Here is a 144,179-nt window from a genome sequence, read left to right as displayed (position 1 = left end):
TGAGCGTTAAAGCTCAATACGCTAGTATGGGTAAACATACGTATATGATTCATGCAATGTAATGAACAGTTATCATATCTGGATAACGAATCAAAATCCACTTAGACTGGCGCCTAGGATATGAGCAGTACCATCGAGAATCAAACCACTAGGTACATCCACTTATTCCTATTGGACGTGGATCAAAATGTCCCTTGATCACTAGAGTCTGTGTAGTAGCCCGGTTTTATTTTACAAGATTAATATGCTAATCATGAATAAATTTAATAAATCATGATTAAGTAGTTTTTATATAATAAAACGAACCAAGAAATCAGACCCAAAATTCTCGAAAAATGGTAAATGGGCTTATTGGGCCTAGACAGGATCGAAACTTCCAAACTAGGATCAAAACTTTCGAACAGATCGGAACCAACGAAGCAAGTTTGGAAAAAACGTTGATGATCGGAATGCCCGAACTAGGATCAGAGATTCCTATCTGTATCATCCGATACGTGGCATTAGATCTTGAACACGTAGATGCATGAAAGAGATCGGAGCCTCCAAAGTGTAGACCGGAGCTTCCAATCGGAACGTGGCATGTATGCACCGATCGAAATGTCTGCTCAGGAGATCGGAGCTTCCAATCGAGGTCTATAAGTAGGGGTTCCGAGGAGCTCATTTTGACACCAATTCAAAAACCTCTCATATCCCGTAATGGCTCAATTTTAAGGTCTTTGGGACTCTTTTATAAATATTTGGAGTAGGTAGTAGTATTTTTATACTTAGCGGACAGTTTCCGTAGTAGTAGCCAATAAGCAAAGCTTTGACGAGGTGTCCAAAGGTCATAGCAAGGATGTGCCCAAGCTTTGGGGCAATCGACATCAGTGGACTGACGATAGATAAAGGTATAACTCTAGATCCTTATAGTAAATAGGAAGTATGTTATAGTTTAATTAAGGCTTTTGGAGCATGATAAATGATGCATGGTTATTATGAATTGTAGTGTTGCATGGTAGGCCTGGAACTTAGATGGGTGCTTCTAGGAACGGTCTTAGTAAGGTACAAAAGTACTGCTCGAGATAGCCTGACTGAGTATGCATGTATTATGTGTTGCATTGTTTATATGACATTATTTTTATCTGCATATATTATGTCACGTTATTATGCTTCATGCATGATCATATTGAGCATGTATTCTTGAGATAGTCAGTAGTAGGGTGCTCACCCTACATGTAGTGGATAGTTGGACACATGGACTCGTGATCATGTCACCATTATCCACTGGGTATAGGAGCCACCTCCTGATGCGACGGCGCAACGTGCTATATACCCTGGACCCGGTCTGTGGACATGATTTCTTGACCTTGTGTCTCGGTAACCCGTACACTTGAAGACATGCACATATAATATTGTATACTCATACTCTCATACTGAGCGTTTTATTCTTACGTCCTCGTATTTTTTTTGGACACCCCATTCGACGGGACAGTTGCAGATAGTTCGCCTAGAGATCTGGAGAATGAGTGGTGACCAAGGCAGGATTGCAGGGTCAGCCACTAGGTTTTACCTTACTGGTATTAAGCTATTTATACTTTTCGCATTTACTCTGATCTAGATTATTTATTGTTTAATTGCATGCTTAAGTTTCTGATTAGTAGGTGATCACGGTGCGGGTCACTACATTCATGGTATCAGAGCATACAATAAGATTCTTTGGGACATAGTATTTACATTTGGGTTATCTTTGTAGATCAAAATTTGGGTTCATTGACAATAGCAGTATCAGAAATTTGAATAGAAAGATACCTAGGTTTTTCCAAGATCGTCATTGCAAAGGTTGGCATCAGAGTTTTGCCTTATGTGGATTCCAGCAGGAGGGAGCTGGAAGGGAAGATCGAGTTATGAACTCGAGGCACTTCTCAGGGTTGAATGGAATGTGTGACATTCAGTCATCCATTCAACTTCGACCAAGGAAGCCACCCCTGAAATCTCTCCACAAGTAGTAGGAGAGATTGTCAGAAGATCCTGCCAAGAAAATGCTTCATGAAGCTTTGGGAATCTCTAGTAAGAAATAATATCTTAGAACTTGCGAGGAGAAAGTCTGCTGACATGCTTGTATCGATGCTTTTGTGTGTGGCAGACGGAAAACCTCATGTTCAAGATCAAAAAAGGGAATGAAAGATTTCCGCATTTAGTCAGATTGTAAGATTTCCATTTTATTTGGGTTTTAAATACTGTATTAAGATTTTGTTGTAAACATTATTTCAGTTGTAAGCATTCAAATTAGATGTATTAAAGATTTCAGATATTTTATGTACCAATTATCGTTGTATTGTACATCTTTTAGTGTAATCTTTTGGATAAGTTGTTTATTATATGATATTGTAATAAAGATTGTACAGAACCTGGGTAAGCGGTTCAAGTATTGTAATTGTAATCTTTGGGATTATATTGATTATATTGAATAAATGATCAGAAATTTGTTTAAACATGTGTATAATTAGGATTGAATTATGCATGTTTTCAAGTGAATAGTTTTAGATGTGTTTTCTAGAATATTCTATCGAAACATAGTGTTTGCCAAGGATGATGTGTTTTCATCAGGGGCACAATAATGAGTTATACCAAGTGTTGTGGACTGTGTGGATATATGACTAGACGAAGAGGAAGTGCGACCCCATGATTGTATTACTCTAAGAGCCTTTCGTTCTTCAGAGGGTGTTTGGGTGCTTTTCTTACTCCAGATGGTTATTCAAGGGGAGGCTACCTCAGTCTGGTGTTTTGCAACAGTCACAGTAGGGGTATAGATATTCGATATTTGGATTCTCTCGTAAAGATTTAATTGATACTGATATTTAGTATCCAAGGAAATTAGTTATCGGCTGACTTCGTCATAGATACAGATGTTATATTTCTGCTGACAGAATTAGTATTGAAAGGAATTTTCCTTGACGAGGGATCATTCTGAGCAGATAGGTTTTGTCTTCAATATTGTGATATTCTTAGACGGAAAGATCTACAAGGTGGAAGGATTTCTACCAGTGGTTATTTAGAGTATTGTTGCGTAATTTTGTGCTCGCAAGTGCGCGGTGTCAAGTTTTAATAAAAAATGAGTAGAGTATCGTTCCCACGAAGAGTAGTATTGAAAATTATTTAGTGCTTATAATTAAAATAGTCCAAACTTTATTCAGAAAATTAAATAAAGAGTTTTGGTTTTCAAAATTAAATAAATAATAAATTTTAGCAAGCCAAGCACTCAAATTCAGATATTAAATCAATGAGAGAAAATGATCAAGATTTTTTTTATTTTACTTGGTTTCGACAACAAATACTCCTAATTAAATTATTTTCATGAATTCTATTCAATTAATATCCAAGAACACTTAGATTTTTTTATTTTCATCTCTCGAGCAACAAATAGAGTGTATCAATTAAAATTCGATTTCAATATCCCTATTAAAAATCTAGGCTTAATGATATATGAAAAACGATGTTCTTCCTAAATTTTGTTAATGTTATATACTCTCCCGAGCTATATAAACAATTAACAGTGTAATTTCTAATGTCCTATTCAAAATCCCCTCTTCCAAGAAACGATTTTAAATAAATATAACAAATCAATTTATGGCCAGTAAATTGAAAAAAATAATTAAAACTAGAAAAAACAATTAATCTAGGAGAATTCAATCCAATAAAAATAAAAGTTTTAGAAGTGTCTACACCAGTCTACATCAACCTCTAGACTAAATGAATTTAGTTCATAATAAAAAATTAATAAAAACAATTCATGTTCAAAAATCCAGAGATCAATTCAATAATAATAAGTTCGAGTATCTGATGTCGTGTTCGGTCGATCGATATTCGTCTTTGTTGTTGTTGAAGCTTCACGTTCCTTCACAGATTTCTCTTCCAAGTTCCTCTCCAAATCTCACGTGTAAAGATCTCTGATTTTTCTGTGTTTGTTGTGCGGTTGTTTACCCTCGTTTTCTCAATCTGAATCTTTTTTATATGTGTATAAAAGCCCACAATCAAGCCAACAAATCACGTCTTCAAAATTTCCAAAACTCTAATCTTTTTTTTTTTTCATATTTTCGCAGATGCACAGATGCTCAAAAAATCAAGTGCAGGTCCGCTTTGGATTTTTTCAATAGGCGTATATGCGCACCCGTTCAGGCGCAGATGCGTTGTTCTTCATAATCCCAACAATGCATCTGCTCTTTAATTGTTCCGCAGAGGCGCTTGGATTTCTTCTCACATTGAGCAGACTTGCTTCACTCCTACGCAGACTTGCTTCACTTTCTCAAATCTCTGCCTTTTTGCACAGAATTCCTTCAACTTAAGCGTAGACGCGCGTTACCATTCTCATTGGTGCAGACTTGCTCTTCTATCAATTCCCCTGTTCTTCTTCTGTCATTTTTCTCTTTTTTTCTTTTTTTCTTCAACAACTTACAAAGATTCCTACATGCACACAAACAACAACTAAACCGCATAAATCCGATAAAAACACAACAAAGCTCAATCGAAATCATAGATAAATTAAGTGCATAAAATGCACTTATCAAATTCACCCAAACTTGAACTTTTGTTTGGCCCAAGAAAAACTAAATCAACATAAAACTCCAAAAACTCATCCTTACCATATCAATAGCCAAAAATCAACAAGAATAATCAAGAAATACTATGGAGCAATGAGCTCAGCAATGATTTTAAAATTTTAAATCCAATCTCATCCAACCTACTAACACAAAAAATGTAATCATAAAACTGGTTGGCCACATAAACTCACAATCTCCGCAACTCACGTTACAAAACACATTCATCCAAGTTCAATTCACACATGCATAGATCATGAGGACTTTTTAGGTAATAATAGTTCAAAGATAAGTTAGAATTCAATAAAAAAACACTCACAATCATTTTAATGTAAATAAAAATGTGTGCGTGTTTTGAATAAAATTTCATACTCAATGAAAGTGTCTCTCGACTGTCCATAGGCTAAAATCTCTCACCCTTTCTCCACTAGTATATTGGGCTACTATGACTCGGTCAATAGGACTTAATAAGCTTATAATGTAAGACCTGACTCATGGCTACAAACGAAGGATAATAATTCAGAGAAGGGAGTAAGTTAAGATTAATACTTGTTTTCCAACTCCTCCTTCATTCTGAATCTACTTCCATTCGTTAAACCATTGATTTCACTACTCTTTTCATATTTTTCCTTTCCTTTCACTTCACTTCACTTCACTTCAATTTATTTTATTTTCTTTTTACTTTTTTCAACTTTTCTCTTTTTGTCAACACACCATTCTACCCTTTCAGTTTCAAATCAGAAGCATATAAACATTTCACATTAAATACTTATTCCTTTTAGGATAGGAAATAGTGTTTAGGCTATTCAATTGGTAGTGAATGTAGGACCTTGAAAAGATCCCGAATGGGGGGTCTATCACACGTTTTCACGCATGCCATTAATTTTCAATTAAAGCTCAAAAAAGGTAACTAAGGATAAATTGTATCAATGGGTAGCTTGAAATACTCAAACGAGTCATAGAAACATTGCCTAAGTCATTCCAAAATCATAGTGTGTCCGTATCTCGCCTCGAATGGTGTTCGAACTAGCTCTAGACAACATCTCAACTCACAATCAAATAGTACAAATTCAATCAGTGCAAGAACAGTCTAACAAATTCGAAAGAATATATTAATGCAAATTTTTTATCCACGTGCAAGCTCAAAGGGCAACTAGGGATAGAGTTAATTCAAAGAAAACTAGGCCCTAAAATCCAAACAATGCCTCACTCCTTTCTATGTTTGCATGTCTTTAGTTCAGAATCAGCGAAAATCACAGAGTATATAAGAAATCATTCATTCAATTAGCTTCCCCAGTTCAGAAATGGTCTCCAGACAGATGATCATGGATATCATGTTAAAGAAAAAAAAATCATCATTGGCCATACTTTCATTTCATTCTTGACTCACATAAACAACTCAACACTCAACTCAAAACAAAAAAATTCAATAAAATAAAACAGTGAACCACCAATTCTCAACTAAAACACTTCAGAAAAAACTTCATAACAAAACAACTAAAAATTTTTCTAACTGATTCACCCCCCAAACGTAGTATAATCATTGTCCCAATGATTTAACAAGAAAGAACAAGGGATTTGTACCTCCAATACCGAGATTCAGGACCCGGTATCCATATTATCATCATGTCCGCCATCATCGGAACAATAATCATCCAAAATAGTAGTGTTGGACCAAGGAAGTGGGGCAGGATATGTAGGATCAGAGGGGCTGGTGGCTGGGAACTGCTGAGCAGAACGACATTGAAGTCATGCACATATGCCATGTGCTGTCGTGTCATCTCCCAATAGGATGTAAATATCCCCTCCAAGGTATCTAATTTTTCATAGACGGACTGCACGAATTGCGGAGGCGGAGGCAGTTGAGGCTCATTAACAGGGTGCGAGGACTGTGGCGGGGGCTGTAATAGTTGCTGAGGGGGTTGATCTAGCCGTGGAGGGGCGGCTCAATAGCAGCCTGCTGAGTTTCTCTCTCCGTATCTCATCTCAATGGCCCAACAAGGTCAATTGGGGACTGAGTAGCTAAAATCTGCTCATTGGCATCCCAGACGGCGCCAGCACTCTGACAAAGGCCGTAATCACCAAAGAGTGGACCAAACTAATGGTTGTGGTACCCTTAATAGCAGCTATGATTAAAGAGCATTAATAGTTTTCCTGTCAAAGGCCACCCAACACCCTCGCACCTTCACTTTGTAGTCATCATGGTTGACCATCATATTTGCATAGAACTACCGAACTATGGCCATTACCGCATCCGGTGGTTGTTGCACAAAGGCTTCCCAACCTCTTCTCCAAGCTTCAACTAGTGTAGGTATAGTAGCCCGGCTTCATTTTATCAGATTAATTAAGTAAAAATGGTTAAAAATGGATTAAGGGCTTAAGATGGAATTAACTGGACAATTTTTGAAAATTTGGGTCAGGTAGGTTCGGAGCATCCAAACCAGGATCGGACCGTCCGAACTCAGTTAGGCCATGCAGCTGATGAGGTGTCAAGGTTGAACGGACACCTAGCAGTTCGGAGCGTCCGAAGGTAGGATCGGACCGTCCGAAGTGTGCATGCATTGACGTGTCCCGCATGCAAGGTTTGGATTGTCCGAAGTCCCGATCGGACTGTCAGATCTCTGCCTATAAATAGGGGTTCCAAGGGACACATTTTTCACACAATCAAACCTCTTCTCTCTTGGTTTCTTCTTAGTTTTAGGAGTTTAGGAGTGGTTCCAGCCTTCCTAGGCTTGGTTCGGAAGTTGGCGAGGTGCTCCAGGGTTGATGCGTAGGGGTGCCCAAGTTTTGGGGCAGTCTTCAACAGCGGGCTGACGACGGATGCAGGTATAGCTTTGGATCCTTATAGTAAATATGGAGTATGCTATAATCTAGTTAAGGCTTTTAGAATAAATTAATAATGCATGAGTACTTTTCATTGTAGTACGAATGATAGGCTTGGACATATTGCTGGTCTAGCTTGCCTAGTGTTTAAGGTACGAAAGTATTTATTCGAGATATCCAAATTAGTATGCATGTATTATCTGTTTGCATGTATTATGTGATTGCATTATTTATATGATACAGCATGTCACGGCTGTATGTGGCATTCATATTGCATATTGAGCCTTATTACCTTAGAGGTAACCTGTAGTAGGGCGCTCATCCTACGAGTCGTGGATGGTTGGATACTTAAGTATTGTGTCAGGTCACCATGATTGGTTGGACACATGTACTAGTATCAGGTCACCATTATCCACTGGGTATAGGAGCCACTTCTTGAGGCGACGACGCAGCGTGCTATATAACTTGGGCCCGGTTATGAGCTTGATTTCTTGACCTGAGTATCTTGGTACCCAGTTTCACTTGAATTCATGCACGTATAATACCGTATACTCATACTCTCGTACTGAGCTTTTCATGGTCATGTACCATACTCTATTGTATCTGGACACCTATTCCATGGGGCAGGTCTTCGAATGAATGAGGCGGGTGGTTCCAGGAGGGCGTAGGCATCTGAGGACCAGCAGGGCTTATGTCTAGGATTTTATGTCGATGTAATTTGGATTAATAAATTCTGAATATTTGATATGGTTGTATAAGTATTTTTTATCTGGGATTTATTTATTTCCGCCGCTTATTTCTGATGATTATTTTAAGTTAAATGCATGCTTAAGCTTCTGATTAGTAGGTGATCACGGTGAGGGTCACTACATTTATGGTATCAGAGCATGCATAGTATTCTTGGGATTTAGACTGTTGGATTTGAGATTAACCTTTAATCATCTTATAGATGGCGGGTCATGGTGACGAAGTAGCCACGGCAGCGTAGGCGGACGCTGGGGTGATCATGATGATCGAGACCATCGCCAGGTCCATCATCACTATCGCCATGATGATCATAGGCGCTTCAGTATGCACAGGTTTCTGCAGATGGGTCCGAAACCATTAGTCGGAGGTGAGTCACCCGAGGATGCGGAGACTTGGCTTTGGCGTATGGAGGTCTGCTTTCGAGAGTTCCATTTCACAGAGGAGCATAAAAGGGAGACTCTTGACTTCTTCGTGGAGGGATGAGCTCAGCGATGGTGGCGTTCTGCATCCGCACCATTTGTTGCAGCCCGAGGAGTTGCTACCTGGGAAGAGTTCCGCACAGCTTTCGAAAAGCTGTATTTTCCTCCTGCTCTACGACAGGCGAAGGCGAGCGAGTTGCTAAGTTTGCGTCAGGGATTGATGTAAATCGATGAGTACCAGTTGAAGTTATTTGGGTTGATGCCCTATTGCCCCCAAATTTCTGACAGTACGGAGGTGAAGTATAATCTGTTCCTTCAGGGCCTTAATCAGGAGATCCATGACCGAGTTGCTATGGTAAATGACATGACTTACAAGGGAATTGTGAGTTGATTTCACCAGGCTGAGGATAGTATTCGCCGTAATAGATCTTTCCTTTCTTCTAGACCCGCGAGTTCTTTGGGTCCCCATGCTCAGTCTTTCAAGAATTTTGGTTCTACTTCTTCTTCCTCAGGATCTGGTGTTGTGATGCGCTTTGGCAGAAAGAATCAGGGTCCTTGCAAGCATTGTGGAAGAAATCATCCTACCAACAGGTGCCGAAAGGTTTCAGGGGCATGTTTTCGATTCGGAGAGATTGGCCACTTGAAGAAGGATTGTCCACAGGCTGGGGGAGCTGGTTCTGGCTCAGGTTCTGGTTCTCAGGCTTCAGTGCAGCAGAGACCTTAGGGACAGTCGATAGGGGTTTATTATCTGAAACCTCGTGCTTCCAGCCAAGTTTTTACCCTGAGGCATGATCAGGCAGTGGATGAGAATGAGAAAGTCATAGCGGGTACGTTCTTGTTATTTGATATACCTATTTTTGTACTCATTGATACTGATGCATCTCATTCTTTCATATCTGGACGTTTTGTTAAGAATTATAAGTTGCCATACATGTCACTAGGCACAATGGTCGTTGTCTCTACTCTGACAGGTCAGTCTGCGTTGGCTAAGCATCTAGTTTTGGGTTGCCCTTTAGAGTTCGAAGGGAATGTCTTGGTGGTGTATCTCATGATATTAACAATGGAGGATTTTGATTGCATTCTGGGAATCGATGTGCTCACTACATATCATGCTTCAGTGGATTGTTACCAGAGATTGGTAAGATTTCATCCAATTGGTGAAGACAGTTGGTTCTTCTATGGTAAGGGAGCGCGACCATAGATGCTGTTGGTATCAGATTTGAAAGCTCGTCAAGCTTTGGAATATGGCGCGGAAGGCTATCTCATTTACGCAGTTGATATATCCGCTGGAAGTGTTGGTATTGAGAATATTCCAGTTGTGAATGAATTCCCAGATGTATTTCCAGATGAGATTCCAGAGTTTCCTCCAGTGCGCGAAGTTGGGTTCGGCATAGAGTTGATGCAAGGTACTTCACCTATTTCTCGAGCACCGTATCGTCTGGCTCCATCAGAGATACGTGAGTTGAAGCAGCAGCTTCAGGATCTGTTGGACAAGGGTTATATTCATCCTAGCATATCTCATCGGGGAGCACCTGTTCTGTTCGTGAAGAAGAAGAATTGGTCTATGCGTCTGTGCATTGACTATCTCCAGTTTAACATGGTAACAATCATGAATAAGTATCCTTTGCCTCGTATAGATGATCTTTTTGATCAATTGCAGGGTACTTAGGTTTACTCGAAGATTGATTTGAGATCTGGGTATCATCATATGCGAGTCCGAGATCAGGACATAGCCAAGACAACATTCAGAACCAGTTATGGGCATTATGAGTTCTTAGTAATGCCTTTTGGATTGACTAATGCACCAGCTGTATTCATGGATCTGATGAATTGAGTATTCCAGAAATTTCTGGACAAGTTCTTTGTTGTATATTGATGATATTTTGGTATATTCAATTATGTGAATGAGCACGCGTATCATCTGAGGCTTGTGTTGCAGACTCTAAGGGATACACAGTTGTACACCAAGTTGAGTAAGTTTGAATTCTGGCTGGATCGAGTGGTGTTTCTTGGCCACATTATATCCCGGGATGGAGTTTTTGTGGATTCGAGCAAGATTGAGGTTGTAATGAACTGGTCGCGTCCGACAACGGTAGCTAGCTGAGATCCGTAGTTTTCTGGGTCTAGCAGGGTATTATAGTTGCTTTATCGCGAATTTCTCACCCCTTGACACAGCTTTCTCGGAAGGGTGTGAATTTTGAAAGGTCATCTGAATGTGAAGAGAATTTCCGTGAACTTCGTAGACAGTTGACTTCTGTGTTTGTGTTGGCTTTGCCGTATGGATCTGGAGAGTATGTGTTGTACACAGATGCTTCACTTCAGGGACTGGGATGTGTTGTAGTGACCCACACCGTGATCACCTACTAATTAAAAGCTTAAGCATGCATTTAACTTAATTAATAAATCATCATAAATAACATCGAAAAATCATAAATAAATCCTCAAATAATGATACAACCAAATCGAATAAATACCAGTTAAAATCTTAATCTAAAACTCTTCTGAAGACTCCTGCTACCAAGCCCTGGTCACTGATCAACTATAGCTCTCGCTCCTGGTCCACCTGCAAAATCTGCCCCATCGAATGGGGTGTCCGAGATAAAAGCAGGGACGTGAGCGCTAACGCCCAGTACGTAAATTATTGAATATACAGGTCTATATGATGCATGCAACATGAACTATGAATGCTCTGAGTAAATTGGGATCATATCTGGAAAATCATGCTCAGTACACAGGCGCCTCCAATATGCGCACGCTGCTCCAAAGATCCAGTGGGTGACACACATACTAAACTCGATCTTGTACTATCATCGTCCTGGGTAAACCGCACACGCTTCCCCATCGGTCTAGTGGGTATCACATGGTACCCGATCGTATAATAACAACAACCCTATGGCTGAGCGACCCTAGAACAACTGGCTATCTCAAAAGGATAACAGTCTCAACATGGTATGAAAATGCCGCATACAAATCATGAACAGTAAATCATGCATATCATGACAGATAATAATGCAACACATAAACATGTATATTCCGCTGGCTATCTCAGTATGTACTTACGTACCTTAGTTTTACTAGGCAAGCTATACCAGCACTATGTCCAAGCCTATAGTCCGCACTACAATGCAAATTACTCATGCATTACCACTTTATTCTAAAAGCCTTAACTACTCTATAGCATAATCCCTATTTACTATAAGGAGCTAGAGCTATACCTGCGTCCGTCGTTAGCCCGCTGATGACGACTACCCCAGAACTTGGGCACCGCTTCGCCGCAACCCCAGAGCACCTGGCCAACCTCCGGACCAAGCCTAGGAAGGCTGGAAACACCCCAAAACCCCTAGAATACACTAAATACCGAGAGAGAAATATGCAAATGGTGTGAAAATTCTGAAATTCGGAGGGCCTATTTATAGGCGGAGTTCGAACGGTCCGAACTGGGTTAGGATGGTCCGAACTGCCACTTGTCCGAGCCGTTTAGACACCTGGGCTCTGCTGAGTTCGGACGGCCCGAACTTTTTCGGATGGCCCAAACTGGTTCGGAGGGTCCGAACTGGTCCGTGTTCTCCGAACTGTTTTGGTCCTCCCGAACTCATTTTGGACCCCCCCCCCCGGGACCTACCCTACCATTTTCGGACGTTGTGGATCTGATTTTCCACTTATGTTTACAAATAATGACTCCTTAAACATGTTTTGACACTTTTAAAATTATATGTCATTTTCCAACATGTTTAAAATCCCTTAATCTTGTAAAATGGAACCGGGCTACTACATGTGTCCTGACTCAGAACGGGCACGTGATTGCATACGCATCTAGACAGTTGAAAGTTCACAAAAATAATTACCCAGTACATGATCTTGAGTTAGAAGCTATTGTTTTTGCGTTGAAGATCTGGCGACATTATCTGTATGGAGAGAGATTTGAGATCTTCACAGACCATAAGAGTGTCAAGTATTTGTTCACTAAGGCAAAATTGAACATGAGACAGAGACGTTGGATGGATTTACTAAAAGATTATGATTGCAAAATCAAGTATCATCCAGGAGCTTAATCTCACTACTGATGCCATAAGTTGCAAGGTGCGAGTGTCTGCACTTCAGGCTTGTTCCAAGGTAAGTGAAATTGAATATTGTTGTTCTTCAGGGTATACATTCAAGCATAAGAATGGTATGCAGAGAATCCAGATGTTTGTGATCTTATCTGAGCTTGCTTTATACTCTCGGATTCGAGATGCTCAGATGGCTGATCCGAAGACCCAGCTTTTGGATCGTTTAGCCGGGGATGATTGTAACGCCCCGAAATTATCTTAATTGACTTTATTTGAGATAATCGGAGATTACAGAGTTCAAGAGCGACTTGATTTTGATCAGGGTCCTTTTTGCAAATTTTGGATTTTTCAGGGGCTAAAACGCAAATAATGGATTTTATATAATATCTTCACTTGGTTGACTTGGTCCATTCCCTCCTCATCTTCTCCAAGCCGTCTCCTCCTCCATTGAAGAACCAACGTGAGCTTCCAAGCTTCGGGATTTCAGTCCGAGCTTGATCCGTCCATTAGAAATTATTTCTAAAGGCAGATTAGCAATCACGGCTACGAGAGCTTCGTTCTATCGTAAGTATTTCTCCGATCAGATACATTCTATTTTTCGGATGTTGTTAGAATAGATTAAGTTTTGAGTATGTTGTTCTTGGCAGAGTTCTGATCTTTTATTCTCTGTCGGTTTTGAAATAGAGCGTCGTTCGGAATTGTTATGATTTTTGAAGTGATTTTCAAAAAAGTGAGTTTTGTGATTTGTTGGAATTAGATTGTTTTGGTTGAATGTTGGTTGATTTGAGTTTATTGGATTGATATTATGTTGTCTGCGATTTCGGTTTGATTAGAATATAGTCGTTATGCCGTCGGTTTGAGTTTTGGGCTTTAGTTTTGTTTGAATTGAAATGTGCCGCATTCAGTCGAGTTTGAATGTCGATAGTAATATCGGGTCTTTATTACTTTTTTTGCAGATTAATTTGAAGGTCGTGAGTTGTGAGATTTCATAATTTGAATCGTTTTAGAGATTGTAGTCGGTATAGTATCGATTCTTTTATTATCGATCGAGGAAGTTTGATTGAATGTTGAATGAGTATATTGTTGTTGTTTCCAGGTTGGAGCATCGACATTTGAAAGAGGTATAAGACGACTTAGACTTGAATGAAACGTTTAACTCGAATCCGACTTGATTCAAGTGTTCCGGAGAAATCACATACTTGCATGTTATTTGATTACTTGGATTATTGAATGAGTTATGCTTTGCACTTGCATTCATATTGAGTCATTTGAATTCATTCATTTTGATTTAGACGATCTGAGAATTATATAGGGGTATTGGCAGGCGATTTACTGCAATGACCGACTTAACTCTCTAGAGTTGCTTCAGAGTCTAGAGGATTGTATTATACACTATCCACCCCGAGTGGAGAGTCGGTGCGATTTGTGTGATAGTTCATCCTCGGGATCCCAATAGAGGAAGAGAAGAGCTGATTACCTTTTGATTATCCAGAATTGATAATCCCAGATTTTAAAGTCATGCATTTCATTTTAGATTCCTTCTTGAAGTACATGACTGAGATTTGTGTATCATGCGTGAGATTATATATCATTAGTTGATGTATTGAATGATATTGCATGTTTGTTGCTTGTACTGGGAATATTATTCTCACCGGATTATCCGGCTGTTGTCTTGCATTTGTATGTGCGCTTGGCAACAGGTGGGGCAGGACCGAGTCAGAGATCGCATGGCTAGGTGGTCGAGTGGATAGAGTGAGGACTTGGAGTTGTTTTAAGAGTTGTTTTAATTCAAACTCTATTTTGGATTGTAATAAGCTAGAACCGATGCATGTTCTTCTTAGTTTGATGGATTGTACAACTCTAGAACTTCATGTATTGTACCTCGACAATTGGTTTAGCAATGCATGTACTACCAAATCGCTAATATGTGTAACTTTAGATTTGTTATGTATTGCATTTTTCAAGTTTTTGTACCAAAACATGTTTTGTTGTTGGTTTTTATGATTATTCGATGTTTCTTAGACCCCGAGTATTTTGGATGTTGGAAAACTTTTTTGAAATGAAGATTTGCTCAAAACATGGTGCGTCCGATCTGCGTTTTTTGACGGACCGAGCGCTTGCTATTTTCTGAGCTTCTCTTTTGGTTTTCGCAGGGGGCGCTCGGTCGGTAAATAGTAGCGGACCGAGCGCAGGTACTATTCACCCTTTAAAAAAAATTCTTGGCTTTTAGCCTTGTTCTTTTTGGGTGTTTGATCGTTGATTGGATGATTTATTTTAATTAGATGATTAGAATCCGGGTCCTCACATTAAGTGGTATAGCTCAATGGTACCAGGATTGAAAGAACTTTGTACTTATCCTGGAGGTACAAGGTTCGAGTCCTGGGGAGGTCATGAAACTTCCCACCAGGGGGAAGAAGGTCATGAGTAGCAAAATGGTTGGGTAGCAGAGAGGCCCAGTCCATTACAATGATAGTACATCTGGATTCCATTATCAGCCAAATGGTTTTCTCTGTTTATCTGGCCGTATTGTTGTTTCGGAGGATGATACTCTGAGGGAGGAGATTTTTTTCCAAGGTCCATCGTTCTAAGTTGAGTATTCATCTGGGAAGCAACAAGATGTATAAAGATTTGCGTACTAGGTTCTGGTGGAAAGGGATGAAAAAGAGTGTGTATCAGTATGTTTCTAGATGTTTGGTGTGTCAGCAGGTCAAGGCAGAACACCGACGACCTGGAGGGTTGATTCACAGTTTATTCATTCCTGAGTGGAAATGGGAGTTGATCACGATTACCTTCGTGACTCATTTACCGGTGAGCTCAAGGAATTTTGATGCTATCTGGGTTGTGGAGGACCGACTCACGAAGTCAGCACATTTCATTCCTCATAACCTGGACTACAGTTTTGACAGGATGGCACGGTTGTACATCCAAAAAATTGTCCGATTGCACGGAGTGCCAATGAGCATAGTTAGCGATCAAGACCCCATGTTTACTTTCAGGTTCTGGGGGAGTCTTCAGCGCGCTCTGGGTACTACTCTCAGTTTGAGTACAGCTTATCACCCAGAGACTGACGGACAGTCAGAGCGCACGATTCATACTTTTGAAGACATGTTGCAAGAATGTTCTTTAGATTTTGGTCCAGCATGGAAAGATCAGTTTCCATTGATTGAGTTCGCGTACAACAACAGTTACCATCGCAGTATTGGGATGACTACGTTTGAGGTGTTGTACGGGCGATGGTGTCGTACTCCATTGTTCTAGGAAGAAGTTGGGGAGCGACAGGTAGAGGGACAGATTTAGTCCAACAGGCTGTTGATATTGTTGGATAGATCAATAAGAGAATCAAGATTGTGCAGGATCGACATGCTAGCTATGCGAATGTCAGGCGCAGACCTTTGCAGTTCAAATTGGGAGAGAAAGTGTTTCTGAAAGTCTCACCATTTCGCAGGGTTTTGAGATTCGGTCTCAAGGGTAAGCTATCTCCTAGGTACATCGGTCCATTTGAGATTCTGGAAAGTGTTGGAAATTTGGCTTATAGGTTGGCTTTACCGCCGTATTTGTCAAGTATCCACGACGTGTTCCATGTTTCACTATTACGATGGTATGTGGCAGATGAGTCTCATATCTTACATCCGTCTGAGGTACAATTGGATTCAGATTTGATGTACGTGGAGAGACCTTTGCATATCATAGGTCATAAGGATAAGGTGTTACGCAATAAGATCATTCCTCTTGTTCTAGTTCAGTGGCAGCGTCGAGGCACTGAGGAGGACACTTGGGAACTTGAGAGTCGCATGTGTATGGATTATCCAGAGCTATTTTTGATGTAATGTATTTCAGTTGTAATTTGAAATTGTCCAATTTGAATAAAAGATGTTTATTCATTAATTGTTGCATTCAATACTTAAAATTATTCGAGGAATAAATATCTTAAGTAGGGGGAGAATGTAGTAGCCCGACTTCATTTTATCAGATTAATTAAGTAAAAATGGTTAAACATGGATTAAGGTCTTAAGATGGAATTAATTGGACAAATTTTGAAAATTTGGGTCAAGGTAGGTTCGGAGGGTCCGAACCCTTCGGAGGCATGATCCCTTGGATCGGAGGCTACGGACAATTCGGAGCGTCCGAACCCAGATCGGACCGTCCGAACTCAGTTAGGCCATGCAGCTGATGAGGTGTCAAGGTTGAATGGACACCTAGCAGTTCGGAGCGTCCGAAGGCAGGATCGGACCATCCGAAGTGTGCATGCAGTGACGTGTCCCGCATGCAAGGTTCGGATCGTCTGAAGTCCCGATCGGACCTTCCGAAATCCGCTTATAAATAGGGGTTCCAAGGGCCACATTTTTCACACAATCACACCTCTTCTCTCTCGATTTCTGCTTATTTTTAGAAGTTTATGAGTGGTTCCAGCATTCCTAGGCTTGGTCTGGAGGTTGGCAAGGCGCTCCAGGGTTGCTGCGGAGGGCTGCCCAAGTTCTGGGGCAGTCTTCATTAATGGGCTGACGACAAACGCAGGTATAGCTTTGGCCCCTTATAGTAAATAGGGAGTATGCTATAGTCTAGTTAAGACTTTTAGAATAAAGTAATAATGCATGAGTACTTGCATTGTAGTACGGATGATAGGCTTGGACATAGTGCTGGTCTAGCTTGCCTAGTGTTTGAGGTACGGAAGTATTTATTTGAGATATCCAGATGAGTATGCATGTATAATGTGTTTGCATGTATTATGTGATTGCATGATTTATATGATACAGCATGTCACGACTGTATATTGCATTCATATTGCATATTGAGCCTTATTAACTTAGAGGAAACCTGTATTAGGGCGCTCACCCTACGAGTCGTGGATGGTTGGATACTGAAGTCTTGTGTCAGGTCACCATGATTGGTTGGACACATGTACTAATATCAGGTCACCATTATCCAATGGGTATAGGATCCACCTCCTGAGGAAACGGCGCAGTGTGCTATACACCCTGGGCCCGGTTATGAGCTTGATTTCTTGACCTGAGTGTCTTGGTACCCAGTTTCACTTGCATTCATGCACGTATAATACCGTATACTCATACTCTCGTACTGAGCTTTTCATGATCACGTCCCGACTTTTTTGTATCTGGACACCATATTCCATGGGGCAGGTCTTCGGCTGGACGAGGCGGGTGGTTCAAGGGGGTGTAGGCATCGGAGGACCAGCAGGGCTTATTTCTAGGATTTTATGTCGATGTAATTTGGATTAATAAATTCTGAATATTCGATATGGTTGTATAAGTATTTTTTTATTTGGGATTTTTTTATTTCCGCTGCTTATTTTTTTTTGATTATTTTAAGTTAAATGAATGCTTAAGCTTCTAATTAGCAGGTGATCACGGTGAGGGTCACTACAGTAGGGGCATCATTCATGCTGGTATTCATGACCCTCTCCTTATGCATGCTATTTTCGATCAACTTCGTGTAATTTTCGGCTGTCGTGGCGTTACAAAATCGCCTCTTATCATACAATGCCGAGGTAGATGAGGATGCAAGAGCACCTTGTCCTTTTGTTTTAGGAGGAATCTTCTCAATCAATTCACTTCACAATAACACAATTCAACAATTCGTGAACACCCCGCAATGCACAATCAACAATTCAACAACTACACACTTCCTTAGGCAATTCACCAAACACCTTATATGCGAAAAACCTACGCTTATCTTCTTCCCCAAATTCCAACAACAATTTGAATATCGCAGTATTGAAAAACAATTACCTAGTGTAAATGAAGCCAACAAGATCAAAAGCAACAAAAATCCCCGAGTGGATGTGGATTTTAGTCGGCCGAGGCAGAGCCCTAATTCATTTTGGTGCAAGTTTTGAATGGATTGAGAGAGTTTTAGTTATAACAAGAAATCTTAGACGCCGGTATAATTCTCAAGCCACGAACGGTAGTGTGTTAATTTTTGGAGGAGATACGCCGCTGGAGCTTGTAAGGAATAAATAAGAGATAAAAATGAGAAAGTGAGAAAAGCCCGTTCTTTTTATTCTCAGATGTGGCAGTAGCGCAGATGCGCTATTGTAGAAGCGCAGATACGCTTAAGCCTTCAAATGGTAGCGCAGATGCGCTTTAGAACAAGCGCTGATGCACGTTTCTTTCTTTAAGTCACTGTATTTTTGCGCAGATGCGCTTTGGAGGAAGCGCATTTGCACTTATCTTTCTCGAATTCTCTGTCTTTTTGCTCCGATGCGTGTTGTGAAAGACGCATATGCGCTTAAGGCCTTTTGAAATGATTTTGAACTTGTACCAGAAAATGAAAATAAAATTAAGTTGATGTCTAGAATTTCAAAATAAATTTAAAAAAAAACACAAAAATAAAAAACTAAATTAAAGCATAAACATGGGTTGCCTCCTAAGAAGCGCTTGGTTTATAGTCATCAGCCCGACATTCACCGGTCTTTATTCCGTTATCACTTGGGTTGGGGCATTACCCTTCTCTTTCACCCTCCAAACAAACTTTTTAAATTTTGCTTGATTCTTCTGAATTTTTTTCTTTCGTATGATCGGCTCTTTTTCCTTTGGAGATTCTACCTTACTAACAACTTTGTGATGGCATTCCAGCTTATTGGCTCGCTCAATCATGAACAATTCCTCCCTGGATGAATTATTAGTCTTCTTGAAGATGTTAAAAATTACTTTTTCACCTTCCACACCCATCGTCAATTCACCGTGCTTGACATCTATTTTGGCGTCAACAGTAGCCAAAAAAGGTCTCTCAAAAATCAATGGAGCATCATGATCTGCTTCCATGTCCAAGATCACAAAATCGGCTGAAAAGATAAATTTATCCACCTTGACCAGCACATCTTCAACAATACCACGTGGATACGTGATACTTCTATCCGCCAACTGCAATGTGATCGTGGTCGGTTTTATCTCTCCAAGATCCAAGGCCCTGTAAATAGAAAATGACATCAAATTAATACTGACCCATAAATCACATAAAGCACTACTAATATGAGATCCACCAATAAAACAAGGTATACTAAAACTTCTGGATCTTTCAAATTTTGTGGCATCTTTTTTTGGAGAACGACACTGCATTCTTCATTCAATTTAACTACCTCGTTCTCACGTAACCTTATTTTCTTGGACATTACCTCCTTAATAAATTTTTCATAATTTGGCATTTGCTCCAAAGCATCAGCAAAAGGGATGTTGATGTGTGCCTTCTTGAAGATCTCCAAAAATTTTGAGAACTGCTCATCCAATGCCTTTTTCTTGAACCTCTGTTGGTATGGAAGCTGCGGCATATACATCAGTTTCGGCTCAGGTTCACTCTTTTTATCCTCCACTTACTTCTCAGTTTTATTCTCAATTTCATAACTTTCGACCTTTTTTTCCTCTACTGAATTTTTGGTCCCTTCAGATTTGTTGCTCTCAGATTTACTTCTTTCAGCCCCTATTTGTTCTCCACTCCTCAAGGTAATTGCATTGCATTGTTCCTTCGGATTTACCTCAGTATTGCTTGGGAACTGACCTCATTTATTATCTTTCAATGCATTTTCCAGCTTCCCAATTTGTGTCTTCATAGATTTCATCATAGATTCCTTGTTGACCACATGCGTCTCCAAGCTATCAAGAAGATTTTTAGTTCTCGCCATCCTCTTTGCAGATTCAGTAACAAAAAGTGCTCACCACATTTTGATTGTTGGCATATGAAAAGTTCTCATGATTACGCAAGTCTGGGTGATAAGTATTGGGAACATGATTACCTCAATAGCCTCCATAACCTATGGGATTGATGTAATGAGCATCTTCCTGAGGGTGCGCCTCTTCAATAGCTACTGATGCACCAGTTGAATCCGCTACACTCACTTTGTTCAATACAACCACTTGTGTTGTCAATGAAGATAGTTGGGCAGAGATAGAAGTGAGAGGATCAACTGCATACACTCCAACAGACTTCTTCACTCCCATTCGTTCAGAAGACCATTTAAAACTATTAATAGTCATATGTTCCAGCATGTCGTAGGCCTGAATAGGGTCTTTAGAAAAAATGGGACCTCCAGCAGCAGAGTCCACTGACATCCTAGTAGGCGTATTCAACCCATTATAAAACAACTCAATTTCTTCTCAATCTGCAAAATTATGATTAGGACAACGCCTCAACAAATTCTTGTATCTCTCTCATGCTTCATATAACTGCTCTGAGTCATGCTGCCTAAAAGTACTAATCTCGATCTTCAGCTGAGTGGACTTGGCAGGTGGAAAATACTTCGATAAAAATTTGACAGTCATGTCCTCCCAAGTGGTTATACTTCCCAACGACAACAAATGTAACAAAATTCTCGCCTGATCCCTGAGATAAAAAGGGAACAAATGCAGACGAATAATATCCTTAGGCACATCATTCATCTTTACCGTATCAGTGAACTCCAAGAATGTCCTCAAGTGCAGATGAGGGTCAGCAGTAGCACTCCAATTAAATTAGTTATGTTGAACCATGTTGATCAATGCCAGCTTCAGATCAAAATTATTGGCATTTATGATTCCTCGAGCAATTCTAGAGTAGTGAGCCTGAACAGTAGGCCGAAAGTGATCTCAAATTGGCACCAAGGGAGCCTGCGGTGGATTATTTTCAGCCATCCTATTGAGTTTTTCTCTGCTTAACCTTCGCAAAGCTCGTGTAGTTCGTTCGATCTACAGATCAAATAGTAGAGAATTAGCGCTTTGAGATCTTCACATACACTACACTCAAGAAGAATTAAAATAAATTAGTGACCAAAACTAAAAATAATGAAAAACTCTAAATTAAAATTTAGACTAATTGGTAATAAGACTAAAATAAAATCAAAAATTACTCTCCAGCAACGGAGCCAAAAATTTGTTGCGTAAATTTGTGCCCGCAAGTGCACGGTATCAAGTTTTAATAAAAAAAAAGTGAGTAGAGTATTGTTTCCACGAGAGTAATATTGAAAATTATTTAGTTCTTGTAATTAAAATAGTCCAAACTTTATTCAGAAAATTAAATAAAGAGTTTTGGTTTTCAAACTTAAATAAATAATAAATTTTAGCAAGTCAAGCACTCAAATTCAGATACTAAATCATTGAGAGAAATGGTCTAGAAGTTTTGATTTCACCTGGTTTCGACAAAAAATACTCCGAATTAAATTATTTTCATGAATTCTATTCAATTGATAACCAATAACACTTAGATTTTTCTATTTCCTCTCTCGAGCAACAAATAGAGTATATCAATTAAACTTCGATTCCAATATCCCTATTAGAAATCTAGGATTAATGATATATGAAAAGAGATGTTCTTTCTAAAGCTCCGTTAACGTTATATACTCTCTCGAGCTATATAAACAATTAACAGTGTAATTTCTAATGTCCTATTAAAAATCCCCTCTTCCGAGCAATGATTTCAAATAAATATAAGAAATAAATTTATGGTCAGTAAATTGAAAAAACAATCAAGACTAAAAAAACAATTAATCTAAGAGAATTCAATCCAATAAAAATAAAAAGTTGTAGAAGTGTCTACACCAGGCTACGTCAACCTCGAGACTAAACAAATTTAGTTCATAATAAAAATTGATAAAAACAATTCATGTTCAACAATCCTGACATCAATTCAATAATAATAATTTTGAATAAGAATAACAAATCCGAATATCCGATGTCGTGTCCGGTCGATCGATCTTCGTCTTTGTTGATGTTGAAGCTTCACGTTCCTTCACAGATTTCTCTTCCAAGTTCCTCTCCAAATCTCACATGTAAAGATCTCTGATTTTTCTGTTTTTGTTGTACGGCTGCTTACCCTCTTTTTCTCAATCTGAATCTCTTTTATATGTGTATAAAATCCCACAATCAAGCCCACAAATGACGTCTTCAAAATTTCCAAAACTCTAATCTTTTTTCCATATTTTTGAAGATGCGCAGACGCTCTAAAAATCAAGCACAAGTGCGCTTTGGATTTCTTCAATAGGCGCAGATGCGCATCCGTTCAGGAGCAGATGCGTTGTTCTTCATAATCCCAACAATAGTGCATCTGCTTCTTAATTGTTCCGCAGAGGAACTTGGATTTCTTCTCACATTGCGCAGACTTGCTTCACTCCTGCGCATACTTGCTTCACTTTCTCAAATCTCTGCCTTTTTTCGCACACTTCCTTCAACTTAAGCGTAGACGCGCATTACCATTATCATTGGTGCAGCCTTTCTCTTCTATCAATTCCCCTGTTCTTCTTCTTCTGACATTTTTCTCTTTTTTTCAACAACTTTCAAATATTCCTACATACACACAAACAACAACTAAACCGCATAAATCCGCTCAAAACACAACAAAGATCAATCAAAATCATAGATAAATTAAGTGCATAAAACACACTTATCAAGTATAATCTGACTTCGTCTGAGATGCATTGTGACATTCCTTTGGAACAAGAAAAATACTGGATATCGGATTTGGGATAAAATCTGCTTTGGCTTTTGTTCGTTTTGGTATCCGTCCTGTAAGGACATAAGCAATGATAGTAAGTCCGGATTGGTATGGGATTGGTGCCAGTAACTACCCTTAACTATCGTTTGACTCTGTCATAAATAGGAATGTTGAGTTCAGTGAGAATTTTGTAATTCCAAGTGATAGGAATTAGCGGACTTATGGAAATGAGATCAAAATTGTTGATCGAGCCATGTAAGTTATCAATGATCATTAGATTATCGTCTGACACCGTCAGAGATAAGAATAGTGAAACTCGTGGGAATTTTTTTATTCCATGTATTTTGGGTTCAGATAGTTCTCATTGAATAGAACCACAGAGATCATGGTTGTTGATCAACAGTATAAGGTTCTGATGAATTGAGAATTTTGGAATAATAGACTTAACTGATTGATCCTTTTGGGCTAAGTATAAGCTATGATGGATCAAGGATAATGGATGCGATTGCTAAGTCTAATCAATATTGATTGAGATATATTCAGAATTTCTTAGTGTTTGGAATTTTCATAAATATGTTAATTCATATTTTGTATTTTCTTCTGTTAAGAAGAAATTATAAGATGTAACAGTTGTGATTTTGGGAACCCGATAAATCATGTTTTTGAATTATCAGTGGCAGATACATATTTTGTAACCCAGTAATAGGGGAGATGATTGCTTCTTTTATAGAAAGAGCTTTTAAATGAGCATTTTTTGGTGATAAGAAACTGTTAACTCAGTTTTCAGATACTGAACTGATAAATTTTTAATCGTTGGGAAAAACTGATAGGATGAGTACAGTACTCTGATATTCATTCCTCAGGAGTGTTTCTGCAGTATTTCTGGGATTTCATTGTCAGAATTTGATCTAGCAAGTGTTTGAATTTCAATAGGTAATATCAGGATAACATCAAGTGTTTAGACGTGGAAAAAGGACAGCAGCTGAGATCTAAAGTTACCAGGTCTAGCGGGATTGTTGTCACTGATTTTTGGGGATGTCTATTGGATGCATCAGACCATTGATGTATATAGGATTGAATCATGGGTTAGCTAGATTGTTTTGATTTGAGGACTTCACAAGGGAGGGATGAAACGGTTTTGTTCATCTAGTAGCGCAAGTCAGAATTCAGCAAGAAATTATTATTATCCGTGATAGGATAATCAGTATTATTGTTTTGAGCATTATTACAAGTTATGAGATATATGTCGATATTCGACCCAGATTATTAGTAGCAGGAATTTTACAAATCGAATTTTGAGTAACAGAATAAATATTGATATTTTCAAGAAGAGAGTTTGAAAGGTTTAGGAAATCAGGAATTGTGGACTAACGACGTTGTCACATGTGTTATGACAAAGTGTTAGTCATTAGTACGAGAATTATTTTGGTGTACAAAGACTTGAGTACTCGGTTCTGGTGGAAAAGTATGAAGCGCTTTGTGTATCAGTATGTTTCTTTATATTGAGTGTGTCAATAGATTTAGACTGAACATAGACAACCTGGAAGTTTGAAACATAGTTATCGATTCCTGAGTGGAAATGAGAGTTATCACGATGGACTTTGTGACCTATTAGCCGGTATTCTCGAAGAATTATAATACTATCAGGGTTGTGATGTATTGACTCACCAAAGCAGCTCATTTCTTTTCGTGTAATCAAAACTTTACTTTTGACAGTAGTGATTGATTACACATTCAGGAGATTGCGAGTTTTCATGGCATACCAGTATGCATTGTCAGTGATAGAGATTCCAGATGTGTTTCCAGATTTTGGGGGATTTTTTAGCATGTCTCAAGAGATATTCTCAATGTGAGTACCGGCTATCATTCGGAAAATGATGACAAGTCAAAACATAATACCTGTATTGTTGAGGACATGTCGTACTTGTACTATGGATTTTGATACAGCTTGGTAAGATCATTTTTTTTGATTGAATTTGTGTACAACAAACGGTTATCACAGTAGTAATGGTATGGCACCATTTGAAAAGTTGTACAGGAGACATGTCGTATTCGACTGATATTTGAAATGTTAGAGAAAACAACAAGTAGAAGGACCAGAGCTGGAGCAACAGGATGTTGATATAGTTGATCTACAAGAAAGATATCTACAATATTTATTGATCCATTTGGGGATGTTGGACAATAAATGAGATATAGTTACAGACTAGCCTTGACACTATACTTGTTTAGTATCCATGATGTGTTTTATGTATCATTATTATGATGATTTGTGGAATATGAATTTTACATCTTGCAACCATCTTAAGTTACAGCTGGATACAGATTTGACACATGTGGAGAGATCATTATATTTTCGGAATAATGAGAAAATTATTGATGAATAAGAATATTCCTTTTGTTTGTGATTCAGTGGCAGTGTTAAGACATTGAGAAAGCCACTTGAGAACTAGAAATTTGGATGAGTTTAGAGTATTCTAAGATGATTTGATCCTTGAATTCAGTGAAGTATCATGTAAAATGTTTTGAGATAATAAGAATCTGTAAATTCTTAATTAAAATTTATTATGGTACTTAAGACCTGATTTCGAAGACAAAGTCTCTTAAGTGAGGGAGAATGTAGTAGCCTTGTTCTATTTTACAATATTAATATGCTAATGATGAATAGATTTAATAAATCATGATTAAGGAATTTTTCTATAATCAAACGGACCAAGAAATCAGACCCAGAACGCTCGAAAAATGGTAAATGGGCTTATTGGGACTAAACGGGATCGGAACTTAAGAACTAGGATCGGAACTTCAGAATAGATCGGAACCAACGAAGCAAGTTTGGAAACAGCGTTGATGATCGGAACGTCCAAACCAGGATCAGAGCTTCCTATCTGTATCATCCGATACGTGGCATTAGAGCTTGAACACGTAGCTGCATGCAAGAGATCGGAGCCTCCGAAGTGTAGATCGGAGCTTCCGATCTATGCTGATCGGAGCGTCACATGCATGCACCAATCAAAACGTCTGATAAGGGGATCGGAGCTTCCGATCGAGGTCTATAAATAGGGGTTCCGAGGAGCTCATTTTCACACCAATTCCAAAACCTTTCCTCTCCCGTAATGGCTCGATTTTAAGGGCTTCGAGACACTTTTATAAAGAGTTGGAGTAGGTAGTAGTATTTTTATAGATAGTGTCTGTAGTAGTGGCAAAGAAGCGGAGCTTTGCAAGGTGTCCAGAGGTCATAGCAAGGCCATGCCCAAGCTCTGGGGCAATCGACATTAGCGGGAGGACGATGGACGAAGGTATATCTCTAGCTTCTTATAGTAAATAGGAAGTATGTTATAGTTTAATTAAGGCTTTTGGAGCATGATAGATGATGCATAGTTATTATGAATTGTATGTTGAATGGTAAGCCTGAAACCTAGATGGGTGCTTCTAGGAACTGCCTTAGTAAGATATGAAAGTACTGTTTGAGATACCCTAACTGAGTATGCATGTATTATGTGTTGCATTGTTTATATGGCATGATTTTTATCTGCATATATTATGTCACGTTATTATACTTCATGCATGATCATATAGAGCCTGTATTCTTGAGATATTCAATAGTAGGGTGCTCACCCTATATGTAGTAGATGGTTGGACATGTGGACTCGTGATCAGGTCACCATTATCCACTGGGTATAGGATCCACCTCCTGATGCGACGGCGCAGCGTGCTATATACCCTGAGCCCGGTCTGTGAACATGATTTCTTGACCTTGTGTCTCGGTAACCCGTACACTTGCATACGTGCACATATAATATTGTATACTCATACTCTCGTACTGAGCATTTTATGCTCACATACTTGTACTATTTTTGGACACCCCATTCGATGGGGTAGTTGAAGGTAGTTCTCCTAGAATCTGGAGAATGAGTGGTGACCAAGGCAGGACTTCAGGGTCAGCTACTAGGTTTTACCTTACTGGTATTAAGTTATTTATAGTTTCCGCATTTACTCTGATCTAGATTATTTATTGTTTAATTGCATGCTTAAGTTTTTTATTAGTAGGTGATCACGGTACGGGTCACCACAGTCCGTAAGACCCTTCGGTCATAGTGACTCTCACTGTCAAAACGTCCTAACAAGGGCTGAGCACCCTATACACTGGCTTATATCGAACGAGATCCAAGCTCAATATGAAATGAACATGCAGCATAATATCTCAAAGCAGTAACATGCATCATGTCAAATAATATGCAACACATAAGCATGAAAAACCCGTTGGCAATCTCAGTCAATACTTTACGTACCTTTCTAAGGCAGTTCCTAGAAGCATCCATCTAGGTTCCAAGCCTACCATGCAGCACTACAATTCATAATAACCATGCATCATCTAACATGCTCTAAAAACCTTAATTAAACTATAGCATACTCCATATTTTCTATAAGGAGCTAGAGTTATACCTTTGTCCGTCGTCATGCCGCTGATATCGAATGCCTAGAGCTTGGGCACAGCTCTACTACGACCTCTGGACACCTTGCCAAAGCTCCGCTGCTTGGATAATACTACGGACAATGTCTGCTATCCAAAAAATACTACTACCTACTCCAAATATTTATAAAAGAGTCCCAAAGACCTTAAAATCGAGCTTTTATGGGAGAGGAGAGGATTCTGAATGATTTGAAAATGAGAATTCTCGCCCCTATTTATAGACGGAGTTTGGATCGTCTGATCCCCAGTTTGGATGGTCTGATCCTACATGGGAGCCCCGTCGCATGCATGCAAAGTTCGAACGGTCCGATCCTAGTTCGGATTGTCCGATCTCTTGCGTCCGATACACTTGTACAATTCCTCTTGACACTTGTCCTGGTGTACTTCGGATGGTTTGATCCTACCCTTCGGATCATTCGATCTGGCCATGTGATGTCAGCCATGACGTCATCCCCTTCACGAGATTTGAAAACCTGTCTTAGTGAGTTCGGACCATCCGATCTCCTGATCGGAACGTCCCATATCTCCCATCTTCCGAACTTCCCTGGTTCGGATGGTCCGATCTTGGGTTCGGATCATCCGATCCACCCGAGAACTTGGACCTTTTCTGGACAATTTTGGACGTTCTGGATCCGATTTCTTGGTCCGTTTAATCATATTGAAATCCCTTAATCATATTTTATTTAATCTAAACATGTTTAATCTATTTAATCTTGTAAAATGAAATCGGAGTTACTACATTCTTCCCCACTTAAGAGATTTCGTCCTCGAAATCAGATCTTAAGTACTGAATAAATTGAATAAGAACAATAGGTTCTTATTATCTCATATCATTTTACAAGATACAACACTTTTTCTTATGATTCAGCAAACACCATGGTCTTTCCACATATGTCAAATTTGTATCTAGTTGTACCTCAAACGGTTGCAAGATGTAAGACTCATAAAACGACCACTAGCTCTACTTTTATTAATATTTAAATAAAATATGGATTTTTCAAAAAATTTTGGCATGACCTATCTGTTTATAATAAAACCCACCAGTCACAGACAACAACCTAAAAATACAACTAACAACACAGATAGACAAGATCGAAAAAAATGAACGAGAATCTAAAGAAAGGGATACGACATTTCAAACACCCAAAGATTTAACAATTTAATATTTTCATGCCAACAACAAATCTAAAGATTATTACATTTACATTTACTCAACAAACAAAATAACTACTTCTAAACATTTAAGTTTGAATAAACTCTGCGGAAGACTAGCATAGGTCGGAGGGATGTGTCGTGCCCGCATTGCAGTCCACTCGAGAGTCATGCCCTCGATCTCGACAAAGTCTAACCTGCACCAAGCATAGTAGTGAACCTAAAGAATCAACAAGATTGTACTATGAATAAAGAGGGTTCAAAATACATGCATCATACTAAAAATAATAATAAGTATACGATGAACACACCCGAATGAAACACGACTCATGCCCGAAGTAGAACCTTTACAATATGCAATGAAAACATGACATTCATGAACATTTTATTTTTAATTATCTTGCGAATTTAGATCCTCGGTTGTGACTATGGTTTTGATCGATCAATGTCTACAGTACTATGTTGGCAACGATACGAGATCTCTCCCAACACCACATTGCCCCTCTGAATTGGTCGGGATGCCGAGATTTCTTCCGAAACCATACTACACGTTTGGTTGGTAGGGGAGCCGAGATGTTTCCCGACCGCGCACTACATGTCTGATTTGGTAGGGCCAGCCGCACACTACACGTCTAATTCAAGTGAGTCTGGGCATCCCCCGACCGACATTGCATGTCTAAGTCACAACAAAGTTACCTCATTCATTTACTTTATATTTAATTTAACCTTTTCACATATAACTTTTCATATTTTCACCTTTTCACTAGTAGAAAATATAGAATATACTTCGCCAGCTTTGATTTCGGCTATCAATATTTCCGAAGTAATATACATTTATTTACTTCGTTAATAAAATTAATAAAGTAAAATAGATTTTATACTTCGCCAAATAAAAAACACGGGCTTCATTTAAAATTTTAAGTTGTATTTAACTTCGGATTATGTATTTGATGAAGTAAAAAATAACAAAATTAAATTTATAATGCATAATTGATGAAGTAAAATCTAGAACCGATTTTTTTATTCTTGCTCCATCGACAAACCCATTCTCTCCTTCCCTTCCTTTAGGTTTTCCTCTCTCGATCTCTATCCTCGATCTTCACTTTGAGGGCAGATGCCTCCGATCTATCATAGCTTCGAAGAGGTGACTGTGGTCAGGAAGGTTTCAACTCAATTGTGACCTCCTTCAAGCCCTATAACTGTAGATTCGATCTAATGTCCGTGGCTGGATCTGCACCAGGTGACTTCCCTTTTTTCGTTTATTAGCTATTTTCGGTCGATTAGTAGTGTTTTAGCATGGATTCGAAGTTTAGGAAACCATTCTGAAACATTCCATTCTTTTTAGCTCGTTTCAACCGTGTTTGGAAATATTCCGGCAAGTCCCGCCGCGACCGCTGCTCTAACTCCGGCAGAAACAAGAAGAGAATGTTACAATCCTTTGGGTATTTTCCATGACCAAAATATGATTTTTCTCTATGGTTTTAGATCTTTAATTTTTCTAAGGATATATTATGAGTTTCCTGGAAGCTGCTTTGTGAGTGCATCTGGACACCCACCTATATTTATTCTTTTGTTTTTGTCTTTCCAATTTTTTTTATTTATAGTTTAATAATCATATAATTAAAATCTATGTGGAACCCATCTCACTCAATTGAGATTTTACTATTGTTTGTTTATGTCAACATCGGATCATGTTTCCTTGTATGAATGGATCATTTTATATAACAATGTATCGGTAATTATGGTTTCTAAAAATGTCCAGGTTGTATATGAATTTCATTCTACGCACTTCACACATGTATGTAACGGAAGTTGTTTAATATCTACTTGGAGTAGTGAATTTCAGACGAGATTTAACATTCTTCTCTAGTCAATTCAAGTTTTACGATGATTAAAAAAATGTTTTTTTTATACTTATATTCCATACTTAATGTAATTTAAATCTTATTTTCCTACTTTCTGGGTGTGAGTAAATAGAGTTAATCAAAATTTTCAAGCCTGGTGCATTTTAAGGAGAGGTCCTCTGTTTTCTGCCATGTTCAATCCTTTGGGTATCGTTGTAGTTAATTTTCTTACTTGCGCTATTCTACGTGAAGAGTTGTAAGCACTCTAATGATGGTTGATAAGGAGCTAACTCTGATGCTCGTATCATGTAGATTGTTAGGAGCTATAAGAACTTGCATATTGTTGATATAACTTGCCGTGGGATTGAATGGCAGGGAGTGGAGTTACTTGTGCTAAAATCTAAGCGCTTAAGAAATCTGGAAGTGGAGCAGAACAAACGTCCGATACTGCCAGAATATCACAATCTAGTAAATTTATTGAGCTTATGTCTTGATAGCTAATTTATGTAGTTATGCTTGCTGAATTGTGTATCATGAAGTGGTAAGCATATTTTTTATCCTTAAAATAATAATGGTTTTTTCTTGATCATATGTGTGTTTATCATGTGCTTGGATGCTGCCTTCTTTAGTGTTGCTTAGAAAATTTCCTATTCTTGTCAATACTATATTTATTTGCTGATTTTGATGTTTGCTTGGCTGATACCGGTTTGTTTCCTCCATAGATGAATGTCAAATGCATAAACCAAAAGTGGTTCAAGCTCTAGCTTACTTCACAACAATCCAGTAGTTTGAAGTCAAACGATTAAGTAAGTTGTTCAGTCACAACGCTTAGATTTTCTTTTCAGTCAATATTTTCTTTTGTTTGATCGACTGTTGCTTCAAGGAGAAATGGTTTCTATAAATGAAGATGTTTAAATAGTTTAGAGTATTAATGGAAAATCATGTTTCTGTATGCAGAACCTGTGAAATTAATGAATGAGAAACTGTATATTTGAGTTTCCTTTCTTATACCTAAGATATTGTTTTATTAACTTCACAAATTCTCACTATTTCTTGCATTTTCCGTAGAGAACTTGTAATTGTATATTCTTGGCTATGAATCTATGATATTCTATATAAAAATAAATATAATTGTACAATTTGCTTCGTTCCTCAAAGATTGATTCTTCTTTCTGTTTCTGACACTTCTGTCTGTAACATTTGCAGCCATCATTTATCTTCCTGGAAAAAAATATATCTTTAAACAAGGGATACAGAAAAATGACTTAAAAGTTTAGAATCAGAGGCATTTTTCACTGGGCTTTGGAATTTCGTTAAAGCAAAAAACTACAGAGGATTGCTCTTGAAGGTAGAATAGGATTTTTACTGCATTTTGCCACTAGGAGATGGATTCTAGAGACGATTACATTGGTTCAAAATTAAAATATGTCCAAATTTATTGTATCAATTTTGATTTTATATATATATCACTGCCTTTAAAGACAAATGAATGAATGGATTGTCATTTTATTTTTTGTATGTTTATGGAAGAAAAATGGAGGAGTTATTTCACTATATGAAGACTCTCCGTTCTCAAATGAATGGTATTTCCCTTATTCTCTGATTCAAATTAATTTTTAAATATTATTCGTTTCATTGCTGTCAAATTTAAATTTATTTTTTATTTGATTAACACTGCCAATAATTGCAGATGTGGCAAATCATGTAGCAAGATCTCTGTTGAAGAGCAAATGCACGGCACTACCATTCAAACTCTCCAAATGATCTCGATATAGGTTTTCTATGTCACTTGTTATATTTTTATTTTAATGATTTTCTCTCGTTCTTTCCCTTTTGTTGTAGCTCTTTGTTTGGTTATTCTTTGCCTCAATGGATATGCTGAATATATTTCCAAATAATACTTGTAATTATAGGTTCGTAGAAATAGATTTTCCCTAGCTAGCAGTCCTTTACTTGTTTCCAGATGTTTTACAATGTGCTAGATCGAGGGTATTTGCTTTGAAAACTGCATGCAATACGTACTCAGAAAAATTAAAACATACATGCATGGTTTAGATCGAGGGTCTTGCTTTGGAAATAATTATTTCATATATATAATCCAATCTCTATTTTTGCACTTTACAAAGAACTATTAATTTGTGATCTTGTAAACTTGATGAAATAGTTACTCCTAATTATTTCTTTGATAACATTCAATTTTGAATATCTTGGCTTAATTCTGTTATGTTATAGATATATATATAAATAGGGATCAATTAAAAAAACGCAAAGCTTATAGCAAGAAATGAAAACTGACAGTTAATATATTTTAAGAAAGATTATGTATTTATGATTGACGAACTTTGCATACACATTTTTCTTTGTTGAATTGAATTGTTTCAAAATTTTTGGTCCACAGGTACTCGTGTTCATGGCTGAAATTGCGCCGAAGGATCTACGAGGAATGTTGGCAACATTAAGAGGGTTAGACATCGAGATTCTATCCATTTTCAACAGAAATGATTTTGTAAGCTTATTTTTTGAGTAAGAATAAGTTGAAATTTGTTTTATGGGGATCTATCACTTGTTTCTCTTCCAGTGTTTGCTTGGAGAGAAAAATTGAAATTTGTTTTCCTGTGTTGTGAAAAATTATTGATAAATGGCTATAGTTGGATATATTCTCGATAGTGCAAGCCCACACTATAAACATGTATCATCTTATGCATCAAGCTTGCAATCTCATAGATGTTTTTACTTTCAAGTGACTTCACCAAGAAAACAATATATGTTTAATTGTTTCCTGAAGATGATGACATTCATATTGATGTTGATCTATCTTTTTTTACATTTCGATTTGCAGGATCCATCAAGAACATTACAACCAAGATCAATTTGATGAAGTTAGAAGTGAATAGAGTGAATCGTCTACCCCTATGTAGGTGCCTAAACGTGTCATGTACGTTGGGATATACTTTGTTTTGTCTCATTGGATACGCTTTTAGTTTTGTGGAAATACTTGTGGATACATGCATATTTTTGCGTTATTTTGGTCGATATACTTTTCGATGTATGGATGTTTGTCATTTTGAGATGGATAATTTATTAATCTTATTAGTCTATTTTAAGTTTCAAAAATATATTTATATTGTGGCATTATTGTATCTAAATTTTAATCACTAAAATTAAATAGTGAAGTTAAATAAATAATTTACTTCACCATAAATCCGTAGCTATGAAGTCGTTGGAAGCATTTACTTCATCAGTCCATGTAAATGTTGTAGTCATATATCTTCTATTACTTCGGCAATTTCACTAATTGACGAAGCAAAAAAATGTATTTTACTTCGTCAATTAGTGAAATTTCCGAAGTACAAGACATTTTTTTGCTTCTTCGATTAGTGAAATTGCCGAAGTAAAAGACTTTCTTCTACTTCGTCAGTTAGTGACATTGCCGAAGTATAAGCATTTCTTTTACTTCGGCAATTTCATTAATCGACGAAGTACAATAATCTCTTTTACTTCGGCAATTTATGAAATTAACGAAGTAAAATACTATTTTTTACTTCATTAATTAATGAAATTGCCGAAGTAAAATATATGTTTTTACTTCGGCACCGGCCCAATCTTGAACCGGTTTTGGCTCCATGAACCGACCAAAGACTTCGGTAATTTCAGGGCAACGAATTCGGTTATAATGCGAAGTAAAACAGTACCCTATTACTTCACGTGACACTACTTCGGTAATTATCTATCTACGACTTCAGTTAATAACCAAAGTAAATGAAGGAAATTCTACTAGTGTTTCATCTTTTCATCTTTTCATAATTTATACTTCGGGACTAGAACATGAATAATTTGAAGTTTACTCACGCGAAGGATAAGGGCATTGAATGAATGTAATGACATGATCCAAAAAAATAATATAGACTCTGAACTAATGGATGAATGACGTGTAGGTGGCCACGATTTAACTTATAAACATTCCTAGAATCACTTAGACTTACCCCACAATGAGTCGACACGGGCGTTCGGCCCGTACGGCCCATAAAATAGCCCATTCTTATCCAAAAGACTTCCCGATCAAACCGACATCTCATAAACATCCTAAATCACCCCTAAGATCAGTCCTGAACCTTTAATGCAAGCACGAGCATCCCGTTCAATTTAGGTTCCCGGACAGCCCTTAAACTTCCCGGAAACTGCTCTTGACACTTCAACGTAAGCCACCCTTTTCCAACCCGAAACTTACCCAAAATAATCCCAATTTGAACCGACACGACCCTAACATCATAAAAATTAATAAAAATCAGGGCATCCTTTGTACAGGCCTCCAAAATGCCAGGTGAACTGCATAGACACAAAAAATCTGCTCTAGCCCTTCAATATCTAAAACCTTCAAAACACTTTCCTCAATGATTACTCTACAAATCAACCATAAAGGCACCATCTTGGACCTCCCTAATGACCAATAAGGGCCCTTGAGCTAGACATGTGCCCGATGCTAGCTCAAGTCAAGGATTTAACCCGATAAGTTTCACCCTACTTCTTCAAATGCTACAAACAAACACCTAGCCTAAAAATACTTTAAATCCAGCTCTTAACACCCATCTAATACATTTCCAAGAACAAATTTTCACCCTTTTAAACCATCATGGACAGTCCCTTAACACATTCATCCATTTCATGAAAATTCAAGTTCAAACGCCCACAATTTCAAGCCGAATTTGTAACTTTTTGATATATAACTTCAAGAAATAAATATTACATGATTTATAACTCAATTTCACACCAACACACATGCATTAGTTCGAAAATATCAATGATCATGCTGAAATTTTCTTCAAGTTCCAAAATGCAAGCAATATCATTCAAGTTTTCATCCCAAATCAACACACAACACATCCTAGAAACTTCTGAATGAAAATTTTGAAAATCACACGCTATGCCCTACTGATTTTTGTGCAAAAAACCGATCCCTACACATATTTAAGATGGAAAATTCCAAGTAAATTCAAGGTTAGGGAAAGGAACATAATATTCTATGCTTGGTGTTCAAAGATAGCACAAATCTTGCCTATTTTCGAAGTGCTCAAGAAATTGGTGGGTGGGTGGGGGGGGGGGGGAGAAACCATCTGGACAGCCGAGACTCAGCTGCTAGGACCTCCAATGAGCGACCTCCGGATGGCTTGGTGGTGGTGAGTGGTCGGCGGCGGTCGGAATCTTCAAGGGGAGAGGTGGCCGACGTGATTTGAGTGAGAAGGGAGAAGGAGGCGTGAGGTTTGGGGCTAGGGTTAGAGATTGGGTTTTGTTTTGTGTTATAATTTAAGTTTTAGGTTTATAGGTGTGTGTATGTATAGTGGTATGTATGTATAGGTAGGTGTGTGAGTGGAGTGTACCTAAAAGTGCTACTACACTTATGAAAGTGTCACTCCCCTCTTTAAAACATTAACTCTACAAGTTTTTCAACGTATTTGATTTCTATGTTTAAAAATCCCAACATTTAAATATAAGAATTGAATTTTTACTAGTCCGAGTTTGAAAAGTTTAAGTTTTTAGAAATATTAAAAATAAGCTCAAGAATGCACTAAAAGGGATTTTTGACACCCAAAAATTTTAAAAGCAAAAATTCTATTTATTTTCCTCAACTCCCATAAATTTTAACTCTCGAAATAAAATTTAAGGATTTACCGCCAAATCCACCATCACCGTGTGTCGCAGCTGGAAGTCACTGAACTCAAAAATCTCAAGAGTAATTAACTTAATATTTAAACAATTAAACATCTGAAGGAATTTAAACACTAACTTAGAAATTAAAATCAACACTTTAAATATTTTGATTTCACGGTGATAAATAAAATATTTAAATAACAAACAAAGCGATTAAAATAATTTAAACAACTAGATGAACGTTTAAAAGTTATTTAAATAAATACAAAAATAGAATAAAAACCTTTAAAACAACTTGGACATTTAAAAGAATTTAAATAAATAAGCTAAACATTTAAAATAATTTAAAATAACTAACCTCTAAACATAAGTTATTTAAAATAAGTAAGTTGGACTATAAAAAGTATTTAAATAAATAAGCTAAACAGTTAAAATTATTTAAATAATTATTCCATAAACTCAAGTCATTTTAAATAAATAAACGGAGCATTTAAGATCATTTAAATGAATAAAATAAATAATTTAAAATCATTTAATTAAGCAAGCTTAAACCTTTAAAATATTTAAAACAATTAAGTTGCACAATAAAAATTATTTTGACAAATAAACTTAAACAATTAAAAGCATTAATTAAATAGTTAGTACAATAAAAATTATTTGAATAAATAATGAATCTTTTATTAAAAAATAATTCAGATAAATAATTTTAAACCGATTAAACTTAAAAATAATAATCATAATATTTTTTTAATTTAATGCATGTGATTTAGTAGATTGAATTTTAGGTGCTACAACTCATCTGTCACATGCCATCACAATGATACATAAAACACATCATGGATACTAGACCAATATAGCGATAATGCTAGTCTGTATTATATCTCATTTATTGTCCAACATATCAATTGGACCAATAAACCATGGAGATATCTTTTCTGTAAATAAATTATATCAGCATTATGTTGCACTAACTCTGGTCTTTTAACCTGCCACTTCCCCACTTTCTTCCCAGAACAGTGGAGTACGACATTTCCGACCGTACAACTCCTCAAATGGTATCATACCATTATGCCAGTGATAAATGTTGTTTTATGCTAATTCAATAAATAATCTTATCAAACTTGACCAACATCTGTAGTTCAAGTTCGTAACATATCCTCAAGAGTACAGGTAGTACGCTCTGACTGGTAATCAGTCTTCGAATGATAGGCTGTACTCAAATTCAGAATAGTTCTTAAGACATGTTGAAAACTCCTTAAGAATCTGGGAATAAACCTTGGATCTTCATTACTGACAATAATTTTTGTCATGCCAAGAAAATATACGATATACTGAATGTGCAATCAATCATTTCAGTCACAAAGTGAAATCTTGGTTATATGGAAAGAAATGTGTTGTCTTGGTGAGTCGATTCATCACAACCCCGATAGCATCACAATTCCTTGAGGATACCGACAAATGGGTCACAAAGTCCATCGTGATAACTCCCATTTCCACTCAGGAATCGGTAAACTGCGAAGAAATCCTCCAGGTTGTCGACATTCTGCCTTAATCTGTTGACACATCTGTTACGCCTTAAACGCATACAAATCTCGTGTAATGAGATTAATGTTTTTAATGCATTAACAATTCTTATAATTAAATTGTTTTGATGATTACAAAACTCGGTTAATCGTTACTAACAGTTTAAAGTGAGAAATTTGCAGGTAATAATATTTTTGAGTATAGACAATATTGGAAGCAAGAACCGATAATCAAAAATTGGGAATAAAAATTCAAAAGTTCGAATCTGTCCAGGTTCGGACGACCCGAAGACAACTTCGGATGCTCCGAATTATTTCCAGAATTTAATAAAGATCGGAGGACAAGTTCGGAGACTTCGAAGACTACTTCGGACGATCCGAAGTGAGTTCGGAGGACCCGAAGATTTTCCAGGAATTAAATAAAGATCGGAGGCACTCTCGGAGGCCACGAAATGACTACTTCGGACGACCCGAAGACAGGTTTGGACGACCCGAACTCCTTTACGGCCATGAAGATTTTGTCGGAAGAAAATTTGCTGGAATGAATTTAATGCCACCGTTCGGACGACCCAAAGATGAATTCGAACCACCCGAACAGTACACCAGCCGTAAGAATTTGAATTTCAATCAGACAAGGTTCGGACGACACGAAGGCCCGTTCGGACGACCCGAACCCGTTCGGATTGGCACCTATAAATACATGCCATTTGAAGCCTTCTCAACTAACCAATTCACTCTCAACTCTCTTTGCAAGCAAGTTCCTCTCCTACAAGAGTTAAAAGAAATATTTGTAAGATATATATTCAAAATCGAGGGTTGTTTGTATAAGTTCATTCGTGAGTTGGTTGCTCGGTTATTGTAAACACTTGTGTGTGAAGCCAAGTGTATTTACGAGTGTTGTGGCTATCCTTGGAGCCCTTAAAGCCAAGTGTTGAGTTGTATCGGCGCGGTGATCGTGTCAAGTTGTAAGGCTATCCTTGGAGCCATCAAAGCCAAGTCGTTCGAAGTTCTAGTGGATCCTTGGTTAATCGATCTTAACCAAGAAGGGGAGACGTAGACGATTTATCGTCGAACTTCCATAAACATCTCTTATCCCTTTTACTGCTTTATTTACATTACGCATTTATTTACCGCACTTATTATTAATTGCTTTAAGTCTTCCGCTTGCGTATTTGCATAATCGCTTTAAATTGCTAAAGTTGTCAATAGAACCTAAATTCCCTCCCCCCCCCCCCCCCACATTAGGTTCTAACAAGTGGTATCAGAGCCATCTTTTTCAAAATATTTTCCAAAAGGTTCTTATGGCAAATCTAGCGAGCGACTATGCTCAAGGGCAATCAACAAATCGTCCTCCTCTTTTCAATGGCATAAACTACGGATACTGGAAAAACCGAATGTCCCTATATATCCAATCCGTAGATTATGACCTTTGGAAGGTTACTGTGAAAGGTCCCTATATACCTACTAAAGAGGTTGAGGGTGTCAAAATTCCTAAGGGAATGGACGAATTTTCTTAGGAGGATATGAAACTTATATCTCAAAATGCTAAAGCCATGAATATTCTTCATTGTTCCTTAGATATGAATGAGTACAACCGGATCTCAATGTGCTCATACGCTAAAGAGATATGGGACAAGTTGAAGATATGCCATGAAGGTACTAATCAAGTCAAAGAAACGAAGATCGATCTACTCCAACTCAAATACGAAACATTCGAGATGGAATCAAATGAAGATGTAGATACTATGTTCCGAAGGCTTACTCAAATTATCAATGAGCTAGCCCAACTCGGGGAACAATATCCAACCAAACAAGTGTGGAGGAGAGCTCTACGCACCTTACCCAAGGAGTGGGATGCCAAGAGTACGGCTATCATAGAATCCAACAAAGGCGACACCGCTTCCTATGACCTTGATCAACTTCATGGAACTCTAAAAACCCATGAGTTGGAACTGTCAACAAGGAGGAAATAAAGAAAGAAGATATCAAGGCAAAGGGGATTGCTTTATCTAGCCAATCCAAAGAAGATGAAGATGATGATATGGCACTCTTTGCAAGAAAATTCAAAAGATTTATGCGAGGAAACAACTTCAAAAGGAAGACAGACAAAGAAGTTACCTGCTACAACTGTCAACAACAAGGCAACTATGCAAATGAGTGTCCTCTCAAGAAGAAAGTTGACAAAGGAAAGAAGAAAGCACTCATAGCCACTTGGAGTGATAGCGACGATGACGAGGAAGAAGCAAACATTTGCCTCATGGCTAAAAGTGATGACAACGTCTCCGACAACGATGACGAGGTACCTTCCTATGACGAACTACTACATGCATATAAAAACATGTTTGATATGACTAAATCTTTTAGAAAAGAAAATAGAAAGCTCAAACATGAATTAGAGACTAAGGAGCATGAAAACCTAAGATTAAAGGATGACATAGCTCACTTAGAAAAATCTTTTGATAAGTTCAATATTAGTAGTAATAATTTGAATAATTTACTTAGCATGCAGAAATGTAGTTTTGATAAGGGTGGACTAGGGTATGGTAAGAAATCAATTGACATTACTAGCCTAATTGCTAAGGCAAAAATGAGATTATCCCCTACATGTTCTTATTGTTGTAAAATTGGTCATGCAAGATATAAATGTAGATCCTTGAGTATTCAATATGATCAAAAGAGTTATATGAAATGGAGGCCTAAGAGTACTTAACAACTCATCAGTTGGCATTATGAGATCATGATCTAAGGAAATTCATCATAGACCGGTTTAAACTGCCTTGACTTGCGACTGGTCTTCCTGATGAACGCTGCTCTGTCCAAGAAAATAGGTTTTTAAAGAGGTCATAGCCCTACCTACTACTGGGAGCACTCTTAGAAAGTGGCGATGATGTTGCTATGAGAGACTGAACTCTTAGAATTCTATTTTGTATCTCTTTTTTCTAACATTGTGGACCCAAAAGAACTAAAGGGTACCAAAACTAATTTTTGCAGGGAAATAGGAAAACTGTTTTCCTTAGCATATGATATCTAGACAGTGGATGTTCTAGACATATGACGGGAAACAAAGAGCTACTCCAATCCATCAAACCAAAGGAGAAGGGATCTGTCACCTTTGGAGACAACAGCAAAGGAGTTATCGAAGGAATCGGCTCAATAGGTATTTCTAAATCCTTCTTGATTGATGATGTACTCCTAGTGAAAGGGCTTAAACATAATCTACTAAGCATAAGTCAATTGTACGATAGAGGTTATGAAGTCAAGTTCACACCCCAACACTGCACTATATCACTCACGACTGACAAATCCATAAATTTCAAAGGATATAGAAGTGAAAATGTATACAAGGTTTCTTTAAACAATTTATCTTTATCAAATATTAAAAGCCTTGTATCCTTGAATGTTGATGACAACATTCTTTGGCATAGACGACTAGGTCATGTTGGTCCTAGTACCATAGAAAAACTTTTTAAACTTGATTTAGTTGTTGGTATGCCAAAACTCAATTTAAAATTAGATTCTGTTTTTGATGCGTGTCAACTTGGCAAACACACAAGGAAATCTTTTAAAAGAAAAAATTTTGTATCAACTTCTATGCCCCTTGAACTTCTTCACCTAGATCTATGTGGTCCCTCGAGGAACGCTAGCCTAGGAGGGAAGCTTTATACATTTGTCATTATGGATGATTTTTCATGTTACACGTGGACATTGTTTTTAGCCCACAAAAATGATGTCTTTGATTATTTTAAAACTTTTGTCAAACGAGTTGAGAATGAGAAAAATCTTTCAATAAAACAGATCCGTAGTGACCACGGAACTGAATTTCAAAATGAGAGTTTTACAATTTTTTGTGAAGAGAAAGGCATCGGTCACTTGTGGAGATTGCGAGGACCATGATATGTGAGCATTCTCTACCAAAATATTTTTGGGCTGAAGCAATGAACACTGCTTGTTACATTATTAATCATGTATCAATAAGGCAAATTCTCAAGAAAACTCCATATGAATTATGGAGAGGGAGAAAGCCTAACATTTCATACTTTAGGGCTTTCGGTTCCAAATGCTATATACATAATAACGGTAAGGACAACCTTGGCAAATTTGATGTCAAATCCGACAAAGGTATTTTTCTTGGATATTCCACAACAAGTAAGGCTTTTAGAGTTTTTAATAAACGTACTTTACTTGTTGAAGAATCTATGCATGTTGTATTTGATGAATCTATGTCAATAGTCTCTCGCACTAACAATGATGATGTAGAATTACTCGAAGAAGAGATGGCTTCATCAAGTCTAAATGATTTAGATGTTTCTGTTGAGGAAACACCACTTCTGAAGGATTGGACACTTCAAAAAGATCATCCTATAGATCTTATCATTGGAAGTCCTTCAAAGGGTGTAACCACTCGCTCTTCTCTTAATAATATTTGCAATCATCTTGCTTTTGTTTTGCATGTTGAACCTAAGTGTATTGATGATGCTTTATTAGATGATTCCTGGATTATTGTTATGCAAGATGAATTGAATGAGTTTAAACGCAATGATGTTTGGTATCTTGTTCCTAGGACGCATGATAGATCGATTATTTGAACTAAATGGGTGTTTAGGAATAAACTTGATGAGCATGGTACTATCACTAGAAATAAAGCTAGACTTGTAGCAAAAGGATATAGTCAAGAAGAAGGCATAGATTATGATGAAACTTATGCGCCTGTTGCTAGACTAGAATCCATTCGCATACTACTTGCTTTTGCTTGCTCTAGAAATTTTAAGTTATTTCAAATGGATGTTAAGAGTGCTTTCCTGAATGGTGAATTGAAAAAAGAAGTTTATATTGAACAACCTGATGGCTTTGTTGATGCTTTACTGCCTGATCATGTGTATAGATTAAACAAAGTTTTGTATGGATTGAAACAAGCTCCTAGAGCTTGGTATGATAAACTGTCTACTTTCTTGCTTTCAAATGGTTTTTCAAGAGGAAAGATCGACATTACTTTATTCACCAAGAATGTCAAAAATGATCTTTTGATTGTGCAAATTTATGTTGATGATATAATATTTGGTTCTACTGACGAATCTCTTTGTCAAGATTTCTCCAAGCTTATGCAGGAACACTTTGAGATGAGCATGATGGGGGAACTTAACTATTTTCTCGGATTGTAAATCAAACAATGCAAAGATGGGTTCTTTGTGAATCAAAGAAAATACATCAAGGAGATTCTAAAGAAGTTTGGGATGGAGAACACAAAATCATCATCCACGCCGATGAGCACAGCAATCAGACTCGACAAGGATGAAAATGGTAAAACTGTAGATCAATCTTCCTTTTGTAGTATGATTAGCTCCTTATTATATGCTACTGCAAGTAGACCGGACATTATGTTTAGTGTTTGCTTGTGTGCACAATTTCAATCATGTCAAAAGGAATCACATTTGTTCGCCTTAAAACGCATTTTCAAATATCTTTCAAATACTCCAAATCTCGGCTTGTGGTATTCGAAAAATTCTTTCTTTGATTTAAAAGCTTACTGTGATGCCGACTTTGGTGGATATAAGGTGGACAGAAAAAGCACTAGTGGAACTTGTTTTTTTTTAGGAAACTGTTTAGTTTCTTGGTTTTTCAAAAAGAAAAACTGTGTTGCGTTGTCAACAACCGAAGCCGAATATATGGCTGCTGGTAGTTGTTGTGAGCAAATTCTTTGGATGAAGCATCAATTGCTCGACTATGGCGTCTCTTTTCCAAAAATCCCTATTTTCTGTGACAACACTAGCGCCATTTGTCTTACAAAGAATCCGATTCAACATTCGCGCACCAAACATATTGACATTCGTCATCATTTTATTCGTGACCACATCGAACGAAATGAAGTTGAACTTCAATATGTTGACACGTCAAATCAAATTGCCGATATTTTTACAAAACCACTAGATGAAAATAATTTTATTTGTTTGCGTGGTGAACTTGGCATGATTGAGTTGTAAACACTTACAAACATAAATAAAATTTAATGTCATATTAAGGGGAAGCTTAATATTAAAATCGAGCAAATTAATTTTGGATAATATAAATCAATTATATTTATTCAAAATTAAAAAGCTCACATTTTATGTGAATTATTTTATTTAATACTTAAAATTTCAAAATTTAATTTAAGGGTCATTTTTCGATTTTTTTTGAAACTTCGGCTGGTTCGGACCACCCGAACCATAGTTCGGATCGTCCGAACTTCCTCGCGTCCATTCAATTCAAAACTTTCAAAATTCCCTCCTGATTAGCCATTTCGGGCCCTCCGAACCAAGCTTCGGATCGCCCAAACTATGGGCGGTAAAACTTTGAATTTTGAACCCTCAGCTTCGGGCCCTCCGAAGAACTTCGGACGCCACGAACTTAAAATTGTACTGTTTGGACCATCCGAATGTACTTCATGTCCTCCGAACTTGAATTACAGACTGTCAATCTTATCCCCTCGGTAATCAGGTTCGGACCTTCCGAACCCAGTTCGGATCGTCCGAACCCTGTGCTATATATACCCCCTCGGGCCATCCGATTTCTTCACCCCTAAAAATTTACTTTTCTCCTCTCTCATCCGAAATATAGCCTAAAAAATGCCTACCAAACGCCGTCGTGATCAAGCTAGCTCTAGCCGCCCAATCCCTATCCATGATCCAAATTTACCGGCTATTTCTCGTCCTATCCCTGAGGATTATCCTACTCGACCAATTTTACCCGGTCGTATTCTCGATGTCACCTATCTTGCGACATCATATCTGCTTTTATTGCCTCTCATTGCTGCCCAGCACTGGGAATCCTTTTTCCAGCCTTCCATTTCGGATGCCATCTTTCCAGAGTTACTTTATGAGTTCTACGCCAACTTGGAACTCGAACTTGGCGAGGAGCTTCATATCGCCACGATTGTCCAGGGTCGGCATGTTCGCTTTTCTGTCTCCAACTTTGCCGAGTGGTTTGACCTTCCTTTGCTGGGACCCAGCAACTATTTCGGTCAGGGATGGCCCACTGATGATCCTTATTTTGATCGAGATGAGGTTCTTTCTACCATTCTTGGTCGTCCAGCCACAGTTGCCGACGATCGTCTTTCTTTGAAACAACTCTGTCCCAATTACCAAATCATTCAGAAATTGATCACTACTTCCATCATTCCGCGCAGTGGAGACTCATCCACCTGCAAATATCTTGATCTTTATGTTCTCTACCATATTGTCTCTTCCCGTCCTTTTAACCTTTCTCGATTCATTATGCAGGCTATGCATAATGCGGCTAAAGTCATGAGGAAAGTTTCTCTACATTTTGCTCGTGTCATCAACCGCATTTTGACTCATTTTGACATCTCTTTTGATAACCCAAATGCTCTTCCCAACTCTGATTTCCACACTTTCAACCATTCTTCGATTACCAAGATGGAACTATCTTGGAATCCTGTTCTTTCTTGTTGGGTTAATGACCCAACTCATGCCTTTAAAAAATATCTTCCGGACAAACATTTTTCACTTTCTTATTCGAGTCTTTCACCCCTTTCTCAAGCTAAGGGTTTTCCCAATGGGCCGCCTGCTGAAGAAGGAGGACCTTCTTCTTCTGGTTTTCATACTTTTCCAAATCTTGGCGAGCTTCCATTTGAGTTATCCGAAGTTCCTGCGACCCCCGCTCCTTAGACTGATCGTCTTTTCGAGACTCTTCAGCGCATTGAAGGGAATCTAGCCAGCCACTTTGCATCTTCTACTGCCTCTATGGATGCATTGACTATGAGAGTTGCCTCGTTTGAGACTCGCTTCGATGACTTTTTCTCTCGCTATCCTCCGCCGCAGCACGATGATGACTCTTAGATTTTATTTTTGCATTTTAAGTTGTACTTGTTTATGCTTTTAATGTAAAAATTTCTAAATTAGTTTAATGAATTATTGTGTAATTTAATTTTCTCCTCTTTTAATTGCTTTTTGATTATCGCAAAAAGGGGGAGAATTAATTTGGTTAAATAATTATTTATTAAATTGAGGGGGAGTTTTAATAGCTTAAACAATATTTGAGTAAATTTGTTTAATTATATTATTGCCTTATTTTATTTCTCCAATTTAACCAAGTTTTGTGATCATCAAAAAGGGGGAGATTGTTACGCCTTAAACGCATATAAATCTCGTGTAATGAGATTAATGTTTTTAATGCATTAACAATTCTCATAATTAAATTGTTTTGATGATTACAAAACTCGGTTAATCATTACTAACAGTTTAAACTGAGAAATTTGCAGGTAATAATATTTTTGAGTATAGAAAATATTGGAAGTAAGAACCGATAATCAAAAATTGGGAATAAAAATTCAAAAGTTTGAATCTGTCCAGGTTCGGACGACCCGAAGACAACTTTGGATGCTCCGAAGTATTTCCAGAATTTAATAAAGATCGGAGGACAAGTTCGGAGACTTCGAAGACTACTTCGGACGATCCGAAGTGAGTTCGGACGACCCGAAGATTTTCCAGGAATTAAATAAAGATCAGAGGCACTCTCGGAGGCCACGAAATGACTACTTCGGACGACCCGAAGACAGGTTCGGACGACCCGAACTCCTTTACGGCCATGAAGATTTTGTCGGAAGAAAATTTGCCGGAATGAATTTAATGCCGCCGTTCGGACGACCCAAAGATGACTTCGGACCACCTGAACAGTACACCAGCCGTAAGAATTTGAATTTCAATCAGACAAGGTTCGGACAACCCGAAGGCCCGTTCGGACGACCCGAACCCGTTCGGATTGGCACCTATAAATACATGTCATTTGAAGCCTTCTCAACTCACCAATTCACTCTCAACTCTCTTTGCAAGCAAGTTCCTCTCCTACAAGAGTTAAAAGAAATATTTGTGAGATATATATTCAAAATCGAGGGTTGTTTGTATAAGTTCATTCGTGAGTTGGTTGCTCGGTTATTGTAAACACTTGTGTGTGAAGCCAAGTATATTTACGAGTGTTGTGGCTATCCTTGGAGCCCTTAAGGCCAAGTGTTGAGTTGTATTGGGTCGGTGATCGTGTCAAGTTGTAAGGCTATCCTTGGAGCCATCAAAGCCAAGTCGTTCGAAGTGCTAGTGGATCCTTGGTTAATCGATCATAACCAAGAAGGGGAGATGTAGACGATTTATCGTCGAACTTCCATAAACATCTCTTATCTCTTTTACTGCTTTATTTACATTACGCATTTATTTACCGCACTTATTATTAATTTCTTTAAGTCTTCCGCTTGCGTATTTGCATAATCGCTTTAAATTGCTAAAGTTGACAATAGAACCTAAATCCCCCCCCCCCCTTCCATTAGGTTCTAACAACATCAAATACTATGAAACATACTGATACACAAGCGCTTCATACCCTTCCACAAAAACCGAGTACATAAGTGCTTGTATATATTAAAAGGATTCTCCTACTAATAATGAAAGTGACTAATACTCCATCATATCACTAATCATATGTGACAACGTTATTGTCCACAATTCTTGATTTCCTGAACCCTTCAGGTTCTCACTGAATCCTGACTCGCTTTACTAGATGAACAAACCAGTTCATTCCAAATTTCGTGAAGTTCTCATCTCAATTCAATCTAGCTAACTCTTGATTCTATTCTATCGAATCAGATACATCAATGGTCTAAAGCATTAAAAATACATTATGGGAACATAGTGAGAACAATCCTGCCAGACCTGGTAAAAATATATCTTAGTTGTTGTCTCCTCCTCATGTCTAATCACCTGATGCTTATAATGCTAGTACCCATTGAAATCCAAACACTTGCTAGATCGAAATCTGACGATGAAATTCCAATAATAATATAGAAACATATCTAAGTATCTGAATATCTGAGTATTGTACTCATCCTATCAATTGTCCTCAAAGATTAATAACTGTTTAATTCAGTCTCTGCAAACTTAGTTAATAGTTTCTAGTCACCAAGCAATGAACCATTCAAATTGTCCTTTTTACAAAAGAACATTCACCTCCCCAATTAGTGGGTTATAACATTTGTATCTTCCATAGATAAATTCAAAAGTTCACTTTCTTATCAGTTCTTCTTAAGCAGAAGAAAGCCAAAAAGATGAACTAACTCCTTCTTGGAAATTCAAAAGTACTGAGAAATTTATGAATATATCTCAAAGACCATGTTCTTAAGCATACGAGCTTATAGAACTGTCTCAAATATTTTCTAATCAACAATCACTCAAATCAATATTGATGTAGTCTTAACGACCGCAGAAATTACTCTTGATCCATTGTAGTTCACACTAGTCTGGAAGTATTGATCAGTTTAATTATCATTTACTAATTTCTCGACTAATAGAACCTTCCACTGATGATCAACAAATATGATCTCTATGGTTCTGTTTAACGATAAATTATCTGAACTCCAAAACACTTGGAATCACAGGATTCTCATACTGAATTTATTACTACTTTATCTCTGACGGTGTCAGACAATAATCAAGAGTAGTCACTGGTACTAATCCTGTACCGATAAAAATTACTCAGTAATCCTTGGACTAATCCCAATTCCAATGATCATCCTCTATCTTGGACAATATCCGTTATCATGGAACTCTCATTCCATATCTCTGACGAAGTCAGACGATAATCTAGTGGTCACTGATAACTTACATGGCTCGATTAACAATTCTGATCTCGTTGCCATGAATCTTTTACTTCCTAACACTTGGAATTAAAAAATTCACAATAAACTTATCATTCATATATCTGACTGAGTCAGACGATAGTTAAGGGTAGTTATTAGCACCAATTCTGTACCAGTCCGGATCTACTACCACTGCCTATGTCCACACAAGATGAACACCAAGATGAGCTAAACCCAAATCAGATTTTCCCCCGATCCGATATCCTGGATCTTCCTTGTCCCAAGGAATGTCAAGTTGCATCTCTAACAAAGTCAGACGATACTCCGAATAACCACAGGTAGAAGTCTGTCCACCTAGTAGATCTATCCGTCTTGGGATATCTCAATATCAAAAAAAAAAAACTTATCTGCTCAGAAAGATCACTAGTCAAGGAAAATCTCTCCCAAGACTAATTCTGACAATAAAAATTATCAAATTGTATCTCTGAAGAATTCAGACGATAACAATATTCTGACAGCATAATCAAAAATCTGTATCTCTGACGAAAGCTAGACAATAACTAAACTTCCCAATACCAAACCTGGTATCTATCCAGAATAAGATCATACCCTGTTGAGACTGTTGCCAAATCCCCCAGACTGAAGTAGCCTCCCCTAACAGCCCTCTTGAAGCACGAAAGGCTTCCAGACAACCTTTGAAGCACGAAAGGCTCCCAGAGTAATACTGGCATAGGGTCGCGCCTCCTCACGTCTAGTCCCGATCACAGTCCCCAACTCTTGGTATCATTTGACTGGAACCCTGATGAAAAACCCATCATCACATGGCCACAACCTAATAAGGTCAAAACAATCAAGTTTCTTAAGGAAAACAGCCTAAGACAACACACATGCCCTTGATGAATCACCTCATCCTTGACATTAAATATAGTCAACTGACTAACTCGATCATTCTAGGACAAACATTTAGAATTTAGTGTATCGAAAACATGCATAATTATAACCTGATTATGCAAACATCATTCAATTACTCGAGTTGAATATTGTTCAACTAACCACTGGAGTAAATCAAGATAATCATAAAGATTACAATTACAATACTTGAACAACTAATCCAGGTTCTATACAATCTTTATTACAATCCCAATAAACAATTTTTCAAAAGATTTTTCATTAAATATGTACAGTACATCAAATATCTGAAATCTTTAATACATATGATTCAAATTATTACAACTTAAATATTGTTACAACAAAACTTAATACAATATTTAAACCCAATACAACATAAATCTTACAATCTGACTATATGCGTAAATCTTTTATTCCGTCTTCTGATCTTGAACGTGAAGTTTTTCGTCTGCCACACATGAAAGCATCAATACAAACATGTCAGCAGACCTCTTCCACGCAAGATCTAAAAGATCTTATCCTACTAGAGATGCCCAAAGCTTCAAGAGGCATTCTCTTGGCAGGATCTTCTGACATCTCTCCAAATACTAGTGGAGAATATGTAGGGGCATCTCTGGATGACAGGGAATCTAGACAATCACGTCTTCCCACTTTCCAATAGATCCTGAAAAATGCCTAAAGTTTAAATCTGGGTCTTCTCTTCCAGCTCCAGCCTGCTGGGATCCACATAATGTGAGTTCCTGATGCCAATCTTGGCAATGAAGATCTTGGAAAAGCCTAAAGGTCTTGCTATTCCAACTCCTGTTATTGCAATCATCATCAAATCCAACTTGTAATCTACAAGATTAACCCAAGTGTTAATATTATGTCCTAAAGAAACTTATTGCATGCTCTGATACCATAAATATAGTGACCCGACCCGAAATCACCTACTAATCAGAAACTTAGACATATAATTAAACATTAAATAATCATAATCAGAGTAACTGCGGAATTAATACAAAATCCTGAACCGGCAGAATACAACCATTAAATAATTCCAAATAAATACAATCCAATTGAAAATAACTTAATAAAAACATAGTGGCTAACCCTGCAAATCCTGCCATGATCACCACCTATTCTCCAAATCCTCAAGAGAACAACCTGTATCTGTCCCGTCAAATGGGGTGTCCAGACAACATAAAAAAATAACTGGACATGAGCGCTAAAGCTCAATACGCTAGTACGGGTAAACATACATATATGATGCATGAAATGTAATGAACATGTATCAGATCTGGGTAACGAATCAAAATCCACTCAGACTGACGCCTAGGATATGATTAGTACCATCGGGGAATCAAACCACGGGGTACATCCACTCATTCCTACTAGACGTGTGTTGGAGAACGCGGCGATCAGATCAATCAAGATTGATACCCGGTGCAGCGGAAGTTAAAAATATTTATTATATGGAACGATTCCATATTGGGTATCAAATCTTTACGATTAAATTGTGTGTGTAAAAATTTAAATAACAATTATAAAATTTTTACCTTTAATCTCGAATCGAGATTTTGGACACCAACAGATTTCTCTGCTCTTGTTGTATCTCCCTGGAACCGATGGACGAACTGTTCTTCAATCAGGTCCACGAATAGAGATTTAATCCCTCTGATAGATTGCACTAGAAAATCTATCAGAAGTTTCTACAAAGAGAGTTAACGAATTTGATCCGTTAAACCAGACTGTAATTCAAAATTCACAGACTGGATTTTCCCGAGTAGAGAGGGGAGGGGGGCGGCCACTTTGAGAGAAAATCAGCTCGGTTTTCGAAAATTTGTGACCTGTTGTATGTAATTTCTGTACTGCAATAACTTATTTATAATGTAGGCCACTAACAGCTTAGGTCCCATTAGTCATAAGTTCAAGCCCGACAAGCAAAGCCCGCATGTTCAGAAATTAATATAAAATTCATCGTGACTCCGATTGATAAACCGATTTCACCAATGTGCACAGAAACCATTTCTGCACCTTTTAAAGTCAAGATAAATTTTTCTGAATCCGAATTCAGTGATTTCCAAAAATGGCCATCCCTATGTCATTTTAGAAAATCTTACTCCTCTACTCTTAAATAAGAAGTCCAACTTCTTCGTTCATTAAATTTAACTCTTTAAATTTAACTATCTCAACGGGGATTAAAAATACATTACACTGTGTGACCCTCAATGGTTCAGGGATACAGCTAGCCGTGGGCTCACAACTCCTTGTGACTCGGAACAACAATTCCCGACTTGCCCAACGAATCATGGTATGAGCGCCTAGCAACATCGCCCCATGATTCCCTAGGTATCACTGATAGTGCCTACAAGAACCAGTAGATTTTGGTTAGCGTACAGTACGGTCCCTTCATCCATATATCCCGATCGAATCAACAACCATTGGTATATCGAGAGTCGCTCGAGATTCGATAACTATGCAATGCATCTTGAAGATCAAATAGTGACATCGCATGTGCTACTAAGAAACCATTTCTTAAATCACATCATGTACTCTGGCCAGAGATTCGTCACACTAATATCTCCTCAGATCGCATAGGATATCCACACTCGCAAGTATGTGGTGAATTCTTGACAACAAAGCATCGACTCCTATATGTGTTGTAACTGTACCCAATCCCGACACCTGATGACCCCAATAGAGTCGGTAAACGAGTCAAAGCACAGTACTAGCATATAGAGTCTCAATGATGTTTCAAGTAGTAAGAACTAATGGTGTACAACCAAAACCGCGGACTATATCCACTCGATAAATGATAACCACTTGGAAATTCCGGATAGGGTAGTTCGATCATTCATCATATGAATATCCATTTGCATGCTTCGAACATCTCTATGTTCCTTACCAATGAAACGTAGTACTCTGCATCGCAAATGCTAGTCTCACACTCGAGCGATCCTTATCCTTATTATCGGACGGCTCAATCGACTAGGAACAGTTTAGAATATACAGTGACTATAAGATGTGTTTCATGATAGACATCTCCATGTTCTACCACATCTTACATACACTATAGTATATTCAAGGTCTTTATCAAAACAACAATAGTATATCACAATATAACAATATGAAGAAAGATAAAGTCATTGCCATTAATAAAAGTGTAAATTATATTAAACAAAAGATTGTTTATACAAAGAGTCATCAAAGCCCTTAGCCACAAGTTGGCTCACTGGGCACCCACTCTTTCAATCTCCCAGTTGCCCTATAGCCAACTAGTCATACTACGTAGACCCATTGCTTCGCGATGTTTGTCAAATAATGGTCCTGGCAAGGGCTTAGTAAGTGGATCAGCGATATTGTCTGCAGAGGCCACTCTTTCGACAGTGATGTCTCCTCTTTCCACAATCTCCCGGATGATGTGGTATTTCCTCAGTACGTGTTTGGATCTTTGATGAGACCTTGGTTCCTTTGCCTGAGAAACGGCACCCGTGTTGTCACAGTACACCGGGACTGGACCAACAACTTCAGGAATGACGCCCAACTCTTGGACGAAATTCCTCATCCAAACGGCCTCTTTAGCAGCAGCTGATGCTGCAATGTATTCTGCCTCAGTGGTGGAATCCGCTGTGGTGTCCTGCTTGGAACTCTTCCAAGAGACAGCACCGCCATTGAGCATGAACACAAATCCAGAGGTAGACTTCGAGTCATCCACGTCACTTTGGAAGCTAGAGTCGGTATAGCCTTCCAATTTTAGTTCTCTTCCTCCATACACCATGAACATATTCTTAGTCCTACGTAAGTACTTAAGAATGTCCTTCACGGCTTTTCAATGCATTTGACCGGGATTAGCTTGATATCTGCTCGTGACACTCAGAGCAAATGCTACATCCGGTCTGGTAGATATCATCTCATACATGATACTACCTATTGCTGACGCATATGGTACATGTGTCATTTTCTCTATCTCTTCATCCGTCTTGGGACACATAGACTTGGATAGAGAAACTCCATGACACATGGGTAGATGTCCTCTCTTGGACCCATCCATTGAAAACCGTTTCAATATGGTGTCGATGTAGGTTGATTGAGTGAGTCCTATCATTCTCTTAGATCTATCTCTATAGATCTGTATCCCAAGAATATAGGATGCCTCACCCAAATCCTTCATCGAAAATCTACCTGATAACCATATCTTTGTTGACTGCAACATCCCTACGTCATTCCCAATGAGTAGGATGTCATCAACATAAAGTACTAAGAATGTCACCGCATCCTTAACTACTTTCTTGTACACGCATGGTTCCTCCGGATTCTTGATGAAACCAAAATCCTTTATTGTTTCATCAAATTTCTGGTTCCAACTTCTTGATGCTTGTTTTAGACCATAAATTGATCTCTGAAGCTTGCATACCTTATGCTCGCTTCCCATGGATGTGAACCCCTCAGGCTGCTTCATATAGATTTCTTCCTTAATGTCTCCATTAAGAAAAGCAGTCTTCACATCCATTTGCCATATCTCATAGTCATACCAAGCAGCTATGGCAATAAGGATTCTTATGGACTTGAACATTGCAACTGGTGAAAAGGTTTCATCATAGTCAACTCCTTGTCTTTGAGTATAACCTTTCGCCACCAATCGCGCCTTGTAGGTCAATACCTTACCATCAGGCCCAAGCTTTCTTTTGTAGATCCATTTACACCCTATTGGAACAATTCCATCAGGAGGATCTACTAAAGACCAAACTTGGTTTGTATGCATCGAATCTATTTCCGACTGCATAGCTTCAAGCCATAAATTTGAATCCGCATCAGAAATTGCTTCCTTGAAGTTTCTTGGATCACATCCAACATCGGGTTCATCTTGATCCCCTTCAAGAAGAAGACCATATCGAATAGGAGGTCTAGAAGTCCTCTCGGATCTTCTAGGTACAGGCGTGTCTATTAATGGTTCCTGAGGTGTAGGATCGTTATTTTGTATTTCGGGTTCTTCTCGAATTTCTTCGAGTTCCATCATCTCGCCTTTCTTATCCAATAAGAACTCCTTCTCCAAGAAGGTGGCATTCCTTGAAACAAACACCTTTGTTTCAGCAGGATAATAGAAATAATATCCGATTGAATTCTTCGGATACCCTACAAAATAACATAAGCTGGATCGACTATCCAACTTATCTCCCACTGTCCGCTTCACGTAAGCAGGACATCCCCAAATCCTCAAGTACGAATACTTAGGAGCTTTGCCATTCCATAACTCGTATGGTGTTTTGTCCACTGCTTTAGTGTGGACGTTGTTCAACAACAATACCGCCGTTTCAAGCGCATAGCCCCAAAACGAAGGTGGAAGCTCAGTGAAGCTCATCATGGATCGAACCATGTCCAACAAAGTTCGATTACGACGCTCCGATACACCATTCAGCTGTGGTGTCATAGGAGGAGTCCACTGAGAGAGAATCCCATTCTCTTTTAGATAGTCCAAAAACTCGGTACTCAAGTATTCTCCACCTCGATTCGATCGAAGTGCTTTAATACTTTTACCTAGCTTGTTTTCTACTTCAGCCTTGAATTCTTTGAACTTTTCAAATGCTTCAGACTTATATTTCATTAAATATAAATACCCATACCTTGAATAATCATCAGTAAAGGTAATGAAGTAGGTGTGGCCATATTGAGTCCCAACTCTAAATGGACCACAAACATCTGTATGGATCAAATCCAACAGATTTTGACTACGCTCAGGTTTCCCCTTAAAAAGAGATTTAGTCATTTTTCCTTTTAGGCAGGATTCACAAGTAGGTAGAGAGTTAATATCAGACATATCAAACATGCCCTCTCCCACTAGCTTGTTCATCCTCCTTGAGGAAATATGACCTAGCCTAGCGTGCCAAAGGTTTGCCGGGTTTTGGCTATCGATTTTCCTTTTGTTTGTTGTTGCCGGTTTATCAACATAATTTATTGGAACGTCTTGTAGTTTTAAGTTGTATAGATCGTTTTCAAGTTGTCCATTTCCAATTAAACATTCATTCTTGTAAATATTGCAAATCCCATTCACAAAATTGCAAGAATAACCATCTCTATCTAGCATAGAAATAGAAATAATGTTTTTAATCAAATCCGGAACAAATAAAACATCTCTTAAAAGTAACTTAAAACCGTTCTGCAAAATTAAACAAATGTTTCCTATAGCTTTTGGATTCAACTTGGGAACCATTCTCAAGCCTTAACTGGGTCTCACCCATCCTAAGCTTACGACTTGTCATCATCTGCAACTCATTGCAAATGTGAGATCTATATCTGGTATCCAATACCCAAGAAGTAGTATTAAGTAAAACATTTGTAAAATATATCCTCTGTAATTCGTAACTACTTGATATATATATATTCTTTGCGGTTACGTTTCCAACGACCGGGTTTCTTGCAGTGATGGCAAACTTGTTTAGACTTGTCCAATTTTGCATGTAACAATTGGCCTTGAGATCATGGTCCTACCATTTCTCTAGTTCGGCCAACCTTTCCGAAGTTACATCAGCCGGGGCTGTTTTCGAAGAAGCCCTTTCTAACACTTAGAAAATCCTTTCCGAACTTAGGACAATCTTAACTTTATGGAACCATTCCGTATAGTTGCGCCAGAAAGTTTGTTTTGTTGGAGAATAGAAACATGTGGATTACTGAGATGAAACAGACAATTATCGATGATTGTTTAAGTAATTTACTAAGACATAAAATAGGCGAAATTTATTTTATGAATCTCACTCCCACTATTTTAACGATTTCACTACCCTCTAGTGAAAACGGGAAACTGTTTTCCTTAGTGAGAACATGGAGTCCAATTGACAAACTTATGGTCCCGAATAATATCAGCCAACCATAATTTTCAAAAGGTAGAGCCCAATTGCTTCCAAAGCAACCTCCACGTATTTACCTCATGTCCAATAAGGGCCCAATAATATGACGCCGTTTATTGTGACATGTCAAGATGACCCATCAATATTAAGTTGTGATGGACGGTCGCCATGTGGATCCCCCAATAATATGAGCCGATCCCATGGGAGTTCCACCCAACTTACAACATGTGTCGATCCAATGTACAGCTTTTCGACGAACGGGCCCCCCCAATAATATGAGCCGGACCATATCCGCGGGTAGCATCTCATACATTGATCGTTGATGGAAGGTAGGAACATTTGAACAAATTCAAATTTCCTTTATTTATCTTGATATCAATTTTAAATCATATTTAAAATGAGGGATTTTAATTATAAAAATTTGTCTCATCATTTTTCAAATTTTGTATGCTTGTCGGATTCACACAATTTTGTCTAAAACATGCATACAACTATAATATCACATATTATATAGGATGATCGATTCCATTTCTAATCGACCCGTGGTTGCCAGTCACGAGTCTTAGTCCAATCCTAGGTAATATGCAGTATGCAATGCAATCCTATTACATTTGCTTCCAATTTACATTTCTTCTGTCTTTATTGTCTGCTGGGCCCACCTCCATCTTCAAATCTTGATCTCCCACTAAATCTAATGTATTTACAATAAATAACAATGACAAGTAGGGATACATTTTTAAGGGGTGGGAACGGGCCATAAACCAAGCCCACTTTTATTACATATGACATTCATATTGGGCCATAAACCAGGCCCATTAATAAAACCAACAACAATAAAACAAATGTAAATTCCTAACATACACCCCAAAATTGGTCATGGCAATCGATCATCCTTATCCAATAACATTTAATTCAAAATTAATTTATTGGATAACATGCAATGGCAATTTAAATTTAAAAGGATAAAATCATATTTCATACATAAAATCTCATTTTACATACAAAATCATATTTTATCTTTTTATCAAATAAAATCATATTTTATCTATAAAATCCAATTTTATACATAAAATCATATTTTACTCAATATATCCATAAGATCATATCTTATCATCAATTGTACCAAAAATAATTAATTTCAAAATTCAATTAAAGGATAAAATATTAAAATTTTCCAAAAATTCAAATTTATCCAAAAATCAATTTTAAAATTTTCGGACTCGAACAATTCGATCCGTCGCCTCGTGGACCAATCAAAGCAATTTTCGATCGGACCAAAAATAGAATTTTAACATATTAAAATTTAATTTAAAAAATTAAAAATAATTTTTCCCGCGGGCCGCCCGGGACATTCCCGGGCTGGGCAGCCCGGCTGCCCCTAGGGCAGCGACGATCGCTGCCCTGGGCAGCGCCGTGCGCCGCCCTGTGCAGCGCCGTGCGCTGCCCGGGGCAGCGACGATCGCTGCCCCTTGCCCCGGGCAGCGATCCAATCGCTGCCCGGGTTGATGCCCGAAAAAATATTTTTATTTTAAAATATTTATTTTGTTTCAAAAACCGAGGCCTAAAAATTTTTGTACAATCGATTAATTTAATCGCTTGATCTGAGCAACCTGGCTCTGATACCACTGTTGGAGAACGCGGCGATCAGATCAATCAAGATTGATACCCGGTGCAGCGGAAGTTAAAAATATTTATTATATGGAACGATTCCATATTGGGTATCAAATCTTTACGATTAAATTGTGTGTGTAAAAATTTAAATAACGATTATAAAATTTTTACCTTTAATCTCGAATCGAGATTTTGGACACCAACAGATTTCTCTGCTCTTGTTGTATCTCCCTGGAACCGATGGACGAACTGTTCTTCAATCAGGTCCACGAATAGAGATTTAATCCCTCTGATAGATTGCACTAGAAAATCTATCAGAAGTTTCTACGAAGAGAGTTAACGAATTTGATCCGTTAAACCAGACTGTAATTCAAAATTCACAGACTGGATTTTCCCGAGTAGAGAGGGGAGGGGGGCGTCCACTTTGAGAGAAAATCAGCTCGGTTTTCGAAAATTTGTGACCTGTTGTATGTAATTTCTGTACTGCAATAACTTATTTATAATGTAGGCCACTAACAGCTTAGGGCCCATTAGTCATAAGTTCAAGCCCGACAAGCAAAGCCCGCATGTTCAGAAATTAATATAAAATTCATCGTGACTCCGATTGATAAACCGATTTCACCAATGTGCACAGAAACCATTTCTGCACCTTTTAAAGTCAAGATAAATTTTTCTGAATCCGAATTCAGTGATTTCCAAAAATGGCCATCCCTATGTCATTTTAGGAAATCTTACTCCTCTACTCTTAAATAAGAAGTCCAACTTCTTCGTTCATTAAATTTAACTCTTTAAATTTAACTATCTCAACGGGGATTAAAAATCCATTACACTGTGTGACCCTCAATGGTTCAGGGATACAGCTAGCCGTGGGCTCACAACTCCTTGTGACTCGGAACAACAATTCCCGACTTGCCCAACGAATCATGGTATGAGCGCCTAGCAACATCGCCCCATGATTCCCTAGGTATCACTGATAGTGCCTACAAGAACCAGTAGATTTTGGTTAGCGTACAGTACGGTCCCTTCATCCATATATCCCGATCGAATCAACAACCATTGGTATATCAAGAGTCGCTCGAGATTCGATAACTATGCAATGCATCTTGAAGATCAAATAGTGACATCGCATGTGCTACTAAGAAACCATTTCTTAAATCACATCATGTACTCTGGCCAGAGATTCGTCACACTAATATCTCCTCAGATCGCATAGGATATCCACACTCGCAAGTATGTGGTGAATCCTTGACAACAAAGCATCGACTCCTATATGTGTTGTAACTGTACCCAATCCCGACACCTGATGACCCCAATAGAGTCGGTAAACGAGTCAAAGCACAGTACTAGCATATAGAGTCTCAATGATGTTTCAAGTAGTAAGAACTAATGGTGTACAACCAAAACCGCGGACTATATCCACTCGATAAATGATAACTACTTGGAAAGTCCGGATAGGGTAGTTCGATCATTCATCATATGAATATCCATTTGCATGCTTCGAACATCTCTATGTTCCTTACCAATGAAACGTGGTACTCTGCATCGCAAATGCTAGTCTCACACTCGAGCGATCCTTATCCTTATTATCGGACGGCTCAATCGACTAGGAACAGTTTAGAATATACAGTGACTATAAGATGTGTTTCATGATAGACATCTCCATGTTCTACCACATCTTACATACACTATAGTATATTCAAGGTCTTTATCAAAACAACAATAGTATATCACAATATAACAATATGAAGAAAGATAAAGTCATTGCCATTAATAAAAGTGTAAATTATATTAAACAAAAGATTGTTTATACAAAGAGTCATCAAAGCCCTTAGCCACAAGTTGGCTCACTGGGCACCCACTCTTTCAACGTGAATCAAAATGTCCCTTGATCACTAGAGTCCGACAGAGACGTCGGTCATAGTGACTCTCAATGTCAAAACGTCCTAACAAGGGCTTAGCACCCTATACACTGGCTTATCTCGAAGGAAATCCAAGCTCAATATGATTTGATCACGTGTCGGTTGATGAAATTGATATGACTATAAAAACATGAAATGAATAAAAAATATATATGTTTAATATCTACGTGTACAATTTTAAGTAAGCTAGGGTCATACCTTCTAGGGATGGCAACGGGGTGGGTCTGGGGCGGGTTTGGCTAAACTCGGGATCCGCCCCGCCTCCCTTTGGACCCGCCCCGTCCCGCGAACCCGGAGGGTCCAATTCGGGTTAGACCCGTTGGACCCGCCATATATTAAATAATTTTAAATTTATTATAATTAAAAATTAAAAAGTTTAAAAATTAACAAATATCATTAAATTTAATTTCAAATATAGATTTATAATATTTAAGACAAAAAAGAAATTATTCTCACAAGTTTAAATTTATTAACTTGTAATTAATTAATATTTATTAGCTAAAAAACATTATAATGATTTATTTTTATACTAAACATATCATAATAAAATAAATTCATTTCAATCCAATAATATTACACATTCAAATTATGGATAAAATATTAATTATTTAGTATAATAATATAATTATATATTATTAATATTACATATATATTTTATATTTATATATATACATGAATATTTTAAATATATATATATAATACTTTGGCGGGGCGGGTCCGGGGCGGGTTTGTCCAAACCCGAGACCCGCCCCGGACCCTCTTGTGGACCCGCTTTGGCGGGTCTAGACCCGCCCTGTCGGGGGATTTGATGCGGCGGCGGGTTTAGACCCGTCCCATTGTCATCTCTAATACCTTCATTATAAATAAACAAACTAGTATTAAAAAAGAGAAAATATAATTATATTGACCAACCGATAAACCAAAACACATTGCCTTTTTTTACGGGGTGGTTGTTGACAAATAAGTACCTACCACAAACCATTTCTTGATGTCTTTCATAAAACAAATATAATTTTTTTTAAGAATTTGTTCACTTATTTTCAAAAATATATCACATCACATATTTGTGTAACATAAATATATTTGAGAAATACATACTGAATATAGAATAGAATGTCAAAAAATTAATTTGAAATTATTTTATGATATTTTTAAATATTAAGTTTATATTAAAATATTTAAAAAATTGAGAAAACAAATCTAATCTGAATAAAGTATTAGACTCAATTGATGAACTCAAGATTGAATATTTCTCTTGCGATTACTAAGATCATAATGATGACACTAATACATTAAATTAGGATTAGTTGACTAATATTATTGTTTTAGGATACAAAGTTTGAATGATACTTCTTATTTTATGTTTCATCGTTTATTTGAAGGATTATATTTTCTACTTGAATGTGTCAATGTTTGTAGCTGCCGATATTATCTATCAATTTTCTTATTGACAAATTTATTTTTTATTTTTTTTTAAACCACCATTGTTGAAAGTTATATCAAGATATGACAGTATCATACACGCAACAGAAAAAATAGTCAAGGGAGGTTAGGCCGAAACCTCCTCATAATATTGGACAAGTCAATGACATACCTAAATAGATATAAATCAAAATATTGAACCCAAATGAGTGTGATGTTTACAAACTCTAAAAATAAGTGTTTATGAAATTTTTTTAAAATAAATTTCTTTTAAAAAAAATTTATAAAAACTTATTTTTAAAGATTATTAACACTCCGAGTTTCCGACGTCAGTAATAACTGAACTAATCTCGAATAAAAAATGGGTGAACTTAAGACCAACAATGTGTATTCACGTCATCTAGCAATAATTCATTTGTAAATCACTCAAGAAATTATTCTCAACTTGACCAAGTGATAATACTCCATCTCTCCGAATTTTCCACGTTACATGCCTACTAAAGATCTTACACTCAGGGTGATTATGAATATTACACTCAAGTAACAACCTCTAAAAATAAAATAATTATGAATTTTTTAAACAAATTTGTGAAGAAAAAATCCATAATCATTTATTTTTAATGATTACAAACACTACTTTCTTGTGAATTTTGGTTACAGAAAATGTAGTTTAAAAACAATACTTAAACAAATCCAACTTTTTAAACTGCTTTTATTAAAAGAAATAAATCAAATATTGATATTTGAATAAATGTTGAAAGTACTTTTCATTTTATTTTTAAATAACAATTTTTGTAATCAAATAAAATATTTTTTTAAGAAAAGCACTCTGTTTTTAGAAACAAAACGTTTTTCCTCAGATGACTTTTTTAACCAAATACTAACGTAGTTTGCAGACTATTGCATTAGTCCAGGGGTTTATCCAGTGCGCACCGAAAAATAGCGGCTACCGATTCTCACGTCATAAAAAATAAAAATATTAACCACTCACAACCTCTTTATATATACTTGCACTTAACTACTCACAACTTCATTACCAGCTATTTTGCTAGTACTTACTAGGACTGAATCAAAGAACAAAAGTTGCACATGCACTTAGGCAGTGTTTGAGAGAGCTTGTAGGAAACACTTATCAACCTACTACATGAATATAAATGGTTACTTATGCTTTAGATATTTTCAATTTTCAAATAGTAAGTTTAATTTGATTTTTAACAAAATAAAAACTTCAAGTACTTGATTTAATTATTAATTATTAATTTTTACATCTAAAGTAATGGATAAGTAAATTTAAAAGTGTCTTACCCAACATATAGCAGAGTTAGGAAGTGAGACGTTGAAATTCCTAATAAATCCACAAAAATAAATTCACATAACAAATGTGATATTAGGTATTTTAATGTATTACTAATGCTTTTAAAAAATAATAATAATCCAGCTTAACAAACTGACAATGCCTTATCAATCTCCTTTGGCTGAGTACATGCTCAGTTTTCATCGCAGTCTTCATCAAATATGTACAAGAATGGAACTACAGGTGTGTGTTCAAGAGTTTCACCTTGATCATTCTCGCTCTTTTCATTCAATTTCCAACCTAAATGCTCAATATAGACCTTATCAAAAGCGTTGATAGTAAGTCCCGATGCAAGAAACAATTCCAATTCATTAACAAACCTTTCTGTTCTACCAGTTATGAAAGGTTTAACTGCTTCAGATACTATCATCCGGAACTCTTCTCGCACCATCTCAGCCGACATTGTTAAATGTTTTGATGTATCTCTGCAAAATTAGAAGGGTGCTGCTGTGAAAAGAAAATCCCATAAAATTTGGTGGCGCCCCAACCTTTTACTCAAATAATACATGCTCATCACAAAGTAAATCAAGTGTTCCCTCAACATTGCTGTGCTGCGCGGATTTGAATAAACTTAATCATTGTGCAGAAATATACGGTACCTTCTCAATGAATTGATCACACCATGCACGTGATGCACAATGATGTCTACATCTTCCTCCTGCATATAAAGCACGTGACATATTTACATACAAGTAACAACTGATTTGAGAAGGCAAAATCTTTTCGTGTTTCAATGCATGATCATGACCCGATCCAGTATATTGTATTTTCAGCATGAAAATCGAGCCACAATGTCGAGTTCGTGCCACATTGGTTACCCAATTCTTGAATTAAGGAATGATAATTCTCATTCAAAGCGAGATGATAAAAAATTCAAATATCAGCGAACCGTAGCTGCCTCCACCCTTTGCCATAGTACTGCTAAACACCACTCAAATTTGCATGCCAATTTTTACAAGTACGATGCCAAACTACAAATTTTACTATCTTTGATCAACAAAATGTCCCATCCACAATTTGTTAAAGAAATCTCAAATCTTTAATTGATTAAAAAAATACATTGTACTATTATGTATTGAAAAATACGTATGTTTACATGAAAAATTAAAATAAGACCTTCAAGACTACTCCACATTGATGGGAGTTGTAGGCCCAGAGATATGAAATTACGTGCACATTTATTAAATTATTATTAATGCAAATGTTTGTTACTTTGTTTAATTTGCTCCACTGACCTTGAATATATACGTCCAAAATGCAAATTGAATTACTCACTCAAAGCACAAGAAATTGGTACTATAGATGATAATTATGAAAAATAGAATTAACAAAATTTAGTAAAAACTAATAAAAATAGCATAAGGTTTCCGTACAGAAATGACACAGAAATGAGAACAAATGAAGAACCTGCATTACTGCCTGAATTTCCCTTCTCAACCAGTCATGAAGCCAACTATTCGGTTGAAGATACTTGTGAAACTTCCAATAACGTGAGACGTGTAGTTTACCATCTAGATTACCTATAGCCAGAAGGTTTCATGTGATCGTAATGGTATATGAGAAATATGTCAAGCAATGGTTTTAATAATAATAATAATCACAATAAAAGTACCGGCAAAGGCCTAGTAGCCCGCAACTCCCATTATTGAGACTTGAGACCCAAAAAAAAAAAAAAACAAATACAAGTACCTGGTTCAGTGTAGTAGCATTTCAATCTATATCTGTGTGATTCTGAAAAGAACTCACTGCAAAGTTTACAAAATTAATTACAATCCTCGTACAATTTGAAATTCAAAAACTAAAAACGAATGGAAAAAAAATTGTTACCTATTCCCCAAACACTTGTTAACATAATGCTGTTGAAAAAAACTTCCATCGTAGCCATAAATTATGGAGATATTTTCTACCTGCACTGCGGCACAACAGAATATAAGATGACAGAAGACTCATCCACCAACTCTTCAATATCTTCGAAAATTCTCCTATTACGCCCCAACCAAACCGACCAACAAATACAATGCACTGCTACTGTCTAAAGAATTATCCCTCTCTTTCCCAAAAGACAACCAAGATCCTATACGAGAAGATCTTACATGGATCACAAACCTTATAACTTATATGAATATATTAAGTTCGGCCTAATAGAGGCAAATTACTATTATGGTGAATTTTTTCAATCTCCAAGACACCCAACCTATTTTTTGGCATGACAAATTACTTCATGTAATTTTTTCTTTTTAAAAAAAACTTATTTAAATACTGAAAATTTAAATTCGATTTAAATGTTACAAATTTAATTTCAAATTAGTGCCAGGGTGAATTTTTTCAATCCCAAGATACCCCTATATATATTTTCATGGGCATGACAAGTTAATTTTATGTAAAAAAAAATTTAATAAAACTTATTAAAAATCAGAAAAATTTAAATTAAATTTGTAATTTTTTTTAAAGGAGTACTTGTACCAAAAAAATTTCGACTATAGAAGCACGCATCACGTGCAGAGGACCACTAATTTCTTTATTGTAATCCTTCTGTCAATAGTATGTAGGGAGAAAAAACCATACAACCAATGTGACATGGCAAATATGTGTTGTCAAAAATAACGAATGTTGGAAAAAAGGGATAGATGGACATAAAAACAAGGATCATACGAGGAGTGGGGAGACAGATTGAGAAAATTAATATTTTACCAATCAAAGTCCATTCTTCCAATAAAAATAATTTGGTCATCAAACAACTAATCAGGATAAATAAAATTTAACCATGAAAAACTAGTATGTGTTTAGTAATTTATGAATCAATTAAGTCAAGTACATGTGGAGGAAACCTTTGCTAAATCTGACAAAATGTTGGAATGTTGGTTCTATTTTTAATTTTCCTTCTGCGTCCCCCAAAAGTAAAACCAGACATTGCTTTTTGATAGAAAAGTATTTTAAATGGGTTTTAATATTTCACTTGTAGAATTGTAAGAAAATATATCTTCATTTCCAAGTGCCTTTTGTAATACTAACTTACTCAAAAAGAAAAGAGGGGGGAGGGGGCGTGGGGGTGGGGGTGGGGGTTTTGAAAGCTAAACAATTAATTGGAAACGAAATAACTTTAAATACATAATTCTCCTTCATTGTTTTATGTTTGTGGAATGATACTGGATAAAACTAAAAAAGCTAACCTTGCACATAGGACACTTCAATGATGAAGGTGTAGAAGAGTGTTTGCTTGCAACTACAGTGGTCCATCGTAAAATGCAATCATAGCAAAATTTATCTGCAAAATTATCGACGTAATTTGCAATTATAATGCATCTTAAACTGCAATATCTTTGTAGCAGTTCAACAACACAAAGTTCACGAAAGCACGATTCATAAAGGATTCTTGCGATTCACAAAAACTCAATCGTGAAATGTCTTCATGATCCACATGAGAATGTGATAGGCAGTTTCCTTTAAATGCATCCAGCATTAAGGAGGAACATGAGATTAGCTGGACATCATTACTTGGGATGTTGTCCTTCTCTCCACAAATAAACAGTCCTCGATTGGCTCAAGTGGTGTATAGAACTTTACAGAAAATATAGAGGTTTAATAAGATTTAGGCAATTCGTTTCACCCCAACTCACAAATGGTAATTTTATACATTGTCGAATTGCCCAAAATTACCTGATAAAAAAGCTGAAAACTAGAAGGTTACAATCATGCAAAAGAAGATATTAGAATCATAACAGACAAATATGACTTTGTAAAACTTCTCGTTCATCCTAAAATACTCTAACCATACAGCAACTTCATGGTGGGGAAAATATTCAAGACCTTGAGAGTTGAGACTCAACTCTCGGACAAAAGGGTTCATCCATTTCTCCAAGTTCCCAACTCACTCGTTATGCTAATTTCATCATTAACGAGACAGTTCTTTTTGTTGATTTATTTCAAATTCTAAAGGTGGGAGCTAGTCGTTCAAGATCACTCACTTAACTCTCAACACAAAGTCGCCTAAATTTCATCAGTTATTAAATGCACATCACCACAACAGATTGTTGATCCACCAATCCAAGTTTGTTGGTTTCCACTTTCATATGTCACATCCATTTTTACCAATAAATAGGAAGCTATTATTCTTGACACTGGCATCAATTAAATTTTAGGCAAACACAATCAATTCTTTCATAACAAGTACAGAATTTCACCAAGCGTAGAGAAATTGAACCAAGAAAAGCAAAAAAAAATCACTTTCAAAGCATACGGCCACATATTTCATTTGCAGAGATGGAATCGTACGAAAACAGCGATCCAAGTAGGATTCTTGAGTGACGGGTTCGAGGCAAATGGGGCAAGGAATCCCACCGTAAGAGGAGCTGCTGCTGCTTTTTTCCGCCATTAACAACGATAGAATCGAAACGCTCTTGTATGAAAGAGTGGCTAAAAGGATATTTTAATGTAACGACAAATGGCAGTAAAACCCTTTTCTCACACAACCATATCCTTTTTTTTTTAAACTCCCTATCAAAATACCACAATGACCTTCTATATTTGTGTAAACCCTTCAATACCCTTTCTTTTCTTTTTTTTCTTTTCTTTTTTAAATAATAGTCTCTTTTCTCCCGATTTGTCCGTGCTTCCCACCACCGAACCGTCACAATATCATCACACAATTTTCAAGAGATGTGTGTTTTGGGTTGCATATCACGAGAATGAAATCCAATGAAACAACACAAACAAAATATGAAATCAAACCTAAAAACAACACCAAATCATCGGGATATATACATTTACAAAAGTGACGAGAATCACAAATAAATAGCAACAGAGGCGATTTAGTGGGTGTGGAGTGCTCGTGGCACTTCAAATAAGTGACGCCAAACTCTCAAAAAAATGATGGAACTAAGAATCAATGATGTTGGATATTCTTTTTAAAAATTTAAAATCGTTGAAAACAACTTCTGTGATTTAATATTTATTTCTTAGTTTTGATTATAAACACAATATTTTGGATAAATTTGAACAAAAAAATGATTGAAAGAAAATTTTCCCACTCAATAAATATTTAGGTAGTGTTTGCATCCTCTAAAAATAAATGATTATGAATTTTTTCTTAACAAATTTGTGAATAAAAAAATCTATAATCACTTATATTTAGAGATGATAAATATTACCTTATTCTTGCTTCCCTTAAGATTGTCATTTTGTCAAAGCATTAAAGTTCCAATTCAATTAATTGTGAGACTCGGATAATTAGTCGTGTTATTGTGAAGAAGTGGAAGTTTCACGGGTCGAATATTGAAGATATTCTTGAATTCATTGTGATTTTGCAGCGAGAACTTGATATTATTTTTGTTCTAACTTATTTCAACTCTGAACACTACAACAAATATTGTAATTAACCACACTAAAACGACAACGGTTTTATTTGTAAACTATTGTCTTTTAGTCTTTAACAACGGTTTTTACAAAAACCGTTGTCTTTGGCCGTATTTTAATTAAAAACGACAACGGTTTTTAAAAAACCATTGTCGTATATATGTCAAAGACAACGGTTTTTAAAAACCGTTGCCTATGAGCGGGTTTTTTTTACTTATGACAACGGTTTTAATTAACTGTTGTCTATATGCGTTTGTTTTGGATCTACGACAACACATTTTTAATTCGTTGTCGTTTTTATTTTTTATTTGTTTTTTAATTTTAAAAAAATTTTACACATATATATACATAATAACCTACTACACTCAAAAAAAATAACCTACTACACACACGCTTCAGTGGCTTAAGTGCGATGGAAAAACAGAAACCCAATCCCTAGCCCCAACCTGTCGCCACTTCAACCCTGTTCTTTCCGGCGCTCTAGACGCCGATCGATCGTCGGAAACTAGTCGTCCGACCTCCTTTCAGCTAGCCCATGCCTTAGCAACTCCAATCGTGACTCAATCTCAAGTTTATAGCTTAGATCGACGCTACAGTCGCGACCATCACTGTGTAAGTTTTGTTTCTTTGTTCTCTAGCTTCGTTATCTTGCTTCGTGGTCTTTTAGTAGATGCTAAGGTCTAGGTTTACTGTTTTTTGGGCTTTTGGTGAATGGGTGGAGAAAAGACATAATTGAATTCGAGGTCAAGTACAAAATAAGAATTACAAAGGGCGATAGTGCATTTAATTTAGCCTTTTCATCGGGGAATATATGGGAGAGGCGTGTCTGTGGGAATATTTGGTTTTTGGTTTTTTGAATTTTTACGAGGGTGGCCGGTGCCGATGCAAGTTGTATGGGGTTTCTATTTAGATGCCAATGATTGCATTAAGGATAAGTATTGATAAATTGGAGATATCACTTTCATTTTCAAATTATAGTATAATGAATTGATTGAACTGCATCAGTCATTGAAATTATACTGTGGTGGTACCATACAAGAAAAATTTACCGTTGTGATGTATTATATATTATCTGCCTTTATTGAATTTCTTTGTCGCCTCTTATGAGTTTTGACTTTTTTTCACTTCAATATAGCAATAGCATGAAGATAACATTATGATTGAAAAATTATTTGCACTTAACATAAACCCTATGATGATCAAAACTGATGCTGATTGTAGTTGACAAATTCCATATGATTATGGAACTTTGGTGGTTTTTTTTTCAATAAATATATGTGGAACAATCATGTTTACCTATGATATTGCACTTTGTGATTTCAAACTATTTCCTTGTAATGCAGAGTGTCAGAGTCAAGAATATTATTAAAAAATTTTCTTTTTTTTTCTCTCAATTGAATTGTTGCTTATGATTTTAAAGAATTAATGTCAGGTCTAAGTGCAGAGGAAGAAAGATTGTGGAGCATTGTGACGGCTAATTCCTTGGACTTTAATGCTTGGATTTCCCTGATAGAAGAGACAGAGAGACTATCAGAGGTATGGCTGATGGACTAAATTTTATGTTTTCTGAACAAGAATCGAACTGCAAATATTTTCTTTTACATGATTTCCTCTTAATAATAGGGGCTCTATTTTTATTTTATTTTTTTCTACATTGCCAGCTATCTGAAGCAAATTGAACTCTTCATTCTTAATTTTTAATTTCTAGGGTGAGATTTTGAAGATTCAAAAAGTTTATGATGCCTTTTTAGCTGAATTTCCTCTCTGCTATGGTTACTGGAAGAAGTATGAAGATTCCAAATCAGCAGCTGGTAATATTTTAAACTTCCACCAGTTCCATCGTTTCAATTTTTGCCTCTTCCTCACCCTGTATAGGAAAAGAAGGCCTCAGGAATCCCAATGGCATTCCATTCAATTTTGAACAACTGCTTGTTGTGTTTTATCTGAAAACAGATTGTTTCTTTGTCAAATAGTTTTACTGGTAATAAACACATTTATTTGAATGAGTGATTTGCGTTATTACAATCATGCTAATGCTTTCTTCATAGCACTGCTGATTTTAGCTTGTGATGTTACAGTTTTAAAGAGTTGGTTGCCAATAGGCCTCTATCAGAATTGAGAACAGCTGAGGAAGCTACTGCCACAGCTTTTACAAATTCAAAAACTGGTGGTGAGGAAAACGAGGGAGAGATCCTAAGATTTACACAATTTAGGAAATGAACTTACTTGACCTGTACACCGTGATGATTTTAACATCATAGAAATAGAAGACGAGGAAATGGGTCAAATGATTGAAGATAAGAAAACTTGCATTACAGAAATAGCAGGATTAAGAAACAAGAAATAATGATATGGGATTTAAGAAGTCACAGCGTTTCTAAATGACTTGATCAGGAAGTACTTGCTTAAAAACAGGATTCAAGAATGCTCTCTGTAAGATATTTATATGTCCAAGTCTGGTAAAAGACAAAAAAATTCATAGCCAATATATTGATTTTCTTCAGATGGAATAAATTATAAGTTTTTTCTTTTATGGGGATGTCCAGAAGAGTTAACACTTTGCAAATGCAGGCTGGAGATCAAACTATCGGCTGAAGGTACTCAGGAGGTCCTTGGACTTTTAGAAGCACAAGTTTTTGGTACAGATGATGTTTGGGGGCAGCTAGAGTTAGGCGGTCGAGTAAGATCTGTTGGATCAACCAATACTAATGAGCTGAGTAGCCGGTCCCACTGGTAAAATTTTAGTACAGTTTTATCTACATTCCTTTTTTTGGTTGATTCATCTGATTCAGATTTAAGGAATTCCTATATTCATTTAACAGTATTTATTATGCAGTTTGTTACGTGTGATTGTCGTGGGAGAGAATTTAGTAAATGGGGAAAGAATGAAAAGTCATTTGTGGCTGGTTGACTTGACAGGTAGTGAGCGTGTAGGTAAGATTGAAATTGAAGGTGAAAGGCTGAAGGAATCCCAGTTTATAAATAAATCCTTATCTGCACTGGGGGGATGTTGTCCCTGCCCTTGCCACCAAATCATCTCATATTCCGTATAGGTATCCTCTCTATTTTCCTCTGATTGTGTTGTGTGGAAGAGTCAAAATTCCAAAATTATTTTGTAACCATGTCTTTTTTTTTACTTTTCTTTTTTTTTTAGGAACTCGAAGCTTACTCATTCTGCAGAGTTCTTTAGGTGAGAAACTTGAAATTTTTTTACTAATGGACTTGAATCGCATTTGTAATTTTGGGACTGTGTTCTTGATTAAATATTCTGCAACAGAGGCCAAGCTGTTGGTAAAATATAGTTTTTCTACTAATCACGCCAATTGGAACTGAATGCATGAGACTGTAAAACTTTGATGTTTGTGCAAATCAGCCCAATTACAGATGATTTAGGTGAATTACACTGTCCACACATTATCCACAAAGTTGTAGGGATTTTGGATTATTGATTTGTGGAAATCCATGCTCCTTCACTGACTAAGTTCTAAGTAGAAAAGCACTCGACACCTCAAACCTGAGGTGGATAGCTTCCAGATCAAGATTTCTGGAGCCAAGCTTGTGAAGTTTGAATTTTATGAAAATTTTCTAGAAAAGTTTGATCTAAGTGCATCGTTGGTCTTTTGTGTGTCAATTGATTTCGTGGATATGCACATGATCTCCAAGGAATTAGAAAAATTGGATTGAATGCTCGTCTCTTATTGAAGGAATGCTCAAGTTTAAATCATTTGAAACTATCAGGTGACATCGTGGAGGTCAGTTTCTCTAATCCTGTTACACTCATTATCTTACATGGTCAGTACATCATATGATTAATACCCAAGAATAAATGAAAACCAATTGATATGGTTCCTACTTCTTGCATTCAAAGCTCTTTGGCATCTGAATGCGACCAAAAAAAACAATGTTAATAAGTTGGATTCATTGCACGAGAAATTTGAGATTGTAAATCTAGTGGATGTTTAAATATAGAGATTGAAATGTTTCTTGCGTCTGAAACATTGATAATATTTCCTAAGTTGATGAAAACCAAGTTGGCTTACTATTGATGAGATTATTATAATTTCATAACATACGCCAGCAGGCACCCCGCACACACACTGATATGTATGATTGTCCGAAGTCTTGTAATTAGTATCTTTTCAATTATTTTCAGAGCAAGGGATTTGAGGTGTATATTATGTCAGTTACTTTAGTATTTGTGAAGTCTTCTTTTGTTAATTGTACAAGTAACGTGGCAGCTAGCTTTAGTTTTCTTGTTCAATGAAATATGAAATTTAATGAAACCTTATTCTCATTAACTATAATATTTGTTTATCTGTGATAGGCAATCGTCCAATCAAAACATGGGCCTCTACTTCCTAAATTTAATATGGTGAAACAACTAGAAATTTCTTCAAAATGCAGCAACGAAGCTTTTTTGGAGTTTCTTCATTCAACGCCTTCTCTTGAACATATTAGGTTAGATATGGTAAGCTTGTCAACACCTTCTTGCTATTAACCTTGTCTTTATTGTTCCATTTTTCTAAAGTGCAAGCAAAAGTAAAATTTTAAGTGTAAAAAACTGAAACCTTATTCTCAGTTTTGTCTTTTTTGTTTCCTGATAGAACTCTTGTTTAAGTTTATTATGTTTCCTATGCAGTGGTTGTGGAATGATTATGACTATGATTTAGTGGAGATGATACCTTCTTGTATCGTGTCTCACCTTAACAAAGTTGAGTTTCAAGGGTTGAAGGGAGAGCGGTCGCATGTTCATATAGCAGACTTTTTCTTGAAAAACGCTGTAGGCTTGAAGAAAATGTATGGGCTCTCGAGGAGGAAATGAGAAGAAAGGCGAGCTGAAAAGAATTTCTGGGTTAGGCTGAAGGGGGCATTCGAGAATGGTGATTTTGAGGTAGGTTCTTGGAATAAAAATGTGGCAGATATGTCAGATTTTGAACGTTTTTATGGCCCTTGAAAGAAAATTCATTCAGTTTGATTTCCAACTTTATATAACCACTCTAATTTCTGAATTTCATTGTTAGTTACTTCCGCTTTTCCTTTGTTATAAACAAGTAAATATAAGGTTTTTTACAATTTTCTGTTTTTGTTAATGATACATGAGTTGTTATTTGAGACTTGTTGTTTATTGTTTTCCGAATTGCTTGCAGTTATTGCTTGGTATGGGTATTTAGATGATTTGCACAAGTCTTGGACTTGGAACTTGGGTAATTTCCTAATGAGTTTTTAGATTTGATACTTGGATATTTGTTCATGAAGATACATCATTTTTCTTTGTTTGGCTTTAGGTGGAAAATACCGTCTTTCTATTCAGTATATTATTCCAATAGTAGCCGCATTTTATTCTTTTTTGTTCTATAACATAGGTGGAAAGTACTTTTCATTTAATGTTTTGGTTATCTCTTAATCTTTGCTTGACAGTTGTCTTCTACTTGTATCAGGTTGGAAAGGAGAACATTGAAAAAGAAACGAGTTAACATGAAAAGAGATTGTTGAAGGATGTTCCAAGTTTATCGAAATTAATGTATAAATTTATTTTTTAGTGTTCATTGAATCAGAATTCTATTATTTTTAATTTCGAATAATTTATAATGTTTAAAAAATTATATATTAATTTAATTTTTGATGTTTTTTAATTTCGAGTGATTATAATATTTAATTAGTGTTTTTAAATTTTAATTTTTTTTTTGTTTTACATCTTAAAAAAGACAACGGTTTTTCACCGTTGTCTTTGCTCAAATAAAACCGTTGTAAAAAACTTGGTTATTAAAAAACATGCTCAAAGATAACGGTTTAAAACTGTTGTCGTAAGTCTTAAAAGACAACAGATTTAAACTGTTGCAAAACCGTTGTTGTAAGTTCCAAAAGACAACAGATTTAAACTGTTGCAGAACCGTTGTCATATGTCTTCAAAGACAACGGATATAAACCGTTGTCGTAGGGTATACTTTCGACAACACTGAAAAATACAACGGTTTTTGAACCCATATGACAACGGATTATATCCGTTGTCGTTTGCCTTTTTTCTTGTAGTGGAACTTGGTTTTGCAAATATTATGGTTGATTGTTTATCACAATGGTTTTTGTCTTGTTTTTTTTCAAAAAATATTGATTAAATAATGGATGGCGGTGTTATTTTCCACTGTTTTTTACTATGTTATGCGTCATTTATGTGTCGTAGAAAAAAAAATAGTTCCAAAAAGATGAAACCACTTAAATTGAACATGATTGGGAGAGAAGATTGTGACCCCCACCGAACATGAACATGAACATGAACATGATTGAGTAAAAAATACCATTGGAGATAGTTATTTTAAATATTGAATTATTAATTAGATGTTCGCAAAAGCACGCATATTAAGATTAACAAACATGTGATCAAATTTTATGCAAGTAGTTCATGAATGTCTATGGATTATTTATATTATATGACTTCAAATAGAGATCACCAATATTCCAACCATTAGGGTTGCACGTTAATATATGTTTGAGATACTAAAACTATGTAATATCTATTCAAACAAGTTTCACTTATATCAAATGACAAGTATATTCTAATATTTAATTACTCACTTAAATAGAGTACATATTCAAATAAATAAGGTACAATAATATTCAAATGAGGTACATAAAAATGTGGATATAGCACGTATTTATCACGTTCAGTATTTATATAAAAAAAATTTATATTAATGTCAATTGACAAGTAAATAGTAAAAAAGTTAAATAAGGTACATATCTAAGTAAACCATGTAAATTCAAGTAAAAATAAAGCACAGATACGAGTCAATAGATCGCATTATTATCAAATTTGAGTAATCGATGGGAAGATTGTGGACCCTACCAAAAATGAACGTGATTGGGTACAAACTGAAACGACCCTAACTCTATAATAAATAAATATGCGGAAATTTTTTTTTTTTTTTTTTTTATACTTACTAAATAAAACATGTACATATATGCCCATACATATATGCACAGAGTAAAAATATTTAAAATGAATAACCAATTAAATACTTAAATAAAAATTGCATTCTTAAAAATATAATAATAAATATCTGAGTCAAACATTAATTAAAATATACTGCATAAATAAATAAAAGTTTGCATGCACTGAAAATAATAAAAATACGTATCATGCTGACAACACAAAAACATGCATAGCGACTCAGAATATTTCACGGTCACGGGGCCACTGCATGCATGCTCATACGTCCTCGCCTCCGGTGGGTACAATGTCATCCTCAACGTACTCACCTGCACCATACCAGTGTAGTGAGCCTAGAGGCCCAACATGCTAACATAACAAGGGTTTAAAATAATTTAAACCAATTTAATACTAATACATACATATACATGAATGAGCATGCTTAAAAATTACATAACATAACTTAATTAAATAAACATAATACATAACATAATACATAACATTATTGAGCAATTTATTTTCTAACATAGCATGGTTGTATCCGTAGTGTAACCTTAAATCATACATTAAATACTGATCAGCGTGGAAACCTACGTACGTGGCCGGTGACGAATCACCTCTTAAATTGGCAGTAAACTGCCCTTCAATCATATGGGGACGAATCCCCCTTAAATTGTCACACTACTTCAACTTCCAACATAAAATATTTTTATTGCTCAACTTAAACATTAAATCATGCATAAAATATTATTTCATGAATGCATGTACTTGAATAAAATGTGTGTCCATCATATATATTTAATTTAAATTTCTTATTAACATATAAATATTAAAATAACTCAAATGCATAAAAATAATTAAATATATAATCAGGACACATGCAAATTTTCTCATGGATGGTCCTGGACTGCTGGCCCTAACACTCAAGCCCATTAACTTAAATCTGGCCCATTAACATACTTAAGCCCATTATTTCAAACTTTAAGCCCAAATAATTATTCTAAGCCCAATTAAATTAATAAAGCCCATTAAAATTACACTAAGCCCAATAACACTTAAACTGGCCCATTGGGCCCAAAAGCCCAAAGACTGGCCCATTAACTTTTATGGGCCCAAAAGCCCATAAAATAAATGGACTAACTTAATTAAAATTTTAAAAGTCCAAATAAAATTATTTGGGAGTCCAAATAATTTTATTTCAATTTATTTGACCCAAAAACACATAAATTTGTAAAATACTTTAAAAATAAAATACTCGAGCCCGGCCCACCAAACTCGGACCCGGACTCACTAACCCGACCCACCCACTACCTAACCGACCCGACCCGGACCACTCAGACCCGACCCGGACACCTAAACTAGCCCAGCCCGATCCCCCTCCCCCCCTTGCCTCTCGGCCGTGAGCAGCAGGCCCTCTTGGCCTGCTGCCGGCCGGCTCCGGCCGCCCCTGGCCGGAGCGCCGCCGCCCGGACGTAGCCCACGTCCGGGCGGACCTAACCCAGTCGGGCCCCAGCCCCCATGCAGCCAGGAACCCTGACCCCGTAGCCCTGAACCCGTAACCCTAATCTGTGCGCCTCCATGGCCGAATGGATGCAGCTCAGTCCTAGCCTCGTTCCAGCCCAAACTGACCGACTCCGACCGACCCTAAGGCACTCTAGGGTCCCTCTGGACCGAGCCATCAGCTGTACACATCCATGAAATAAAAAAAAACGTGAATCATGAAGCAAAGCATAGCAAAAGTCGAACCCTTCAACCAATTTCTGAAATAATTCGAAAACTTTAATGCCTACACCATTAACACGATATATATATCTGATTGGTACAAACAAATTGAAAGAAAATCATGCCTTTCACCGTAGAAGTCGATTAGCACGCACGTAGGACGTTTCCGGGACGACGGGACGACGAGTAAACTTGAAGCTTCGAAGAAAAATGGTTATGGAGTCTAGGAGGTGCCTTGAACCGATGAAGAAGATGATGATGGGGTGTCGGCTGCTTGGGAGGAAGGAGAGATGTCGGCTAATGCTAGGGTTTTGGGTAGAATAGGTTAAATTTTTGGTTTAATTAAAATATAAGCTAACTAATTAAATAAAGAGGTTTTAAAAATAAATAATAAACAACTTAAACTCTTAAAAATCTGATAACCTAATTAAGAATCTCGAAATATAATTTTAGGGAAATTTTAAAAATACTAAAAAGTCAATGTTTTGACTAATTTTGGATAAAAATGACCCCTAAAATTAAATAAAATTAAATACTTAAAATTTTGGGATAATAAAACTCAAAATAATATTTTAAGGCTCCAAAAAGCTCCTAAAATAATTTGGGTGGAAAGTTGTCATCTCGTCCGTCCATGGTCCCGTCTACGCGATTAAATAATAAAATACTAAAAATCATAAAAAAATCACTAATTATGGGTTAAATGCTTAAAATTAAATCATGCACAAATAATTCACATAATTATTTAACCCATGAATCATAAATTTAAATAATTAAATATCCTAATTATGCAGGCAGATTTATGTAATTAAAAATACCGGGTGTTACAATTCTCCCCCCCTTAAATTGAATTTCGTCCTCGAAATTAAAGTACTTACCCGAACAACTCCGGGTAGCGAGTCCTCATATCCTCCTCGGTCTCCCAAGTAGCTTCCTCCTCCGAGTGATTCAGCCACTGGACTCTGACCATCGGTATGACCCGCGTCCTAAGCCTCCGCTCCTCTCTAGCCAAAATCCGCACTGGTCTCTCCTCGTAAACAAGATCTGGTGGCAACTGTAAGGGCTCAAAATCCAACACATGCGACGGATTGGAGACATATCTCCGAAGCATGGATACATGGAAAACGTTGTGCACTGCCGCTAGCCCTGGAGGTAGAGCTAAACGATAGGCCAACGTGCCAACTCGCTCCAAGATCTCGAATGGCCCTATGTATCTCGGATTAAGCTTGCCTCTCCGCCCAAAACGCGCTACTCCCTTCATAGGTGACACCTTCAAGAATACGTGATCACCTACCGCGAACTCCAAATCGCGTCGTCTGGCATCCGCATAACTCTTCTGCCGACTCTGCGCAGTCCTCATCCTATCTCGAATCTGCGTCACGATGTCAGCTGTCTGCTGCACAATCTCTGGACCCAACAAAATCCTCTCACCAACCTCATCCCAATGCACCGGAGATCTGCATCTCCTCCCATAAAGTGCTGCATATGGAGCCATACCTATAGACGACTGAAAGCTGTTGTTATAGGTAAACTCCACCAATGGCAGTCTAGTCTCCCAAGAGCCCCGAAAATCAATGACACAAGCTCTCAGAAGATCCTCGAGAACCTGGATCACTCTCTCAGACTGACCATCTGTCTGGGGATGAAATGCTGTACTGAACAGAAGCCTAGTCCCCATAGCCGTGTGCAGACTCTTCAAAAACGCAGATGTGAATCTCGGATCTCTGTCTGACACAATAGACACTGGTATGCCATGCAGTCTAACAATCTCTCTAATGTAAAGCTCTGCATACTGTGTCAAAGTATAGTTAGTCCTCACCGGCAAGAAATGAGCTGACTTGGTGAGTCTATCCACAATCACCCAAATCGCTGTACATCCTCTGGTACTCCTCGGTAAGCCAACTACAAAGTCCATCGTAATATTCTCCCACTTCCATTCCGGAATAGGGAGAGGTCTAAGAAGTCCTGCTGGACGCTGATGCTCTGCTTTGACTTGCTGACAAGTCAAGCACTCTGACACCACTCTCCCGATGTCACTCTTCATACCGGGCCACCAATACAATAGCTGCAAGTCTTTGTACATCTTCGTACTTCCGGGGTGAATGGAGTACGGAGATGCGTGAGCCTCTGTCAAAATCTCAGCTCGCAACTGATCGACGTTCGGTACCCACATCCTCCCACGGTACTGAACGATGCCATCCTCCACTGTATACAAGAGATTTCCTCTAGCCTCATCTCTCTGTCTCCATCGCTGTAACTCCTCATCAGTGGACTGTCCCTCTCTAATCCGATCTCTCAAAACCGGCTGCACCGTCAACACTGACAAGCTCGGTGCATGGCCGCTCGGATAGCACTCCAACCCAAACCTCTGAATCTCGGTCTGTAGTGGTAACTGCACAGTCAAACATGTTACCACTGATGACTTCCGACTCAAAGCATCGGCCACTACATTAGCTTTACCCGGATGGTAGCTAATGTCACAATCATAGTCCTTCACCAACTCCAACCATCTGCGCTGTCTCATGTTCAACTCCTTCTGTGTGAAGAAGTACTTGAGACTCTTGTGATCGGTGAAAATCTTGCACTTCTCGCCGTAAAAATAGTGCCTCCAGATTTTCAAAGCGAAAACCACTGCTGCCAACTCCAAGTCATGCGTCGGGTAGTTCTGCTCATGAATCTTCAACTGTCTCGACGCATACGCAATAACCTTACCACACTGCATAAGCACTGCGCCTAAACCAAGTTTAGACGCGTCGGTGTAAACCACTAACTCCTCATGTGGTACTGTCATCGCTAACACTGGTGCTGTAGTGAGTGCTTCCTTCAGCTGATCGAAGCTCCTCTGACAGTCTGAACTCCATATAAACTTCGCATTCTTCTTGGTCAAGGAAGTCAAGGGTACTGCAATAGAGGAAAAACCCTTGATGAACTTCCTGTAGTATCCGGCCAAACCCAAGAAACTGCGAATCTCTGAAGCATTCTTCGGAATGCCCCAATTCTGCACTGCCTCTACCTTAGACTGATCGACTGCAACTCCATCTCTCGAAATAATGTGGCCAAGAAATGCCACCTGCTCAAGCCAAAACTCGCACTTGCTGAACTTGGCATACAACCGATGCTCCCTCAAAGTCTGCAATGCGGTCTGAAGGTGCTGTCTATGCTCCTCGATGCTCCTAGAATAGATCAAAATATCATCAATAAAGACTATGATGAACTGATCCAGATATGGCTGAAAGACTCGGTTCATGAGATCCATGAAAACCGCTGGAGCATTGGTCAACCCAAATGGCATCACTAAGAACTCGTAATGCCCATATCGTGTCCGGAAAGCAGTCTTGGACACATCTGCATCCCTAACACGCAACTGATGGTAACCAGATCGCAGATCGATCTTGGAGAACACTGAAGCTCCCTGCAACTGGTCAAACAAGTCCTCTATCCTCGGCAGTGGATACTTGTTCTTCACTGTGACTCTGTTAAGCTCTCGGTAATCGATGCACAGTCTCATACTGCCATCCTTCTTCTTCACAAACAATACCGGAGCTCCCCAAGGAGAAAAACTAGGTCGAACGAAGCCTTTCTCTAACAACTCCTGTATCTGCTCCTTCAACTCTTTCATCTCGGTAGGAGCAAGCCTGTACGGTGCCTTAGAGATAGGCACGGTGTCTGGCACTAAGTCAATACTGAACTCCACCTCTCTCACTGGTGGAATTCCTGCCACATCCTCCGGAAAGACATCCGGAAAGTCACGAACCACCTCTAACTCTGATAATGATCTGCTAGATGGCTCTGAAGTCGTGACAATACTCGCTAGAAACCCCTGGCAACCCCGTCTCAACAACTTCCTCGCCTGAATATAGGATATCACCTGAGGAATATCACTGCTCTGAGATGCATAAAAAGTGAACGGGTCGCCCCCTGTAGGTCTCACTGACACTGATCTCCGACGAAAATCAATCGAAGCTCCATTGACTGTCAACCAGTCCATACCCAAAATAAGATCAAAACCACTCAAAGGCAAGACTACTACATCTGCTCGAATGGAGTGTCCCTGCAGCTCTAACTCCAGTCCTCGAATAACCTTCGAGGTAGACATAATCTGCCCTGACGGCATAGTAACATCATACCCGCTGTCACTACTCTCAGGTGTGATGCCTACCCGTCTGATAAACTCCAGGGAGATAAACGAATGCGTAGCCCCTGAATCTAGCAACGCAAACGTGGAGTTGCCTCCAACTAGAATTCTCCCTGCACGCAGAAAATTCCCAACAGTTTCATACCACTTCTAAATTTTTTTTCCAAACGAGTCACTACAAGTTCTTAATTCTAATCACAAGTAAAACATGCTTCCTATTCTAACATGCAGTTAAATGACCCAAATAACAAGAATTTCAAATTAAATACTAAATCTTTAACCAAAGGAGAATTATTAAAATACTAGGGATAGGATGTACCGGTGATCAAGGAGGTGTCTGGATCGACCTCCTCAGCCTGCATCACGAACACCCTACCAGCGGTGTTCTTCTTCCTGGGGCAGTTAGCAATCTGATGCCCCGGCTCTCTGCAGTGGAAGCAAACTCCTGCTCCCAATAGGCAAGGTCCCGAATGCATCTTCTGGCACTTCGGGCAAGTGGGATGAGCTATGGCATTAGGGGCCCCGCCCCTCTGCTGCTGCTGCGGCCTCTGCTGCTGTGGCCTATGCTGCTGATTCGGGCCCTTAGCCGGCCCTGTATACTGCTTCTTCGCAGGTGGCTGCGAAGATGGTCGCTGATATCCTGTCTGTACAAACTGCCTCTTGCCCTGCTGCTCTCTCTGGATCGCTCTCCGACCCTCCTCAGAACGCAAGGCCCTGCTGACTGCAGACTCATATGTAAACACGTCTGCCATGCGCACGTCATGCCTGATCTCAGCCTTCAGGCCCTCAACAAACTGTCGCAGCTTCTCCTGCGGACTATCAGCAATCATGGGCACAAAACGACAGCCCCTCTCAAACTGGCTTATGTACTCCACCACAGATCTGTCCCCCTGACGGAGACTCATGAACTCTCGGATCATGCGACTGCGCACATCCTCAGTGAAATATTTGGCGTAGAAGATACGCCTGAACTCAGCCCATGTCAGAGTAGGTAGATGGACTCCTCGTACTGCACCCTCCCACCATGAGGCTGCATCGCCTCGCATCATGTATGTAGCACAGCTCACCCTGTCGGCGTCTGTGATCCCCATATAGTCAAAGATGGACTCCAAAGATCGAATCCATCCCTCAGCCACCAACGGATCGGTGGTCCCCAAGAACTCCTTAGGCCCCTTCTTCTGGAACCTCTCGGCGACGTCCTCCTCGTGGGACAGTCTGGGACGGGCTGCCTGCTGCTCCAGCAAGGCAGTAATACCCGCCATCATCGTGGCACTGGCCTGCTCCAGTGCTGTCATGGGGTGCTGCTGAGGTGGCGGTGGAGGTGGAGGTGGATGTGGAGGTCTCCCACGTCGATTCACCTGTCTGGGAGGCATTCTGCACCACCACATATTTGTTTACGTAAATCGCCATGCATAACTAAGTGTTTTAAAATTAATGCTAACTTAAATTCTAGAAATTTAAATCATACTATAAACATTAAAACTTACAGACCGGTAGCGTGGATTTCTGAGCTCGCAAAGCAGTAGTGACCCCTCCAAGGACCGTGCTCTGATACCAACTGAAACGACCCTAACTCTATAATAAATAAATATGCGGAAATTTTTTTTTTTTTTTTTTTTATACTTACTAAATAAAACATGTACATATATGCCCATACATATATGCACAGAGTAAAAATATTTAAAATGAATAACCAATTAAATACTTAAATAAAAATTGCATTCTTAAAAATATAATAATAAATATCTGAGTCAAACATTAATTAAAATATACTGCATAAATAAATAAAAGTTTGCATGCACTGAAAATAATAAAAATACGTATCATGCTGACAACACAAAAACATGCATAGCGACTCAGAATATTTCACGGTCACGGGGCCACTGCATGCATGCTCATACGTCCTCGCCTCCGGTGGGTACAATGTCATCCTCAACGTACTCACCTGCACCATACCAGTGTAGTGAGCCTAGAGGCCCAACATGCTAACATAACAAGGGTTTAAAATAATTTAAACCAATTTAATACTAATACATACATATACATGAATGAGCATGCTTAAAAATTACATAACATAACTTAATTAAATAAACATAATACATAACATAATACATAACATTATTGAGCAATTTATTTTCTAACATAGCATGGTTGTATCCGTAGTGTAACCTTAAATCATACATTAAATACTGATCAGCGTGGAAACCTACGTACGTGGCCGGTGACGAATCACCTCTTAAATTGGCAGTAAACTGCCCTTCAATCATATGGGGACGAATCCCCCTTAAATTGTCACACTACTTCAACTTCCAACATAAAATATTTTTATTGCTCAACTTAAACATTAAATCATGCATAAAATATTATTTCATGAATGCATGTACTTGAATAAAATGTGTGTCCATCATATATATTTAATTTAAATTTCTTATTAACATATAAATATTAAAATAACTCAAATGCATAAAAATAATTAAATATATAATCAGGACACATGCAAATTTTCTCATGGATGGTCCTGGACTGCTGGCCCTAACACTCAAGCCCATTAACTTAAATCTGGCCCATTAACATACTTAAGCCCATTATTTCAAACTTTAAGCCCAAATAATTATTCTAAGCCCAATTAAATTAATAAAGCCCATTAAAATTACACTAAGCCCAATAACACTTAAACTGGCCCATTGGGCCCAAAAGCCCAAAGACTGGCCCATTAACTTTTATGGGCCCAAAAGCCCATAAAATAAATGGACTAACTTAATTAAAATTTTAAAAGTCCAAATAAAATTATTTGGGAGTCCAAATAATTTTATTTCAATTTATTTGACCCAAAAACACATAAATTTGTAAAATACTTTAAAAATAAAATACTCGAGCCCGGCCCACCAAACTCGGACCCGGACTCACTAACCCGACCCACTACCTAACCGACCCGACCCGGACCACTCAGACCCGACCCGGACACCTAAACTAGCCCAGCCCGATCCCCCTCCCCCCCTTGCCTCTCGGCCGTGAGCAGCAGGCCCTCTTGGCCTGCTGCCGGCCGGCTCCGGCCGCCCCTGGCCGGAGCGCCGCCGCTCGGACGTAGCCCACGTCCGGGCGGACCTAACCCAGTCGGGCCCCAGCCCCCATGCAGCCAGGAACCCTGACCCCGTAGCCCTGAACCCGTAACCCTAATCTGTGCGCCTCCATGGCCGAATGGATGCAGCTCAGTCCTAGCCTCGTTCCAGCCCAAACTGACCGACTCCGACCGACCCTAAGGCACTCTAGGGTCCCTCTGGACCGAGCCATCAGCTGTACACATCCATGAAATAAAAAAAAACGTGAATCATGAAGCAAAGCATAGCAAAAGTCGAACCCTTCAACCAATTTCTGAAATAATTCGAAAACTTTAATGCCTACACCATTAACACGATATATATCTGATTGGTACAAACAAATTGAAAGAAAATCATGCCTTTCACCGTAGAAGTCGATTAGCACGCACGTAGGACGTTTCCGGGACGACGGGACGACGAGTAAACTTGAAGCTTCGAAGAAAAATGGTTATGGAGTCTAGGAGGTGCCTTGAACCGATGAAGAAGATGATGATGGGGTGTCGGCTGCTTGGGAGGAAGGAGAGATGTCGGCTAATGCTAGGGTTTTGGGTAGAATAGGTTAAATTTTTGGTTTAATTAAAATATAAGCTAACTAATTAAATAAAGAGGTTTTAAAAATAAATAATAAACAACTTAAACTCTTAAAAATCTGATAACCTAATTAAGAATCTCGAAATATAATTTTAGGGAAATTTTAAAAATACTAAAAAGTCAATGTTTTGACTAATTTTGGATAAAAATGACCCCTAAAATTAAATAAAATTAAATACTTAAAATTTTGGGATAATAAAACTCAAAATAATATTTTAAGGCTCCAAAAAGCTCCTAAAATAATTTGGGTGGAAAGTTGTCATCTCGTCCGTCCATGGTCCCGTCTACGCGATTAAATAATAAAATACTAAAAATCATAAAAAAATCACTAATTATGGGTTAAATGCTTAAAATTAAATCATGCACAAATAATTCACATAATTATTTAACCCATGAATCATAAATTTAAATAATTAAATATCCTAATTATGCAGGCAGATTTATGTAATTAAAAATACCGGGTGTTACACAAACATCATTTGAGATAGTTATTTTTTAAATATTGAATCATTAATGAGATGTTCGCACAAACACATAGATTAAGATTAGTAAACGTGTGATCAAATATTTTGCAAGTAGTCAATGAATGTCTATGGGATGTTTACATGATATGATTTCAAATAGAGATCATCAATATTCCAACAATTAGAAGTGCAGTTAATATATGTTAGAGATACTAAAACCATGTAATAGCTACTCAAACAAGTTTCACTTATATCAAATGACAAATATAATTAAATATTTAATTACTCACTTAAATAACGTACATATCCAAGTAAATAAGGTACAATAATATTCAAATGAAGTATGTAAAGAGGTGAATATAACACATATTCATCATGTTTTGGTATTTATACAAAAAACCTATATTAATGTCAATTGACAAGTAAATAATAAAAAAGTTAAGTAAGGTACATATGTAAGTAAACCAGGTACATCCAAGTAAAAACAAAGCACAAATAGGAGTAAACAGAGTACATTATTATCAAATTTGGGTATTCAGTGGGAAGATTGTAGTCCCCACCGAACATGAACGTGATTGGGTATAAAACATCATTTGAGATAGTTATTTTAAATATTGAATTATTAATGAGATCTTCGCACAAGCACATAGATTAAGATTAGCAAACATGTGATCAAATATTTTGCAAGTAGTCCATGAATATCTATGGAATGCTTACATGATATGACTTAAAATAGAGGTAATCAATATTCCAACCATTAGAAATGTAGCTGTAATAGCTACTCAAACAAGTTTCACTTTTATCAAATGACAAGTATAATTTAAATTTAATTACTCAATTAAATAGGGTACATATTCAAATAAATAAAGTACAATAATATTGAAATGAGGTACGTAAAGAGGTGAATATAGCACGTATTTATCAAGTTTCAGTATTTAAAAAAATCTATATTAATGTCAATTGACAAGTAAATAAAGAAAAAATTAAATAAGGTACATATGTAAGTAAACCAGATACATCCAAGTAAAAAACAGAATACATATAAGAGTCAACAAGGCACTTTATTATCAAATTTGAGTATTCAGTGGGAAGATTGTGGTCTCCACCGAACATGAAAGTGATTGGGTACAAAACATCATTTGAGATAGTTATTTCAATCTTAATGAGATGCTCGCACAAACACATAAATTAATATTAGCATCTTTCAAAAAAAAAATTTAAGATTAGCAAACATGTTATCAACTTGTTTGCAAGTAGTCCATGAATGTCTATGGAATGTTTACATGATATGACTTCAAATAGATATCACAAATATTTCAACCATTATGAGTGCACATGAATATATGTTTGAGAAACTAATGTAATAGCTACTCAAACAAGTTTCCCTTATATCAAATGACAAGTATACTCCAAGATTTGATTACTCAACTGAATAGGGTACATATTCAAGTAAATAAGGTGCAATAATATTCAAATGAGGTACGTATAGAGATGAATATAGCACGTATTTATCAAGTTTCAGTAGTCATACAAAAAACATATATTAATGTCAATTGACAAGTAAATAATGACAAATTAAATAAGGTACATATGTAAGTAAATCAGGTACATCCAATTAAAAACAAAGCACAGATAAGAGTCAATAGAGGACATTATTATTAAATTTGAGTATTCAGTGGGAAGATTTTGGTCCCCACCGAACATCAACGTGATTGAGAACAAAACATCATTTGAGATACTAAAACCATAGAATATCTACTCAGACAAGTTACACTTATATCAATTCACAAGTATAATATAAGTTTTAATTACACACTTGAATAGGGTACAAATTCAAGTAAATAAGGTACCATTATATTAAAATCAAGTACATAACGGGGTGAATATAACATATATTTATGAAATTTCATTAGTTACACAAAAAAACTACACTAATATCAATTGACAAGTAGATAATAAAAAATCTAAATAAGGTACATATGTAAATAAACCGGGTACATCCAGGTATAAATAGAGTACATATATGAGCCAATATAGCACATTCTTATCAAAATTGAGTCCAGGTATAAATAGAGTACATATATGAGCCAATATAGCACATTCTTATCAAAATTGAGTATTCAGTGGGAATATTGTGGTCTCCAAAGAACGTGGATGTCATTGGTTACAAAAACCATTGTAGATGATTATTTTAAAATCAAATTATGAATTAGATGTTCACACAAAAACATAGATTAAGATTAAAACACATGTGCTCAAATTCTTGGTAAGTAGTTATGAATATCTTTGAATGTTTACATGATACTAATTTAACTAAAGAACACCAATATTCCAATCATTAGTGGTGTATGTTGATATATGTTTGAGATACTAAAACCATAGAATATCTACTCAAATAAGTTACACTTATATCAATTCACAAGTATAATATAAATTTTAATTACACACTTGAAAAGGGTATAAATTCAAATAAATAAGGTACCATTATATTAAAATCAAGAACATAACGGGGTGAATATATCACATATATATGAAATTTCAGTATTTACATTGATATTAATTCTCATTGTATGGAAAGCAAACACGATTATATCGAATCGTACCCTCAATCCAATAGACAAAAAATAAGTCAATTAAAATTGCCTAATCTTGAAACAAGTAATAGATTTGGATTATTCACCTCTAGTTTACTTGAAACTGGCAACAAACAATCACGAAAAAAAAAAATTTGATCTCAACGAAACCTTCAGAAAACTTGTTTCTAAGAATCCACGAAGAAGAACAATCGACAAATGCCACAAAGTTGAAAACTTTGATAAGTTAGATTTTTGAGTAAGCAAAATCTCGATAAAATTCTAGAGAGAATTTTAAAGTTTGAATATAATCAAAATCTGAATTGTATTGTATTCAATAATGAATGATGCATGTTGTATTTATAATACAACTACAAAATAATAAAAAATAAAAGATATATTCTACATATGCTAAGATAATTTTTAGATATTCAAAAGATATCTTCCTAATAGATCTAGAATACTAAAAAATAGATGAACTAATAAAAAATAATACAATTAATTAAATATCCAAAATCACACACTACACGTCGAAAGTGTGTGTGTGTAAATTCTGAGCTCGCTCGAGCGGTAGAATCTCGCGCTCGAGTGAGACGTCTTCTGCCCAAGAAAATAAATTTCACTTTTCTTTGCCGCTTTGATTTCTCTTCTATTTTCTTCCAATTTTCTTCACTTTCTTGTTAATTTTTCATTCAAAGATTGAAGCGCATCCTTGAACTTCTTGATCACTTCGTAGGCTTTTCAGATTCATATCAGACTCCCTTTCTTCAAAAAGATTTGTCCTCAAATCTTGCCCTTTACCTGCAGGCTGCAAACAAGAAATTTTTGATTCACTCACTCTCTCCTTTTTTTTCTTACCAATTTCGAAATCCTTCTTTCTTTTTTTTTTTTCTCTGACCAATTTCGAAATCCATCTTTCTTTTTTTCCCCTGAATTTCCGATTTTTTTTTTTTTCAAAAATAACTTGTAGCACAAAATACAAAAAACTTGGACAACAAGATTGACAGAACGACGAACAACGAACGAGGAACACGAAGAACGGATAAGAAGAACGAAGAATAGATAAGAACAAATAGAAAGATACGACTTACTTGAATTAATTGAACCTTAAGCTTTGATACCAAATGATGTGAATTCTTATTGTATGAAAAGCAAACACGATTATATCGAATCGTACCCTCAATCCAATAGACAAAAAAGAAATCAATTAAAATTACCAATCTTGAAACAAGCAATAGATTTGGATTATTGACCTCTAATTTACTTGAAACTAGCAACAAACAATCACGAAGAAAACAATTGATCTCAACGGAACCTTCAGAAAACTTGTTTCTGACAATCCACGAAAAAGAACAATCGACAAACGCCACAAAATTTAAAACTTTTATAAGTTTGATTTTTGAATAAGCAAAAACTCAATAAAATTCTAAAGAGAATTTTAAAGTTTAAATATAATCAAAATTTGAATTGTATTGTATTCAATAATGAATGATACATCTTGTATTTATAATACAACTACAAATAATAATAAATAAAATATATACTCTAGATATGCTAAGATAATTGCTAGATATTCTTCCTAATAGATCTAGAATACTCAAAAATAGATAAACTACTCAAAAATAATACAATTAATTAAATATCCAAAATCACACACTACACGTAGAGTGTGTGTAAATTCTGAGCTCTCTCGAGCGGTAGAATCTTGGTGATTTATGATTCATGAGTAAATTGTTCTCTTTGATTCTGATAAGTCTGATGTTCATCTTCTCGTATGCTCTTGTTTTGACTTTTGATTTGGTAGGAAAAAACTGTTCATGTAGAGACACCTCCGCAGAAACTATCTGAAGAAGAAGTCAATCCATATGCAATATTTCCTTCACCTGAGGAGAACTTCAAGGTGAAATATTTCCTTAATTCGCATCTCTCATTCTCTATTCTTTCTTTTTATCCCTTTATTGATCAATTGAGGCTCGTAAGATTTTCAAGTTCTTTTAGATTGTTTATCTCAAATTTAATACTTTATTAACCGTGCATTGATTGATTGTTGACCATTTTTGCGATCTATCAGCTTAATGTCTCCTGGCATTCATTGTGTATTTCTTGGAAACCTGAACTATCCCGCTGAAATATATTGGAATGCATTGATATTTGTTATGATTTATATGCCAGCTTAATGTCCCCACACGTTCTTTGTGTTTTTCTTTGAGAACCCAATAGCTTCCGCCGAAAAATTATCGGGCTTTAGTGAACTTTGATTTTCAATTAACTAATTGCAGTACACATGCGTCATGTTTGTAATCAGTAAGCAGTGTTGGATCTGTAGGAATTCCTTGCTAATTCATAAGTTTCTAATCTTACTATCTTAGGAAATATATCAGTACTGTTTCTCTTTCTCTTTGTTTCCTTTTCTTTTGTTTTTTGGGGATATTGAGTATATCACTGATTTCAGGTGCACACAGAAATATATTTCAGTTATCGTCCTGTTCTTAGAACTTGCAATTCAAAGGAATTACTTGAAAAGCACTTGAAGGCCACTGAAGGAAAAGTATTTACTCGTTTTCCACCTGAACCAAATGGATATTTGCATATTGGTCATGCCAAGGTGATGAAATTCTAGGTTAATCTGTTGGAGGTCGTTTTTCTTCGGGAGATTTTGAATTTTCTGTAAACCGGGTTATTAATTTTGTAGGCTATGTTTGTGGACTTTGGCCTAGCGAAAGAGAGAGATGGATGCTGCTATCTGAGGTTAGACTGCTTATGCTTTAATCTATGTTTGTGGTCTTTGTACTGCTTCTCTTTCTTTCGTTTTTCTTTCCGTTTGTGGACTTGTGTGTACAGGGTATTTGACTGCTGACTATCTATCTTTACCTTTGATAAAGGTATGATGATACGAACCCAGAAGCTGAGAAAAAAAGAGTACATTGATCACATTGAAGAAATTGTTGGATGGATGGGTTGGGAGCCTTTTAAGGTACACTTTTTTTTTGAATTGCATGTTATCCAATCATTTAATTGAATTAAATAATTGGATAAAAGGATGATCGATTGTCATGGTCAATTTTTTAGGTGTATGTTAGGTTGTTTACATTTGGTTTTTATTATTGTTGTTGGGTTTTATTAATGGGCTTGTATTATGACCCAATTTGATATGTCATTTGTAATAAAAGTGGGTCTGGTTTATGGTCTGTTCTCACCCTTAAATATGTATCCCCTACTTGTCATCGAAATTTATTATAAATTTATTAGACTTAGTGGGAGATAAAGATTTGAAGACAATGGTGGGTCCAGCAGATGATAAAGACCGAAAAAATGTAAATTGGAAGCTCAATGTAATAGGATTGCATTGCATACTTGCATATCACCTAGGATTGGACTTAGACTCGTGATTGGCAACCACGGGTCGATTAGATCTAGGCATCGATCATCCTTTATTTAATATTTGATATTATAGTTGTATGCATGTTTAGACTAAATTGCATGAATCCCGCAAGCATACAAATTAATTAAATGATGAGACAAATTTTAAAAATTAAAATCCCTCATTTTAAATATGATTTAAAATTAATATCAAGTTTAATAAAAAGGAAATTAAATATAGTTTATATTTTCCTACCTTCCATCAACTATCAATGCATGATAGATGCTACCCGCGACCGTGGTCCATCTCATATTATTGGGAAGGCCCGTTCACCGGAAAGCTGTGAATTGAGTAGACAATTGTTGTAAGTTGGGTAGAACTCCCATGGGATCACCTCATATTATTGGGGGTTCACATGGCGACCGTCCATCACAACTTAATATTGATGGGTCAATTTGACATATCACTTTAAACAGCGTCATATTATTGGGCCCTTTATTGGATATGAGGTAAAAACATGGAGGTTGCTCTAGTAGCAATTGAACTCTACCTTTTTAAAATTATGATTGGGTGATTTTATTCGGAACTATAATTTATAAATTGGGCTCCATGTTCCTACTAAATAAAATGGTTTTTCGCGTTTTCACTAGAGAGTGGTGAAATCGTTAAAATAGTGGGAGGATAATTCATAAAATTAAACTCGCCTTATTTTATGTCTTAATTAAATTAATTAAACAATCACTGATTATTGTTTGTTATTTTTCAGTATATCTTTAAGATGAATTCGCGTAATCTACTCTTTTCCATTCTCGAACAAAACAAACTGACTGGCGCAAACTATACGGAATGGTTCCGTAAGTTGAAGATTGTTCTATGCTCGGAAAAGATTTTCTACGTGTTAGAAAAGTCTCATCCGAAGGAAGCCCCAGCTGATGTGAGTCTGGAAGAGTTGGCCAAACTTGATAAATGATGGGACCATGATATCAAGGCCAAATGCTACATGCATGCTTCTATGTCTGATGAACTTTAGAGGCGATTTGAGGATGCAGTGAATGTTGCTGACATTCACAAGACCCTCAAAGAACTTTTTGGAGCTCAGTCGAGATCTGAGCGGTACGCCACTGTCAAAGAGCTAATGACATGCCGCATATGAGATGGGACTTCGGTCCGTGAGCATGGGGTACACATGATATGGCTCATTGAAAAATTGGTGACCCTCGATTTGACATTGAAGCACGAACTATGTGTGGACTTACTGCTTCTTTCTCTTCCTTCATCGTTTGACGGTTTTGTGGTATACTTTAATATGAACAAGCTAGAGGCCACCCTTGAAGAGATGGTCAATATGCTTGTCACTTATGAGATCACATTTAAGAAGGATAAACCGGTTCTCTTGGTGGGCTCCTCTTCTTCTGCTAAGAAGGGGCCGAGGGCAAAGGGTAAGAAACGTTCTGCTCTACCCAAGAAAACTTGTCCCAAGAAGAAGTACAAGTCCAAAGCTTCTAACATGGACAAGTCTGAAGATGTTTGTCATCGCTGCAAGAAACCCGGTCACTGGAAACGTAACTGCAAGGAATATCTCGAGCAGTTGCGAACTGCGAAGGGTATGTTTTATATTGAAATAAATGTTTCACTTAATACTACTTCTTGGGTATTGGATACCGGATGCGGATCTCACATTTGCAATGATTTGCAGGTGATGTCAAGAATTCGTAAGCTGAGGATGAGTGAGACCCAGTTGAGGCTCAGAAATGGTTCCAGAGTTGAAGCCAAAGCTGTGGGAGATGTTTGTTTAATTTTGCAGAACAAATTTAAGTTATTTCTGAGAGATGTTTTATTTGTGCCAGATTTGGTTAAAAACATTATTTATGTTTCTATGCTTGATAGAGATGGTTTTTCTTGCAATTTTGTGAATGAGATTTGCAATATTTACAAGAATGAATTTTTGATTGGATGTGGACAACTTGAAAACGATCTATATAACTTAAAATTAAAAGACGTACCAGTTAATTATGCTGATAAACCGGCAACAACAATAAAAAGGAAAAGCGATAGTCAAAACCCAGCAAACCTTTGGCATGCTAGACTAGGTCATATTTTCTCACGGAGGATGAACAAGCTAGTGGGAGAGGGCATGTTTGATATGTCAGATATAAACTCTCTACCTACTTGTGAGTCTTGCCTGAAAGGAAAAATTACTAAAACACCTTTTAAGGAAAAGCCTGAGCGTAGTCAAAATCTATTGGATCTGATCCATATAGATGTTTATGGACCATTTAGTATTGGTAATAAATATGGTCACACCTACTTAATTACCTTTACTGATGATTATTCTAGGTATGAGTATTTATATTTAATGAAATATAAGTCTGAATCATTTGAAAAGTTCAAAGAATTCAAGACTGAAGTAGAAAATCAGCTAGGTAAAAGTATTAAAGCACTTCGATCTGATCGAGGCGGTGAATACTTGAGTACCGATTTTTAGACTATCTGAAAGAAAATGGAATTCTTTCTCAGTGGACTCCTCCTGCCACACCTCAACTTAATGGTGTAGCAGAGCGTCGTAATCGAACTCTGTTGGACATGGTTCGATCTATGATGAGCTTCACTAAGCTCCCACCTTTGTTTTGGGGCGTTGCACTTTAAACGACGGTATTGTTGTTGAACAATGTCCAAACTAAAGCAGTGAATAAAACTCTATACGAATTATGGACTGGCAAAACTCCTAAGTATTCGTACTTAAGGATTTGGGTATGTCCTGCTTACGTGAAGCAGACAGTGGGAGTTAAGTTGGATAGTCGATCCACCTTGTGTTATTTTGTAGGGTATCCGAAGAATTCGATCGGATATTACTTCTATCATCCTACTGAAACAAAAGTGTTTGTTTTTAGGAATGCCACCTTCCTGGAGAAGGAGTTCTTACTTGAAAGAAAAGGCAAGATGATGGAACTCGAAGAAGTTCGAGAAGAACCCGAGATACAAAATAACGATCCCACACCTCAGGAACCAATAAATGACACGCCACTTCTTAGAAAATCCAAAAGGGCTTCTAGACCTCCTGTTCGACTTAATCTCCTACTTGAAGGGGATCAAAGTGAACCCATCATTGGATGTGATCCAAAAAACTTCAAGGAGGCAATTTCTGATACCGATTCGAATTTATGGCTTGAAGCCATGCAGTGTGAAATAGACTACATGCATGCAAACCAAGTTTGGTCTTTAGTAGATCCTCCCGATGGAATTGTTCCTATATGGTATAAATGGATCTACAAGAGAAAACTTGGGTCTGATGGTAAGGTGCTGACCTATAAGGCACGACTAGTCGCAAAAGGTTATACACAAAGACAAGGTGTTGACTATGATAAAACCTTTTCACCAGTCGCAATGTTCAAATCCATAAGAATCTTAATTGCCATAGCAGCATGGTATGACTATGAATTATGGCAGATGGATGTGAAGACTGTGTTCCTTAATGGAAACATTAAGGAAGAGACCTATATGATGCAGCCCGAGGGATTCACATCCATGGGAAGCGAGCATAAGGTATGCAAGCTTCAGAGATCAATTTATGGTCTCAAACAGGCGTCAAGAAGTTGGAACCAAAAATTTGATAAAACAATAAAAGACTTTGGTTTTATCAAGAACCCGGAGGAACCGTGCGTGTACAAGAAAGTAGTTAAGGATGCTGTGACATTCTTAGTGCTTTATGTTGACGACATCCTAATCATTGGAAATGATGTAGGGATGTTGCAGTCAACAAAGATATGGTTGTTAGGCAGATTTTCGATGAAAGACTTGGGTGAGGCGTCCTATATTCTAGGAATACAGATCTATAGAGATAGATCTAAGAAAATGATAGGACTCACTCAAGCGACCTACATCGACACCATATTGAAGAGGTTCTCTATGGATGAGTCCAAGAGATGACATCTACCTATGTGTCATGGAATTTCTCTATCCAAGTCAATGTCTCCCAAGACTGACGAAGAGATAGAGAAAATGACACACGTACCATATGCGTCAGCTATAGGTAGTATCATGTATGTGATGATATCTACCAGACCGGATGTAGCCTTTGCTCTGAGTGTCACGAGCAGATATCAGGCCAACCCCGATTAAATGCATTGAAAAGTTGTGAAGGATATTCTTAAGTACTTGAGAAGGACTAAGAATATATTCATGGTTTATGGGGGAAGAGAATTGAAATTGGAAGGCTATACCGACTCTAGCTTCCAAAGAGACGTGGATGACTCGAAACAAACCTCTGGATTTGTATTCATCCTCAATGGTGGTGCTGTCTCTTGGAAGAGTTCCAAGCAGGACACCACAACGGATTCCACCACTGAGGCAGAGTAAATTGCAGCATCAGCTGCTGCTAAAGAGGCCGTTTGGATGAGAAATTTCGTCCAAGAGTTGGTAGACCTGGCCACGGTCCGGGTCCGGGTTGGTATTTAGCCAACCCTTAACCGGCCCGCCAATGGCTGGTTCTAGTCTGGGTCGGTGAACCGTCGGTTCGGGTCCGGGTTCGGATCCGGTTAACCGCCGGTTCAGGGTCCGGGCTAAACCGTCCCATTAAAAAAAAAAAAAATTTAGCGCCCCAGCGCTTCATTTTCAGCGTTGTGGCGCTACACCTTCAAATTTAATTCAAAGGGGCAGCGCCCCAGCGCTTCATGCTGGGGCGCTGAATCTTCTAAATTTTATTTTTTTAAAATTTTTAAACAAATTTTTAATAAAACATATTTTTTAAATAACCTCAATCAAATATATCATATCTCCATAATAAAAATCTATTACATTTATTAAATAAACAATATATTAGAATTTCAACATCTTAATATCTTATGACTTAATATTATAAATCTATTACATTTTATTCTATTTCACTCGTATTTCCTCCCGTCGTAGTTCCGGATGTTCCTTCGATATCATCTTGGTCTTTTTCATTACTTTGAATATGTTGTGTTCGAGTAGCGGCTTTTGACCAATCATTGAGCAAACATTGGGCTTCCAAGTTTTCCGGCCTTAAGCTAGAACGTCTTTCGTCCAATATATTTCCTCCAATACTAAATGTTTGCTCCACTGCAACTGTTGAAACTGAAAAAGCTAGAATTTCTTTTGCCATTATAGCCAAAATTGGATATATTTGTGTTTTTTGCGACCACCATCTCAAAATGTCGAAGTTTTCCTCGTCTGTATCACTAAAATCAAAAGTAGTGGTAAAATAATTTTCAAGTTCCTGACTGGAACTTGAGGATCCTCGTGGACGTTTCGTCCGTTCCCTTAATAAAAGTTGCGCTTTAGTAAGTTTAGAAGAAACATTACTAGTTGCAGTGGATTGTGTTTCATGTGAAATAATTTGTCCACCATATTTGATGTTATATTCATTATAAATATCAAGTAAATGAGTTTTAATATTAAACAAAATCAATGAGATAGAAGGAATCGTTTCCGCAATAGGCTCCAAAGATTCATAATATAATGTTAACATGTCGTTTAAGCCATCTAATTTAAGTCTAGGATCTAAAACAAAAGCACATAAAAAAATTTCAGGAATGAGCAAAAAATATTTTTCCCATTTTGCTTTCATGACGAGAATACATTGAGCTAAAGCACTATCATTAGAATTAAAATGTTCATGAAAAATACAAGCAATGTTGCAACAATGTGTTAAAACTAAATGTGAAGTAGGGTAATAAACACCGGATAATTGGTCACTAGCATCATTAAAAACTTTTAAAATTTCACAAATACTAGTGCATATGTTCCATTTATTTGAAAACAAATAAATATCACGAGCTTGAACAAATTGATGAAAAAATGTACATAATAAATCTTTATATTCAAAAGAGGATAATAACAATTTATATGTTGAATTCCAACGAGTTGAAACATCTCGTGCAAACCGCTTAGGCTTCATACCATTTACTTTACAAAATTTTCCCCATTGCTTCATAACTTGAGGATGCGTCCATAAATAATGAATAGAGTTCCTAATTGGTTGAATATATATGCCTAAACTTTTTAGTCCATCTTGAACACACAAATTTAAAATATGACATGTGCATCTAATATGAAAAAATTTACCACCTAGTGATGGTTTACATATTTCAATAAGCTCACTAATACTAGAAGTATTTGCACTAGCATTATCAAAAGACATTGAAAAAACTTTGGTAGTTAGACCATATTCTTCTAAAATAACAAATATAAGTTGCGAAATATTTTGTGCCGTGTGTGATTCGTTGAAACATCTATATGCAAGCAACCTTTTTTGAATGTTCCAATTATTATCAATCCAATGACATGTAATACCCATATATGAACAACTTTGCCAATGATCACTCCAAATATCGGAACACAAAGAAACTTTATTATTCAAACTATAAAATTCCTTAATTAATTCTTTCTTTTGATCAACGACTAACTTTTTCATTGTGCGTTTGAGACTATTTCTTGGAATACGTCTAATAGAAGGATTTGCACTTGTAGAAAGCCAATTTTCAAAAGATAATTTATCGCTAAAACTAAAAGAAAGTTGTTCAACCGCACAAAATTTAGCCGTTTCTTCTCTAAATCTAGCTTCGTTATATTTAAATAGTTGAGATTCATTACCCTATTGAGAAGAGAATGCCGAAATTTGAGTTTGAGCACGATCAATCCCAATTTCCACCGGATGATTTTTCTCGATATGTCGCGTCAAAGTTCCATATCCACCTCCTTGTTTAAATTTGTAACATTTTGAACAATATTTGCATTTGGCTTGCAAATCACCGGAGGGAAGCGTAATCTTCTCGAAGTGTTTGGTGAAGATATCGGATGTCGAACGAGGCACCGCTCGAGTTTGTCTTTGAGAGGCCGCCGGATCGTTCATACTTTCTTGACTTGCATGATGACGTGGTGGTGGTTGTTGTTGTTCAACTTGTTGTCTTTGTTGCGCCTCTTGTCGAATTTCTTGAATTTCATCATCGGAATATTCAAGATCAAATCCATCGACATTGAATTGAGGATACTCGACCTCGAGTGGTATGATGCTCTTTTCCTTTTCTTTTCCTTTGTCACCCCTACGACTTGATCCCGCTCCGGACATTTGTAATTATATAAATATGAAAATAAATTAACAATTGACAATATACCAATAATCGAAACTTGATATTTTTGATAATTCAAGAAATTGAAATGAATTGAGAATAGAGAGAATGAAGAGTAAATTGTGTAAACAAAATGAAGGGGGTTGGGGGGTATTTATAGATAAAGAATAAAAAATAGATTTTTTTAAAAAAAAAAAAAAAAAACCGTCGTTGAATGATCCAACGGCCACTTGGTAGTGGCCGTTGGATCATGTGGCACCCGGATGGGCGCCACGTGTCCAACCCGCCGGGTTGGACGGTTCCAACCCGGCGGGTCGGACCCGTTCAACCTGGCGGGTTGGACCGCCGGGTTCCCGGTTTTCCTAAGAGAAAACCGGAACCGGACCGCCTATGGATCGGTCCGGTTCCGGTTTCGGGTCGGGCCCGTTGACCCGATTAACCGGCCCGTTGACCACGGGCCGGTTCCGGTCCGGGTCCAGGCCCAACCCGGCCCTTGGCCAGGTCTAAGAGTTGGGGGTCATTTCTGAAGCTGTTGGTCCAGTCCCGGTGTACTGTGAAAACACTGGTGTCGTTGCTCAGGCAAAGGAACCAAAGTCTCATCAAAGATCCAAACATATACTGAGGAAATACCACATCATCCGGGAGATCGTGCAAAGAGGAGATATTACTGTCGAGAGAGTGGCCTCTGTAGACAATATCGTTGATCCACTTACTAAGCTCTTGCCAGGACCATTATTTGACAAACATCGCGAAGCAATGAGACTACGTAGTATGACTAGTTGGCTTTAGGGCAAGTGGAAGATTGAAAGAGTGGGTGCCCTGCTAGCCAACTTGTGGCTAAGGGCCTTTATGACTCTATTTGTAAACAATCTTTGTTTAATATAATTTACGCTCTTTATTGGAATTTACTTTATCTTTTATCATATTGTTATGTTGTGACGTGCTATACGATGTTTAGATAAAGACCTTGAATATACTAAAGTACATGCAAGATGTGATAGTGGATATGGATGACTATCATGAAACATATCTTGTAATCACTGTATATTCTAAACCAGTTCCTAGTCAATTGAGCCATCCGCAATAAGGATAAGGATCGCTCAAGATTGAGACTAGCATTTGCGATGCCGAGTACCACGTTTCATTGGTATGGAACATAGAGATGTTCGAAGCATGCAAATGGATATTCGTTGGATGAATGATTGAACTACCCTATTCGGACTTTTCAAGTGGTTTTCACTAATTGAGTGGAAAAGTCCATGGTTTTGATTGTACATCATTAGTCCTTACTACTTGAAACATCATGGAGACTCTATATTCTAGTACTGTACTTTGACTCGTTTACCGACTCTATGAGAGTTATCAGGTGTCGAGATTGGGTACAGTTATGACATATATAGGAGTCAATGTTTTGTTGTCAAGGATTCACCACACGCTTGCGAGTGTGGATATCATATGCGATCTGACGAGATATTAGTGTGACAAATCTTTGGCCATAGTACATGATGTGTTTTAGGTTACTTGGTTTCCTAGTTGCACATGCGATATCACTATTTGATCTTCAAGATGCATTGCATAGTTATCGAATCTCGAACGACTCTCTATATACCAATGGTTGTTGATTCGATCGGGATATATGGATGAAGGGACCTTACTGTACGCTAACCAAAACTCACTGGTTCTTGCAGGCACTATCAGTGATACCTAGGGAATCATGGGGCGATGTTGCTAGGCGCTCGTACCATTGTTCGATGGGCAAGTCAAAAATTATTGTTTCGAGTCACAAAGGAGTTGTGGACCCACGGCTAGCTGTATCCCTGAACTATTGAGGGTTACACAAGTAATAGATTTCTAATCTCCGTTGAGATAATTAAATTTAATTAGTTAAATTTAGTGAATGAGAAGTAGGACTTCTTATTAATGAGTAGAGGGAGTGAGATTTCCTAAAATGACATAGGGATGCCATTTTTGGAAACCATTGAATTCGGATTCAGAAAATTTATCTTGACTTTAAAATATACAGAAAAGGTTTCTGTACACATTGGTAAAATTGGTTTGTCAATTTAAGTCACGATGAATTTTATATTAATTTCTGAACATGCAGGCTTTTCTTGTCAGACTTGAACTTATGACTAACGGGCCCTAAGCTGTTAGCAGCCCATGTTATAAATAAGTTATTGCAGTACAAAAATTAGACAATCAAGCTTATAATTTTCGAAACCTAGAGAGCACTCTCCCTAGGTTGGCCGCCCCTCCCCTCTTCTGTTCGAAAATTTGCAGTCTGGTTTAACAGATCAAATCTGTTAATTTTCTTCGTAGAAACTTCTGATAGACTTTCTAGTGTAGTCTGTCAGAGGGTTTTAGATTTCTGTTCGTGGACCTGATTCAGGAGTTGATCGAGTAATCAGTTCCTGGGATATACAAAAAGAGCAGATTTATCTGTTGGAGTCCATAACCTCAAGTTGAGACTTGAGATGTAAAATTTACTATTGTTTTATTTTACTTATTTATTTTAATCGTAAGGATTTGATACCCACGATCTGGAATCGTTCCAGATCAGAAAATAAAAATTTTAAAACCTTCCGCTGCTATCAGATTTGACAGATCTGAAAACGTGTTCCAACAATTTGAATCTTGTAGAATTTACGTGATTCATGAATATGTGAGATATCGATAAAAGTGTCAACAATATGTGGTTTTTTATGGATCAATTATGTTATGGAAAATTAATTACTTCTGTCTAGATCATTGACCTGTTTTATGCTAGTTCATAGTTGGAAAGGTGCACGTGCGATCTTTCATTATTCTTATCATACTCACTTAACGAATAGATCTGTCTAGGAATTTGTGTTTTGGGACGTTGCATACCGCACAAAATCGTACTAGACTGCAAATAACAAAATCTGGTTATTCATTGTATTGAATACCTACCTTAGTTTGGTGCATTCTATATAATGTTATTTTTAAATGATATAGGGTGATCCAGAATCTCAAGATCCAGTTGTGCATGATAATTGTGTTATATTTATGTTTGTACAGCACAACAATGTCTCTCATGATTTCATAGCGGCAAAACTGCAATGTTTCTAGCCTTCTTCTATTCCTACACCATAAGCTCTATAGGTGATCAAGGAATCGCTATCAGAATATTTTCATCTACTCATTAATGCAACTTTCCTCTATGTTGTATCAGAGTGACAAATGTTGGGACCAAGAGTGACGACCTTGTTTAAAGATTATTTGGGGATACGCTTGGAGGACTCATATCTTGGTTTGTCATCTGGTGATTTTCGACATTTCTGAAATTTTTTTGTTTATATGTTTATTATATCAAGTACCTTTTCATGTATTAGGTATAAAAGATTAATGCGTTACCCACAAAATGGGAGGTGAGCAAAGATAATATTCATCATTTGTTCTCAAAATTTCCTCATTGCAATAAGGTGTGTGTGGCGAATTTTACAAATTATTTCATTCTCTTACAAAACTTAAGATAATCCATTATTTCTCTTAGATCTGCAAGCAATACAAGCTGGATTTCAGAGACATAGGAGGAAAGGCAGGTCTTATTCAAAGTTCGATAAAGAATTTCCCGTTAACTTTGGAAGTAATCATTCATTACTAGTTTTTTTATTCTACCGAATTATTACAAGAGACTGATCAAAATCGTATATATAGTGGTTGACATTTGAGGAATGGAAAGCAAGCAATCCTTCAGCCTGGAAGAGTGGCAAAGTCCAGAAGACATGGATGGCAAACAACATGATATTTAGAGTGATGTTTCCACTATATATGAGGTATTCAACTTTGAAGTCATTCTTGTAATATAATAGTTCAAGTTTGGGGAGCTATCAATTCACAATATTTTATTTTTCTTAAATTTCATTCACTTGATCTTTTCTTCTCACATCATGGTATAAGTTCATGTATTTTTTTATTAGCTGTTGGATTATTATTACAAAGATGAACCGCTCATCAACATCTAATTTTTTAAATCAATGAGGCGAAAATGACCAAATGTTATGAGATTAACAATAACTATATTGTATTGTAAGGGCTTGTTTGGTACAAATGATTAGCTTGGATTGAGGTTGGTTTGACCGGTTTAATTAATGTTTGGTTGGATTTTTGATTATCTTACACAATCCATACTCGGAAGGATAAACTCATATTAACGTAAGAAAAGTAAACCCGCCTCCACCCCATGGTTTAACAATCACTTTCTTAGTCATAAATAATTTCCAATTCTACCCTTCCCCATCATCCAAAAAAAAAAAGTCCATCTTATTTCTCCCCCATCTAAACAATGAAGAAAGCAGCGCACGGTAGAGTTTTCAACTTGCAAAAACATCATCAACTTGACAGACAAATCAACATTTCATTTTTTCAGTAAATCAACATAGGAATCTTGTTTACGAATTTTATTTCTGTGATGGTGTTTGTTTTCTGGTTTTGGTTGGGAAAATGATTTCGACCTTCACAAAATAAAACAATATCAAAACGAAAAAAATTCGAACAAAGATTCACAAAACTCCAATTGCTCGAGAACAGAGAAAGACGATCTTTCAGGTTTGAAGCAGAATCCACTCTCTCGCCTGAGAAAGAAATTGATTAAAAAAAATTCCAGATCTGCTGATTTTTTGTGGTGCCTATGGAAGGTTTTTGGGAGTTGCTCAGATTTATTTCAACGAAGAAGGAGTAGAGTTGGACGCCATAAATTTTAGTAAAATTCCATATAAAAAAGGTCCAAAAATAAGTAATATTAATATATTTTAAGGATAGTTTTGTCTAAACATAAAATGTTTTAAATTTATCTCATTATCAAAAATCATATCAAACACAATACTAATTTATCACTATATTACTTTTCTATCTCAATCATTTTTTTTTATCATTTTTGTATTAATCACTCAATAATCTCATCATACCAACCAAACGTAGCCTAAAAATAAAAAATACAATATATGCAGGGAAGGGTTTGAGCTAGTGTTCATAGATATTGTTCCGAAAGCTAATTTAAAGTGTTCTTGAAATTATGGATTTTTTTTTTTTGAAATGAGAAGTTATGGAATGTTGACCTCGTGTGTTTCGGTTTATGATATGCCATCGTGTTATTATTGAGTTTTGTTTATTAAAATATGAATGTGTTAAGATGTTTTTATGAATTTGTTAGTAGGGTACATTTTAGTTGGCCCTCTTAGCATAATTTGAATATTGTTATTGTTTCAAATGGAATCGAATTGATTGTTAGAACATTATGAATCTATCTTAATTTAATTTGTTTTCATATTCCATTGTGCTATTTCTTGTATATTGTACATGTAGAATCATTTTTGAAAGTTTTTTTTATTCTTTATGATCTATATATTATTAGTCAAGCTAGTGTTCCAATACTTTATTAATTAGGGTCATTACGCATGTTCTCTGTTTAGTTCTTCAAATAATATTGAGGAATATAATGAACAGTTAATACCTTTTTTGTTTGCCAACGTTTTTTTTTAATAAATAGTTGTATGATGAGACATATTTATCTTGAATAAAGAATATATTGTATTTCAAAAGATATTATAGTTTAATCATTTTGTCAAGTTGAAATTTGAATATAATTGCTAGTTTATTTTATCTTTTAGTTTGGACTCTCGATTTGATCAAAAGTTCACCTAGATTGATGCAAGCTTTATGGCCAAATGAATTTCATCATAGTATTTGTCTAGATGACAAAAGATGTCCTGAGGAACAATGTTGGCTTATCTTTTTATGATTAAGTCATTTAATTTTAATGTGCTTATCTTCTTGATACGTTATAAAAAGATAGCTTGTTGAAATATGATGAATAAGGTTTGTTTGAATTCTAAACATTGGTTGTTAATAAATTGTTATTCTATTAAGTACTTCAATAAATGACAATAATTTTTGAAAATTTTGAATTTTTTTTCTAAATATTGAATTTGTGTTGTATTTAAAAATATTAAAATATGATATTTATAAATGACTTCAAAAATTGTAATGCATTTATATATATATATATATATATATATATATATATATATATATATTAAAAGATGACACTTTTAAATGCCATTAAAAATAGGGTGTAATTTCGGGTGGGTTCGGGTCGGGTTGATGAAAATAATTCTAAAAAATTCCTCGACCCCAACCCAAATCAACCCAAAAATTCCCAACCCGAACGTGAACTCGTTTAACCCGACTAACCCGATCAACCCGAACCAACCCAATTTTTTTTAACAAAATAATTAAATAAAAATTCAAAACACACATAATAATAGTAATATTTAATTTAATCACATAATAACAAAATCTAAGCTTATATATAATTTAAATTTGAACTTTTAGTTGTAGAAAATTTAAAGTATACTTATTACAAAAAATAAAAATTATTTTAAAAAATAAAAATTGTACAAAATAAACATTAAATGACAAAAATCTATTATATCAATATATAATAATTTTTTTTCAAACATACAACGTATAAAATGTTGTAAATCTATCTTAATTTTATATAAAAATAATAATAATTAAAAGTTTCGGATCATTTTGGGTCAATCCGAGTTGACCCAAAACTAACCCGAACCCGATTAATTTTTTCGGGTTAGGTTTCGGGTCAACCCGATTCGACCAAAACCCAAAAACTCCTAACCCTAGCCTGATATTTTTCAGGTCAACTTGCGTCTGGTTGACGGGTTGGGTAGAGTTTTGACACTCCTAATTAAAAACATATATTCTTGTAGTGTTAAATTTTTATTGAATTCAGTCTAGTTAGCAATTAGAATTCAATTATTCTCGTGAGCCAATGCCAACTGGATAATAAAAGTTTGTGCGGAATAAAGTCAAACTGACATATAAAAAAAACAAGCAAGGCTCTTAACTAGAAAATGAAGGGTAGAATGAAATGTAAAGAACATACAAATTGTTTTGGATTTTCGGAGATTTGAAAAACTCCTTTGTCACTCTTTACTTTTGGGAAAGATTTCAACTAGAAGATTTCGAAAGTTACAAACACTTTGTAAAATCTCACTTCAGTATAGGACTTAACACTACCTAATTGAAACACCTAGTATACTTTTTACAACTCAAACAATATAGAAAACTATTACAAAGATAATGAATTTAAAGTGTAAATTCTTACCATAAATGATCCTCGATGATCAGATAAAATATCTATGTAAAGTGTGCTTGATTGATTTCAGTTTAGCTCATGAGTGCTTTGAATGCTTTAGCTTTTTCTTCGAGATTGCAAAGATTCCTGAGGTGCTAAACTGATCTTCCTTCTATTTATAGACTTAGATTCCAATAGTCACAAATTTAAAAAAAAAAATCCGTTCCATTTATGTTATCCGTTGGTCTTGTCTTTGTCCAGGACATTAGTCCTTTATGACAATAGGACACATGTAGTGCAATTTGATTTCTGCTTGTCAGTTAGGTAAGGAAACTATTACCAAAATCTAGTTGTATGAGGTAAACTGACATCTTTTCAGGGAATATTGGTCCGAACTCTGATTGATGACTTGGTAAATTGTGCTTTAAATATTTCAGTTGAGTTTACCATCCAGTTTGGTTGACTAGTCCAGTTTAGATCATCCAGTTTAGCTTATGGACTTAGTTATTCAATTCGATTGACTTAGTTCAGTTTAGTTTAGTTCAGGTTTTGTCTTAAAATTTTGTAAACACCAAAACCTTAATTGATCCAACAAAGTATGATGCATGTTTGAAAATTTTGGTGTGCAGATTTTTAGTTTATTTCAATTGATGGTTCGACCATGGTTTTATTTGGAAAAAAACATTATGCATTTATTTTATGAAAATTTCGATGTTACACTACGGATGCCAACAGGTTATCATCATCATTCCAATTGTCAACTATTTGCTGCCAGTCCTGCCATTAATTTTCAGAACCACGACACATGGAATTTAGATTTGATTGTCTGTTGTTACTAACATGGGTGGATTTAGAATTTTAAGTTTAGGGGATCGCATACTAAGCAACAACAATGTCCAATTTTGTCAGAGCTACTAATTTTCAGTGAGGGTTGCCAGTTTCCATCTTTTTACTTATGTTATGTACGTTAGTTTCCAAAAAAAATTCGGTTGAGTGTGCGAAATATATAAAAGAAAAAATTTGAGAACTAAAGAACACGAACGTTGAGTATAAGTGAAAAAGAAGGAGTATCTGACAACCAATAAATACACACACTAGGAAACAATTTTTAAATTTTTGTGGACCACGAAAATCTGTTACTGTTGGCGAATTAAATCAGTTTTAACTTAATAAAAAAACTAATTTCTGTTTGTTGATTTCATTTATACTTTATTTCAAATTTAATTTAATGTTCAGAACTATATCTACTAATTCATTCAGATATTTTTCAATATGGAAAGATCGAGTTAAAATAAAATTTAAAAAGTTAGATTTTGATTTCATAAGAAACGTTCATGCTTAACATCATTACAAAAAAAAGGTTAAAATTTAATTCACCTTAAATTAATAATACATAAAAAGACAAGTTAATTCACCTCAATAAAAGCTATATGATAGAGTGAAATCGGTATAATTGATTTTTTTTTTAAAGATGTGTCAATTAATCAAATGAGCCCAAGATAAATAAATATTTTTTTATATTAAAAAATGGAAATGAGGATGGAATTAAGGATTAAAAAATGTACCACTTGGATAGGTCAAGATGTTTAACTATCTAAGCTATAGGCCTAGTTATTTATTAAAAGAATTTTATCAATATTTTATTTTATTAAAGTTGAGGGTTAGTACATTGATATGACTAACCTTTTTTTATTTTATCCTTTAGTATATATTTAATTATCAATAAGTCATTTTATTTTGTCCATCGATAACTACTTATTTATGAAAATGTCACTTTCACTAAATTTTTTTGCCCTTTTATAAATATTTATTTAGAAAAATGTCATTTTTTTATTTCATTAATTTTTTAATTTTTTGTTTAAAAAAAATGGATTTTTATTTTGTTCATCAATAACTACTTATTTACGAAAATGTCACTTTCACTAAATTTTTTTGCCCTTTTATAAATATTTATTTAGAAAAATGTCATTTTTTTATTTCATTATTTTTTTAATTTTTTGTTTAAAAAAAATGGATAATAAAAGGCACGCAACACATGAGTTCGAATATATATATATATATACGATTTTGTGGTGCAGGGGAATTTGGGGCGCCAGCTGAGCTGACAGTTCAGCTGGCCCCCATATCACATTTTTTTTTTAATTTTTTTTTAAACGTTTTGGGCCCAATTATCATCCACCAGCTTTCCACCATCACCGTTCATCCATCTCTGTTCGTTTCCATTCACCGTTTTCATTCACCATATACCGTCTTCTCCGTTTCCATTCACCAGCAGCTTGCCTCTATCCTCCTCCTCCCACCACCTCCCCATCACCTCCCCAAACACCCGCCACCACCCTCCGCCGCCTGCTACTCGACTCAGATGGACAGAGGCAAGGCCACTGCCTTTAATTCGTTGTCGCCTCCCCCTTGTCATCTCCGGTCGCAGCACCATCAACACGCCGTCCCAAGGTCCGACGACCCCTTGACCCCTTGAACAAAGGAAAGGTTTAACCACCACCCTGTTCCGACTAACACTTGGTCCTAGATCTAAAATTTCCTGAGCACGGTGCTTCCAGATCGGGATTTGAATATTTAAAGGGAGGTCGGCCGTTGGAGGGATGGTCTGCCGGTGGAGAAGGTCAAGAGGCCAATTATTTAATTTCTTTTTAAAAAAAAACTTAATGGGCTGGCGCCCAAGTTCTCCTGCACTCCTAGGGTGCAGGGAAACAACACTCTATATATATATATATAACTATATACAACTATACTAGAAGAAATTATATACATTTATTTTTATACCACATTTACTTTTTTAATATATATATTTATTTACGAAAGCAAAATTTTTTTATAATGCAGAATACAATAATATCCTTATGTAACTGAAGTACAAGAGAGGCTTTTGTTGACTATCGAAAAAATCTACCTTTTAGTAAGACAAGACATTGGGGTTTTTCACAATTTAATTAATTTGATAGTGTTTTATATTTATTCAAGCTTTTGTTGAATTTGGATACAGAAACGGCTCGGTAACCAGAAATTTGCACATCATGAAAAAGTTGATGGATTTTTTTGTTAATTCTGAGGTTCAGTAAATAAGGAAATGGATAATTGCATATACTATCCCTGCGAAATTATGACATTGTTAAAAACTCCATATGACTATAAAACCCTTGTATTTTCAAATTTTGTGCACAAATACCCCTGAAAATACGTACGGACAAAGGGTTATGTGCTCAAATTTTGAAAACACAGGGAGGTATGTACTCAAGATTTAAAAAAACACAGGAGCTAGTTGATCATTATTTTTTCAAAAAGGATTTTTAGCAATCTCGATATTTCACAAGGGTAATGTGTGCAATTATCCCATAAAAAAATCGAGGTCGATTTAAACACTCTTCCTAATCATGTAATAAAACTTTATTAGTGATCATTACAAAGATGCATAACTAGCTCTTATACACAAGAATTGGGCTCCGCACACTATGAACACCATCAGACCACTCCAATGATGCAGACAACATTGTCATATCGTTTATATTCCCTCTAATGATCACTTCGTATGATTGTTTTTCATTCAGTGCCTTAAATTTAAGGATGTTTGGATTCACAGTGATTTTATAATCCAAACTCGTACTGGTAATTGCCTTGTATATCGAATCAGCGGATCCTACGTTTGTGACGGTTCTATTGAATTCTGCTGAGAATGACATGCTCTTTTTACTGCCACTAGCAGTAACTTTAAAAGCCATTGCTGGGTAGTTCAGATCGTTGGATGTTCTGTGGTCTGGACACACGACACTTTGTCCAAATATTTTGCTCAGCATCGATGCATTGTATCCGGAGTTGCAAAGAAATTTGATATAATCATCAGGCGAATTCTCATATACGAGGCCAGGATCAGTGGCTTTGACAGGATCAATATGGCCTGTTCCGTAAGAAAATTCGGCCTTTGGATCCTTTGTGACATTCATTCTCCATGCTATGAGATGAGGAAAAAAGCACTCATTCAACATACAATGCTATATATGATGCAACTATATATAATCTTAAAATTTTACTCATATTCAAATTACCGGTTGTCATAAGAGCTGATTTGATCGCGGAAGGTGACCAATCGGGGTGAAATGATTTTACATAAGCAGCTGCACCAGTGACATGTGGGCATGACATTGATGTTCCTGACAATATATTGTATTTCACGGATCGCTCATCGTCGGGGAAATTTGAAGGTGAGCTTAAAGGAGAAAATGCTGCTAAGATTTCAACTCCAGGGGCTGTTACATCTGGCTGTATATATATGAATTCCTATTTATGTTATTAAATTGTTTATAAATATGGGAATTACAAGTGTATATTATTGATTGTATACCTTCAAGATATTCGGAAAAATGATGTTGGGGCCTCTTGAAGAAAAGGAAGCAACCGAAGGGGCATCCAGATTTTTCACAGCTTCACTCTTTAATATGTCCAGGGTATGATTTCTGCATCAACCATTAATTATAATATTACAACTCAAACATTCTATATATATTATGATTTGGACGTGGATGATTTACCTTGTGGAATTGAAGTAGTTTTGTAAGTCACTGAAACGTAGTGTGCTTAAACCAGAAGTTGGAAAGGGAACAACAAAGGAAACGTCGGGAAACTTTGTAGCCGCGGGTACGACCGAACCGACTGCTCCAGTCCTGAAGGCTTCTAGCATGCCTTTGTATTCGCTGCAAATCACAATCTTCCCTTTCACCTTATTTTTATCTAGACATTGATTGGCACAGGCCCTGAGATTTTCAAACAGACAATTAGAACAATTAATGTTTCATTGGTATAACAATATGAATATGGTATGGGAGCTAGCTAGGACTAACTGAGCAAATCGTTCGACACATGTGCTGGTGACTTCCTTCCCATATGCTAAGGGGAAACTCGGTTCCGTCAAGTTGAAAGCATTGACAGCCTTTCCCTGTAAAAATTTCATCAAAATTAATTAAATGATTTAGATTAATAAGAATTTAGCTAGCTAGCAATGATTGATTAATTGCATGCGTACGGTTATTGTAGTTCCATTCCCAAGAACAACTTTGGTGATGATACCCCTATCAGAAATGCTAGCTGCAACAGTGAAAATCCATGGAACGGTGCTTGAAACTGAATCTGCGCTCCCTCCTCCGTTCCCTGCTGATTGTACAACTAAAATGCCCTTTTGTGAAGCGTGAAATGAGCCGATGGCGATCGCGTCATTCTCCAATCTAGCTGCCACACGTGGTCCAAGGGACACGGTTATGATATCAACACCATCAGCTATAGCGTCATCGAATGCAGCTAATATATCTGCAGACTGGCATCCAAATTCGGAGAAGCAAACTTTATATGCAGCGATTCTTGCTGACGGCACCCCTCCTCTTGCAGTCCCATTAGCAATGCCGTAAAAACTTGTATCTTTTACGTAGTTTCCCGCTGCTGTCGATGCTGTATGAGATCCGTGGCCTTCTATATCTCTTGCCGAATCAGTTGGCATAGGTGTAAAGGAGTTGTAGTACCTGGCTCCGATTATTTTGCTACAAACACAAAAATCATATGGTTAAATTTTCAAGTACGTACGTACTGACAGTGAGAAAATGGATTAATTTTACTTGTTGCAAGTGAAGTTCTGTCCTCCTTTACACACTCCTTTCCATTTCTTGGGAGGAGGGCTGAAGCCTTCGTCACTGAAACTTTCTGACTCTGGCCAAATTCCCGTGTCCACCACCCCTACGATTGTATCGCTCTCAACCGTGGGATGTCGATGAACATCTTCAGGTAATCCCATGAAATCCCATGATCTCGTTGTTTGTGGATGAAAAGCTGTACTCGGAAAAATCGATACTACTTCTTCCTTCCCTGGATGTTATATTAAGGCATTACAGAAACTTTACTGATCCATCTTTTCTCTTGTTTTGATGGCATATGATCATAAGGCTAGGAATAAGAAAGATAAAAATCTAAATGTGTAGAAGTTTACTTGCCAACTTTTCCTGCTCTTCATGTGTGAGATAGGCAGCAAATCCATTGAAACTCCTGCTGTAACTTCTGATCAATGATTGACCATGAAGCCTTCAAGAGACACAAGAAAATTAATGGCAAGACGTTACACACAAAAAACAATGATCTTTTGTTTTTTTCCTCCTTGAAATTAATCTGAGGTGTGAGGACCCTAATGCACTACAATAGATTCCTACGACAAATTGAGTTAATCATTTTCGTAAAATAAAAGACGAATACGATTTAATTGTAACAGGGGCCATTTGTGCAGTAGCACATCCATGGTCCTAGGACGTGACATGTATCATGTTCCTATATTCCTTCCAAATATTAACCATGTTTAGGATACCTGGTGTCCACAACTTCTTGAAGCATGTTCAGGTGGTAGTAGGTCGAAGATGATCGTTCGTTTTTACCAAGATTCCCCATGTATACTATGTACATTTTCCTTTCTTGATCGGAAGCATGACAACCGGATATCCAACTCAAAACATGAAGAACAATTATAAAACACGAAATTTTGAGAGAATGCAGGCCAGACATTGTCGAATGAGTGAACTTACAAACAAATCCGGCCGAATTTTAAATATAAAAGTGTGTTTATGACTTGTGATTGATTTTTTGACCACTTTAAATAGAGTGAAACTTCATTTAAGGAATTTTTTTTTTGCTATTTTTAAAGGGTGGATGGCATTGATTGATTAAGATTTCGTGCATTAACTCAAGTGAGTCCATGTTTTGGATCCATATATTATCAAGATTTTTATTTTTATTTTTGTCAATCTGACTACTTTTAAAAGGTGAATTTGCAAGATCTTATTTGGGCTTGGCTAAAATCTCACCTTATTTTTATTGCAAGATCCACTCTTTTTTAAAAAATAAAATAAAATTACTACTTGGATTACAATTTTTTTAAAGTAAATTTCATTAATCATGCAAAGAATTACAAGAATGTTAAATTAAAGTATTATTTTCTTTTCGGTTTTTGTAAATTATTATTATGAAACATGTTTTGAATTAAACATTGAAATTATTATATTTTTGAAAATGCTACATATACACGGAGGGTTATACATTGTAACCCAATTTCTAGGTAATTTATTTTAAAAGTAAGGAAAATGTTACATGTACACGTAGTGTTACACATTGAGTTACACATTTGCTTTGATTAGAAAATTTATCCCTGCGCTTTATTTGCAAAAAATCTATCAAAAATGCATGTAGGATGAAATACATCATGGATGCTAGATAGATACGGTGGTAAAAGCTAGTTCGTAACAAAATTCGACGAAACGGAGAAACTTTAAGAATTACTTTTTGCTCCGGTTGGAACTATAATGGTCTGCGCATTTTGTTCGCGTAGCTCGCTTGTCGATCCTGTGTAGTCTTGATCCACCTCTTGATCTGATCGACATTATCAACATCCTGTTGTATCAATTCTTGTCGCCTCCCGTACAGTGCATCGGAAGGCGCCATACCAACATTGCAGTGATAACTGTTGTTGCAGGTAAACTCCATCAGTGGCAAATGGTCCTTCCAAACCGGACCAAAGTCCATGGTACATGTTCGCAACATATCTTCAAGTGTATGAATGGTTCTTTCGGACTGACCATCCGTCTGAGGGGCTTTTGAGGTACGTACTCAGACTCAACGTCGTCCCCAACTCTTTCTAAAATATTCCCCAAAATCTTTAGGTAAAGCATGGGTCTCTGTCACTGAAAATATTCACAGGTACACCTTGCAATTGTACTATCCCTTTGATATACAATCGAGCCATATGGTCAAAGGTGTTGTCTCGGTTAAACGGAAGGAAGTGCATTGACTTGGTGAGTCGATCTACCAATACCCAAATGGCATCACAATTTCTTGAAGATAACGGCAAATGGATAACAAAGTCCATCGTCATATGCTCTCATTTCCCTTCAGAAATCGGTAGGCTAAGAAGCGAACCTCCAGGTGTACGATGCTCAGCATTTAATTGCTGAAAAACAAAGCATTGAGAAACAAACTAATATACTTTGTACTTCATTCCTTTCCATTAAAATCTTGCACGTAGATTCTTTTACATCTTGGCCCTACCTAGGTGTACAGTGAATTAACTCCGATGATCTTGAGATAGAATCTCTTCTCGCAACGTCGGATCATCAAGCACAAACACTATTCATGGCAAACATAGAAACCCACCTGAATGAAGATGAAAACAAGAAGTGCTATCCCCTAAGAAAGTTGGGCCAACTTCTGCGTCTTCGGTTATGAATGTTGAACTTGTCGAATACGAGCGTACAAAGAATGGTTTAGCAAACATTGAAAAGACTTGGATCCCCTGCTATTATTTCTTGTGCAGAAAAGTGAAACTCAAAGAACAAATCTTGCACATTACTGGACATTGAAAGGGGGCGAAGAGTAGTCACATAAACTTTATGTTTATGAGCATCTGTTGCTGGATTCACGGACTCTTGATGGTACTTAATTTCATAATCTTAATCTTTAAGAAGATTCATCCAACGACGTTGTCTCATGTTCAACTCCGCTTAAGTGAACAAATATTTCAAAATCTTGTGATCAGATTAGATCTCGAAGCGCTTACCGTACAAATAATGTCGCCAGATCTTGATTGCGAAGACAAATGTTAAAAGTTCTAAATCGTGCACTGGATAATTTTCCTCATGGGATTTCAGATGTCGGGAAGCATAGACAATCACATGCCCATTTTGAGTCAGCATACATTCCAAACCATGAAGAGAAGCATCTTTATAAATCACATAATTCCCGGAACCATATGGCAAAGCTAGTACAGGTGCGGTAGTTAGGAGTCGCCTCAACTCAAGGAAGATCTTCTCACACTCAGCTGACCAAAAAAAAAGGAACATATTTCCTCGTCAACTGTGTCAGTGTTTTAGAAATCTGCGAGAAATTCTCGATGAACCTTCGATATTACCCGGCTAAGCCCAAGAAATTACGAAACTCTAAAGTTGTCGTTGGACGTGACCAATTAAGGACAGTCTCTGTCTTTTACTTGGATCAACAAAAACACCATATCGAGAAATGACATGACCAAGAAACACTACTCGGTCAATCCAGAACTTGCACTTTCTAAGAATGGCGTACAACTGATTCTCCCAGAGAATCTGCAACACAATCCTCAAATGTTGAGCATGCTCATCAACACTGCGCGAGTAAATAAGAATATCGTCGATAACACTACTATGAACTTATCCAAATAATCCCTGAATACTCGATTCATCAAATCCATGAATACAGCTGGCGCATTAGTCAATCCAAAAGGCATCACTAGAAACTCATAGTGATCATACCTCGTACGAAAAGCTGTCTTCAAAATGTCCTCGTCCCCGACCCTCAAATGATGGTACTCAGATCTCAGATCAACTTCAAAATATGCTGAACTAACCTAATGTTGCTCAAATAGATCATCAATATGCGGTATGGAAATCATTCTTGATCGTCACTTGGTACAAATTTTTGTAATCAGTGCAAAAACGCATAGATCCGTCCTACTTCTTAACAAAAAACACTAGCGCTCCCCAAGACAAAATGCTCGGACGGATGTATCCCTTATCTAGAAAGTCCTGCAACTGTTTTTTCAACTCCTTCATCTCTGACTATTCCAGACGATATGATGCACGAGAAATAGGGGTTGTCCCTGGCACAAGTTCAATCCCAAACTCCACCTCTCTGATCGGAGGAAAACCTGAGATCTCATCAAGGAACAAATCTGGAAACTCAAAAAAAATGATAGATCCTCAAGAAACTATTCTCTGTGGACGTGTAAATTGTATAGATAAGGTAGCCTTCTCCGCCCAACTCCAAAGCTCGACAGACTTTCAGAGCCGATACCAAAGGCATAGAGGATTGCGTTCCCTCATCATAGAAAAATCAATTATCTCCCTCAACTAGACGAATATGTACAATATTCTTGTACCAGTCCACAATAGCTTGGTATGCTATCAAAAGGTCAATAACCAAGATACAATCGAAATCTTCCATCGCTAATATCATAAGATTCGCTGCTAATTCATTACTTTTGAGTGCTAAAGAGAAACCCAAGACTAGACCTTGGCCAAAGCTAAATGACTGGTCGGGGTAGATACAGAAAGTACAACATCTAGGGACACATATGTCAATCTATGACGTTTAACAAACCGTGCAGAAATAAAAAAATGAGATGCACCAGTATCAATGAGAAAGAATGCAGGAATGTCACATAAAATAAATGTACCTGCAATGACCCTCTCATTCTCCTCCTGAGTCTGATCCTCATTCAGTGCATACACCTACCCTTAAACACAAGGTCTAACATTAGTGCTTCCCATTGACTGTCCATGTGGCCTCTGCGGCACTGAATCCTGAGAACCAGAACCAGACATTGATCCTCCACCTGCCTACGGACAATCTTTCTTATCATGGCCAATCTTGCCACACCGGAAACAAGCTCTTGTAGCCTTACATCACTTATAGGATGGATATATTCTCCAGTAATTCTTACATTGACCTTTCTTCTTCCCAAAGCAGAAAAAACCACTAGAACCAAAGAAGAAGTGGATGAAGCAGACTTCTTGAAAGATTGGGCTCTGAGTCCCAAAGTACTAGCTGGTCGTGAAGAATGAAGAGTCCTACCTCACTATAAACCAATCTTTACCTGTCGACATTGGTTCACTAACCCCTCGTATGATGTCGGATCGTCGCAAACACAAAAACGGTTGAAGATCTCCTGATTGAGACCTTGAAGAAAGTGATCATATTTTGCCTCGGAACTGGAATTAATGTGTGGAAAAAATGGAAACAACTCAAAGAACTTCTACTAATACTCGTGAATAGTCATTCAAATTCAGGAGCTCAACAGACTTGGCCTGGCGAAATGCACGCGGAAAATACAACTTCAAGAGGGCAGCACAGAAATATACCCAAGTAACTGTACCACGCTCATGTAATAGAGGTGCATATGCAGACTTCCACAACTTGCGAGCGCGCCTTTCCAATAATAAGTTGACAACCTCCATGCGATTCTCCTCGTTACAATGTAAAACACAGAAACATCCTTCGATCTGCTCCAACAGTTCTCTGCATCCTCCGGAGTCTCGCCTCCAACCAACAACTTGGGTCCCATCGATACAAACTTATGCATATCAAAGAGGCGACGACCCTCACGATGGTGATGAGGACCTCAATGGTGCTCACGATCAGCCTCGTCACCTCACTGTTCCATGCTCCCATGACTCTCATCGACGTGACCATCCATCTACAAAAAATATCAGATATTGACCCCAAGAAAATTTTCTTAAATTCCAAAAATATCATGAATGCTTTGATACCATAAATGTAGTGACATGTTCCCGAATCACCTACTTAACAACTAAAAGCATGTGATTAACTTAATAAGTATGAAAAAAATTAAAACAAACGAAAGATTTAAACCTTACAACAAAACATACCGTTAGAATACAACCGGCACCAAAACCCAAGTGAAATATAGTTATACAACCAAATTGAAATAATGCTAAAATATCCTCACTATAGCAGAAAACAACCACGATCCTCCAAAACAGTTGCAACCCTAGCCTCAACGACCACTGATCGAGCAAATACTACCACGGAAAATCAACTCAAATATATCTATCAACTAAGGTCAAATAAATTGCAAGTGCACGATTCAAGTAATAATATAGTGTACTAAGTACGAGTATTGTCCCCTATTGATTGATGCATGAAAAATGTACTTCAAGTATAATTATTTAGTTAATTAAAACGAGATAGAGAATAAATTAATAAAATAAAATTAAAAGATGAAAAAAAAATCAAAATGAATAAATCAAGTTCAGAAAATAAATAAACGATTGTTAGGATCTCGGTTCACCTACCCCTTAATCTTCTCTAATGATTGAATTTCAATTCTCAATCCATGCTTTTGATGAGATTCTCTCATCTATCAATATACTCTATCGAGTTATATTAATATAATTGCCAAAATACAATAACCAAGTGTCATTGTGTTATTTGACCATTGCAATCGCATTAATGAACCATGGAATCCTATAGCTTTCGACATATTGGACTATGACTATCAATATGTACGAACCTCATATGTCTATGAAAGTTGTATATCCATGAATTATATTACTCTATCATGTTATAAAATATCTTTTCGGTATCAATTATAACATATAAAATCACTTCGAAGTTGATCAATCTCCAAAGATTTAATATACAGAATAATATAATCAAGAATGCATAAAAACCAAATTTAATCTTCGAAAAGAAATTAAAACATATTTTGGGGGTAAGATTCCCTAAATCCCAATAAACAAAAATAATCTAAGAATAAAGGAAGAAAACCGCTTCTCTCCAGTTGTGGTTCCTTCTTGTGTTCTTCACGTTCCTCTCCCTTTTTCTCACATTATTCTTTTTATCTGATGACCTCCCATTCTCCCATCTTTCTTTGTCTGATTATTCCCAATTTTATATCTCTTAAAAGCCTGTCAAATAAAGCCCAACGAATCGAATCATTAAAACTTGCAAAACTCTTAATTCTTTTTTTTTTTTCGCACAGTAGCGCCTAGGCGCAAGAAATTCCCGCCTAGACGCGATTTTTTTCTCACTTTAACAACTTTGAGTTTGGCGTGTCCCACCTAGGCGGTAAAAATCACCAACCTAGGAGAGAATTTTTCTGTCCTCAGTCTTCGTATTTCCTCTTGTCCCGCCTAGGCGAAAATAATTACTGCCTAGGCCAGACCAATTCTCCAATTTTCTCCACCAATTCCCGCCTAGGTGGTAAAAATAACCCGCCTAGGCGAGAAAAGTTCTGCCCAACGCTCTGAATTGATCCTTACGAGCTTCAATTTTTTGTTTTTTTCTTTCCAAAAGTCTTAAATATATGAGTAGATACCATAACTCTCAAAAACTCGGATTTTAGATGAAAATAAGAAATATTAGAAATCTCATGCTTAATGAGGACAAATTTTACTAACTTTGCATGCTATTTTTGGGTTCTATCAAGCACTCCCACTGGGTTCGTCCAATCTAAGTCCTATCCCATGGAATGGGGTGTCCAAGACAAAAAAACCAGGATGTGAGCGATAACAACGCTCATTACGGAATTATGAATATACACATGCTATAAGTGCGTGAATGAAAATTTAAGGGTAACGGAAACTTATAACTGTAAAACTCTGTTCAGTATAATGGCGCCATGGTATGTAGAACTCTGGGCCATTGCATTAGGAGGTGGCTCACACACTAGAAAACTTTTGCGGATATAGGTGACCTGATCCCGTACTAACGGGTCTAACCATCCACTCAAGAATAAGGGGCTAAACGACCCCACTATGGGTTATATTAAGGTACAAGCCCAACATGATAATGCATGAATCATAATAATCATTATATAATATATGCACGTAAAACATTCCAAGTAAACATGCAAACATAGAACATGCATACTCAACCAGGATATCTTGGATTGTAACGCCCCGCAATTAGATTAATCCAGATTATAAGAAATTAATATTGATAATCGGAGATTATGAAATTCAAGGATTTAATTGTTATTTGATCAGGGACTGAATTGCAATTTTTGAGAAATTCAGGGACCAAAGTGCAAATAGGAGATTTTGACTTGGTATTTATATTTAAAGGAGTTTTAACGTGAGTCATCATCTTTCTCCTTCCTTCCTTTCCTCTCTCTCGGCAGATCCACTATAGACGTCCCTCTCCAAGCTTTCTGATTTTTTTTGTGCTCGATCCGTCCGATAGAGTTTCAATCCGAAGGTAGATTCGCGATCATGGCTGCGAGAGCTCCGTTGTACAATGGACTAGACCCTCACCTATTCTTAGGTGGTCCATCCATACTCATGATCTTCTCCCCCTGGATCAGGGAGTTTCATACACTCCCAAGACTCGAACCTTGGACCTCCATGAAGTAGCTCAAGTTGTACCAGAATTGAATGGACTTTGTAGTTATCCTGGAGGTCCAAGGTTCGAGTATGGGGAGGGTATGAAACTCCCTGATCCAAGGGGGAGAAGATCATGAGTATGGCTAGGCCGCCTGAGAATAGGTGAGGATCCGGTCCATTACATAAAAGGGAGGGTATGAAACTCCTTGATCCAGGGGGTGAAGATCATGAGTATGGCTGGGCCTCCTGAGAATAGGTGAGGGTCCGGTCCATTACATAAAAGGGTGCCATTTTATGTAATGGACCGAACCCTCACCTATTCTCAGGCGGCCCAGCCATACTCATGATCTTCTCTCCCCTGGATCAGGGAGTTTCATACCCTCACCAGACTCGAACCTTGGATCTCCAGGATAAGTACAAAGATTTACCAAGTCTGGTACCATTGAGCACCTCTTAATGTGAGGACCTCGTTTCTAATTATATAATCAAAATAAATCATTTAAATAAACAACGGAGATTCCGGACCAAAAGGTAAATTTTTTTTAAAGACCTGCACGGACCCCGTGCACCCTCCGTGCCCGGGTCCATGCATTAACCTGTAGCCAAGGGTCGGAAACTACTAAAATACACGGACCCCGTTCACCCTCCGTGCATAGGTCCATGCGAAACAATTGCACTAAAAACTCAACTCTCTATTTTGTGCACGGACCCCGGGCACGGAGGGTGCACGAGGTATGCGCAGGTCTTTAAAAAAAACTTTTTACCTTTGGTCCGGAATTTGTCTATTTCAAAAAGTATGGCTGTCGTTTATTTAAATGATTTATTTTTATTAGATGATTAGAACCGAGGTACTCACATGGATAGTATGCCCATAACTCTTAACAAAAACCTAGAAACTCTGGCTCACAAGTCCAAGCCTATAAGCAAGTAATTACCATGTCACTCATTGTGTAATAAAAGCCTTAATAGACTAATAGCTACTCCCAAAAACTAATTAGAGTTTAGACTTATACATGTGTCCATCTCAAAGTATTACTCCAGATGAATTCCTGCAAGAATAGAATATACAACGATAGATCACGCAGTAATAAAATAAAATAAATAAAAAAAGAAATTAACTAAAGAAAAATAACAAAAAGTAAAATTTGTCTATTTCAATACCCGGCAACGGCGCCAAAAACTTAATCGAGCAAATACTACCACTGAAAATCAACCTAAATATATATATCAATTAAGCTCGAATATATCGCAAGTGCACGAGTCAAGTAATAATATAGTGTACAAAGTACGAGTATCGTCCCACAGAGATTGATTTGTGACAAAATTACTCAAGTATTATTCTTTAGTTAATTAAGATAACATGATAATAAATTAATAAACTAAAATAAAAAGAATGAAACAAAAGCAAAACAAATAAATTAAGTTCAGAAAATAAATAAACGATTGTTAGGATCTCGGTTCACCTACCCCTTTTTCTTCTCTAATGATTGAAATTCAGTTCTCAAGTCATGCTTTTGACGGAATTTCCTAATCTATCAATATACTCTGTCGAGTTATATTAATCTAATTAACAAATTGCAATAACCAAGTGTCCTTGTGTTATTTAATAATTGCAATTGCATTACGATTTGTGGAATCCTCTAGCTTTCGACCTATTGGACTATGACTATCAACATGTATCCAACCTCATATGTCTATGTAAGTTGTAGATCCATGGACTATATTACCCTATCATGTTATAAAATCTCCTTTCAATATCAATTATAACACATAAAATCAATTAGAAGTTTATCAATCTCCAAATAATCAATAAAAATAGTAATATAATCAAGAATGCATAAAAACCAAATTCAATCTTCACGAAAAAATCAAAACAAAGTTTTGGGGGTAGGATCCCCTAAATCCCAACAAATATAAAAGAAATAAGAGAAAACTAGTGTTGCGATTCTTGAGTTCTTTAAGTTTCCTCCCTCTTCACGTTCTTCTCCTTGGATGGCCACCTCCTCCTTTGTGTTTCTGATGTGTGGAACTTCGAAACCCTAAATTCTCCACCCCTTCTCATGTTCTAACTCTCTCCCTTAAATATGGGTTCAAAAAGCCCATAAAATAAAGCCCCAAAAAAATCGCAACTTTTAATGTTAGAAAATTAATATTTTTTCAGTCCGCGTCGCGCCATGGCGCAGAAAAGTCACGCCATGGCGCAGAAAAGTCACGCCATAGCGTGAAAAGTTTTGTCTCGATTCTCAAATTTTTACCAGTTCACGCCATGGCGCAGGAAAAATCACGCCATAGTCTGAAAAGTTCTGCCTCCAGTTTTCAGCGCGCAGTTATCCTGAAAAATTCATATCTTAAGTTCTAGCCATCGGATTGACCTAAAATTTGGACAGCAACTTCAAAACATCTTGAACTTTATTCTGAACGGTGGAGATCGGATTTGGATCTCTCTAAAATTAAATATGATTTTTCTACCAAAGCTGCTCCATAATTCATACTTCAAAAATCCACTTTCTTACAAAATCAACACGAGGAGTGAAATACACACACATGCACTTAAAACACATAAAAATACATAAAATAAAATGAATGCATACAAAATAAACATAAAAATAACAAGAAATAATGCACACAAAATTCACTTATCAACACCCCCATACTTAAACCTTGATCGTCCTCGAGCAAGACATGCAAAACAAAATGCAAATAAAAACATAAGTAATGACGATTCATAAATGTGCACAGCCTCCGAGAAGTTCAATTACCAACAAAAAAATCACAGACATGCTCTCAACTTTTCATAATACACCTTCGATTTAACGTGAACGTGTGTGTGTGAAATGTCATTCTAGTTTCATGCAACTTAGACCGAATTCGTCTCAAGACTGCTTAGCAACCTATGAAAAATCAGTGCAAGTATCACAATCTAGTGCTCATTCCTTCCAACGACCTCTAGACTAAACCCACCTCCCTTGAGATAATGAATTACACACCTCCGGATTTTTACACCCGGTATTTTTTTAGCCCCAATAATTACCCGCTGACTTAGCTATAACTGGATAGGATACGAAAAATCATTCTATTTTTTATTTCTAATCCCCTCGTCTATAGCCCGGATGGAGCATCAATCCCATTTAATCCGCATACTTAGCCTTAAATTTAGTCTTTTATAGGATTTTAATCCTTTCAAGGCCCGGATGGAATTGAAATTTTTTTTCTAGGTGCGCCCAAGATCATAAGTGTAAACTAGAGCCTCATCAAAATTCATAGAACACAATCAAGATCCACAAACCACCTATTGCCGTGCAATGGTCAAACAGACAGAAACTTCATCAAATCTTTCGCTACAATTCACTGGTCTAACATTAGTGTTTAAAAATATTCACGATTCAACCTACAGTTTCTCATGTCAAGTCAAGAGCAAAATATTTCAAAAATAAATTTTTTCAACATAAACTTCATCATCATTGGCTATTATGACTCATCCCACTCATGCAAGACAACACAAACAAACAAAAATAAACAATATGAAAACAAACATGAAACATGACAGATGCAAAACAAACACACAAATGCAAAACTAGTCTTACCCCCCCCCCCCCCCCCAATACTTATCCAAAGCATTGCCCTCAATGCTCCAGAACAATAAACAGAATGCAAACAAACACACAATGCAATGAAAAACAAAAATAAACACAATGAAAACAAAATAACACTCTCCTCGTCAATCATCGTGGTGTATATCCATCTGCCGCTGCTGCACCACATTTCTTAGGCCATCAATATTCTTATATATTACCTTGAAAATCCAAAAATTGAGGGATTAAACATGATCAACTCAACACGAAACGACACTAGATAAAAAACTGAAATTAAATAAAAAAAACAGAAAGAATTAGAATTCTTGGGTTGCCTCCCAAGTAGCGCCTGATTTTCAGTCCTTGGCTCGACCCTCAGAAGCACTCATCAAAGAGCGGTTGACGCCCAAAGTAAATGTCATATGACACCACCAATGGGTGTTTGTTCCATGTGCCCTCAAGCTTGGCCAGATAAATGTGGTTTAAACTCGTCACCTCAACAACACCTCATAACAGCTGGTAAACATGGGAAGAGAAAATCTCTGTTGGCTCTCCATGTTGTTGGGTAAAACTCGTGAATACTTGTCGATGGATCATCTCAAAGTATTACTCCAGATGAATTCCTGCAAGAATAGAATATACAACGATAGATCACGCAGTAATAAAATAAAATAAATAAAAAAAGAAATTAACTAAAGAAAAATAACAAAAAGTAAAATTTGTCTATTTCAATACCCGGCAACGGCGCCAAAAACTTAATCGAGCAAATACTACCACTGAAAATCAACCTAAATATATATATCAATTAAGCTCGAATATATCGCAAGTGCACGAGTCAAGTAATAATATAGTGTACAAAGTACGAGTATCGTCCCACAGAGATTGATTTGTGACAAAATTACTCAAGTATTATTCTTTAGTTAATTAAGATAACATGATAATAAATTAATAAACTAAAATAAAAAGAATGAAACAAAAGCAAAACAAATAAATTAAGTTCAGAAAATAAATAAACGATTGTTAGGATCTCGGTTCACCTACCCCTTTTTCTTCTCTAATGATTGAAATTCAGTTCTCAAGTCATGCTTTTGACGGAATTTCCTAATCTATCAATATACTCTGTCGAGTTATATTAATCTAATTAACAAATTGCAATAACCAAGTGTCCTTGTGTTATTTAATAATTGCAATTGCATTACGATTTGTGGAATCCTCTAGCTTTCGACCTATTGGACTATGACTATCAACATGTATCCAACCTCATATGTCTATGTAAGTTGTAGATCCATGGACTATATTACCCTATCATGTTATAAAATCTCCTTTCAATATCAATTATAACACATAAAATCAATTAGAAGTTTATCAATCTCCAAATAATCAATAAAAATAGTAATATAATCAAGAATGCATAAAAACCAAATTCAATCTTCACGAAAAAATCAAAACAAAGTTTTGGGGGTAGGATCCCCTAAATCCCAACAAATATAAAAGAAATAAGAGAAAACTAGTGTTGCGATTCTTGAGTTCTTTAAGTTTCCTCCCTCTTCACGTTCTTCTCCTTGGATGGCCACCTCCTCCTTTGTGTTTCTGATGTGTGGAACTTCGAAACCCTAAATTCTCCACCCCTTCTCATGTTCTAACTCTCTCCCTTAAATATGGGTTCAAAAAGCCCATAAAATAAAGCCCCAAAAAAATCGCAACTTTTAATGTTAGAAAATTAATATTTTTTCAGTCCGCATCGCGCCATGGCGCAGAAAAGTCACGCCATAGCGTGAAAAGTTTTGTCTCGATTCTCAAATTTTTACCAGTTCACGCCATGGCGCAGGAAAAATCACGCCATAGTCTGAAAAGTTCTGCCTCCAGTTTTCAGCGCGCAGTTATCCTGAAAAATTCATATCTTAAGTTCTAGCCATCGGATTGACCTAAAATTTGGACAGCAGCTTCAAAACATCTTGAAATATATTCTGAACGGTGGAGATTAGATTTGGAACTATATATAATTAAATATGATTTTTCTACCAAAGCTGCTCCATAATTCATACTTCAAAAATCCACTTTCCTACAAAATCAACACGAGGAGTGAAATACACACACATGCACTTAAAACACATAAAAATACATAAAATAAAATGAATGCACACAAAATAAACATAAAAATAACAAGAAATAATGCACACAAAATGCACTTATCACCATCGTCAGACCAATGATGGCGACGACCCCAAAATCTAGGCACAACTTTGCTACGATCCCGAAAATGCTTCGTTATCGCCCGATCCTTGAGATGACATCAAGAAACCCTAAAATAATGGATTGAGATGAGAGAGGATTTTTGGAATTCACATTTAAGAATGGAACCCTCAACACATATTTATAGATGGAGTTCGGACCTTCCAATCTGGTGTTAGAACGTTCTGATCGGCGTTCGGGGCTTCTGATCATTAAATAGAGCTTCTGATCTCTGCCCACTGAACGTGTTTCTTGTGATTGGACAATTCATGCTGTCGGTGGAGTTCGAACGTTCTGAACTTGGGGTTTGGAGCTTCCAAACTCGTCCCTGTCTAATCACTAATCAAAAAACCCATAACTATCTGTTGGGGGGAGACCGGACCTTCCAATCTATAGTTCGGAACTTCAAAACTGATCGGTGCATCAGAACTACACCCTTTCTTCCGATCTGCACTTCGGAGCGTCCGAATTACCCAGACCCCTGGGGTATTCTGGACCATTTCCGAACGTCCTGGATCCGATTTCTACTTATTTTTCTCAATTGAGGATTCCATAATCATGCTTTGACCATTTAAATATGTTTATGTAGTTTAATTAGTTACACATGAATCGGGTTACTATATTGAGCATGAGTTTCCTTGTTGATCTAGTTACCCAGTTCACGTCATATGCATGCACTTATAGATTTGTAAACTCAATTTTATGTATTGGGCTTTAGCGCTCATGTCCTTCTTTTAATCTTGGACATCCCATTTTACGGGGCTGCAGGTCTCAGGTTGGATGATGCTGGAAGGAGTCGTCCTTCTGACGAGGATAAGTGAAACCTGATGTTCCAAGTTTGGTTCTTTTGTTTCATTTGGGCTGTTTAGTATGATATACTCTTAGATTTGGTTTTATTATAAAATACTGTTGGTTTGAGGTTTGATACTATTGATTATTCCGATGTCTATCTGTTTATGTTTATTGAAGTTAATTGCATGTTCAAGAATCTGATTAGTAGGTGATTATATAGTGGGTCACTACATTTATAGTATCAGAGCATGCATGAGATTTTGGGATGTAGAAAGTTGCTTTTATTTGATTATCATTGTGTCTTGTAGATGGAAAGACAAGATTATGAGAGCAACCACGACAGTGTGGGTCGATGAGGTGATGATGATGGTCGTGATCGCTACAGAGTGCATCAAAACCATCCCCACAAAGGTCGTCGTTGCTTCGACATGCATAGGTTCTTTCAGATGGAACCCAAGACACTGGTAGGAAGAGAGTTAGCTGAGGTGACAGAGGATTGGTTGGAGAAAATTGTAGTGACCCACTCTGAGATCACTTACTAATCATACTTAGGCATTCATTTAAAACTTAAAACAAAAGAATCAATAAACAACGAAAATAAACCGATACAACCAAACAACTGACGGAATATAACCGACCTTTAAAACCAACGCTGAAACATTGTTTATACATCCCCATCGAAGAAATTACTGAAAAAAAACATCCTCAAACCGAAACCTGATACCAGATGCAATGCCAACACCTAGACTACTTGTAACGCCCAGATATTTCATAAATCCACTCACGAGTATTAAAAGAGTTTTAAATTAATTTTAAGTTATTTTGTTTTATTTATTTATGATTTAAAAGTTGTGTATAATTAAATGATTTTATGTGATATATTCATGATTTAAATGTTAGTTTAAAAGGTTTCTTGATACTTAGTTTGAGTGAGATTTAATGATTCAATACTAAGTTTTGGGATGTTACAATATATGTTTAAATGTTGTGTAAAATGATTTAATTTTATGTAATTTACCTGATGTTTAATGGTTTCAAGTTAGTTTTAATGTGTTTCAGGCATGAGTTTAATCCTCGTGATAAAGTAATCGAGACTAACCTACGAACGGGGATTGAAGATTTTAAAGAGGTATACGAACATTAAATAGGTTTTAATTAAAAATTTTATGTTTTAAAAATGTTTTTTTATTGTGCAAATTATCCAGTATGAGTAACAAGTAAGAGTATCATCTCAAAAATATTGATATATGAAAAATTTATCCCAATCAAAATTATTTAGTTAATTAAAATGAGAAGTGAATAAATTAATAAAATAAATTCAAGAAAATAAAATAAAAGAAAAGAAATGGATTAAACAAAGGAAATATAAATAAATCAAATGAAAATAATAAATAAACAATTGCTATGATTTCGGTTCACGTACCGCTTAATCATTTCTACTGATACAATTTCAATTATCATGTCATTCTATTGACGAAATTCTATAATCTATAAATATACTCTGACGAATTATATTAAACTAATTTAACACAATATAGTAACCAAGGGTCCTTACCCTATTTAACAATTGGAATCACATTAAAAAATCGTGAAATCCTATAACTTTTGATTTTTGGTCTATGACTATCAACAAGTATCCAACCTCATATATCTATGCAAGTTGTAAATCTGTAGATTACGTTTTTCTATCAGGTTATAAGATACACAGTCGGCCTTAAGTATAACACATAAAATCACTTCAAAGTTTATTATGCTCCAAAGATGCAATAAACACAATAACATCATCAAGTATACTTAAGAATAAAAATCAATCTTCAATAACAAATCAAAACATAATTTTTTAAGGTAAGATCCCCTAAATCCCAACAAATAAAGAAGAGAAAAGAAAAGTAGAAAAAAATGTTTGCGGTTCTTGTTCCTTCTTGAGTTCTTCATGTCTCGTCCCTTTCTCCCACGCCTGATGGGTCGTGTCTGGTAGCTGCTAAAAGTCCCCTCAAAATTCAAGTCTCGATTTACTTATATCATCTAAGATTTCAAAATTCCTTTCCTTCCTTTTTTCTTTCTACACAAATATTTCCTTTATCAATTCACGTGTCGCGTCTAGGCTGCATTTTTTTCCCGCTGAGGCGCTTGATTTTCTATCTCCATATCTTTCAAAGTTTTCTAATTCCCCCTAGAGACGAATTCCCACCGAGACTGAAAATTTTTCCCATCTAGTCATGTGCTCTTTTTTTTTTCCGGCTTTATTATTTTCTAGAGAATCATCTTGGGGCCTTAATTAATTTTATGCAATCCTAGCACAAATTGTTTTGCCGAAGCATGTATTCAACCACTTCCAAATCTTGTCTTTTGCCACTTTTACCTATAAATACATATTCAAATGAGTAGTGACAAAAAGGGTACAAACATAAAATATAAGTGAAAACGGAATAGACACAACATAAACTATGCAATAATGAACTCAAAATGGCACACTTAGACATGCGAAATCGAAACATATATCATTTCAGATTTCATATGGAGTCTTATTATGCATCTTATTTATCATATATATGTTCTGAGTATAGCATCCTATGTTCATTGCTTTTGCCAAAAAAAATTGAGTTATCCCAAAATCATCCATCATTTTTCGAGCTGCTTCTTTCAAAATCTGATTCCTTCTCTCAAAAATACCAATTTTCTTTGATTATATAGAAAGCGAGAACACATTATGGATTCATTGAACAAAATGATAGGATGAGAGGGTTTTGTTTGTATATCCAGTTCCTCTATCACTTACTCTATCTATAACAATGGATATTTCTCATTTCAAAGACATTTTAAAACTTTGACTAGCTGGACACTTGTATGGTCTTTGTATGGTATAAAAATTACCCAAGTACACCTGGAATAGTTGGTAGCGCTCAGTGGTGTCGCGTCCAAATTAACCCAACTCAGATTAACTAAATAAACATGTAGTAGCGAGAGTAGGGATCGTTCCCATGAGAAAAGTGAAATTTATTTGTGTTCTTAAAAATACCGAAGATAAATAAAAGGGGATTTGGAAAATCAATTAACATGCAATATTAAATTAAACTAGAGAAATCAATTAAAAAAAAGTCTTGGTATCGGTCGACTACACCCTTGAAATCATTCACTCGATCATCGATTCTCTAAAAATAATTAATTCTCATTGAATATTCAGCATTGAAAATCTAATTCCTGTTCTACCTTAATCTTAGTTAATTAGACATCAGCGTCCTAGATTAACCCTTACCAATAAATAAACCCAAATACCAGCAATCTAGATTTAAATCTAAGGTAGAATTCATATGAGTGAAATTGATGAATCTAGACAACACATTTACCAACGGATGTATTTAGCCTAGTCAATTGTTGTTCCTACGATTTAAAAAAATTCAACATCAGAAAATATTAAACGCAGTTGCTTCACAAATTAGATTAATCAAACAATTACGGATTTGAATTCTAATTTAGCGATAGATTGTACGAAAGAATTATGAGGTGATCAATCCAATAATCAAACACACAAGCATGAAATAAATCAGAACAACTCTTAAAACTCGATAAAAATCAAACATTGAAAATCAAAATCTCAAAAAGTAAATAAAACCAAGGGTTTCGTCTTCCTTAACCAAGTACAAAAACTAAAATCAATGGTTTCGTCTTCCTTAACCAAGTACAAAAACTAAATAAATTAAAACTAAGAACAAGAAAGATAAAACCTAGCCGCCAGATGTTTCTTCTCTCTCGCCGTCCAAAATATATTCATAATGATTCCTAAGACTCTAGAATTCGATATATCTATTTTAATTATGTCTAGAGTCCTTAAAAATAAAAATTCTTAATTTACAGATTTTTCCCGAACAGCCCGTCTCGCTCGATCGGTAAAGATTGACCGATCTAGCGAGCATATTTTCCCAATCCTACTGTTTTCCAATTCCTTGGCACTGCTCGATCGGTAGGATCTTGCAGAACGAGCGGGAATCTCTTGCTTCAATTTTCTGTACGCATCACAGCAGCGCAAACAAGTACGAATCAAGCGCAAATGCGCATACAACTTCTTCAACTGCGCTCATGTTGTGCAAACAAGTTGTGCGTTTGCACAAGAATTTGTGCAAACTATTAGTGCAAGAAATAATAATTAAGCGCAAACATTTAGTGCGTTTGCACAACTTTTTTTGAAAACAAGTAGTGCGTTTGCACAACTCCTTGTGCAAACAATATCTTTCTCTTCCCAAGCGCAAACAAGTAGTGCGTTTGAACAACAAGTTGTGCAAACGACAATCAATCAAGCCCAAACGCTCTTCCAACTTCTGTTCTGCGCATCATCCTTCCTTCTTCAAGACTTTTTTTTTTTCCAGTAAAATGCTACGTACTATACAATAAATCCGGGAGTATGTTATGCAGACAAGATAAATAAAATAAAAACAAAATGCTAAATTACAACATATAAATGCATGCAAAATAACAACAAAACGATATTAAAATAAGCAACACAAACATGACTATCAAATACCCCACACTTAATCCTTGCTCGCCCTCGAGCAAGTATGCAAAATCAAAATGAAAATTATAAATTCGTTTACGTAAAATCGTATGCATAATTAGGGAATTAATTATTTTAAAAATAAATTAAAGTGGTTAAATGATATTTTTATGAGAATTATGTGGCATTTTTATATGTTTTAAATTTAAGTATGACATTTAACCCACTTATTTTTAGAGTTATGAATTTTCTTAAGGAAAAGTTGATTTACGAGCACGTAGACAGGATAGTGGACGAACAAGGTAAAAGTTTTTTTTTTATCGAAATTTATGTCTAAGGTTTTCTAAAGTCCAAAATAATTATTTTGAGACTTAACTTATAGGAAAGTTTGAGTTATATATATATATATATATAAGTAAAAGCTTATTTTTCACCTAGTTAGGTCATTTTAAGGGCTTTTAGAGTACTTTTAAAAATAAGCCTCTATTTATTACAAAAATTGGGGAGAATTTAATGTCCAAATTTAGTGTTAGTATTGGGCTACTGATTTTAAGCCTTAATAGCTAATTTATTTGGAATCCCAAAGCCCATTACTTATACAAACAAATACTTAGACATAATTTCATTTCCCCTTCACCCTCATATTTTCGAAATCTTGGAGAGCAAGTTTAGGGGTGTGGCCGCCCCTCTCACACACTTGCTCACACCACACGAAATCTTGAAGGAAATTCAAGAGGATTGGAGTTATGTTCGTCCCGCACTACGAGCTACGCACCCGTGTTAGATTTTCTTGAGCTAAGACATGTTTTATTCATCTTTTATCACCCATTTAAATCCTATATACTCTGTTTTTTAATGAAAAATCTGTGGTTGCATTTGAATGTAGATTAGAACTCAAGATTTCATGGTTCATGCATCATTGTTCATGTTTTGCACATGGTGGCTTGATTTTGTCCATTTTCTGTTTATGGCTGGTTTGAGGGGGCTTCCCCATGGACTAGTGGTCAAGTGAGGTCCCTTAGGGTTGGGTTACATGAGGGGTCCAACCCTGGTGTGGTCGGGCAAGTGCTGTGCACAGGTGGTGGTCGGGCCATGCGCAGGTCATGGAGAAAGGGCCACGGCCGAGCCATGCCTTGCATGGTTCAGGGCATGGCCGGGTCTAGGAGGTCCAACAGGATGCTGGGGTGGTCTTGCTGATGGGACTCCGGCCAGTGGTGGCCAGAGCAGGATTTTTGAAGGGTTAAGTGGCGGGTTGTGCGGGTGTCTAAGTTAATGGGTTAGGGTTTAGATGGTTCGGGCAGTTCGGGTGTAACGCCCAAAATTTGTCTTAATTGAGTTTACTTGCGATTATCGGAGATTTTATAATTCGAGGATCTATTTGATTTTGATCAGGGGATATTTTGAAATTTTTGGAATTTTCAGGTACTAAAGTGCAAAAATGGGATATTTTGACTAAGTCTTATATTTAATTTAATTTCATGACTTGATTTCTTCCTTAATTCCTTCTTCTTCTTCCAAACGTAATTCCTACATAGAAGCTCAAGGAATGTTTCTCCAAGCCTTTGATTCTCCGGGTTTGTTCGATCCGTCCGGTTGAAATTAAATCAGAGGTTATATTTGCGATCACAGCATTGAGAGCTCCGTCCTGAAGTAAGTTTCTTTGATTTCTACGAAGCTTCATTTTTTTGGACGTTGCTAGAATCAGTTGATTTTTGGAGATATCGTGTATGAGCTAGAATGCACTGTTTATTCTCAGTCAGATCGGAAAAAGAACGTCGTTCGGAATTGTTATGAATTTTCTTGTGATTTTTGAAAATGGGGATTTGAGATTTGGTTGATTTGAGTTGTTTTTTTGAGATTCGAGTTGTATGAGTTGAATAAGATATTATTTTGCTGTCTGTGATTTTCGGATAGTCGATTTATAGTCATTATGCCGCCAGTTTGAGATTTTAGATTTTGGGGAGATTGTTGTGAGTTTTGGATTGGTTTTGGATTTATTGAAGTTGATGTTCTTAATTATCTCTTTTCAGACTTGTTTGAACATCGTTGGACTCAGAGTTCTTAGAGTTTGAATCATCAAAGAGTCGATCGAGGTTTGGTATCAAGTTTACCTTTTTCGTTGAATTGATTTTCGTTTGGATTGTGTTGGGAATTCTTGTCTTTGTAGCAATCCAGTTTGGAGCGACATTTGTATCGAGAAAGGTATAAGACGACATTGGATGGAATTGGACGATTAACTCGAATCCGGATTGATTCGAGTGTCCTAGAAAAATCACATACTTGCATGTATATGTGAATTACTTGAATTACATGATTGAATGTTTTAGTTTTTCACATGCATTCATATTGAACCAAACGTTTTGTTTCATTTGAATTCGACGATCTAGATTATAGTCAAGTGGCACTGGTAGGCGATTTACTAGAGTGACCGATCAACTCTCTATTGAATGCTCCGGAGTCTGGAGGATTGAAGTATACATCGTCCACCTCGAAAGGGAAAGTCGGTGTGATTGTTATGATATTTCAACCTCGGTATCCCAACCAAATAATCGAGGAACCTATTTACCTTTTGATTATCCGGATTTATAATCTAGACTTTTGAATTCATGCATTCATTTACTCTCATTTTGAATATCTGGAAGTTGATGTATTTCATTTTTGAGATGCCTATTTGATATAGCATGCTTTTCTTTTTTACTGGGAATCGTATTCTCACCGGATTTATCCAGCTGTTGTCTTGTCTTTGTATGTGTTCTTGGCAACAGGTGGGACCGGTTTGAGTCAGAGGCTACATGACTAGACTTGGATTTGGACGATAGAAGTGAGGGCTTGGTTTAGAGTCAAACTTTGTATTCGAACTCCTTCGAGTTGTATTTTGTTTTGAAGAACATAGAATAGATGCATGTTCTACTTATCGACGATTTGTACAACCTTAGAAATTCATGTATTGTATGTTTTAGATTGATGTTTTTAATGCATGTTGTATACTGGAGAATAGAGCATTTGGAGTTGGAGGAATGAATTAGAGCAGTTCTGGATTTTTGGTCCAGAATTGGTCTCGCTCGAGCGGAGGAGTTGTACCGCTCGAGCGAGGAGCTCTTTAATTTTTTGAGCTAGAGTTCTGCTCGCTCGAGCGGGCGTTTCTTGCCGCTCGAGCGAGAGATCCCCAGGATTCGGGACAGGGTTTTACTCGCTCGAGCGGGCAATTTCCACCGCTCGAGCGAGGCACTGTTCACAAGAAATAAATTATTATTATTATTATTCTTAATCTTGGCTCTTGTATGCTTTTATATTGGTTTATTATAGTTTAGATTATTGGAACCGAGGTCCTCGCATTAAGTTGTATCAGAGAGATAAGATCTTGGACTTAATTTAGAAGTGAGCGGGGTAGATCGAGTCCTCATGGATTGAACTCTCGCATGTGATTGAATTATTTAAATGATTATCTAAATTTCATGCGAGCATGCTTTATTACTCGGAAATTATTTGAATTACATGAGTATCTGATTTAAATTATAAAGCATGGTTAATTGATATAAGTTGTGAAGCATGAATTACTTGAGATATTAACTGTATTATTCCTGTTTAAATCCGGATTCCATCGAATTTCTGGAGTAATCAGAGCAGAGGTTTTTGGACACCTAATATTTGAAGATTGAGGTATTTGTGTCCTAATTCTCTTGAGTATCGGATTTGTCCCCTGGAAGAATTTTTTAGCAGGAACCTACCAGCATTGAACCCCGATTGGATAGAGTAATGCTGAGACTGATTAGATAGACGCCACTTCGATCATGATGGAATATTTACTGTTGAGGATTCAGTCTTTTAACCCATCGACTCTGAAGAGTACTGAGAATGTCGTTGAATGTGTAAGCTGATTAGAAGCAAGCGAGCAGATGTTTTGATTTTTGGGGATACACCGATGACCGTCGAATTAGGTTTGGAATGTACCAACTTTAGGAGTTTGTTTAAGTTGGTGGATTTCAAAATAAAGAGTTAGAGAATCAAGACATCATTTTCAGCCGAAGAGAAAGCAATTCAAGAAGTCGGGGAGAAGTTCTTTTAACTCTAGCGGATCGAAACAGTTTGGTTCAGGACAAAGTTCTGAATTTTTCGGAATGTTTTGCAACAACTGTGGAGGTCGACACCTCACTGAGCATTGTGTGGGAATTTACGGTAGTTTCATCTCTTGAATTGATAGGAATAAGTTTGAACTGGTCAGTATGGTACTTAGGTTATCGGATTTTGATTTTATTAACCGTTGAGCTGTTTAACCAAGTACAGGGCAACTGAGGAATGTGTTCAGAAGGTTGTCAGGTTCAGATATGAATCATTAGACGAGTGGAAATCCTCCAGTAAGATTTCTTGATTCGTAGATTCTGTTAATATTTGTTCTGTTGAATGACAGTTTATTTTAGAAATGTGCGGAGGAATTTGAGATGTTTTCAGTTGATGTCCTGAATTGTTAACCCGATCTGGTTGATACACCAGTGGTTATAGAATTACAGATGATGATATAGCAGGATGAGCTTCCAGTTTGGATTCCGATTCGTCAGATTGATTTCAGCTTAGAATTGAGATCAGAATATCATCTTCCTAAGACCGGACTCAGAACGAGGTATGGTCGCTTGAATTTTTTCTTACCGTTTGATTTTGCGAACGTTCCTTCAGAGATATTTAGAAGGATTCATGATTCTTCGTATCGATGAATTTCTTATCCTTTTGAAGAGTCGTACCGATCTTTTAGATTCTTTGAGAGTTGTTGCAGATTTGCGTGCCGAGCAGTTACTTGTTTTTTTATCGACGTTTGAATTCTGAATAGATCGAGTTGTCTTTCCTCGATCATATTATCTGAAGGTGTAATTTCTGTTGATCACCTCAAGACTGGAGCCTATATGAATTGATCTAGATTGACGTCTTTACCTGTGATTTGAAGATTTATGAGTTCTATCCCTGATTTGTCGAGGAATTCTTATCGTTTGTGAAGCCGATTTCTCAGCATAATATGTTCTTCTGTCTGGACTTAATCTTATGAGACCAGTTCTTATTAATTTGAAGAAGAGATTGTTCAGCGCTTCTGTATCCTTTATTCCTTTATTCCTTTATGTACTGATGATATTGCAGTACATTGAATTCTTCTTATTGAGATTTGAGGTATATTATTGTTCAAAAGAATCACTTATAACATGAGCATCGAGACAGATGAAGACGCTCGAGACTCAATGTCTGATTTTGGATTTTTAGCTCGCAGTGATCTTATTGATTAGAAAATCTGGTATCTATTTTCTTATGAGGATATTTCCGTAATCTTCGTGGTCTTGGAAGTTGGAGTAATTGATTCGCAGTCTGAACTGACTATGAGAAAGAGAAGATGATTAGTTACTGAGGAATTTCTGATTGGGAATCCTTTCTATCCGGAGTAATTGAATGCAGCAGCTGTTGCTCTGAGCCGAAAGATCTGTTCTTATTTTATCTACTATCGGCATTCCCCTTGATTGATGAATGATGTACTTCCGATTTATAATTTGAAGTAGATAGGAGGTCTATCAGGATTTTGCATTCGAGCCGAATCAGAATTGATTGAGAAGATCAAGATCGTTCAGATATTTGATTCAAATTTTCAAAGTTCGGTGAAGAAAGTCAGAAATGAACCAGTCAGAGATTCAGGTTGGTGTCGATTCTCTATTTGAGATTGAGCATATTGTTGTGCTAGATGTTTTTGATAGTGACAGTGTATCTTGAGATTGGCACAATGTAGTCTATTTTGTGCTCTTCCAGATGACCGAAAGATGTTTGATGATTTGAGGAATCAGATGGGATAAAAGTAGATGAAGAACGATGTTTGAAGTATGTTTTTTCGATGTTCTTATTCTGTCTGCAGTTGATAGCAGAGATAAAACAACCCGAGGATATTTTGTACAGTTTATTATGGTTTAGAATGGGTGTAGTGACCCTTACCTGGATCACCTACTAAACAGAACTTAGACATGCAATTAACTTAATTAAATAGATATCAGAATAAAACTGCGGAAACCATAGACATTATACAATCCCAAGTAAAGGAATCTTTAAATACCCAAATATTATACAACCAGATCGAGCAGCTGTATCAATCCAAATAACAATTGAATAAAACCTAGGCGAAGCTCCAGCTGGCCAACCACTACCTAGCCCCTCTTGGATCCACCCGCCTCGTCCAATCGCAAACCTGCCCCATGAAATAGGGTGTCCAGAAACACAGAGTACGAGACGTGAGCATAAAACGCTCAGTACGAGAGTATGAGTATACATGCATGCAAAGTGAACTCCCTATAAACTCGAGGTCAAGGATCAGATAACAGAGATAGACCGGGCCCTGGTATGTAGCATGCTGTGCCGTCGCTTCAGGAGGTGGCTCCCATACCATAATACCAGTGGATTTACCGAACCCAAAGCCATGGAAGTCCATCCACTAACAGGATAGGGTACAACCCTACTAATAGACATCTCGAAGGAGATAGCTCAATATGAAAATGAATGCAGCATAAATCATGACATATAAATCATGCAGTCACATAATACATGCATACTCAGTCAGGATATCTTGAACAGTACTTTCATACCTCAAATCAGTGCAAGCTCTACCAACTCTAGGTCCACGCCTATAGTCTGCTCTACACTACCAAATGATACTACTATCATTATAGTGCTCTAAAAGTCTTAACTAAGCTATTGCATACTCCTAAATATTTATAGGAAGCACAAGATATACCTTCGTCCGTCGTTAGCCCTTTGATGTCGATGCCTCCAGAACTTGGGCACAACTCCGCTACGACTATCGAACGCCTCGCCAACCCTCGGGTCAAGCCTATGAAGACTAGAACTACTCAAATATGCCTGGAATAAAGAGGGATTCTCGGAATTTGCAAATGAAAGTGAAGCCTTGGCCTTCTATTTATAGACATCGATCGGAACCTCCGATCCTCGATCGAAACTTCCGATCTTTGATCGGAACGTCCGATCCTGCCATCGGAGCTTTCGAAGATCCTTATCTACCACGTGTCAAAATATCACTGGTTGACTTTGGATAGGGGCGATCGGAGCTTCCTATCCTGATCGGAGCTTCCGATCCTGCAACACGTCATTCCTGACGTAATACCATCGGAGCTTCCGATCTTGTATCGGAGCTTCCGATCTCGATCGGAAAGTCCGATCCTGCATCGGAGCTTCCGATCCGTCCGGTACCCAATCTATTTAATTAGTGTTGATTAATCCCTTAATCACTGATTTTGGTTACGAGCTACTACATTCTCCCCCACTTAAGATATTTCGTCCTCGAAATCAGATCTTAAGTACCGAATGTAATACAGAAATCAGAAACATTCTTTATTCAAATCAAACGTTTATAGAGTTTGCAACTGAATACAACTATAAGAATGAAATCAAAACAACTTAGGATGGTCTTCACGCATCTTGTCCTCAAGCTCTCAAGTAGCTTCCTCAGTGCCTCGGCGCTGCCACTGAATTAAAACCAAAGGAATGACTTTGTTCCATAAAACCTTATCCTTATGATCCAGGATACGAATAGGTTTCTCAACATAGGTCAAATCCTTGCTCACCTGAACCTCAGACCGCTGCAGAATATGGGACTCATCCGCCACATATCGTCGCAACAGAGATACGTGGAACACGTTGTGAATACTGGAAAGATGCGGTGGCAAAGCTAGTCGATAAGCCAAATCGCCAATGCTCTCCAAGATCCCAAACGGACCGATAAACCTGGGAGACAACTTGCCCTTAAGGCCAAATCTGAGAATTTTGCGAAAAGGTGACACTCTCAGAAACACTTTCTCCCCGACATCGAACTGCAAAGGCCTACGCTTGATGTTAGCATAGCTGGCCTGACGATCCTGTGCAGTCTTAATCCGTTTCTTGATCTGATCAACAATGTCTACCGCCTGCTGGATAAACTCCGGTCCCTCAGCCTGTCTCTCCCCCACTTCTTCCCAGAAGAGTGGAGTACGACAACGTCATCCGTACAACTCCTCAAAAGGTTCCATCCCAATGCTAGTATGATAGCTGTTGTTGTACGCAAACTCGATCAATGGCAAATGATCCTGCCAGGCTGAACCAAAATCCATGACGCATGCTCTAAGCATATCCTCCAAAGTACGGATAGTGCGCTCTGACTGACCATCAGTCTCCGTATGATAGGCAGTACTCAAACTGAGATTAGTACCCATCGCACGCTAAACACTCCCCCAGAATCTAGAAGTAAACCTGGGGTCCCGATCGCTGACAATGCTCACAGGAACTCCATGAAGTCGAACGATCTCCTGAATGTACAACCGAGCCATATGATCCACATTGTACTCCCAGATATAGGCAATGAAATGCGCTGACTTGGTGAGTCGGTCCACCACAACCCAGATAGCATCACAGTTCCTCGGGGATACCGGCAAATGGGTCACAAAGTCCATTGTGATAAACTCCCATTTCCACTCAGGAATAGGCAGACTGTGAAGAAAACCTCCAGGTCGTCGGTGCTCTGCCTTGACTTGTTGACGCACCAAACATCTCGAAACAAACTGATAAACACTACGTTTCATTCCCTTCCACCAGAAATGAGTACGTAGATCCTTGTACATCTTGTTGCTCCCAGGATAAATACTCAACTTAGTGCGATGCGCCTTAGACAAAATCTCCTCTCGCAACTCTACATCCTGCGGAATCACAAGCCTACCAGACAAACACAGAAAGCCATCTGACTGATAATGAAATCCAGATGAGCTACCCTCGTTAGCTATACGAGCTAAACGCTGGGTCTTCGAATCAGACATCTGAGCATCTCGAATCCACGAATACAACGCTGGCTTAGATAATATCGCAAATATCTGGATACTTTGCATACCTTTCTTATGCTTGAAAGTATATCCTAAAGTACAACAGTCATTGATCGCACTAGACATCGAACAAGTCTGAAGTGCGGATAATCGCACCTTGCGACTCAATGCATCAGCGGTGAGATTAGCAGCTCCCGGATGGTACTTAATCTCGTAATCATAGTCCTTAAGCAAGTCCATCCAACGTCTCTGCCTCATGTTCAACTCCGCCTGAGTGAACAAATACTTGAGACTCTTATGGTCGGTGAAGATCTCAAATTTCTCGCCATACAGATAATGACGCCAGATCTTCAAAGCGAACACAATGGCTTCCAATTCCAAATCATGGACTGGGTAGTTTTCCTCATGAAGCTTCAGCTGTCTAGAAGCGTATGCGATCACATGCCCATTCTGAGTCAGGACACAACCTAACCCCTGAAGAGAAGCATCAGTGCCAGATCCTGACGGTAGTGCCAACACCGACGCAGAAGTCAACCGCCGTCGAAGCTCACAGAAGTTCTCCTCACACTCGGAGGACCACTCAAAATCCACACCCTTGCGGTAAGCTGCGTCAAAGGTCGAGCTAGCTGAGAGAAATTCAAAATGAAGCGACGATAATATCTTGCTAGACCCAGAAAGCTACGGATCTCAGCAACCGTCCTCGATCGCGACCAATTAGGCACCGCCTCAATCTTGCTTGGATCAACAGATATACCCTCCCTGGATATGATATGGCCAAGAAAGACCACTCGATCCATCCAAAACTCACACTTGCTCAGCTTGGCGTACAACTACTCATCCCAAAGAGTCTGCAGTACCAACCGCAAGTGAGATATATGCTCTTCCGTATTACGCGAATACACCAAGATGTTGTCAATGAAGACCACGACAAACTTGTCCAAATACTCCCTGAAGACACGGTTCATCAAATCCATAAATATAGCCGGCGCATTAGTCAAACAAAATGGCATCACTAGAAACTCGTAATGCCCATAGCGAGTACGGAATGCAGTCTTGGCTACGTCCTGATCTCGGACTCTCAACTGATGATACCCAGATCTAAAGTCAATCTTGGAGTAAACTGAAGTGCCCTGCAGTTGATCAAACAAGTCATCAATACGAGGCAAATGATACTTGTTCTTCACAGTGACTCGATTCAGCTGCCGATAATCAATGCACAGCCGCATCGACCCATCCGTGTTCTTTACAAAAAGAACAGGAGCTCCCCAAGGAGATACACTAGGACGAATGCACCCCTTGTCCAAAAGATCCTGTGGCTGATTCTTCAACTCACGCATCTCTGACGAAGCCAGACGATACGGTGCTCGAGAAATAGGCGAAGTACCCGGCATAAACTCTATGCCAAACTCGACTTCCCTAACAGGAGGAAAACCCAAAATCTCATCAAGAAATACATTTGGGAATTCATCCACAATAGGAATACTCTCTATCCTAATGCTCTCAGCGGACAAATCAACTGCATAGATAAGGTAGTCTTCCCCGCCAGACTCTAGAGCTTGACAGGCTCTCAAAGCTGATACCAAAGGTATCGGGGGTCGCGCTCCCTCTCCATAAAAAAACCAGCTATCAATCCCCTCCGGATGAAAGCATACTAATCTCTGGTAGCAGTCCACTGAAGCTCGATAGGTAGTCAACATATCTATTCCCAGAATGCAATCAAAGTTGTCCATCACAAGAACTATGAGATTCGCTAACAGAATGTTCCCCTCGAACTCTAAAGGGAAACCCATCACTAGACGCTGAGCCAAAGAAGATTGGCCCGTCGGAGTAGAAACAGACATCACTACGTCTAGTGCAATGCATGGTAACTTATGCCTCTTAACAAAACGTGCAGAAATGAAGGAATGAGATGCACCAGTGTCAATAAGTACAAGAACAGGTATAATAAAGCAAAAATGTACCTGCGATGACTTTCTCATTCTCCTCCACTGCCTGATCATGTCTCAGGGCAAACACCTGGCCAGAAGCTCGTGGCCTCAAATGAGAACTCCCAGCAGGCTGTCCCTGCGACCTCTGCTGAATGGTGGCCTGAGAACCAGATTCTGAACAAGAACCAGAACCAGAACCGCCTCCCCCAGATAGTGAACAATCCCTCCGGATATGACCAGTCTCTCCACAACGAAAACAAGCTCCAGAAGCTCTACGGCACTTGTCGGATGGATGGTTCTTCCCACAGTGATCATACTTGTCCTTCTTTCTGAAACGGACAACACCAGCAGAGCCAGAGGAAGAAGAAGTAGATCCAGACTTTTTGAAAGATTGGGCACGGGGACCCAAAGAACTAGCAGGTCTCGACTGAGAAAAAGACCTGTTTCGCCGAATGCTGTCCTCTGCCTGGTGACAACAGCTCACCAAAACCTCGTAGGACATGTCGTTGCCGACCGCCACACGCTCGTGGATCTCAGGGTTAAGGCCCTGAAGGAACAGATTATACTTCATCCCAGAGCTGTCTGCAATCTTGGGGCAATAGGATAGCAGATCAAAAAACTTCTGCTAATACTCGTCAATAGACATGGCTCCCTGTCGCAGACTCAGTAGCTCGCCCGCCTTCGACTGACAGAGTGCAGGAGGAAAATACAGCTTCTGAAAAGCTGTGCGGAACTCGGCCCAGGTGGCCACTCCTCTCGCCGCAACAAAAGGTGCAGAAGTAAACCTCCACCATCTGCGTGCACGTCCATCCAGAAGATAACCAAGGGTCTCCATCTTCTGCTCCTCGGTGCATTGGAAAGTCTAAAAATTCGTCTCCATGCGGTCTAACCAGTTCTCCGCATCCTCCAAAGACTCACCTCCAACCAAGGGCTTAAGCCCCATTTGCAAGAATCGACGTACACTGAAATGGTCCTTATCTCGATGACGATGGCGGCATTCCCGATGAGGCTCCCGGTCGGCATCACCCCAACGCCCACCAATACTGCCATGAGAACTCTGGTCGTCACGATCTGCCATCTACAAAATTAACCTAACGGTTATCTTATGTAGAATCTAAATCCCAAGAATACTTTGCATGCTCTGATACCATAAATGTAGTGACCCTTACCTAGATCACCTACTAAACAGAACTTAGGCATGCAATTAACTTTATTAAACGGATATCAGAATAAAACTGCGGAAACCATAGACATTATACAATCCCAAGTAAAGGAATCTGTAAATATCCAAATATTATACAACCAGATCGAACAGATGTATCAATCCAAATAACAACAGAATAAAACCTAGGCGAAGCTCCAGCTGGCCAACCACTACCTAGCTCCTCTTGGATCCACCCGCCTCGTCCAATCGCAAACCTGCCCCATGGAATAGGGTGTCCAGAAACACAGAGTACGAGACGTGAGCATAAAACGCTCAGTACAAGAGTATGAGTATACATGCATGCAAAGTCAACTCCCTATAAACTCGAGGTCAAGGATCAGATAACAGAGACCGACCGGGCCCTGGTATGTAGCACGTTGTGCCATCGCTTCAAGAGGTGGCTCCCATACCATAATACCAGTGGATTTACCGGACCCAAAGCCATGGAAGTCCATCCACTAACAGGATAGGGTACAACCCTACTAATAGACATCTCGAAGGAGATAGCTCAATATGCAAATGAATGTAGCATAAATCATGACATACAAATCATGCAGTCACATAATACAGGCATACTCAGTCAGGATATCTCGAACAGTACTTTCGTTCCTCAAATCAGTGCAAGATCTACCAACTCTAGATCCACGCCTATAGTCTGCTCTACACTGCCAAATGATACTACTATCATTATAGTGCTCTAAAAGCCTTAACTAAGCTATTGCATACTCCTAAATATTTATAGGAAGCAAAATCTATACCTTCGTCCGTTGTTAGCCCTTTGATGTCGATGCCTCCAGAACTTGGGCACAACTCCGGTACGACCATCGAATGCCTCGCCAAACCCCGGGTCAAGCCTATGAAGACTAGAACTACTCAAATATTCCTGGAATAGAGAGGGATCGAAATTGGCAAATGAAAGTGAAGCCTCGGCCTTCTATTTATAGACCTTGATCGGAACCTCCGATCCTCGATCGGAACGTCCGATCCTGCCATCGGAGCTTTCGAAGATCCTTATCTGCCACGTGTCAAAATATCACTGGTTGACTTCAGATAGGGGCGATCGGAGCTTCCGATCCTGCCACACGTCATGCCTGACGTAATACCATCGGAGCTTTCGATCCTGCATCGGAGCTTCCGATCTCGATTGGAACGTCCGATCCTGCATCGGAGCTTCCGATCCGTCCGGTACCCAATCTATTTAATCAGTGTTGATTAATCCCTTAATCATTAATTTTGGTTACGGGTTACTACAATGGGATAGAGATCGTGTTTCGATGGATTCATCACGAGATTACTATGATCAGTCTGAGTTTGTGTTGCTATCCGAATATGATTGGACGATTGATGAAATCTGTTACTGTTTTTTGTACAATATGATCCTCAAACATGTTCAGATGATAGATATTCTATCAGAACCTTGTCAGATTGTTCGGTTTTCCAAATTTGGGTCATTTTCAGATAGAGATCCTTGATTTACTCTTCTTTTTTGGAATAGTTTTCAAAGATACTTTGTTATTCGATTACATCTTAGTACAGTTGTTATCCTCAGAATGACGGACAGTCAGAACAGACGATTTGGATTTAGAGGCTTTACCGAGCTGTGGTGCTGGGCCAACCCAATATCTGAATAGCTTGATTGGGCTAGGTGAGGGTGAGCGGTCCATGCCATATCTTAAGATAAATTAGTACCAAACCTGGTAAATCACGGTACCGATCCTGAAGGTCCATGGTTCGAGTGAGAGGAAGATATGAAACTCCCTGAACCCAGGGAAGAGAAGATATTGAGTATGGTGCTTGATTCTTACATTGGCTAACGAGTGTCGCTAACTCCTTTGAAGTTCTTGTACAACAATAGCTATCGAATGATTATCTTGATGGAACCTTGCAATGAGTTGTGCGAACAAAAATGAAAATCTCGTTTGAATTGAGATGATTTTTCTGAGTCACCTGATTTGGGACCAGATTTCGATTCAAGGTTGAATGGACAGATGAATATTTTCTGTCGAGAATGAAGACGACTTGGATTAGACATTCAAAGTATAAGAATGTTAAGATGTAGACTTTCGTATTTTGTTCAGAAAGATCGAATATTTTTGAAGATTTCGACTTCCATAGGATTTGTCGGATATGAGAAGAGAGAGAAATCGTCTCTGAGATTGATTGAATCTCACTAGAGTCTGGAGATGATAGGAAATCTTGCCTATAAACTTGTTTTGTTTTGTCTCTTTCTGGTCTTCATGAGGTGATTTCCGTCTTTCGTTGCGGATTATCGCCAGATCCGTGTTGCCAAATTACCCAGACCATACTTTCTTATGTTCTTTAACTGATGAGACCGGATTTGAGGAGATTCCGAATTGCTTGAGACTACTGATTCAGAGTTTCGACCTGAATTAGAAGCAACTCTGAACAAACCGATCCAGATTGTGTTAGTGCAGAGAGGCCATTAAGGATTTGAAGAAGAGATTTGGGGGATAGAGTCCGATTTG

General features: G+C 37.1%; 2 protein-coding genes and 1 long non-coding RNA gene across 12 annotated transcripts; 1 reads left to right on the top strand and 2 right to left on the bottom strand.

The window, feature by feature from the left end:
* Positions 1-62,310: 62,310 nt before the first annotated feature.
* On the bottom strand, positions 62,311-66,744 carry LOC140883158 (uncharacterized). 3 transcript variants are annotated; one of them, XM_073289522.1, is made up of 8 exons: positions 66,594-66,744; positions 65,492-65,586; positions 64,149-64,228; positions 64,011-64,066; positions 63,729-63,841; positions 62,921-62,979; positions 62,642-62,746; positions 62,311-62,561 (listed from the first exon to the last, which is right to left on the bottom strand). In XM_073289522.1, the coding sequence occupies exons 1-8, from the start codon at positions 66,691-66,693 to the stop codon at positions 62,546-62,548; spliced, it is 624 nt and encodes a 207-aa protein (XP_073145623.1). In that variant the 5' UTR covers positions 66,694-66,744; the 3' UTR covers positions 62,311-62,545. The 3 variants fall into 3 exon arrangements, with proteins under 3 accessions (XP_073145623.1, XP_073145621.1, XP_073145622.1); XM_073289520.1 differs by having other exon boundaries at positions 62,311-62,746; XM_073289521.1 differs by having other exon boundaries at positions 62,311-62,746; positions 64,149-64,233; positions 66,594-66,731.
* Positions 66,745-88,846: 22,102 nt separating this feature from the next.
* On the top strand, positions 88,847-101,547 carry LOC140882348 (uncharacterized). Of its 8 annotated transcripts, none has more exons than XR_012150200.1 (8): positions 88,847-89,078; positions 89,631-89,783; positions 89,871-89,926; positions 90,061-90,152; positions 100,821-100,898; positions 100,981-101,016; positions 101,142-101,190; positions 101,306-101,547. It is a non-coding gene; the product is annotated as an uncharacterized lncRNA (long non-coding RNA). The 8 variants fall into 8 exon arrangements; XR_012150199.1 differs by having other exon boundaries at positions 101,142-101,234; XR_012150197.1 differs by having other exon boundaries at positions 100,981-101,070.
* A 5,433-nt stretch (positions 101,548-106,980) lies between these two features.
* Positions 106,981-111,191, bottom strand: LOC140878791 (subtilisin-like protease SBT4.3). Its single transcript, XM_073282409.1, has 10 exons — positions 111,097-111,191; positions 110,728-110,819; positions 110,360-110,606; positions 109,777-110,284; positions 109,595-109,689; positions 109,286-109,507; positions 109,099-109,210; positions 108,803-109,016; positions 108,189-108,708; positions 106,981-107,215 (listed from the first exon to the last, which is right to left on the bottom strand). The coding sequence occupies exons 1-10, from the start codon at positions 111,189-111,191 to the stop codon at positions 106,981-106,983; spliced, it is 2,340 nt and encodes a 779-aa protein (XP_073138510.1).
* Positions 111,192-144,179: the final 32,988 nt, after the last annotated feature.

This window comes from Henckelia pumila, chromosome 2, assembly GCF_033568475.1.
Source record: "Henckelia pumila isolate YLH828 chromosome 2, ASM3356847v2, whole genome shotgun sequence".
Classification (NCBI taxonomy): domain Eukaryota; kingdom Viridiplantae; phylum Streptophyta; class Magnoliopsida; order Lamiales; family Gesneriaceae; genus Henckelia; species Henckelia pumila.
This window is presented reverse-complemented; position numbering and strand designations above follow the sequence as displayed.

What these genes read in the sequence shown, in the direction of transcription:
- LOC140878791 (XM_073282409.1), bottom strand. Translation starts at nt 111,191, where the DNA reads ATGTACATAGTATACATGGGGAATCTTGGTAAAAACGAACGATCATCT. An exon ending in AGAGCAGGAAAAGTTGGCAA is followed by an intron (nt 110,607 to 110,727) that starts GTAAACTTCTAC and finishes TATAACATCCAG; the next exon opens with GGAAGGAAGAAGTAGTATCG. An exon ending in AACTACTTCAATTCCACAAG is followed by an intron (nt 109,211 to 109,285) that starts GTAAATCATCCA and finishes TGGTTGATGCAG; the next exon opens with AAATCATACCCTGGACATAT.
- LOC140883158 (XM_073289520.1), bottom strand. Translation starts at nt 66,693, where the DNA reads ATGGCGGAAAAAAGCAGCAGCAGCTCCTCTTACGGTGGGATTCCTTGC. An exon ending in TGAAGTGTCCTATGTGCAAG is followed by an intron (nt 64,229 to 65,491) that starts GTTAGCTTTTTT and finishes GCCGCAGTGCAG; the next exon opens with GTAGAAAATATCTCCATAAT. An exon ending in AACAAGTGTTTGGGGAATAG is followed by an intron (nt 64,067 to 64,148) that starts GTAACAATTTTT and finishes TAAACTTTGCAG; the next exon opens with TGAGTTCTTTTCAGAATCAC.